This window comes from Alnus glutinosa, chromosome 10 (assembly GCF_958979055.1).
Source record: "Alnus glutinosa chromosome 10, dhAlnGlut1.1, whole genome shotgun sequence".
Classification (NCBI taxonomy): domain Eukaryota; kingdom Viridiplantae; phylum Streptophyta; class Magnoliopsida; order Fagales; family Betulaceae; genus Alnus; species Alnus glutinosa.
This window is the reverse complement of record NC_084895.1, coordinates 25,408,933-25,553,111: the sequence shown is the minus strand read 5'-3', so window position 1 is coordinate 25,553,111 and position 144,179 is coordinate 25,408,933. Positions and strand designations below refer to the sequence as shown.

Below are 144,179 nucleotides of genomic sequence, written 5' to 3'. Positions count from 1 at the left end.
AGGAACAGATCGGTTTCGAGTAGACTAGATCTAAGACATATGGGTAGTCCAAATTTTCACCAACTTTATTTTTTCGGCTATGAGAGATAGTCCGCCACACCGATCTATTCCTACTCAACCCTAAAGATCAGGAGACAACATATATCATCGACCCAAAGGCCAGGACAACAAGAACAAAAAAAACAAATAAAAAATTAAAAACAAACAAATCCCCACTAGAAACGGCAGTGGAGAAGCATGACATTATAGACACGCTCTAGCACGTGAAACTCAATGGTTGATCAGCGCATAAGTGATGAGAAATAAAAAAACCGGCCGAGACAAGTAGATCTGAGCGTGAAAAAACTATATCTAGATCTAACACAAAACCATCAAAATGGAAACCCAAAAAGCCTACAGAGAAGATACCGAGGACTGCTACCGGGGAGGAATAGGGAGAATGACAAGGAAATGGGAGGAGGAAGAATGGCTACGATGCTGTTCTTCTTCTTCTTAAGAGAAGCCGCACGTTCTTCCTCTTTAGGAGAGAGGGGAGAGCGTTTTTTATTGTTCACACAATTAGAGTCCATCTCATTTACAATGTATCATGATCATAAGCCTCACTTATATCATCACTACAAAAAAATTGATCATTAGCGGCGACATCAATGTAAAAGGATGAGTATGTTAGCCATGCGTTCATCGGAGTGCCTATACAGTCTATTTTGACATGTCTCTATGAGTATGATATGAGGTTTAAATCCTCTATGTTGTACGTACTTTGCAATTCAAATATATAGGACTTTATCCCTCCAATTGTACTTACACCTCCATATACATTACAACTCATTGCAACTCAAACCTACGAACTACTAAATATTTCAACTTACCTCTTGTGTTAGATTTGGCTCACTGCATGTTAATTCGGATAGAAAAGGTCACATGTGACTGGCACGTGCATTAAAGTCATTTTTCCATGACTAATTTGTGCCTATTTTATATATATGTTTTTTTTTTTTAGTGTGAATATGCTATATTCCATTGATAATATATTCAGAGCATAAAAGCTCTTACATCAGAGCATAAAATGCATATAAATTAAACATAACACAAAGCTATGAAATTACACAGCTATAGATTTGGACAAAAGCATCTTAACAATTAAAGAATAATCTATGACTTCAACTTTTGTTGATTTATGAGTAGATTATCGCCGAGCAGACTAGATCTAAGACTAGATCAGAGACATGGATAGCCTAAAACAAAAGAACCAACATCAAATCCATACAACAATTACGAAATATTATATCATACAGTTACTCTACACTCCATCTGACGACATTCACAGCGTTGTAACACTAATCCAAATGCATGTTTTGATCGCATTCAAATTATTTTTCTCAGGTTTTCACTTAATCAGAAAATGACTAACAAATTAGAAACGCTAAAGAAACCATTTCAAAACAAGGAGAACAGTTTTATTTGTTTCAGACTGCGTTTATTTGGGCCTGTATAAAACTGGGAAAGAAAAAAAAAAAAAATGATAGCTCTGGAGACTTCAATCGCATTACTTTGAGAAAAAAAAACTTAACAAACCGCGCGAGTCATCATGCATTTGAAACTTGGACGAAACATAATTATCCAGAGCTAACATTTATTTTTCGTTAAATTTTTTTCAGCACCTGAAGGGAAGGCAAGTCCAAACAACGAACGCCGATATGAAGGAAGCTTCTTCTTTTGGCGTGAAGAAGAAGAAGCTATCTCCTAATAGGAAGGCTGTGCGGTTTCAGTTATTATTATTCTAGGTTCAGTACGGTTTTTTTTTATTTTTTTTTTTATTTTTTTTTTTATTTTTTTTTTTCGAAAATGATATGAGGAAGAAGAATGGGCATGAGTGAGGAAGAAGAAGAGTCTTTATTTTTTTTGGAAGGAAAACACAATTCATAAAAGAAAATAAACAAAAAAAATGTTTTGATCCTTAGATAAAATGGAGAGTTCAAATTAAAAAAAATTGAATGGATCGTAATCCGTTTCGATGACACCAACCATTATGTTGTCTTTATCTATCATTAAATCCAACAGTCATGGCATAAAGTTGGCTGATTCTGTTGTTAATTACTTCATTAAACCAATCATTTCGTTCAAGGTAAAACTTTTTAAATTAAATTATTTATTTAATGCTTATAAATTGTGTTTTGGAGTTACTTATATTTTTATTTAGGAAAAAAATTATATTTGATCCTTAAGTTTTCATTTGATTTAAATTTAATTATTGGGTTTTCAATTTTAAGAATAAGGTTTTTAAGTTTTACATAAGTTTTAAATTTGTCTCTCTATCACTTTACGGTCAAAGTTAACGACTTTTTATTTCTCATGTACTATAACTCATGTATTACTTTATTTAGATGACATCGTTTCAATTAAATCAATAATATTACAATACCATAAATTTGAATGGAGGAAAGTTACTCAGGCATATTATTTTTGGAGTAATGCTATACACCACGCTGAATAGTCATCAAGCGTGGCTAACGGTCATGCTATGAAGAGTGCTCACCAATTATGGTGAGTATTCTAATAGCTCACCAAATAATTCTTCAATTTTTTTACCTGATGCAGGTCCTTTTCCTTTTGTTCCCATCTTAACATCTGGCTAGCCGGATGAGAATACTCTTAAAATGATTTACCGGGTCAGTCACTAACTAATTAATAACAGCACGGTAACACTATCAATTTGGAATCAAAACCGGATTTTCATTGCGGAACTCGTAATAAAAATTGTATTAGTTTCTATTTATTAAATAATCAAAACAACAATAACAACAACCAACCATCCTTAAATCTATGATGTTGTCGTTACCTATCCATAAATCCATCTGCAGTCATCGCCTAAAGAGGTCTAACTTGGAGTTATTGCTGTGGAGTAACACTCAACTACAAATAACTGGCCGGACTTGGCAACTGATGGCGCCCCCTCATTATTACACCTACTATATATTTGGACTCATCCAATCATATGAAAATCTCTAACAACCAAAAGTTTGGGCGGACATAGACAATCACGCAATTGAAGGGAGGAAGATGATTCAACGTACATCTTTAGTAATGAAGCATTGCAAATGTTGTTGTATTGTCCACACAACAGTCGATATAATTTATAAGAGAGAAAACTTCACTTATCATTCCTAATCTTTTATCACTTTTTTAATCATATTCTTAAACTTTAAAAAGTATCAATTTAGGGTTACCATCTTTAAGAAGTTTGTAATGTCAAACATATGTTGTCTAAATTCAGCGTTAAAATTCTCAAACTGCCCCTAAGATGTGTATAAAATTACAAAAACACATTAATTTAATGATTAAAAATTAAAAACAAAAACAAAAAAGAGGGAGTATTTTAAAATTTTAATGCTGAATTTGGACGAGAATGTTGACATTGCAAACTTATGCAAGATGATAACTCTGAATTAACACTTTTTAAAGTTTAATGATATGATTATAAAAAATGATGAAAGATGATGGCCGGAAAGTAAAGTTTTTCCTTTACAATATGAAAGGTACTCATGATCAAATGATAAAATGCAAGAGCCCATATCATTTATTATGCATGATGATCAAATTTCTCTTGCACGTGATGCACATGTTGTGGCATTGCCAAAGGATGAGTTCAAATCCAACTTCTTATACACTACAAGAAATTTGGTCATTAGCGACCATATTATTAGCAGCAACACAAAAGTTGTTGCTAAAAATCACTTATAAGCTACAACTTTTGAGAGTCATTGTTAATAAGTGATTTTTAGCAATGACTTATGTGTCGTTGCTGAAAGTCGTCACTAATGTTATTAAAAAAAAAAATATCATATTAGCGATGACAAACATGTTGTCGCGAATAACTTTGCGGGCTTTTTTCTCTGCACGGTGTGTAGTGGGAAGGCATTAGTGACGACCGACAACGGTTGTTGCTAATAACAACTTATCAGCACATATGGTTTATTCTGAGATTTGTTATTGCTGTTCTTTTGGCTGCTAGCTGCAATTTGCAGATAGTTATAGTTTTAGTGCTTCATAATTTGCACCATAGTATGTACAGGTTTTGTTTAGCTCTAGCGTATATTGAGTTTGGCTTGGGGTAGTTGGTTAGTCTGGTTTCTTTGAACTGGAGGTTGTAATTGTTGGTTGTAGCATTTGTTTGCTGGAGTGTTTGTATTGATCATTGTTCATGATCAATACAAAAATTACTCATACATCTAATTAAGAAAAACAAAGCAATTCAAAATGACTTAATGTACAGACGATGATACATTTACATTCAAAATCAAACTCTTTGTAATCTCTTAAAGTCTTAATGTGTTATAAATAATAGATAACTCCTCCCGTGAATGACAGAGGAGAAATACAATTGTTGAATTCTAGTTCGTCTACGCAAGAATAAAAGAAATCTAAAAATATACCAAGTAACTTTTCTACATTCAAATTGATGCATATATACGATTATTAATTTTTTGTTTTTCAAAAAAAAAAAAAAAAATTCAAACGATAGCATTTAGATAAATTAAATACACGATCTATAGAATTAATCAAATAGTAAGGAAGTTTTGATAATGATGCATTATGAATGATTGGGACTCTTATTGCATATTGTAAATGGAATGGACCCTAGCTTGCGTGAACAATACAACAAAAGTCCATATAACATTTACTAAAGTTGTTCAAACGTCTTAATTCCTCCCTTCAACTGCATGATAATTACTGTATGTCCTCATGCATGCAGAAGAGCTTTCGGTTCTTACAGGTCTTGATTGATAAGTACATCGATGATTTAATGTATGTCCTCATGCAGAAGAGCTTTCGGTTGTTACAGCTAGGTTTTGATTGATAAATACATGGATGATTGAATGAATCAAACGTAAAATTCTAGTAATATTTGAATCAAACGTAAAAAGTTAACTTCCTATTTATTTGATTAATTATCTAGCTCATGTAATTAATTGAGTTAGACGTACGCTGTACGTGCTTTAATTTGAATTAAAATCAATAATACAAATTATACCATCAATATTAATGGAGGAAAGTTGCTTAATTGATACAATTTGTAGATTATTTTATATTAGAATTGTACGTTTAATTCATTCATTCAATCATCCATGTATTTATCAATCAAAACCTAGCTGTAACAACCGAAAGCTCTTGTGCATGCGGACATACATTAAATCATCCATGTATTTATCAATCAAGACCTGTAAGAACCGAAAGCTCTTTTGCATGCAATGAGGACATACAGTAATTATCATGCAGTTGAAGGGAGGAATTAAGACGTTTGAACAACTTTAGTAAATGTTATATGGACTTTTTTTGTTGTATTGTTCACACAAGCTAGCTAGGGTCCATTCCATTTACAATATGCAATAAGAGTCCCAATCATTTATAATGCATCATTATCAAAACTTCCTTAGTACTATTTGATTAATTCTATAGATCGTGTATTTAATTTATCTAAATGCTTCGTTTGAATTTTTTTTTTGAAAAACAAAAAATTAATAATCGTATATATGCATCAATTTGAATGTAGAAAAGTTACTTGGTATATTTTTTAGATTTCTTTTATTCTTGCGTAGACGAACTAGAATTCAGCAATTGTATTTCTCCTCTCGTCATTCACGAATTGTGTAAACAATTGTGCTGCAATAGTCGATCTATTTGTAAGGAAAATAAGGTAAATAAGACAAAAATACTAATAAAAAAAATGTCCTATATATATTTGAACAATTTAGGGTGATGACAAATTTGGGTGCCAAAGACCTACTGGCCTGTCTGGCTATGTGCCAAGGGGCCCTATATCAATCAAAACCGGCCTGTAACAACGGAAAGCTCTTCTGCATGAGGACATACATTAATTATCGACTTTTGCTGTATTGTTCAATCAAGCTAGGGCCCATTCCATTTACAATATGCATGAGAGGTAGTCTTTGATTAGTCCCAATCATTTATAATGCATCATTATCAAAACCCTACTGCTTGAGCCGCCCATGCGCACGATGTTGTACATGTCGTTGCCTATCCTTAAATATATAGTTAAATCCATCTGCAATATTCGATCTGCAGTCATGGCATAAAGAGATCCAACAAGAAAATTTGGCTTATTCTGTGGACGTGCGGTCCAATTAACTTCTAGTTATAGAGCATATATAAAACATTCGGAAGGCAGTAAATCGATAAACAAATGCTGGTAAAAAAATTGTCCGTTTGAAATTACTTGAAAAGGAACTTGATCTCGACCTCGATCAGCTCGACTATTGTAGCACAATTGGGGGGGGGGAGGGGCGGGGACGGGGCTGTAAAAAATTTTGGATGAGAAAATTAATTTTTGAAGGTCTATTTTATAAATAAAAAATAAAAAAATTGTGTTTTTAAGCAATTTTTTTTTTTTATGGGAGCCACAAGGTGGCTCCGCCCCTGCACGGCTGGAAAATAATTAAGGAGGTAAGAATTTGGGCTATCCATGTCTTAGATATAGTCTTAGATCTAGTTTACTCAATGCAGATCTGGTCAATTGTCAACGAAAATTGAAGTCATAGATTGTTCTTTAATTGTTAAGATACTTTTGTCCAAATCTATACCTGTGTAATTTCATAGCTTTGTGCTATGTTTATCTGCATTTTATCCTCTGATGTAAGAGCTTTATGCTTTGAATTTATTATCACGGAATACGGCAGATTCACACTATAAAAAAAAAAAAAAAAACCCCGAAACAACCAAAAGCTTGTTTAGTACTGAATCATTGAAAATGATATGGACTTTTGTTGTATTGTCCACACAACGTTGAGTCCCTATCATTAATTTATAAGCCTAATTAATGCATGCCATGCACATCTCGTGGCAATGCCGTGCTTGACAATATATCTTCATTGACATGTCTCTATCAGTTTGAAATTCAAATCCATATTTTTATAAATCATATCTCTTTGTCTATTTATCTTTATTCTGTTTTTCTTTTTAATTTCCTTGACATTATCCATTTTTTTCAGATACTATGGTACATATCAAAGCAGAGGTCGTTGGTATTAAAGCAGAGGTTTTTGAGTTCGAACTATGTTTTCATCATTCACCTCACATTTCAATTAAATATTTTACGTGTCGGACCTCACCTAATTAGGGAGAATTTGAACTCACACATGAGATTGAGTGTTATAATATAAATTAATTGATAAATTCATCTTTTTCTATCGATTTAAACATTTAGAACAAATAGTGATTTAACATGTATAATCATAGCTAGTGACAGTTATTGACATGAACACTACTTGTGCCATGGCCCCTGCTGCCACCACAACGCATACCACTGCCGAGCCAAGTTCCTTGCACCTTTTCTTGTCAAATGCTACTTCAACAAAGACTACCACAAATATTGTGCAATATATATATATATATATATATATATATATATATATATATATATATATATATATATATATATATATATATATATATATATATATTTCTAAAATCAATGAAGTCTCCTGGCTTACTGCAGATATTAATTGCTACATTGCCATCAACTGCATGTGCATGCACCTTCTACTAAAACAAACAAACACATGGAGTGCGTACAACCAAACACTCCGGTAAAAATTGGATCGGAGCTGCACAACCCCTCTATCCTGATATCAAACTTCTGCAAAACAAAACTAGACCTCAGCTACTTACTAGCTCTCCATTGGTCTTTTCATCCATTTTATTTTCAAGTTTTTCTAACATTTTCTTTTCAATTGATAAAAAAATTATGTTATGACTATAATATATAAAGTAAATTTTAAAAATAGAACAATAAAGCCTAATTTGTCAAATGAACTATTTCAAATTCACTTTAATCTTTATGATAGGATTATTTAACACTTTCAACCTACATTAGGAAAGAAAAATTAGCGTAAAAATATTTATTAAAATCAATGTAAGTTATTGATTGAATTTTTGATAACTAACATTTTTTTTTATCACATATCATATATGGAATGATTTTAAGGACTTAAACAATGAGTTATTGGAAAATAATGAAATTGGATAATAAGAAAAGAATTCAAATTTGAATAAGACTTGAATAGAGAAATAGAGAGAAAAAATTGAAACTTATAAAAAGTGAAGTTCGTAATTGAATAAAATATATATTTAGAGACTTTCCATATTCTTAACATTTATTTATTTTTTTTCTATTTTATTTTGAATGTTGGATACCAATCGTTGGACTCCAATCATAAATGCTATATTTTTTAACGTTGCGTATGGACAGAAGCTATTATTTGATTTCCTTATTTAATGTTATCAATTTTATCATAATTTGGGGCCTTAATTAGAAAATATTGACTATAATTACTTATTTATCATAATTATTAATTAATTACGTGTAGACAAAAGCTACTATTAATTACTTATTTACATTTTACCATAATTTGGGGCATTAATTAGATAATATTGACTATAATTAGAGTCTTAAATATTTTTTTTATGAAATAAATCTTCATTAATATTTATTAATTGGGGCCTTAATTAGAGAGTATTGACTATAATTAAGGTCTTAAAAAAAAAAAAATTATTAATATTTAATAATTGGGGGCCTTATTAAATTGGAGGTCTTAGGCCGCCGCCTAATCCGCCTAAGAGTTAAGCCGCCCGTGATGCCTAGCCCTAAGCTCACCTTTTGCGTTGCATTTTAGGGGAGGGATGGGACGATTGAACAAGACAATGTTAGGATTGTACAATACTGTACAATGTCAGGAAGAGGCTTTATGATGACTTGCTACATCAAGATAATGTACAATAAAAATATACTCAATTTTCGTTAATAACATATATACCACCTTTTTAATATGTAGCATTTTTCAAAAAAAAAAAAAAATTGTAAACTATCCTAATCCGCCTTAAATTGTAAACTTATGAAATGTTATTTTGGAGTACTAGCTTTAAATGTCTTTACAATTTAATCAAGTGGATAAAATATTTTTATAGGATGACTATTTGATGATGGGAAAACCTTCAAACTGGACATACCTGTAAAACAGGCTTTTACAGCCACCAATAAGGGTTTAACAACTCAGCAAAATGCACTAAATAGAATAGAGTTGAGCACACTAGATCACTCCTCTAGCAACCCACAAACCCACCGACCCACCTCTCCAGCCACTGTTGAACACTGCGTGACTAGCAACCGGAATCGTCACCACCGTCGTTGGTGCGCGGCCAGATCACCAACATCCAGCCATACCAGCCAGATCAGCCGGAATCATCACCAGCTAGACCAAGCCATTGGTGCGTGGCCAGCGGCCTCACCAAGCCACGCGGCCAAGTTAGCTAGATCTAGCCGTTGGTGTGCGGCCAGATCACCAACGGCCAGATTTGGCCGCTGATGCCCGGCCAGCGTCCTCACTAGGCTGTGCGGCCAGCTGCCTCACCAGGCCGCGCTGTAACGCCCAAAAAATAATTAAGCAATTTATTGTTTATAATCCTTAAGCCATTCGAATTAATACAATATAAATAATATTAATCAATAATAATACTGGTGTGGTAAAAATATATAACAATATTATTTAATAATTATATTAAGAGAATATAATTACTCTAAAAATCAAAACACACTATTGTAAAGTTAGGTTCTTAATAGATGCTTAACAAACTGGCTAATAGATGCTTAAAAATGAGGTGGCTAAATACAAGCAAACATGAATGAAAATGCTAATTTATGATTTTTTTTTTTTTTTTTTAATGACAATGGACCAGCTGGATACATTAACTGTAAAATTAGATTCCAAGACATTAACTGCAAGTCGTGCTCGGGCAGGGAATCCAAGGACTTACAACCATAAATGGATTTGTACAAACTTAACAACTTTGTATGGGTTGGCAATGGGAGGTCTAGTTAGGCAACTCATTATCATTCTCTTTTTTTTTTTTTCTTTTTTTTTTTTTAAATATCAAATTAAAAATATGTTAAATTTTTTTTACACTTTTTATATCACACTAATTATTTTTTATTATTATTTAAATAAAAAAATTCACTACAAAACAAAATTTTTTTACTTTTTTTATAAAACATTCTCAAATTTTATATCACGTCAATCACTTTTTATTACGCAACATACAAATATTTCACAACCCAATCACTTACCTATCAAAGTCCGGAATTTCCTACATATATAACATCAACAGTTTGTTGTTTTCCAACAATAACAAATATCGTCTCCCAAAAAGAGAGGATAATTTGCAGCACGAATATTTATATTCTCATGTGTAAACGTCTCATATATATATACTCTCAGACTTGTTGTGTTTCCCAAGGCTCTGGCTGGTCTTGTCCGCCATCATGGCATGCACCAGATGTGGACCAGCAAGAATTTAGAGTTCAGACAACTAGACAGAGATAACTACTGACTAGTCCATGCCTAGATAATTTTAAAATAGAATAAAAGAATATGCATTTCATTCTAATAAAATTGGAATGAAAATGTGAGAATATATATAATATTACTCAATAAATATTGGATTAATATGTAGAAAGGAAAAAGGGGAATGCAATTTTTTTTATTCTTATTTTTATATTAGTTATATTCATGTTTTCTTTTCTTTCAATTTTTGTCCCTTAGCAACTATCTTATTTAGTATGCCTTGCCTTATTTTTTTTGGGCCTCGGCACATTTCATATGCGGATGTAGACTTAGAGCATTCTTAGAAGCTTCCATTTTCTTTCCCTTTATTTTTCCTAAATGTAAGGAATAAAACTACTTTTTACTTCCCTATCAAAAAATACCCCACAGCAGCTTCCCTTCATTTTTTCCTATATCATTAAAATATTATTTTGTTACTTTTACTTTAATTAAAAGTAAGAAAAGAAATAGATAAAGTAAGATAGCGATTATATTTTTAGAATAAACAATTGAATGGGAGGTGAACAGTGCTTCCCAATGCATTGGGAAGCACTGTTCACTTCCTAGGGGAACAGATAATTGTAGGGAAGCTGCTGTAGGATGGTTTTTTTGACTTTCTTAAAATTTTCCCTAAAATTTAGGAAACAGATCCCTTGTAAGAGCATTCCTAGCAGCTTCCCTTCCCTTCCTCTTCATTTTTCCTAAATGTAGGGAATAAAACTATTTTTTGCTTCCCTATCAAAAAACACCCCACAGCAGCTTCCCTTCATTTTTCCCTATATCATTAAAATATTATTTTGTTACTTTTACTTTAATTAAAAGTAAGAAAAGAAAGAGATAAAGTAAGAGAGAGATTATATTTTTAGAATAAACAATTGATTGGGATGTGAACAGTGCTTCCCAATGCATTGGGAAGCACTGTAACAATCATAGGAAACATATAAGGGAAGGAAAGCTGCTGTAGGATTGGTTTTTTGACTTTTTTAAAATTTTTTCTAAAATGTAGGGAAGAGAACCTATGTAAGGAAGTTGCTAGTAATGCTCTAACGAAGCTGCTAGTAATGCTCTTATTGTTACAGTAAAAAATAGTTATTTCCCAACCCACAATGATGGATAACTTTTCATAGTGAATGGCCTACAACAGTTACTCTAAAAATCAAAAGCCAGTCCATCGTTATATATATATATATATATATATATATATAGGTCCCCACCACCACTTGATGGTCTTCCTTGCTTTTTCTTTTGCTCGGATTATTGATCTTCCAAAGTCGACAGCTGTTTATGTGATCATTTGAGTTTCATTTCCTTTTTTGTTTTTCTATATCAAGTAGGCGGGCTGGTTTGTACGAGGAAACCGTTAGAATATATTATCCTATATAATGGGATTTGATTTTATTATTTATAGAAATTTGAATGATCGATGGTAATCAAATTTGATAATAATCATATCAATGCTCTCAAATTACATTGATTTTTTTATCTCAATTCTCCTATAAATAAAAGTTTCATGTATTATAAAAATATTATGTGAATAAAAGCAACAATGTAACTCTTACGTGGGAAACACTAATATTATTGAAATTCACATGGACCCAACTCTAACCATCAATCAATAAAAGCAGCCAAAGCACATGTGAAAGCATTTTCTCAATATTATAAAACTCTTATCCTTAAGCACCAACGTCACAAACAACAACGTCGCAAACTACGATCCAACATGAAAGGAACATGCAATGCAGCACAATCAACAAATAATCTACCAAAAAAAAAAAAGAGGCAAGATTTTAAGAACAAAAGACAACATATTTTACGATCTAAGAAACATCAACCCAAAATACCAAATTTCTTAGCAACCCTAATTTAAAAAAGATATCTTTTTCACCAAAAAAAAAAAAAAAAAAAAAAAAAAAAAACCCCTCTACACCAAAAATTAAATCAGCTACCTCGTCACCCTAATCAGCAGATGAATGATGGTTTCCCCTTTCAACACGAACACTTTCTTCTTTCGTTTTTCTTCGGGTTAAGAAAGGTGTTTTAGACTTTGGACTTCTCGAGGACAAGGGAGTGTAGAACCTTCTGTTTGTTTGACTTAAGAGATAAGGTTTTTGTTTGTCTCAATAATTTAAGAGGGAAGGAAGAAACACACGTATTATTGGCAAGGGCATTTTGGGGAATTATGAGGAGTGAGGTTGGGGGTAATATCAGGATAACGACAGCTTACTGACCATGTGCGGCGCACGTGATACACTTACCGTCCAGGAAGACGGATCTGCCTAACGGAAAGGCAACATTGCAATAATTTGAAACTTGGTTAGGGTGGTTGTAAATTTCTAAACATTGCAGGCCAAATCAATAGATAGGTACAACTCTAGGCAGTAAAGTGCATTTTTCCCCTCGATTAATTTATGTGTGAATGATGAATTATGTGTTGTGGGGCTTCTATAATGATTAGGAGATGGGATATTGCATGAGATTAGGGTTTTGTGGGTTGAATTTTAGGGTTATAGTTGCTATCATAGAGGACCAAACCTTCGATCCTCAAAGGCCGAACGTTCGATGGTGACAATACAACATGATTGGGATTTTAAGCTGCATGGAAGCCTTTCTGACATAATTAAGCAAGGAATTAAGCCTTTCGAAAATATAGACAGGGGTATATACATGTCTAATCTATTTCGCTATTTATTTATTTTTCTAATCTCATTATTAATTTTTTTCATTTTATCAGAGTTATTGGCTAACACTAACTATACGACCTTAAATTGCTTTTTTTTTTCTTTTTTTTTTTTCTTTTTTTCCAGATTGAATTCAATATCACGAAACCCCTTTAATTCTGTTTGTTTAAAAGAAAAAAAAAAAAAAAAAAAATCTCTCGTTCAAAAACAGATTCATACTTCTTTCTGTCTCGACTCAAAAAAAAAAGGGAGGAGTCTTTGTAATTTCTTTGTGCCGTGTTTTCTCATATTTGTTGGAGATGCTAGCTAGCACGTGTATACTTTGTTGGAGATTCAGGCCTGGACTCAAATCTCAGTCTACACTTATGCTCTCTCTCTCTCGCCAGATCATCGAGTTTCTACTTGAGAGGGTTCAGAAATGCGTCTTGTGCGTAAAGGTTGCCTGATTCGTCATTTGAGAGATCCACACCAAAAAAATAAGTCGTTGCACAAGAAGATGAGGCAGAACCGACCCATTGATCCGGATAAGGAGCAATAATACGGTCAGGTCCCACACCAAATTCTAATTCTAAGAGAGCCTAGCTTTTATTGGATTTTGTTCAAGCACTACATGTTTTGCGAGATTGTGTATCATTGTCAAACTCCTATGGAGATTTTGATGAAAAAAAAAAAATAGAAAGAACGACCAAAAAATAATATGGTCAGGTACTTTTATATTGCCATCGGCTGCCACCAACTCCAGCGAGTTTCCGACCGCCATCGTCTGAGTCAAACTTAAGCTTCTAAATTCTTCTACCTTGAGTTTTAGGGGGGCTAGTTGTTTGAGTATATTTGAATACCTTATATTATAGAATTTCATTGTATTGAATATAGAGATTTGATTGATTGATTGTAATCAGATTTGATAGTAATCAAATCACATTGATTCGATTACCATACTTATCTACCTCAATTCTCCTATAAATATAAGTATTATTTATTGTAAAAAATCAAGTGAATATAAGCAATCTAGCCCTTAGGGCTTTATTCTAAGAACATAAGACAAAATATTTTACGATCTAAGCAAAATCAACCCAAAATACCAAATTTCCCAGCAATCCTAATTTGAAAAAGATGTCTTTTTCACAAAATAAATAAATAAATTGGTTACTTCGTCACCCTAATCAGCAGATGAAGGAAGGTTCCCCTTTTAACACGAACACTTTCTCCTTTCGATTTGCTTTCGGTTGAGAAAGGGCTATGTTTTGGACTTCTTGAAGACGAGAGTGTAGAACCTTTTGTTTCTCGGACTTAAGAGATAAGGTTTTTGTCATGTCTCAATAATTTAAGAGGGAAGGAAGAAACACACATGTTATTGCAAGGGCAATTTAGAGAATTATGATGAGTGGGATTGGGGGTAATATCAGGATAACTGCAGCTTACCGACCACGTGTGTAGAACCTTTTGTTTGTCGGACTTAAGAGAAAAGTTTTTTGCCTTGTCTCAATAATTTAAGAGGGAAGGAAGAAACACACATGTTATGGCAAGGGCATTTTAGAGAATTATGATGAGTGGGATTAGGGGTAATATCAGGATAACTGCAGCTTACTGATCACTTGTGTAGAACCTTTTGTTTGTCGGACTTAAGAGATAAGCTTTTTGTCTTGTCTCAATAATTTAAGAGGGAAGGAGGAAACACACATGTTATTGCAAGGGCATTTTAGAGAAATATGTTGAGTGGGATTGGGGGTAATATTAAGATAACTGCAACTTACTAACCATGCGTGTAGAACCTTTTGTTTGTCGGACTTAAGAGATAAGGTTTTTGTCTTGTCTCAATAATTTAAGAGGGACGAAAGAAACACGCATGTTATTGCAAGGGCATTCTAGAGAATTATGAGGAGTGGGATTGTGGGTAATATCAGGATAACAGCAGCTTACTGACCACGTGTGTAGAACTTTTTGTTTGTCGGACTTAAGAGATAAGGTTTTTGTCTTGTCTCAATAATTTAAGAGGGAAGGAAGAAACACACATGTCATTGCAAGGGCATTTTAGAGAATTATGAGGAGTGGGATTGAGGATAATATCAGGATAACTGCAGCTTACTAACCATGTGTGTAGAACCATTTGTTTCTCGGACTTAAGAGATAAGGTTTTTATCTTGTCTCAATAATTTAAGAGGGAAGGAAGAAACACACATGTTATAGCAAGGGCATTTTAGAGAATTATGAGGAATGGGATTGGGGGTAATATCTGGATAACTGCAGCTTACTGACCACTGTGTAGAACCTTTTGTTTGTCGGACTTAAGAGATAAGGTTTTTGTCTTGTCTCAATAATTTTAGAGGGAAGGAAGAAACACACATGTTATTGCAAGGGCATTTTAGAGAATTATGAGGAGTGAGATTGGGGGTAATATCAGGATAATTGCAGCTTACTGACCACGTGTGTAGAACCTTTTGTTTGTCGGACTTACGAGATAAGGTTTTTGTCTTGTCTCAATAATTTAAGAGGGACGAAAGAAACACACATGTTATTGCAAGGACATTTTAGAGAATTATGAGGAGTGGGATTGGGGGTAATATCAGGATAACTGCAGCTTACTGACCACGTGTGTAGAACCTTTTGTTTGTCGGACTTAAGAGATAAGGTTTTTGTCTTGTCTCAATAATTTAAGAGGGAAGGAAGAAACACACATGTTATTGCAAGGGCATTTTAGAGAATTATGAGGAGTGGGATTGGGGGTAATATCAGGATAACAGCAGCATATTGACCACGTGTATAGAACCTTTTGTTTGTCAAACTTAAGAGATAAGGTTTTTGTTTTGTCTCAATAATTTAAGAGAGAAGGAAGAAACACACATGTTATTGCAAGGGCATTTTAGAGAATTATGATGAGTGGGATTGGGGGTAATATTAAGATAACTGCAACTTACTGACCACACGTGTAGAACCTTTTGTTTGTCGGACTTAAGAGATAAGGTTTTTGTCTTGTCTCAATAATTTAAGAGGGACGAAAGAAACACACATGTTATTGCAAGGGCATATTAGAGAATTATGAGGAGTGGGATTGGGAGTAATATCAGGATAATTGCAGCTTACTGACCACGTGTGTAGAACCTTTTGTTTGTCGGACTTAAGTGATAAGGTTTTTGTCATATCTCAATAATTTAAGAGGGAAGGAAGAAACACACATGTTATTGCAACGACATTTTAGAGAATTATGAGGAGTGGGATTGTGGGTAATATCAGGATAACAGCAGCATACTGACCACGTGTATAGAACCTTTTGTTTGTCAAACTTAAGAGATAAGGTTTTTGTTTTGTCTCAATAATTTAAGAGAGAAGGAAGAAATACACATGTTATTACACGGGCAATTTAGAGAATTATGAGGAGTGGGATTGGAGGTAATATCAAGATAACTGCAGCTTACTGACCACGTGTGTAGAACCTTTTGTTTGTCGCACATAAGAAATAAGGTTTTTTTCTTGTCTCAATAATTTAAGAGGGAAGGAAGAAACACATATATTATTGCAAGGGAATTTTAGAGAATTAGGAGGAGTGGGATTGGGGGTAATATCAGGATAACTGCAGCTTACTGACCACGTGTGTAGAACCTTTTGTTTGTTGGACTTAAGAGATAAGGTTTTTGTCTTGTCTCAATAATTTAAGAGGGACGGAAGAAACACATATGTTATTGCAAGGGCACTTTAGAGAATTATGATTATTGGGATTGGGGGTAATATCAGGATAACTGCAGCTTACCGACCACGTGTGTAGAACCTTTTGTTTGTCAGACTTAAGAGATAAGGTTTTTGTCTTGTCTCAATAACTTAAGAGGGAAGGAAGAAACACACATGTTATTGCAAGGGCATTTTAGAGAATTATGAGGATTGGGATTGGGGGTAATATGAGGATAACTGCAGCTTACTGACCACGTGTGTAGAACCTTTTGTTTGTCGGACTTAAGAGACAAGGTTTTTTTCTTGTCTCAATAATTTAAGAGGGAAGGACAAAACACACATGTTATTGCAAGGGAATTTTAGAGAATTATGAGGAGTGGGATTGGGGGTAATATCAGGATAACTGCAACTTACTGACCACGCGTGTAGAACCTTTTGTTTGTCGGACTTAAGAGATAAGGTTTTTGTCTTGTCTCAATAATTTAAGAGGGACGGAAAAAACACAAATGTTATTGCAAGGGAATTTTAGAGAATTATGAGGAGTGGGATTGGGGGTAATATCCGGATAACTGCAGCTTACTGACCATGTGTGTAGAACCTTTTGTTTGTCGGACTTAAGAGATAAGGTTTTTGTCTTGTCTCAATAATTTAAAAGGGAAGTAAGAAACACACATGTTATTGCAAGGGCATTTTAGAGAATTATGAGGAGTGGGATTGGGGGTAATATCAGGATAACTGCAGCTTACTGACCACGTGTGTAGAACCTTTTGTTTGTCGGACTTAAGAGATAAGGTTTTTTTCTTGTCTCAATAATTTAAGACGGAAGGAAGAAACACACATGTTATTGCAAGGGCATTTTAGAGAATTTTGAGGAGTGGGATTAGGGGTAATATCTGGATAACTGCAGCTTACTGACCACGTGTGTAGAACCTTTTGTTTGTCGGACTTAAGAGATAAGGTTTTTGTCTTGTCTCAATAATTTAAGAGGGAATGATGAAACACACATGTTATTGTATGGGCATTTTAGAGAATTATGATGACTGGGATTGGGGGTAATATCTGGATAACTGCAGCTTACTGACCACGTGTGTAGAACCTTTTGTTTGTCGGACTTAAGAGATAAGGTTTTTGTCTTGTCTCAATAATTTAAGAGGGAAGGAAGAAACACACATGTTATTGCAAGGGCATTATATTTTAGAGAATTATGAGGATTGGGATTGGGGGTAATATCTAGATAACTGCAGCTTACTGACTACGTGTGTAGAACCTTTTGTTTGTCGGACTTAAGAGATAAGGTTTTTTTCTTGTCTCAATAATTTAAGACGGAAGGAAGAAACACACATGTTATTGCAAGGGCATTTTAGAGAATTTTGAGGTGTGGGATTTGGGGTAATATCAGGATAACTGCAGGTTACTGACCACGTGTGTAGAACCTTTTGTTTGTCAGACGTAAGAGATAAGGTTTTTGTCTTGTCTCAATAATTTAAGAGGGACGGAAGAAACACACATTGTTATTACAAGGGCATTTGCTGTATTGTTCAATCAAGCTAGGGTCCATTCCATTTACAATATGCAATAAGAGTCCCAATCATTTATAATGCATCATTATCAAAACTTCCTTAGTACTATTTGATTAATTCTATAGATCGTGTATTTAATTTATCTAAATGCTTCGTTTGAATTTTTTTTTTGAAAAACAAAAAATTAATAATCGTATATATGCATCAATTTGAATATAGAAAAGTTACTTGGTATATGTTTTAGATTTCTTTATTCTTGCGTAGACGAACTAGGATTCAACAATTGTATTTCTCCTCTCGTCATTCACGAATTGTGTAAACAATTGTGCTACAATAGTCGATCTATTTGTTAGGAAAATAAGGTAAATAATTAATAAGACAAAAATACTAATAAAAAAAATGACCTATATATATTTGAACAATTTAGGGTGATGACAAATTTGGGTGCCAAAGACCTACTGGCCTGTCTGGCTATGTGCCAAGGGGCCCTATATCAATCAAAACCTGCTCTTCTGCATGAGGACATACATTAATTATCGACTTTTGCTGTATTGTTCAATCAAGCTAGGGTCCATTCCATTTACAATATGCATGAGAGGTTGTCTTTGATTAGTCCCAATCATTTATAATGCATCATTATCAAAACCCTACTGCTTGAGCCGCCCATGCGCACGATGTTGTACATGTCGTTACCTATCCTTAAATATATAGTTAAATCCATCTGCAATATTCGATCTGCAGTCATGGCATAAAGAGATCCAACAAGAAAATTTGGCTTATTCTGTGGACGTGCGGTCCAATTAACTTCTAGTTATAGAGCATATATAAAACATTCCGAAGGCAGTAAATCGATAAACAAATGCTGGTAAAAAAATTGTCCGTTTGAAATTACCTGAAAAGGAACTTGATCTCGACCTCAGCTCGACTATTGTAGCACAATTGGGGGGGGGGGGGGGGGGACGGGGCTGTAAAAAATTTTGGATGAGAAAATTAAAGGTCTATTTTATAAATAAAAAATTGTGTTTTTAAGCAATTTTTTTTTTTTTTTTTTTTTTTTTGGGAGCCACAAGGTGCATGGCTCCGATATAGTCTTAGATCTAGTTTACTCAGTACAGATCTGGTCATATGTCAACGAAAATTGAAGTCATAGATTGTTCTTTAATTGTTAAGATACTTTTGTCCAAATCTATACCTGTGTAATTTCATAGCTTTGTGCTATGTTTATCTGCATTTTATCCTCTGATGTAAGAGTTTATGCTCTGAATTTATTATCATGGAATATGGCAGATTCATTGAAAATGATATGGACTTTTGTATTGTCCACACAACGTTGAGTCCCTATCATTAATTTATAAGCCTAATTAATGCATGCCATGCACATCTCGTGGCAATGCCGTGCTTGGCAATATATCTTCATTGACATGTCTCTATGACTCTATCAGTTTGAAATTCAAATCCATATTTTTATAAATCATATCTCTTTGTCTATTTATCTTTATTCTGTTTTTCTTTTTAATTTCCTTGACATTATCCATTTTTTTCAGATACTATGGTACATATCAAAGCAGAGGTCGTTGGTATTAAAGCAGAGGTTTTTGAGTTCGAACTATGTTTTCATCATTCACCTCACATTTCAATTAAATATTTTACGTGTCGGACCTCACCTAATTAGGGAGAGTTTGAACTCACACATGAGATTGAGTGTTATAATATAAATTAATTGATAAATTCATCTTTTTCTATCGGTTTAAACATTTAGAACAAATAGTGATTTAACATGTATAATCATAACTAGTGACAGTTATTGACATGAACGCTACTTGTGCCATGGCCCCTGCTGCCACCACAACGCATACCACTGTCGAGCCAAGTTCCTTGCACCTTTTCTTGTCAAATGCTACTTCAACAAAGACTACCACAAATATTGTGCAATATATATATATATATATATATATATATATATATTTCTAAAATCAATGAAGTCTCCTGGCTTACTGCAGATATTAATTGCTACATTGCCATCAACAAAGAAATCATGTACATGTGGCTTACTGACCAAGTAATATCAATTTACTTGATATCAATTTACAAAGAAATCATGTACATGTTATTGCAAGGGCATTTTAGAGAATTATGAGGAGTGGGATTGGGGGTTATCAGGATAACTGCAGCTTACTGACCATGTGTGTAGAACCTTTTGTTTGTCGGACTTAAGAGACAAGGTTTTTGTCTTGTCTCAATAATTTAAGAGGGAAGGAAGAAACACACATGTTATTGCAATGGCAGTTTAGAAAATTATGAGGAGTTGGATTGGGTGTTATCAGATAACTGTAGCTTACCGACCACATGTGTTGAACCTTTTGTTTGTCGAACTTAAGAGATAAGGTTTTTGTCTTGTCTCAATAATTTAAGAGGGAATAAAGAAACACACATGTTATTGCAAGGGTATTTTAGAGAATTATGAGGAGTGGGATTGGGGGTTATCAGGATAACTGCAGCTTACTGACCACGTGTGTAGAACCTTTTGTTTATCGGACTTAAGAGACAAGGTTTTTGTCTTGTCTCAATAATTTAAGTGGGAAGGAAGAAACACACATGTTATTGCAAGGGCATTTTAGAGAATTATGAGAAGTGGGATTGAGGGTAATATCTGGATAACTGCAGCTTACTGACCACGTGTGGCACACATGATACACTTACTGTCCAAGAAGACGGATTTGCCTAATGAAAAGGCAACATTGGAGAAAATTGAAACTTGGTTGGGGGTGGATTTCCTTTTTTGAAACATTGTAAGCCAAATCAACAAATAGGTACAACTTCTGCGGAGCGTAAAGTGTTATTTTGTAACGCCCTGAAAATTTACTAAATAAATTAATACATAGTTTTCGAGCACCTCCCACAGACTAACTCGGCTGCTCATGATTTAGCAAAAGAGGTAGTCAAGCATGTCATAAATAAAGTTTGAATTGAAGATTTCCGCATTGTATTTATGGTATTGTAATTAGGAAGCAATTTTCTCCCTTTCATATGATCTTTTTTGATCTTATTAATGAAAAGTGATTTTATTCAAAATAATAATAATAATAATAATCTCAGAAAAAAAAAAATAATGAAAGGAAATTAATGATATGGAATCTTGCTGTATTGTTCACACGTACGGGAGTCCATATCAGTTACAATGCATGCATCACGGTCTAAAGCCCCTATTATTATTTCGTCTCATGCGCACGTGGAAGCCTAACGCCAGCCATAGATTAATACGCGTCCTGATCGAGTCATGTTATCAATTTCACCACAGATTAACGCATCATATCAGATAATTTACTAGCTAGTAAAGCAAGTAAATTACTCCAAAAGGGTAAAAGGAAAGCCTATATATACGCTTGTACTCTCTTCTCAAAGCTCCAAGCAATAGTTCAATATATTCTCATAGCTATAGCAGGCAAGAGTCTACGGCCTCGCATTCCCTTTAATGGCTTCCTCTGATACTGGTAATATCCCTGAAGTGAAAGCCGGATACTGGTATTACGACAATAAATTGCCAACCCCAGTAGCCAGCATACCTTCCGAGAAGACCGATCTTTTTGCTGCCTTTGCGCATGTCAACCGTATCACCCTTTTTTTTTGGTTCACATGCATGTGTCTCTTTTTTGGTAAGTGCATGCATCTTCGATCATTCTAACTTGTTATTTATGTGTAATTCTAAGTACTTGTAAGGCATGAGTCTGTCATGCATGAATCGAAGCAAAAAAAAAAAGGGTATTTCGTCATGGAGGTTGGTTAAATAACCTCCAAAAGTCTCTAGACAATTATGAGGGTGGTTCAACCTCCCATCTAGCTAGTTTGAGGAGATTTTTGGTATTTTAAGGTGATTATTGGGTGTTCTAGAGTCTGTTTGCTATCTTTGAAATGTTGATGTCTCAGCATGTAATTGGAGAGTTTAAAACAAGCATTTTACCCCATTCTTATTGAAATTAAACTCTCCCAATTTTAATTTGTAAGTCTTCATCATTCTAAATTGAAATTCTTATTGTTGTCGCAACTTCTAAAGCATGGGACCCCCATGCATTGGTATTGGCCACCACCACCAGCAACGGAACCGACACCGGAACTGACACCAGCACAGGCACCGGTATAGGAATTGGAACCGGCACAAGAACAGGCACCAAAACCGGCACGGGCACTGGCATAGGAACCAGAATCGGCACCGGCACAGGCACCGAAACCGGCACCGAAACTGGCACTAGCATAGGTACCACCGCCGGCAATGGGACTGCCACCGGCACCGGCACCCTCACCGTCTCTGTCACCGGCACAGGCTCAGGCACTGTCATCGGCATAGGCACTGAACTCATCACCATCACCGGCAATGACAATGGCACCGCCACCGGCACCGGCACCGTCACCCTCAGCGTCACCGGCTCAGGCAACGGCACCGTCATCGGCAAAGCCATTGAAACCATCACCATCAACGGCACAGGCACAAACAATGAAACAAGCAACGGAACAGGCACCGAAACTGGAACCGACACAGGCACAGGCACAGGCACTGGCACTCTCACCCTTACTGCCACTGGTACAGGCAAAGGCAATGTAACTGGCACAGGGAATAGAAGTGTCATCGTCACCAGCAAAGGCACGAGCAATCTCACTGGCACTGGCACCATGACTGTCACCGTCACCGGCGTAGGCAGAGGCAACGTCACTGGCATAGGCATTGAAACCGTCATTGTCACTGTCACCGGCACAAGCACCGAAACTAGCAACGGAACGGGAACAAGTATAGGCACAGACATTGTCACCGGCCCAGGCACTAAAACCGTCACAGGCACCGAAACTGGCATCGGCACAAGCAAAGGCACCGGCACCAAAACTGGCAACGGAACCGGAACCGGAATCGGCACAGGCATAAGCACCATCACCGTCACCGACACAGGCAAAGGCACTGTCACCGGCATAGGCATTGAAACTGTCGCCGTCACCAGCACAAACACTAGCATCAAAACCAAAACAGGCACAGGCACTATCATCGGCACAAGCAAAGGCAGCGTCACCGACATAGGCACTAAAACTGTCACTAGCATTGAAACTGGCAACGTTACCGGCATCGGCACAGACACATGCATCATCACCGTCATCGGCATAGACATTAAAATTGACAAAGTCACTTGCCCAGCCACTGGCATAGCTCCTGGAACTGGCACTGATATAGGCGATAGCACCGAAATTGGCACTGGGACCGGCACAGGCATCGTGACCAACACTGAGACTGTCCCCGACATAGGCAAAGGCACCGTCACCGGCATAGGCACTAAAATCGTCACAAGCACATGCACCATCATCGTCACCGGCAAAACCATTGAGAATGTCGATGCCACATGCGCAGGCACCGGCACAGGCCCTGGAACCGGCACCGACACAGGCAACAACACCAAAATCGGAACATGCATCGTCACCGACACAGGAAAAGGAAAAGGCACCGTCACCGGCATAGGCACTAAAACCGTCAACATCCCCAGCACCAAAACTGGCAACGGAACCGACACCAGCACAGGCACATGCACCATCATCGTCACTGGCATAGACATTAAACTTGTTAACAACAACTGCCCAGTCACCAACATAGGCCCCGAAATCGGCACCGACACAGGCAACAGCATCGAAACTGGCATAGGCATCGTCACTGACACCAAGACTAGCACCGACACAGGCACTAGAACCATCACCGGCACAAGCAAAGGCACTAAAACCATCACCGTCACCAGCAATGCCACATGCATCATCATTGGCATGGCCATTAAAATTGTCAACGTCACCTGTGCAGGCACTGGCACAGGCCCCAGAACTGGCACTGACACAGGCAACAGCACCGAAACCGGCATAGGCACAAGTATAGGCATCGTCACGGACACCGAGACTAGCACCGACACAGGCACCGACATAGGCACTGTCACCGGCACCAGCATAGGCATTAAAACCGTGACCGTCACTGGCAAGGGCACCAGCATCGAAACTGGAACTAGAACTGGAAGCGGCACCGGCACAGGCACCATCACCGTCACCGGCATTGGCACTGAAACTGTCACCGGCACCAGTGCAGGCACTGGCACCGAGACTGGCATCGGAACCAAAATTGGCACTAGCACAGGCACAGGCACAGGCACTAGAACCAACAAAGGCACATACACCAGCATTGAAACCGACACCGGCACAGGCACATGCATCGTCACCGACACCGAAATTGGCACCGGCATCGAAACTGGAACCGGCACAGGCAAAGGCACCGTCATCGGCATAGGCATTAAAACTGTCACAGACAAAGGCACCTGCACAGGCAGCAGAACCAGAACCAACATCGGCACAGGCAACATCACCGTCACCAGCATCGAAAAAGGCACAGGCACTAGCACCGGAAACGGCACCGACACCGGTACATGCAAAGGCACTTGTAACAATCTGATTCTCTTCTAGGGACAGAATAGTAAATTAATAAATAGTCCAGATTCTAGGAAAGGGTGGACTTTGACTAGTAATGAGAATGGATCAAAGCTAAGAGTTTAATAATAATTAAATAAACAAATTTTTAATGAGAATAAGAATACTATTGATAATGATTTATTTAATTTAAAGTTGATTGATCTATTTAAAAAAAAAAAAAAAAAAAAAAAAAAAAAAAAAAAAACGGTGAAGTTATTTTTTTACTACCCAAACATCAGCTAGGTTTTTCTATTCCTTACATTGAAGAGAATAAAACAAACCCTAATAGCCCACAGTCGTCTTTATTTCTTTCTTTTTCCCTCGCACACGTTTCTCTCCCTACTGGAACGTCGGCTGCCTCACCTCTCTCTCTCTCTCTCTCTCTCTCTCTCTCTCTCTCTCTCTCTCTCTCTCTCTCTCTCTCTCTCTCTCTCTCTCTCTCTCTCTCTCTCTCTCTCTCTCTCAAGTTCTATAGGTATTGCTTCATACTACCCTATCCTTCATCTCTTTAGTCTTCTTATGTGATTGTTTAACAATAAAAAATGGTTGGGTTGGCTTCTTGTATAAAGTATCGTACTAGATAAGGATATATTATAAACAAAGATCTATAAAGTCAAGCCTTTTTGTAAGAACCACCATGAATCACATGTAGTCATATTTTTTTTTTGAGAGATGCTACACATCCATCTCTTGCCCATCTTCATACAAAAGATGTTCAAATTCACCATTGAATTATGAGACCACAAATATGATCTCATAATTCAATGGTAAATTTGCACACATCTTTATATGGAAATGGGCAAGAGATGGTTAAAAGAATGAAAACAATCATTTCTATATTTTCTTGAGAGCCCCTTCTGTCCGGTCATGGCTGAAAACATGAGTTTTTTGTCCACCAATAACCAATCGACACGTCAGCTAAAAACAATAAAACCTAAAAAATTGGAATGTTGCTAATGTACCGAATCATCTCACATCTTCCAATTTTTTCCTTCTAAAAAACAAAAAAAAACCCCCCAAATCACGATCGGTGGACGTTGAAGAAATCTGAAAATTTCGCTCCATTGTTGCCCCAACAGGAAGATCTGCACCATCGCCGCCCCACCGGGAGATTTGCAACATCGCCCGGGTCAGACACTGTCGGCACTGCCTAGGCCGGAAAATGCAGCCAACGCCCATGCCGGACCACTTCGATACCGCCCGTGTGGGGCCGCGTTGCCACCACCCAGGCCAGACCACTCTGCCCCAAATCCGTAGCCCCACCATGGCACTGCCCAAATCCGCACCCCCAAATCACGCTATCGCCACCAGCCCCAAATCCACACCACCATAATCAGGCCAAACGCTGCCGGCACCGCCCAGGCTGGAACATGTTGTCAAATCCCGTGCCGGACCACGCCGCCACAGCCAGGCCAAACCGAACGCTGCGCTGTCGGCACTGCCCAGGCCGGAAAACGCCTTCAACGCCCATGCCGGGTGCTTGCAGATTGAACGAGAAAGGGGGGCTTTGCAGATTGAACGGGAAAGTGAGCTTTGCTTGTCGATTGATTTGAGAAAGGGAGGTTTTAATCATGTGTGTGCTGCATAATTTCATTTGGTGTAATATGCTGATGTGTCTGTTTTCTATTAGAGGCCATAAAAGGCTTGGTTTCTGCCAAGTCCGAACCGAAGTTATTCCCTATTTTTTTTTGGTCTTGTGTATTTCTTTTCCTCCTTCCTGATTCTTAAGAAACAAAAGAGTGTCTTTTCTATTAAATCCTACCAACCAACACGTGCTGCCACTTGAGAGAAACAAGGTTTTCTTTTTGGGTTTTCTCTCACCAAGCTGCCATAGCCACATTTGGCCATATGTGTATCTGCACCAGCCCTTTTATTATTATATTTTTTTTTTCTTCTTCTTTCATGTTACTCTTTTCTTGTCCCAGGGACGTTGCTTGAGCAATGATGTATTGGTGTTTCGGTTGTTTTTGTTTTAAAAGGATTCAAACTCAAGATTTGAAAAATAAGCCGAACCCATAATAGTAAGATTTTATTTCAGGATGTAGTATGAGAGTAGTAATACATCTGAACCTTTATTCAGGTGACTAGCTAGCTGTCGAAGAATTTCTTTTAACTACAGTCATAATGAGGTAAGTAGATTCCTTACCCATTCTAAAGTCATTTTAGGACATGTTATTTATTTAACTGTCTTTTAGAACCTCATGTGTTATGAATGAATACTTATTTTAATCATGTTTTTATGAATTTACCTTGCTTACATAAATGTTCTTGAAGAACTTTCTCTTTAAATGAAAAGCTGTTTACAATATAAATCTATTTGTTGTTAGAAAGTTCTTGTCTATCAAATAGTTTTCTAATTATAGTAAATCTCTATTTTTTTAAAGTTCAAGAATCGGGAAAGAATTTCTTGTAGAAAATGATAAATCGGAAAAGTACAAGATGTAAAAACTCTCTTACTCGTCGCCTAAAGATACCTAGAGAAATAAAAGAGATGAGAAAAGTTTTATAAGATGAAGGCACGTGTATGGAGGAGATAGTTTTGGCCCAAGAGAAGCTAGAGAAGAAAGAGCTCAGTACCGATGCTAGGATGGAGGCGCAACCACTAAAAGAGGCTCTGCTAGAAGGTGGTAATCCATCATTTATTTGCCAAGCTGAGTGCACCAATAAATTAATCGGCTGGCCAGAGGGCACGCCTACTACCACATGTGTAGCCATGGTAACAAAGACCGCGCAACCCTAGTATACTGGGCATAACGGTGTGCATGGGCTCTATTATGAGAAGTGTTGTATATAACCCTTGAAGTTACAGATTCCAAATGAAAGAAATGTCTTAAACGTAGTTTTGTTAGAAAAATTAGTTTTGGATAGAAAAGAGGATTTTCTCTTTAATTATATAGTATTTAATAATAAATGTTATTTGAAGTGTTTACAAGAGATTCCACATTTTGAGTGAAATGCTTTTAAAGAAAACGAATTTCACTCAACTATTTATGATTGGAGGATATACTTATTGAGCCTTTTTTTCTCGTTCAGTTTTATTTTTGTTTTCAGGTGATGAGCACGCCTTATTAGGAGGCCAGAATGGGGATAGGGTTAACTATTAAGTTCATCCCATTTGCATATTACTTTATTTCTTGGCAAATCTTAATTGACACTTTTTTTGTTATATTATTCATACATTGCATTTAATTGACTGCTCTAGCAGACTTTATGATTCTTTGCGCTTTTGAGAGAAGTAGTTGACAAACTTAGTCCTAACAGACTATGGATGTTACATTGTCATCGGCATAGGCACTGAAACTGTCACATTCACCCAGGGGCGGAGGGAGGGAGGTCGAGAGGGGGCATTTGCCCCCTCTCAACCCTCCAAAATTTACCTTACAGCTGGTAGAATTTTTTTGAATACCCTTTTACCCACCCTCAACCACTCATTGGGGGCATAATGCCATAGAAATTATTGCTAGGGGCAAGCAGCAGATGACATTTCAAGTTCAGACTTTTGCTGTTTGTGATCAGTTTCAGAGATTTAGAAAGTTAGGTTAAGACTCACGAAGAAGATGATATAAAACGGTGCGTTCTAAGCAATCTTGAGTTGCTGATTTTAAAACTTTGAATCTTGAGAAAAATGCTCCGTTTCATTAAACCTTGAGAACCACACAGTGACATTGAAGCTTGGATTCTAACCTTCAGCGTGAGAGTGAAGCGTTACTTTTTTTTTTTTGTACTTCTGTCCAGCGCTTTTTTTTTTCTTTTTTCTTTTCTTTTTTTTTTTTTTTTTTTTTCTTAAGCGTTTTTTTACTTGTGTTCAAAGTTGAGAACACTGAACGCTCCGTTTTATTAAAATTTCAGCATGAGTAGTAATTTTCCTGGTGTTTGGGAAAACTGGGAGTTGCAATATTTTTTTTCTTTTTAATTTTAATTTATGACGATGGTGTTTGGGCTTCATATCAGCTAATCATTGAAGATGTTACATGTACATAGGATTTCAATTTTTTTGTTTTTTCTTTAGCTGGTTTTTTTTTTTTTTTTTTGGTCTTATCTTCAGCATTTTTTTGACTTGTGTTTCATGATTAAGATATACAAAAAGTCAAAAAACCTAAACTGTGTTGCAATTTCACAATTCACGTAGTTTAACACAATTTCAAGAATATACCAGACTTACTAGTGCCACGGCGATTTCAGTCTCTAGATTTGCAATTTGCTGTTTCGAGCCAGTCAAATTTCTAAACTTCAAGCCATTCAACAATTTAAATCAACTCTTTAGTTAATTTTTGAAGAGGTGTCTAGTGAAAAGATTGTTTAAAACAGAGCAAAAAATTAGTCATTTTTGACAATTTCTCTTTCTTGCAAAAGTTTCAGTATGTAGTTAAATTTTTACACTGATTTATTTTTAAATAATAAAAATGTCTATGCAAGCTTATTTATATATACTTAAAGATTATGGAAAACTATAATGATTCTATTGAGCTCCAACGGAATAAATTAAAGCTAAGCGTAATAAGATAAATTGGAAGTTACATTTACATGTTTTAAACAATAATTAAATTTTGTTGAATTGATTATTTATTTCGTTAGTTATATTTTTTCATATTTTTATTCAATTTTTGTGCAACTTTATTTTTTTAATCTTGACCCCTCTAAACTAAAATCCTGGCTCCGCCACTGCATTCATCAGCACCGAAATTGGCACAGGCACTGGCACCAAAAACGGCACCCACATAGGCACCGACACCAGCACCAAAACTGGACCCGGCACAGGCACAGCAACAGGCACAGGCACCAACACCAGCACAGGTACAGTCACCGACACAAGCACTAACTTCAAAATTGGCGTTGACACTGGCACAGACATTGTAACCGACACAAGCACCGTCACCGGCACAGGCATTGAAACCGTCATCGTCACCGCCACGAAATTGGTGCCGGCACAAGCACCAGAACCGTCACCAGCACCGGCACAGTCCTAGAATGTGTTCTAGTCAGTTATTTGCAGTCGGTTGAAAACCGTTGGCCTATATCCGTCTAGAATTCGGGTTGGGGTCAGTTTGTCCCAAATCGTCTCTATTTTAGGTCGGTTTCTTATAAACTGACTGGAATATTTAATAATTTACCTGCTCCATCAAGTTTTATCTATTAATGCAAATACACTTCACAACCAAACCAAAGCTAGAATGATAACCAAAAAAAAAAATTCCATAATCCTTAAAAAAACAAGAATATTCTTGTACATACACGAAAGCCAAAACATTGTTCACCTCAATTCCATGTTCAACATTGTTAGTACAATTTTTAGGTCGTCTCCTTTTATGAGCCAACGACCCTAACAGTCACTGTGCGGTTGAACTGAGAGTAGGCTCCCCTAGCATGAAATGGGCATATCTACAAAATAAAGAAGTCATCAGAATATCCCCGGCCGGAGCCGACGACCCTCTGATGCTTAAGTTAGCATGCTTATATAGAGTGAGGGAAATAAAGTGGGGTTCTAGAGAGAACCATAGTTCTCCCTCTAAGGGGAGAACCTGTGAATCGAAGCTCTCATGGAGAGCTCATGTCAGAGAGAGAGAAAGAGACCAAAGAGAAGAAGTCCTCCTCTAGTGGTCTACCTTTTCCTATTTAAAGGGATCTCATCTTTTGGTCAAATAACATCTTGGCCATACACGTGTCAACCATGTGGACCTATGCTGCAATTGCATCAATTGCAGGACCGGGGAGATGGAAGTAACTTTTGGGAACATGAAAGTGAAGTTAAACATCTTCAATGCTTTTCAGCATCCATCGGATACGGAGGAGTGTTTCTTTGTGGATAAGATTGAAGAAACAATTGAAGACACACTCCCCCACCTTTTGACAAGTGACCTATTGGAGGTTTGCCTATCTCACTTCAAAGTTAAGGACTTCAGCACGGAGCAATATGTTGACGAGGTTAATTCCCTTCTTGACATTGCAGCTGCAATGGACTTTCCACCCTGTAGAGTACCAAAGGAGCCCTTACCCTTTACATCAGGCATTCCTCCAGTTTCTTCCCTCATCACCCCGCCAAAACTTGAGCTAAAACCGCTTCCAGCAAAACTCAAGTATGCCTACTTAGGATTAAATGACACTCTCCCGGTCATCATTGCTGCGGATTTACAGAAAGACCAAGAGAGCAGTTTATTGGATGTTCTGAAGGAACACAAAGAGGCCATTGGTTGGAGTGTTGGGGACTTAAAAGGGATTGACCCCTCCATTTGCATGCATCGCATTCATTTGGAGGATAATGCTAAGCCCTCTCGCGAGGCACAACGTCGATTGAATCCTAAAATGAAGAACGTGGTCATGGAAGAAGTAGTGAAATTGTTGCGGGCATCATTTACCCCATCTCAGACAGTAAGTGGGTTAGTCCCATTCAAGTGGTATCCAAGAAAGTTGGTATCACCGTAGTTGAGAATACGGTAGGTGATTTAATTCCTCAACGCACGACCATGGGGTGGCGTGTTTACATAGAGTACCTGAAACTCAACTCAATAATTAGGAAGGATCATTTCCCACTGCCATTTATTGATCAAATCCTAGAACGTCTTACCGGCTAGAGTTACTATTGCTTCCAAGATGGATATTCAGGATATAATCAAGTGGCCGTTGATCCTCAAGATCAAGAGAAGACAACTTTCACCTGTCCCTTTGGTACTTTTGCATATAGACGCATGCCCTTCGGGTTGTGTAATGCGCCCACCACTTTTCAAAGGTGCATGATGTCTATTTTCTCGGACATGGTGGAAAATTTTTTGGAGGTGTTCATGGATGATTTCTGTCTTTGGACCCTCATTCAATGAATGTCTCCATAACCTTTCTCGTGTTCTTAAACGATGCAAGGAGACAAATTTAATTTTGAGTTGGGAGAAGAGCCATTTCATGGTTCAAGAAGGAATAGTATTGGGACACATAGTGTCCAAAAGAGGACTTGAGGTCGACAGAGCGAAAGTGGAGCTAATTTCTAAACTTTCACCACCTACTACGGTGAGGCAAATTCACTCGTCTCTTGGACATGCCGGTTTTTATCGCCACTTCATCAAAGATTTTAGCAAAATTTCAAGACCCTTGTGCAATCTTCTTGCCAAGGAGACTCCTTTCAATTTTGATGAAGCGTGTCTGAAGGCATTCGAGACACTTCGGTCACTTTTATCCTCAGCCCCTATCATGAAGACCCCTAATTGGTCTCTCCCATTTGAAATAATGTGTGATGCATCTAACTACGCTATCGGTGCAGTTTTGGGTCAGTGTGAGGACAAGCTCCCTCACGCTATTTACTATGCTAGCAAAACTCTGTTGGATGCTCAAGTAAATTACACAACTACGGAAAAAGAGTTGCTAGCAGTTGTTTTTGCCTTGGACAAATTCCGCTCTTATCTTTTGGGGTCCAAGGTAATTATTTACTCTGACCATGCCGCTCTAAGGCATTTGCTAGCTAAACGGGAAACAAAGCCCCGTTTAATTAGGTGGATCCTCTTGCTGCAATAATTTGATTTGGAGATTAGAGATAAAAAGGGATCTGATAATGTTGTCGCCGACCATCTTTCTTGCATTTTTATCTAGTCTTTTCTCATTCCAGTTCATGATTCCTTCCCGGATGAGCAACTGTTTGAAATTACTCCGAAAGAAGTGTCGTAGTAGCTGACATTGTAAATTACCTAGCCATAGGTAAGATTCCTTTCCATTGGACGAAGCAAGCTAGAGACCACTTCTTCAAGCAGATCCGATCCTATTTTGGGAGGATTCTGAGCTCTTCAAATACTATGCTGACCAAATCATTCGTCGCTGTATACCCCAAAGAGAAGTTCAGAGTGTCCTCTCATTTTGCCACACATTGGCTTGTGGAGGACATTTTAGTACCAATAAGACTGCGGCGAAGGTCTTACAAAGCGAATTTTATTGGTTGTCCTTATTCAAGGACGCAAATCAATTATGTCGAGCGTATGATAGATGTCAACGCCTTGGAGCAATGTCCAGAAGGGACATGATGCCTCTAAACCCCATCTTGATAGTGGAAATTTTTGATGTGTGGGGAATAGACTTCATGGGACCCTTTCCGCCATCTTTTGGATTTGAGTATATTTTAGTGGCGGTGGACTATGTTTCTAAGTGGATAAAGGTTGTGGCTACCAGAACTAATGACCATAAAGTTGTTATTAAATTCATTCAATCTAACATCTTTAGTCGTTTTGGTACACCTCGCGCAATTATCAGTGACGGAGGTAAGCATTTTTGTAATAGATTTCTAAAAACCTTACTTCTCAAATACTCTGTCACTCACAAAGTTTCCACACCCTACCATCCTCAGACAAGTGGCCAAGTAGAGTTATCCAACAGGGAAATCAAGCACATTCTTGAGAAAAACGGTCAAGCCAGATCGCAAAGATTGGTCCTTGTGACTAAACGATGCATTGTGGGCTTACCATACAACATTGAAGGCACCGATTGGCATGTCGCCATACCGGTTGGTTTATGGCAAAGCATGCTATTTCCCTGTTGAGTTGGAGCACAAGGCTTGGTGGGCCATAAGGACTTTTAATTTTGATATGAAATCAGTTGGATCCCACCGGAGACTACAATTGAGCGAGCTTAAAGAGCTGAGTAATGATGCATATGAAAGTGCCCGGATGTACAAGGAAAAAACTAAGGCATTTCATGATAAAGACATCCGGCCTAAAACTTTCGTCTCGGATCAGAAAGTATGGCTATACAATTCTAGACTTAGCCTATTTCCTGGTAAGCTCCGATCGAGATGGGATGGCCCATTCATTGTCACATCAGTCTTCCCTCACGGAGCAGTTGAGCTAAGAGACCCGAAGAGTGGCCAAATTTTCAAGGTCAATGGTCAGAGATTGAAAGCCTACATCCAGGGTGTTGAGCCTAAGGAAGATGTGGATTCCATCGATTTGATGGATCCCATCTATTTGAAGTAATTTATCAAGTATTTTTTAGTAGTAAATTTTTGAAATCCTGCAAAAATCTGAGCTTGGATCGATCTTCAGAATATGTGGATCGATCGTAGCTTGGATCGATCGGCAGAAACCTTGGATCGATCCAAACATTGGATCAATCGCCAGAGGGTGTGGATCGATCGTAATCGTTCCAAAGGGTCACGTGACCTCTTTAAATACACCGATTGATCCCTGCGTTGTTTCTCCTCCCTAACCTAATTCCAAGTGCAGGTAAGTATTTCATTTTATTTATTTCATCTTTCTTTTTCTTTTAGTAAATCATTCCCCACCATTTTTCTCACCTTCACCACCAATTTTTTCCAAAAAAAGTCTTCATTTTTGTGTCTTTTTCTTTTGGCACAGTAGGTGTTTGTCAAAATTACCCAAAGAACTTTTTCAATGGCAAACACTCGTTCTTCATCCTCTCGTGCACCAGGCCCGACCAGTCCTTTCATCAACTCCCTTTGGCAGCATCATGAATTAAATCCCGAGACTCATTTTGATGTTGTGGGAGCCTTTCGGGAAGATGAAGATGTCAAGTGGGCACGCAAGCAATTTCGACGAAGGCAATTGATGCCTTTGCTGCAGCCAGCGCATGACGTTATCCACCAACGTTTCGTCCGACTTTTCTACCAAAATATGACTTTTGATTTGGACAAGCCCGCGGTGTTGTCTTCTACCATTAGTGGAATTTAATTTGAAGTCACCATTGAAAACATTGCGGAAGTGCTTGGTTGCCCCCATTAGTGCCCTTCTCAACGCTTCACTGAGCCCCCTCCGGAGGTTGACTTGCACATGATTGTGCAAGACATGTGTGATGGAGAGTATGCTGACTCCAAGAATAACTGTACAAGTAAGGCAAAGTTGCCTTCAAGACTGTGGTTGGTTGATACGGTGCTGAAGAGAAATGTGTGTCTGCTGGGACATAAGACACAGCGGTCTGGTGACTTCTTAGCTGTTCTTTATGCTTTCCACAAGAAGTACTGGTTCTCTGCGCCACGACTCATCTGGAGCCAAATATTTAAGTGCTGGGAAGAAAAAGTCGACAAGGGCTTGCTAGGTCCCAACCGGCCAGCACTACCTTTTCCCTGTTTGGTCACCAAACTCGTCCTCAGCAAAGGCCTTGAACTCTTAGACACAGACTTCCTCACTTATAATGCCCGAGTGTTCGGATTTGCCCAGTGGAATCATAGTATATCTCATTTGCCACGACGAGTTCCTGCTAGTGAGCATGATGCAGAGATGTAGGATGCAGTTGCTGAGGATCAGCCTGCTGCTGAGATGGCTGAGAGAGAGCCATCTGTTCAGTGTAGAGTTCCGCTGTCACACACCGAGTATGAGCTATTGCACGCGGAACTAGAGAAAATACACAAGAGGCAAGAGGACTTTGAGAAGAAAATGGGAGATACACTGCAGGAGATCCTGAGTCGTCTCCCACCTGCCCCACCTACCCCATGATTTCCTTTTTGCTTTGTATTTTTATTTTGGCATTGTTTTTTTTTTTTTTTTTTGTAAGCACATTGTTGTATTATTTTGATGACATCCTATCCAACAATGTACTTTTTAAATGCCATTTTTGTTAAGGAAAGTGTGTTTTTTCTGCTTCAGATGGGAATGTGAGATTAAATTGATGTTAGATATTTATTTGTTATGATGTATTGTTTGTTTTTATTTTTGTTTTAGTTTTGTTTTTCAGGATGAGTGTTCATGAGTCCAAGTTTGGGGGTATGCACAGAGCCATACCTCCCTCATGAGATTTTCCTTTATCCCTAGTTTTTATGTTCATTATATATACACATTGGGGACAATGTGTGATTTAAGTATGGGGGTACGAATAGACACTTGTTCACTTGTTCATAAATTTGTTAAAAAAAAAAATTCTCTTCTTTTCTTCTTTGTAAATACATGTTCATATTATTCCTTAGAATTTTGTTGATCTTTAAATTTTGATTTACACTTCATTGGTAAGCTTAAGATAATGAACACATGATCATGCAGTTAGGAATTCTATATCTTTTTACTTGCTTTTGGCTTTTGAGAATTCATTTGTTTCAACTTGAAAATTCACGAACACATTGGCACATGGATTGTGAGGTATGAGCTTTAATGACAACATTTTTGTTTTCAATACCTCTTATGCAATTGGATGACTTGTTAGATGGATAACCTTGGCAATAAAATGATATATAAAAAAAAAAAAAAAATGATGATACAGCTAGTTTGACTTTGTAGCCTAGTTGACTCGAGTTTATAAGCCCCTAGGGATGTCTTTACGTCTAGTGCTCTAAAGCCATTTGGTTTGGGAGTCATTGGCCTAACACTCATTACATGGGTCAACTAGAAAAGCTTAATGGAGCTAAGCTAATAGCTGTGTAAATATAACAAAGGTCGGTAAATAGTATTAACCATGCCCTGGTTGTTTCATCGGATGAGGAATTTCAATGAATTTGGAGGTATTGAGTCATTTATGTTGGGAGTTATTTTGAAGCCTCATAGCTATGTGTTGATATCACTTTACACCAGTTGGAGCATATTTGGAATCTCAGCTAGCCATTTGTAAATAATTATATTTTGTGATTCCTAAGTTGTTGTGAAAGTGGAGTTTATTAGTTCAAGCTTGCTATTGACATGTGAACCATAATTTTTTGTAATACTTTACTCTTTATGATAATATAGTCATACACAATGTTTATGGATAACATTCTGTTAAACTCTCACGAGACTTCACTCGTCCATTAGTTATGCTAGGGGTTTAAAAGGCTTGTTGCATGTGTTAAATGCAATCGTGTTTCCTACGAAAGAGGAGGTAGAGTAGCTGTATATATGTTGTTTTATTTTTGCTTTTAGTTTTGTAATGCTAAGGGACTAGCATTATGTAAGTTTGGGGGTGTGATTAGTGTTGAATGTTTCACATTCAAACCCCTTAACTTGCAATTGTTATGCCTTAGTTTGTGTTGTAAATTTAATATTTTGTTGTGTTTAGTGTTTGTCTTATTTTTAGGTCCTAATGGAAAACACAAGCAAATCATTAACATTAGACTTAAGAGACAACAAGGGAAAGCTGAGGAGCTGAACAAATGCCCATGGATCGATCGACACTTTCTGTGGATCGATCGCAGTCTTGGATCGATCACAGAAAGTTTGGATCGATCGCAGCCTTCGATTGATCGCCAGCAGCTTGGATCGATCACCATCGAAGCTTCCAAAAACGTAAAAGATCTTTGACAGCATATGACAGCAAGATGATATTTTTTATCGAAGATTGCGGCTTGGAAGGCTATGGTGAGCGCCGAAATCTCTCCTTAGAAGTCTCCTAACAGCCGGATGGAAGATTTTTAGCTTTATCTTATCTTGTAAAAAAGATCAAAGCTCTCTTTCCCCATATATGTAAAAAACTGACCGAGAGAGGCAGTGTGTTCGTTTTAGTTTATTTCCAGTGTAGTTTTTAGCTTATTTTGCATTCTTTTGCTATTTAGACAGTAGGTAGAACACAACCCATAGCTCTTAATCTCCTTAGGAAATGGTTTTCTCCAATCCAATGGAGATTTCCAAATTCTCTATGAGGAACTAAACCTTTTATAGGGTTTTTGTGGAATTCTTTCCAAGTGCAATGGGTTGATTATGTTTAGCTAGGATCTTACACATTTTGTATAATGATTGTGTAGCCAAAGAGATTGATCTTCATGATATATCATTTTGGGAAAAACTGTCTTTTCTTGTCTATGAGAAAGTGTTGTTATCTTGAATGAAATTTATGTTTCCATGGTCTTTGATTGAGGGAACATAGGCTATGCAATGATGCTATTTGACATGATTTTATGTGAGTTTGATGAGTTATGCTAGGGACCACGATTCAATCCACACTTAGTTTAATTTAGAGTAAGTGGAAAGTTTAGTGGGAACCTATGATATCTTATACTTTTTTCATAGAATTGTGTAAGCTTTTAGGAGAATTTATATTGCATGGAAGGGAACACGAGTTGCCTCACATTTAGATGAGTAGGTGGGTAATTAGTGTGTAACTATGATGTTCTATTATTTTCCCTTGAAAGTTTTTTCATGTTAAGTTAGTTGTAGGGTTGACAACCTTTACACTCTCATTTTATGCTTATGTTAAAAGATCCATGCTAAATGTAGTTTGCTTGTAGTATGTAGATTGGATGAAATCAAATCCCTATACTCTTCCTACTCCCTTTATCTTTAATTGATTAAGTTAGTTGTTATCAATTTAAGTTTGTTTAGTTTTTAGTTAAGAAAATCCAAAAAACATTTCTTTTCATGAGTTGAAATAGATGGAGTTTTAGAAGCTTTGTAGCAAAACAACCACCACAATCCATGTGGACCGATACCCTCTTTTAGAACTATCCTACAAGGATTTGCTTTATCGCGAGTGGTTTTTATAAATTTTAAGTCGAGCGTTCGCGCGTATCAATCGTGGATCTGACGGAGACCGATACCCATCCAGTGTTGCAGCACTATTATATTACTCTCTTTTTTACTCTTTTTTGGTGCTGTGCCAAGTTGGCACTCCGATCCATAGAGTACGTTATCTGCAAGAGATAACAATACTAGCTCCAAGAGCTTTTTAGATGAAATTTCAGCTTAGCCTTAAAATATGAAAGGCAGTGTAAAGGCTTTCCATAAATGACATTCTTTCACGGCAATATTAGAAACATAATTAATAAACGGAAGTGAAAGAGGCAGTGTAAACTTATCTTGCATACGTGATAGAGGTGTGTAGGAACTTTTCCATTCATGACTTCTTTGAATGTATTCCGGGTGGTTTCCCCCGAACTTTTTGCCTCTAGTGCTGTTTGCACTTAGGCAGAAGCTTTTTTCTTTTTTCTGGAAGCCCAATTTTGGGACTTCATCATGTGATTCGACTGGGTGTGTTTTCTTTCTTTTTAGGTTATGCTATTTCCTTACTACTTTACATTTTATCATAAATTTCTACATTGTACGTACCAAAGCCACTAATATGTGGTCTTGTCTAGGGTGTTAATAAGAGACAAACACCTCACAAGGCTAATTCTTAAAAAAAAAAAAAAAAAAAAAAAGTGTACGTTTTACATTACAAAAAGCACGGTGATTCCTGGCATTTTTTAAACCCCATGAATCATTTAATTAACGCCGATAAACTTTTCTCTGCATTTATTTGTTGGCGTATTTGCATGATGTGTCAAGTTTTCGTAAGTCGGGAATTGGTATTTGTCAGCTTAAAATAAAAGCCGATAAAAATTCATAATTTATTGACATTTCTACAAATACCAACAAATTTTCTGGCCTGAGAAAAATTCGTATTTTGCGCCTCAAATATCACAAAGTTTAACCATCTAATTCTCCTCTAAGAATCGACTATCCAACCAATTCCTTTTAGTAAGGTTCCAAAATGTGTGAGAGATGGTTATATACTAAGGCAATTCACACAATGCCATGAGATGGATTTATACATTCTACCAACTCATGATCCACTTTACTAGTATTCAACTATTTATAAAGATGCCTAGGTCGAATCATTCAAGTGGAGTAAATCTCATATTCTTAATCATTCCTATCATGTGCATGAGTTCAATACTTCTACCAGAGTACACATCAAAAAATTATTAAATAGTGCATATATAGCTGGACTTGCCAACTGATGGGCGCCTCTCATTATTACACCTAAGATATTTGGACTCGATTATTCAATCATTCCATGTATTTAATGGTGAAAAGTGGAAACAACCAAAAGCTTGTGCGGATACATAAACTATCATGCAATCGAACATCTAATTTAGTAACGAAGCTTTGAAAATGATATGGACTTTTGTTGTATTGTCCACACAACGTACGTGAATGAGGTACTATAATTTCTTGTTCCAAAACAAAATTAAACAAGAGTCCCTATCATTTATAAGCCTAATTAATGCATGCCATGCACATCTCGTGACAATGTCGTGCTTGACGATATATCTTTATTGACATGTCTCTATGAGTAATTTGAAATTTAAATCCATATTTTTATACATACGTTACGTTTTATGATCCAAAAAATACTCAGATAATGACGGTTTTTGGCTGCCATTAAATTAAACTTGTTTCATTCTAGTGAAATCAATATGTAGATTGTTTAAAAATATAACTTCCTTTTTGATTAATTCTATAGCTGATCATGTATTTACCTTGGTTAGATGATATTGTTTTTTTTTTTTTTTTTTTTTTAAGCAATATTGGAAAAAAGGGAATGGATCAAGGTGGATCATGTCCACTCTTGATTCTTACAACTGATAGGAAAGGAAGAGAAGTGGGAATGCTCCCATAAACATAATGGGAAGCAGCCCATTTGGCAACTAAATGTACCCGGAGATTAATACTCCTAAAAACCTTTGTCGCAGGCCAAGAAGATAAAAGAAAAGTTACATCTGCAATAATTCCTCTAGATGACCATTCAATACAATAACTGGGATTGTTCAGAGCCGTAATGGTTATCAAAGAGTCACCTTCTAAGATTAATCTTGAAGAAGGAAAAAAAACTTGTTGCTGTTTCCACTGCTAATAAGGCTGCATGTGCTTCTCCCGCATTAATGTCCAAAAGTGGTAGTTTCTTTGCAGTAGCCCAAAGGAGAGATCCATCATGATCAGAAATGACTGCCGCAGCAACCATATAATTTGGACGAACTGCAACATCAAAATTAATCTTAAAAAAACCAAGAGGTGGAGGATTCCATGATGCTATCAGATCCTTAGCAGTCCATGCCTGTTGATGAATATCAATAGATTTTTGAACTTGAATCACCAAATTATGAAAATGTGGAGTAACGTTATTATGGACACGATTATTTTTGGCACCCCGGATAGCATCCAGAGCAATAACCACTGATAACTGAAAATTTTCCACTTCAAATATAGGAATGTGAAGAATTTCATGTGGATGCAAAATAGCCTTGACCCAACAACCTATGAATAGATCAGCAAAAGAAGAGTAATCCAAAGGCCATGTGGAAGATCTCCATAGTGCTTTAGCAAGAATGCAATCTAAGAAAATATGTTGAGTAGATTCAGTAGGGCCATTACAAATGGGACAAGCTTTATTTGAATTTGAAGATAGTCTATCTAGTAGGTAGAATGTTCCAAGCAATTCTCCATAATAAGTGCTTGTGTCTATGATGCAGCTTGAGATTCCACAAGCAATTCCAATCACCAGAGGATAAGGGGCCACTGGTAGCAGATAAAACACCAGATGCAATATCATGTGCAGAATTTACTGTAAAAATACCTTGTGAGTTTGGCGCCCAAAACCAATCCGAAGGAGGAGATCTGGGAACATGTATTTTCATGATATTTTCTGCAGATATGAGATCAAAAGCCTGAAAAATAAGATCAGGGATCCAAGTAAAATAAATAGTAAAATACCTTAAATTTGAATTAAATAAATAATACAATACCTTAAATTTGAATGGAGGAAACTTAATTACTCGGTTGTATATGTATTATTTTTTAGATTTCTTTAATTAGTGTGCATCATAAGTTCCCTACCAGTGCCACTTTTCCCCTCTTCCCGCATTGAATAGAAAAAAAAAAAAAAAAAAAAAAAAAAAAAAAGGGTTCCCTACCGGTGGGCTCGATCATTCAATCATCCATGTATATATTTAACAATCAAAAGCTCTTAGGAGGAAGACGTTTGTACATCTTTAGTAATGAAGCATTAATTGTTAATGTTATGGACTTTCTTTGTATTGTTCACACAATTAGAGTCCATCTCATTTACATTAATTGTAAATGCTTTGGAGTTTTGAGCTATTATTTTTCAAACTGCGTTGTTGCCATCTGATCATCATCATGGGCGCCCCTCATTATTAATTGAGAAGTGATCCCTACACTCATTTCTCACATCAGCTCCACAACAAGCTGATGTGGCTAGTAATATTTTATTATTTTTTTTGTTTTGTTTTGTTTTCTTTTTGTAAAAAAATAATAAAATATTACCAGCCACATCAGCTTGTTGTGGGGCTGTTGTGAGAAATGAGTGTAGGGATCATTTCTCTTATTAATTATATACACCTACTATATATTGGACTCATTCAATTATCTATTAAAATCATTCGCCTCACATTTCAATTAAATATTTTACATGTCGGACTTCACTTAGTTAAGAAGAGTTTGAACTCACACATGAGATAAAATGTTATAATATAAATTAATTGATTAAATTCATGTTTTCTTATGAGTTTAAACTTTTAGAACAAATATTGATTTAACATGCATAATCAGCCCCATGCCACCGCAACGCATACCACTGCCAAGCCAAGTTCCTTGCACATGCATTTTCTTGTCAAATGCCACACCAACAAAGACTACCACAAATATTGTGCAAAAAAAAAAAAAAAATTGTAAAATCAATGCAGTGTCCTGGCTTACTGCAGATATTGCTACATTGCCATCAACCGTGCATGCACCTTCTACTAAAAAAACAAACACGTACAGTACGTATATACAACCAAACACTCCGGTAAAAATTGGATCGGAGCTGCTTAGAGCATTCATATTGGGTTAACTAAAACTTTCTTTTAGCTAAAATAGATAACATAAATGCTAAAAACACATTCCATTAGATTATCTATCCTAAATCTAAAGTAGAGTTTTGATAGATTTGTGAATAGTGTAACTCTACATGTGGAGTTGCACTATTTACCAATGTATTTATTATTTTATTGTTTTCTACATACAAAAAAGTGAAAAAAGTAAAATGATAAAAAGTAGAAAAGAGATAAAAAGAATATAGAGTTAAGAATAGATAATCGGATGTATGATGCATTTTAAAACCCATTATTTAAAATAGCAAATATGGGTTTTCATTAGCTATTCTAGATAAAATTTTACACGATCCGCTGTGAATGCTCTTATAGCAACAACAACTTCTAACAAAGACTCCTACCATGCACACCCCCTCTGTCCTGATATATATCAAACTTCTGAAAAACAAAACTAGACCTCAGCCACTAACTAGCTCTCCATTTCCATCCATTTTATATTCAAGTTTTTCTAACATTTCATTTTCAATTGATAAAAAATTCTATTATGACTATATATAATATATAGAGTAAATTTTAAAAATAGAATAATATATAAAGCCTAATTTCTCAAAGGAACTATTTCGAATCCACTTTAATCTTTATGATAGGATTTTTAACACTTTCAACCTGAATTAAGAAAGACAAATTAGTGTAAAAATATTTATTAAAATCAAATGAAAAAAAAAAATTAATGCAGGTGACTGATTGAGTTTTTGGTAACGAAGATTTTTTTTTTTAATTATTGATCAGATATGTAATGATTTGAAAGACTTAAACAGTGAGTTATTGGAAAATAATGAAATTGAATAATAAGAAAAGAATTCGAATTTGAATAAGACTTGAATAGAGAAATAAACAAAAAAATGAAAATTTATAAAGAGAGAAGCTCATAAGTGAATAGAATATTTAGAGACTTTTCATATTCTTAACATTTAATTTATTTATTTTTTTTCATTTTATTTTGAACGTTAGATACCAATCTTTAGACTCCAACCATGCATAAATGCTATATTTTTTAATGTTGCGTGTGGATAAAAGCTATTATTTGATTCCCTTATTTAATATTATCAATTTTACCATAATTTGGTGCATTAATTAGAACATATTGACTACAATTACTTATTTACCATAATTATTAATTAATTACGTATGAACAAAAGCTATTATTAATTACTTATTTATATTTTACAATAATTTGTGACCTTAATTAGAGAATATTGACTATAATTAGGGTCTTAAATATTTCTTTTATGGAATAAATCTTTATTAATATTTATTAATTGAAGGTCTTAATTAGAGAATATTGACTACAATTAGGGCCTTAAATATTTTTGGGAAAAATACAATTTAGCCCCCCCCAACTACCATCGATTCTCCAGATGGCACCCCAAACTACCAAAGCTTAGATTTTGACCTCTCAAATTACCAACTACTTGTTTTTTGGCCCCCTCCGTCAATTTGTGCCGTCTAAGTGGATGGAAATGGTGTCACGTGCGTGGCATGTGACTCTTTTAAGCCAAAAGCCCAAAATGCCATTATCTCCCCTCTCATGCGTGCTCCATGCAAACCCCAACAGACCCATTAGAATTGCCGGCACTCCAAAACCCACTTCCCATCCCAAGTGGTCTTGGATATACACAATGGCAGTCAAAGCTAGAACTATAGAAATTCAAACCGATACATGAGTCCAATTGGTCTGCACCAAATGCCATGGAACATAGTCTAACGCAGCCAGATCACCAGGACATGAGCCAGAAAGAAGGGAGCAAGACAAAGAGTTGGGTAGAAACCAGAGGTTTCTCCGACAAGTCCATCCTCATCGGCTGGGAGGCCACGGACTTTAAGGAAAGGGGTATTTTCGGGTGAGGAGATGGGTATTTCAAAGTGTAAGGAGAAGAGTGAAATGGGATTTTCAAAATGTAAAGAGAGGGCATTTTTGGGCTTTTGAGCTAAAAGAGTCATGTGCCGCGCACGTGACTCACTTTCCATCCACTTAAACGGCACAAACTGACGGAATGGGCCAAAAAACAAGCAGTTGGTAATTTGGAGGGCTGGAATCTAAGTTTTGGTAGTTTGGGGTGCCATCCGGAGAATCAATAGTAGTTAGGGGAGCTAAATTGTATTTTTCCCAATATTTTTTTATAAAAAAAATTTTCATTAATATTTATTAATTGGATGCCTTATTAAATTGAGGGCCTTAAATGGCCGCCTAATCCACCTAAGGGTTAAGCCGCCCGTGATGTATAGCCTTAAGTTTGCCTTTGCGTTGCATTTTAATTAGGGGAGGGATAGGACGATTGAACAAGACAATGTTAGGACTGTACAATATTGTACAATGTCAACAAGAGGCTTTATGGTGACTGTTATAAATAATTATAGATTGTAAAATTATACGGGGTGGTTAAATGGCTCAATGGTGAGAGAGGCTTTTTTGAATTTAGAGTAAGGGGTTCGAAACCCTCACTAATGCATTGTCCAATTTTTAGGTTTTCATGCCTTGGGCTTGGGCGTGTGTGGGCCTGGAGATGCTTAGCACGCGGCCCATGTACAGTCAGGCAGTTAATAAAAATTAATTGCCTGGGTGCATCCATGGGAGTAGGGCTGGGCAGGGGGGCGGGGGTCCCACGGGTGTAGAACACCTAAACCAAAAAAATATATATATATATAGTGCAGGAAGAAAAAGAACAAAAAATATATGAGAGGGGGGTGATTCTATGAAAAAGAAGAGAAGAAGAATGGTGCAAGAAGATGAAGAAAAATCTGGAAGAAAAAGAAAATATATGAGAGGAGGGTTGTGAATCTATGAAAAAGAAGGAAGAAAAGAAGAAGAATAATCTAGAAGAAAAGGAAAATATATGAGGGGGAGGGGAGGGGATCTGGGGAAAAAAAAAAGATTAAACCCGCACTCTGCCCCGCCCCGCACGAGTTGGTTAAAATCCAACCTGTACCCGTAAAAAAAAAAAATAAAATAAAAAACCGCAATTTTAGGGGTGGGGCGGGGCGGGGGGGTACGGGTTTGCGGGTTTTTGTTCACCCCTAATGGGGAGTCGAACCATTGCGGTCCTCCTTGACAACATGCGTCTGAACCATTAGGCCAACTACAAATGTGTTGCTTCATTTAACAACCGATTTTATTAAAACTTAACCGTTTGAACTGAAAAATGAAAAGTTATAACTTTTCATAAGTGCCCCTTGAAAATCTATAAATAGGAGATTTATCATTGTTAGGAAAAATTGAGTAGAAACAAGAATCAGAAAGTACAATGCGACTTTGAGGCGTGTATGAACACTATCTTTAAGGTGATGATTGCCCCCACTCGAAAAAGTTTGTTGCCGGGTTAAAGACAATTCACCTCCAAGATACAACAAAGTCACCAACTGTAGACAACAATTCTGAAGTTTGTTCTTCAAAGTTTTTCTACAAAACTGTGTATTTGACTAGAGAGAATAAGAAAAAATAAGTTATCAAAATCGTATGATAAATCTCCTATTTATAGATTTTCAAGGGGCACTTATGAAAATTTATAACTTTTCATTTTTCAGTTGCAAACAGTTAAGTATTAATATAATCGGTTGTTAAATGAAGCAACATGTAAGCATTTCAAATTTCTAACAAAGTCAATGGTGGCCTAAGCTTAAACCAAGACTTTATATGTTAGGAATGGAAATACCAAACACATGATTCTATCCAATTTTAGCGAAAAACTCACAAATTTAAATTGGATGCCTTATTAAATTGAGGGCCTTAAGTGGCCGCCTAATCCACCTAAGGGTTAAGCCGCCCGTGATGCCTACCCTTAGAGCATTCCTAGCAGCTTCCCTTCCCTTCCCATCAATTTTCCCTAGATATAGGGAACAAAACTACTTTTTACTTCCCTATAAAAAAATACTCCACAGCAGGTTCCCATCATTTTTCCCTATATCCTTAAAATATTATTTTTTACTTTTTACTTTTTTATTTTTTATTTTTTTTATTCATCTCTTTTCTTCTCCGGTGTCCCTTTGTCTCTCTCATGAGTCTCACCCTCACGGCCCGGGCCATAAACCAACCCAAATTCAACATTTACTGGAAATAGACATATCGGCTTGCCATCCGGGAAGGTTTGATGCTGTGAGAGTACGAATTGGAGGCCATGGAGACGGGAAGTGGGGCAAATTACACATACATGGGGCGGAACTTCAGTGATTTGAGTATCAACGGTGACTCCTCAGCTTTTAGCGACTGTAACAGCGACAGATCCGGTGAATTTCAGACGACTTCTTCGGAGAGCCGGCGACTAAGCCTCTGGTTCGAGCCCTCAAGACGGGGACTTGGACGGCCAAAGAGAACGCGGCGTGTGCTTTGCTCCGGCTCTCGCAACTGGAGGAGAACAAGATCGCAATCGGACGGTCGGGAGCGATTCCGCCGCTGGTGAACCTTCTGGAGACCGAAGGTTTCCGCAGGAAAAAGGACACGTCAACGGCTCTGTACTTGCTGTGTTCAATGAAGGAGAACAAGATCTGGGCCATCAAGGCGGGGATTATCGGTGCTAGACACGAGGACAGTGCTGGTGGACGAAGGGGGTATCCCGGGGGTGGTTGAGATAATCGAGGTGGGGTCGCAGAGGCAGAAGGAGATCGCGATGGCCATCTTGCTTCAGAAAAAAAAAATTTATGAGTATAATATTGAATGGGAGGTGAACAGTGCTTCCCAATGCATTGGGAAGCACTGTTCACTTCCCAAGGAATGAAAAAGGGAAGGGAAGCTGCTAGTAATGCTCTTAGGCTTACCTTTGCGTTGCATTTTAATTAGGAGAGGGATTGGACGATTGAACAAGACAATGTTAGGACTGTACAATGCTATACAATGTCAGCAAGAGGCTTTATGGCGACTTGCTATATCAAGATACTGTACAATGAAAATATACTCAATTCTCATCGGTAATATACTACCTTTTTAATAAGTGACATTTTTCAAAAATAAAAATTATAAACAATCCTAATTCGCATAAAAAAAAACCATTGCATCTTAGGTGGAAGTGGCGTCCAAGAAAGCCACAATCCAAAACTTTGAAAACAACCCCATGTCACAAACGTGCACAAAACAATCGCAATAGCTAAAAGCAACCCAAGTGACATTGACTAGATTGAATAGAAAAAAAAAATAATAAATAAATAGTTAGTGACATTGACTAGATTTTCCAGATCTAGAAGATACCAAGGCAGAAAATAAAGCAACCAAAGCAAAGTATCAGTAGCCAACCATCGTATCCCCATCTATACACGGAAATTCCCAATAACTTAAACCACACAATGCACACAAAATCAAGTTTCTTTCTTACTTGGGAATCAATCGTGAGGGAGCAACAAATTTGATTCAAACAAATTGACCAGTATCTCAAACTAAAAAAAAAAAAAAAAAAAGGAAAAATGAGAGAAAAACTAATTCTAACAACTAAAATCAGATCTTTCCATATATACATCACCATTATCCACTCAAAGCTCGGAGGAAAATATTGACTACAATTAATACGACAATGCTGCACTTATTCCCTCTGAGACTGAGAAAACGTTAGCTAATAAAGCCAAAAAATTTAACTTGGAAAATAACATCGTACTCCGCATTTAAGACCTATCAAATCTAAAAACCCGAACTCAACCAGACAAACTAAAAATGCCGGTTCTCTCATTTCCCTTGAAATGAACCCTAAAAATATAACTAAAAATATAAAACAACTTGAATAAAAATGTTAGAACGGTTTTCAGTCCAGTGATGTGTAGATCTTTGATTCGTTGTGTTCTTCGTAATCTGCAAGGAAGAACAAACAATATGTCAGAGGGGAGGGTCTCCCGACGTCCCCTCTCCGATACCTAAGTTAGTGGGCCATTTCAGAGAGTATTGAGAGTCGAGAGTTTAATATATTTTTAGCATATATTCAAAGTGTCTTTTGTACCTGGGGTAACAGCCTATTTATAAGCACATAGTTCTCATCCGCATTGTTCCACCTTCAAGTCATGGCTGAGTGGGACCCATAGTGGGATGAGATAGAGGTTGAATGGGAGAGTGGGACACTTACTCCTCATGGGATAATGTATTTATCCCATGTATTCCAAATATAGCCTTCAAGGCATTATAGGATTCTGTTAGGCCCTAATGATTAAGCGGGTCAAGTTGGGCCAACAAGATCAACTGGGCCCAGGTTCGGGTATAGGCCCATTTGCTTAGGGGATGATAATTTCCCCAACAAAAAATATTAAAAATTAATTAAAATAATTGATCTCCTATATTCAGTGGTGGGCTGGGGGGTCATTTTCCCCCTCCCGCCCCCTAGCTCCGCCGTTGGTAGTAGATCTACTGCTTAAAAGTTTTAGAACATATTTGTCACGCGGAATGACTATTCCAAGGAATAGCCTTTATTAAGAATAGAATGAGTGTAGTGCATTAGCCTTGGAATAGCCATTCCGATGGCTATGAGGGAATGACTATTTATTCAATTGAGGGAATAACCATTCCTCTTAAATTTAAGAAGAATGGCTATTCCTTCAATTAAAGGAATAACCATTCCATCATGGCTTTAAGAATAGCTATTACAATACTAATTCACTACACTCCTTCCTTTCTTAATAAGGACTATTTCAAGAAATAGTCATTTCGCATACCAAACATAACCTTAGATTTTCCAACATAGCCGGCGTGTGCGCTTAACGTGAGGAACAAAGCAATTGTATGAGAGGGGTAGGCATAGCAGAGGCCGACAAGGACAGAAGATGGGAGAGTGGGTGTAGGTGGTGAGCGGAGAACATAGATCTGGCTTACAAAACAAAGAACCAAAAAAAAAAAAAAAAAAAAAAAAAAAAAAAAGGAAAAACAAATGGCCGTAACGGACTGCAGTAAAGAAAAATAGTAAAGAAAGTCATGGGGAGACAGGAAGAGCTCTCACACGTTTACTTCTTAAACAAGCTTTATCTATCTAGAGTAGAATCTTAGACCTTAGCTTCTTAAACAAGCATTATACCAAAAATAAACATATATAAGATCACCAACAACAACGACGTCAAGGGTTGCTTGCATTATTCTAGCTAGTTATATTCAGTTTATTATTGCTTCTACGAATCGACTATCAGATTAATAATGCAATAATCGTAGAGTTCAATAATGCAAGAACACTAATCGACAAGGGTTGCTTGCATTATAGCATTATTCTAGTAACTCATTGTAGTTAATTACTGCATTCAAGAACCCCAAACGACAAGGGTTGCTTGCATTATTACATTATTCTAGTAACTCATTATAGTTACTGCATTCAAGAACACCAATCGACAAGGGTTGCGTGCATTATTCTAGCTAGTTATATTCAGTTTATTATTGCTTCTACGAATCGACTATCAGAATAATGCAATAATCGTAGAGTTCAATTTTGCTTGCATTATTCTAGTAACTCATTATAGTTGCTGCATTCAAGAACACCAATCGACAAGGGTTGCTTGCATTATTGCATTATTGCGCAGGAAGGCAAAAGATAACCATCGGTAAAACAGTTGACTGCGTGCCGATGTAACAATCGAAAGTGCATACAATGAGTGAATACATCATAATTAAAAGAACTTGTTAGAATGGGCCGACATGAATAGATCCAATACTTAAATTAGTATGATTCAAGGAGAATAATATTAGGGAAAACAAAATAAGGACTGAAGAAATGTGGCGAAAGTATCATTTTACCTGATGTTTGAGAACGCTCTTTATAACGGATTTTGTCATAACTGTCTGCCACGTGTTATACTTTTATTGAAGATTTCTCTGCTGTGAATATTCCCTACACCCCACCATTCCCATCATGCGTTGCCTTATGTCAAGAATCATGGAATGGTTACTAACGTGGCTTATGAGGAGATTCACCTTTGCGTTGCATTTTAGGGGAGGGATGGGACGATTGAACAAGACAATGTTATAAGGAATGTTAGCAAGAGGCTTTATGGTGACTTGCTACATCAAGATACAGTGTCTACGACACTGTACAATTAGGAAAGGCCTTTAGTATCATCTTTACTTTTTTTTACCGTGCAGACAGACTGTATGGAGCACTCACCTTGTTATTCTGTATTTATTTATTTATTTATAAATTTTCTTAGCCACTTGCCTAGTTATTCAATGCTCAAGTTTCTGTTCTACCAAATGTGATAAAAGAGATTTGCTCCTACAGCACACAGAATTACAAGGAAAACAAACTTGACAAATTGTAATAGATCTAAACTTATGAAATTGACGGGGAGGAGGTAAGAACTTGCACGGATATGAAATGGAGGCTTATATAGTATACTTGACAACAGTTAGTTATTTATAAACAATGTCTTTGTTGGTAATTTGTCCACAAAATTGTACTTTTTATACTATTGTTATCCATTGGGGCCTTAATTAAAGAATATTGACTATAATTACTTATTTACCATAATTATTAATTAATTTCGTGTGGACAAAAGCTAATTTCTTGAAAAATGTTTGCTGTCCAATTTTTTTTTTCAACTTTGTCCAACTTTGCATACGTGGCTTTTTTTCTTAAAGAGTTTCATTTTGCATTTGTGGGACCCATCTTTGTCCACATATGCAAAGTTGGAGAAAAAAGTTGGATAACAAGCATTTCTCTAATTACTTATTTACATTTTACCATAATTTAAGGCTTTAATTAGAGAATATTGACTATAATTATGGCCTTTTATATATATATATATATATATATATATATATATATATATATATATATATATATATGATAAAAATTTTCATTAATATTTATTAAATTTGGGGCCTTAATTAGGCGGCCGCCTAATCTGCTTAAGGGTTGAGCCGCCCTTGATTTGTAGCATTGTGCTCATTCAATCATATTCGATAAATTATTAATTAACTGCTCATGTAATCCACTTTTATGGTTGAATACCGTCCAAAAGAATGTTGCCAAGGTACTATAATTTTGACTACAAGTTTTTTACAAACTAATATGCATAGCAATTCACATAACATTTTTCACGTCAACTCAAATTTTGTTACTCAATTTTTTCACCATTAAGATATTACCACATGAGTTTGTAAAGCTGGGTTGCAGTCAAAATTGTAGTACTTCATACATTTTCCCAGTCCAAAATGAACTATATGTGTCTTGTATAAAATCAAGAAGTCTGATATTTGAATAATTAAGTAAATTTTCATATTATTTGACTATTTGTATACTTCATATTAAGTAACTTTTCAAACCGATTATTTTTGCTAGCATTGGTTCTGACAATAAATTGCTGGATGTTGGAATTGGATACACTTCAAATAAAGGACCCGAACGGACACGTATTTGTTCGTTATCGAACAGGACATATAGATGTTTTATTAATTGTAAATGAAAAATGGGAGAAAATGAATATGCTAGTTTGACTTTTTTTTCTTTTTTTTTTTTTCTCTATTCAAACAAGGAATATGCTAGTTTGACTTGTATATATATATCCATTTCTCATTCTACGAATACATGTAACGTAAGTAACGATGAAAAGAAGCAATTGAAAATTGGAAGGTGGTATGTGGGAAAAGGCCTCCTTACCCTCTTTGAGTCTTTGCCACGCCTCTAGCTTCTTCTTCTTTTTCTTCTTCTTCTAAGTGAAATCCACGCGTCCAAATAGCACATCATTTTTATTTTATTTTTGTAATTAAATAGCACATCTTTGAAAGGGAGGGAGTCCATATCATTTACAATGGATCACGGTTTATTTCGTCGCATGCACTTCATGCACACTTGGATGCGTGACGCCAGCCACAGATTCGTGCTGAATATATCCTCCGGACGTACAATGGCGGCGATGAATGGAGCAACATTAATCATATCAGATAATTTACTAGATAGCTAGCTATAGTAAAGCAAGTAGATTACTCTAAAAGGGTAAAAGGAAAGCCTATATATACGCATGCACTCTCTTCTCAAAGCTAGCTCCAAGCAATAGCTCATATTATTCTCATAGCTATAGCAAGCAAGAGTCTACTGTCTCGCATGGCTTCCTCTGATACTGGTAACATTACCGAAGTGAAAGCCGGATACTGGTATTGCGACAGTCAATCCCCAACCCCGGTGGCCGACATACCTTCCGAGCTTTTCACCCATCTTTTTGCTGCCTTTGCGGATGTCAAACTCATTGGCAACGACTGTAAAGTCACCTTTCCTGAAGCATATGAGGTGCAGTTCTCAACCTTCACCCTAACCGTGCAAAAAAAGAACCCTTTAGTTCAAACCCTTTTATCCATCGGTGGAGGAGCCTCTACCTTTGCTTCCATGGCTAGCCAGGTCAATACCCGTCAATCATTCATACATTCCTCAATAAATCTAGCCAGGTCTAACGACTTCCATGGCCTTAGCCTCCACTGGCAGTACCCCTCCACGGAGGAAGAAAGGACCAACCTTGGCTCACTCCTCAATGAATGGCGAGCTGAGGTGGACCTAGAGTCCAAGTTGACAGGCAATGACCCGCTGCTTCTAGTCGCAGCGGTCTATTACAGGCCACAAATACATGAGGACTCGTTCAATTATCCCGTTGCTGAAATTGCAAGCAGCTTGGACTGGATCAACCTAGTGGCGTATGACTTCTATAACCCCGTTCTCTCAGGGAATAATACTGGACCTTTTGCTGCATTGCACAATGGACATATCCACGAAGAAGATCCACGTTGTGCGGATCCCGGCGTCAGAGCTTGGATTCATCATGGAGTGCCCGCCAACAAAATAGTCTTCGGCCTTCCATTTTATGGGGCCGCGTGGCGTCTAAAAGATGATACACAGAGAGGAATATTTGCGGCGGCTGATGGAGCGGCTGATGGAGCGGCTGCTGGAGTATATATTAATCCCTCAGATGGGACCATACTTTATAACCAAATCAAGTATTTCATAGAGACACACCCCGGTAGCGACCCGGTACACCATGACGACTATGTTGTAGACATTTTCAGTGCTGAGAATACTTGGATTGCTTATAATGATACCCAGAGTATCACTGCTAAGGTTAAATATGCTAAGGAAAATGCATTGCTCGGCTACTATGCATGGCATGTGGGCGGCGACAGACAGGGGACCCTTTCTCAAGCAGGTTTGTACGAATTCAATCATTAATTTATATATCTTTCCCGAATCGTATATGCATCCAAAATTTGCCTTTAACGTACGTACGTACGTATGAGGTTTTTTTTTTGGTAATTGCAAGCATCTAATTTGATCATTCTATCTTGTTATTTATGTGTAATTCTAATTACTAATTGTAAGGCATGAGTCTGTCATGAATCCAAGAATAATAATAATAATAATAATAATAATAATAATAATAATAATAATAATAATAATAATAATAATAATAATAATAATAATAATAATAATAATAATAATAATAATAATAATAATAATAATAATAATAATAATAATAATAATAATAATAATATTAATTTGGTCACTAGGGTTGGTTCAACCACCACCAAAAGTCTTTGGACGATTATGAGTTAGCGGGTCGTCGAACCACCCCATGACCTTTAAAAGTGGCTCGGCCATCCCCTCTAGTAAGTTTGGAGTGATTTTAGGTGCATGTTTTAATTAAGGTTATTATGGGGTGTGCTAGAGTCTATATATATGTGAAATGCTCATGTGTCAACATCTATATATTGGAGGGTCATGTACGTAAAACAAGGGCTTTACCCCCATATTCTTATTGAAATTAAACTCTCCCAATTATTTGAATTTGTAAGTCTTCATCATTCTAACTTGTAATTCTTTTTTTGCTATCCCAGCTTCTGAAGTATGGAATCGGGTTGCACTTGCCACCGATGGCACCGACACTGGCGGCGCCGGCACGGGTGGCGCTGGCACCGGAGGCGCCGGTACCGGTGGTGCCCTCACCTTCGGCAACGTCACCGTCACCGGCGGCGCTGGCGACGGCAACGTCACCGTCACTGTCACCGCCGGCAACATCAATGTTGGCAGTGTCACCGGTGGAACTGGCACCGGCGGCACCGGCACTGGTGGCACTGGCACCGGCGGCACGGGCACCGGCACAGGGACCGGGATCGGAATGGCACCAAGACCAGCACCAATAGTGCGTAGTATTAATAGTTTGTTAAGCTGCCGTCATCAACAAAAAGGCAACTAATCAGATATGTCATGTTTAGAAGCTTGTATTACCCACAATAACGCCAATTATCAGGTGTGTTATAAGGTCAATAATCAGACGTGCGTGTATTTGTAACATAGAAGCTTGTGTTATGAACAATAAGGCCTGTAATCCAATATATGTCCCGTTAAAAAGCTTGTATTATCTACGATAAGGCCAATTATCAAATATGGTGTGTTGTAAAGCCAATAATCAGATATGTTGTATTGTTTGGAACATATATATATAGCTAGAAGCTTGTATTATCGTTAATGTTAGGAAAGTTCCCGCCAGAATGAGGGAAGATAGGGGAACGAAGTAGGGCTCCACGGCTACGCGCGAGTGATGTCCCAGCAGGGGTAAAAAGGGCAAGTATTAAGTAGAAAGTCCCTCACCTTATTTAATGTGTTTGTCTTTGTAATCGATGGTCCGTCGCCGCCACCTAGGAAAAGCCAAAGCTACGGTAAGAGTTGGCTACCTAGGTCCGCATGGGGGAATTAATTAAGGAAAAGATAGGCAATAAATGATGGTACGGAGAAGAGAGTAACCAAGAGGAATAAAAGGGAACGAGGACTTTCTTCCGCACAGGTTAGAAAAAAGGGTTTTCTCTCCTTTCCAGTAAAATTGGTCCTAACTTGATCGTCGGAGGGGGCGTTGCCGGGAAACTCTTGTCAGCCTCTTGTTTTGCAAGACTCAGGTGGAGGGACACAACCTAGTCTTTCGAATCTCGGACGACAAGAAGCATGAGGCAAATTCGAGGTTGACACGTGGCAGTGAAGATTTGGCATCAACAATTGGTGCCGTCTGTGGGAACGACGTGGCTATGTGTTCCCGTGAAACTAAGCACGTTTGAGACCACTCATGGTGAGTACGTGGTTAGCTCGAGGAAGAATGATTGAAGAAAATGTAAGTGAGGAGGCGGGGACTTCGCAGGGTCCACAGGCGAAGATAGTTCGTCTGAATGAGAAAATAGCGCGACTTGAAAAGGAGTTGCAAAAACGAGATCACATGGAGCGACAACAAACTCAAGAGGAGTCTTTGCGTGGTGATCAGGTGGATCCGGAGAACGAAGGTGGGCGCTGTAATGTCCGAGACATTATTCAATAATTAAAGTATAAAATTTAAGTAAATAATTAGTTAAGTTAATTTAGTGTTATTAAAAATACAAGAGAATATTTTTAAGTCTAAAGAAAAAAAGAAAAAAAGAAATTAGAAATGAAAAATAAAATGCAAAAGAAAAGAATTTAAAATAGAAATAAGAAAATAAAAGAAATAGAAAAAAAAAAAAGAAAAAAGAATCGGTAAAACAAACACAAAAAGAAAGAAGAAAAGTAAAAGAAAAAAATAAAATAAAATAAAAAAGAAAGAAAAGAAAAGTCAAAGGAAGAAAGTATGAATTAAAAATATATATATATATATAACATGTGGGGCGCAGGCTGAAAAAGATAAAAAAAAAAAAAAAAATGAAGGGCCAAGTGGCCCTTCACTAGTGCGCCTTGTTGACAGAAAAGGCCTTTCTTTTCTTCTTCCTAGGGAGGTAGGCCTCTTCTTCTCATTTTTCCTCTTTTGATTTTTCGTACAAAAATCATGATCTATGAAGATCTAACCGTTCAATTTCAAATCCAACTTCGGTAACGTGATCTACGAAACCCGATCTACGTTTCTACTGATCGGTTTGAGGTATTTTCGCAAACTCTTGGTCTTTGAGATTTTAGATTAAATCTAAAGATATTTGAGTTGAATTTTATATGTTCTTAGGATTTGTTGTGTGGAGCTTACTAAACACTCTCCAAGTGTTGGATTTACGTTTGGTGGAATTTTTGGTGAGTTTCCTCAAACTCTAATTTTTGGATATTTAATTTTAATTGAGTTTTTATGTTATTAACCCTTAATAAAAGCCATTGGGTTAATAATATTGTGTTTGGGGTAGTGTTTTATAAATTATGATTTAAAGTTTAGAAACCTTAATTTGATAGGTTAAACTAATTTGGGGTTTTTTTTAAGTGATTAAAATATAGATGAATAAATTATGCTAATAAGTTAGTAATTGTTGTAAAAAGATTAATAAACGTAATATTAAAGTTAATAATATTGATAAAATGTTAGTGAGAAATAATCTAGAAATTTATGAATATAATTTTAAGGCTAATATTATTATAAAAGTGTTTGTGAAAATAATGTATGAGTTAGTGGAATTAATTATGGGTTAGAAATTGATATTATAGGTAAATAATTAAATACTTATTTTAATATCTAACTCTTAGTAAATACTTTGAGTTAATATTGTTTGAGAATTAGTGTCTAGATTTATGGGTGTGTAATTGGGACCCTTAAAATATTAGGGGTTTTCCAATTGTTAGCTCTTGAGCAATTTAAGAGCTAAATGTCGGTCTAATATTAGAAAGGTCAAATAATGTGCAATGTGTATTTTCACAGTGACGCATTGCAAGGTGGTGTCTAGGAGACCTAGTACTTAAATCCGCGCAGTCAGGTGAGTATTCTACTCACTGAGAAGTATTATTTTCTAAAATGATGAATTGCAAAATATATATTGTTTTACAAACTTGAACCAACTGTATGTTGATTATGAATTGTTTTGGATGATTTGAGTACTTTGGAGTATATTGAAATATTGATGATGTTTTGAACTATGAATATGATTGGTGAGTTTAGAGTGAGTATAAAGATTTAAGTTATGCAAATTGTTAAAGAAATGACATGTTGAATTGATTATGTTTTGTAAAGAAAGCATGTGTTAAAGGCATGATTCATAAAATGAAATGTATATTGTGTATATTGTTTTAAAGCATGATGCATATGCATATGAACGCTAAACGTGCATTGAAGTGAGGTTCGCCAACTCACGGGAAACAATGCTTGGGGTAATTCCCATGATGCTTGGGGTAACCCATGATGCTTGGATTTATTTCCATGATGCTTGGGGTAACCCATGATGCTTGGATTAATTTCCATGATGTGCATTGCATAATCATTCATAGCATGGTTTTGATGAGTGATGTTTTTATATTATGAGTAGTTTTGCTATACGTATTGGTATGCATAAGAGTTTTAATGGAAAAGAGCTTATGTATATTTCTATCGGATAGTTGCATGATTTAAATGCCATTGATTTCTAACGTAAGGATTATGTAAACCTAAGCAAATAAACCTTAAAGTATTATCGTAGGTGAGGTCGTACGTAGTTGTTTCTACAACAGAACTTCTGCGTATAATCTTAGCTGCCAAGTATGTTCAAATGTTTTCTATTAGCCGGTGTGTGCTATATCAGCTATGGGGGTTTTCAAACAAAAGTTTATAAAATTGGTGGCTGTTATAGTGCACGCATGACTAGAAAAGAAAAGTTGGTTCTTTGCAAAAAACTCAGTGAATAGTATACCTCTGAGGTCTTAGTATATTTATGTATGCTAAGACGGTGGGCTCATAATTCCACCTGTACGGATGCGGTAACCCCCGCAATCGTGCAGACGTTTATGCTTTGGTTGCAGGTTTTGCGGATATAGTTATTGACTCGTCCACCTAGTGTCTGGGATGCTATGATTGGAGCATATCGCGACAGTCATAAGTCACGGACTCATGGGTAGTCCGCATTTTGGGTATTTTATTTATGGCTCGTGTACCACGTGACACATGTATTTGTTGAGCCTATATTTAATATGTAATTGGTGTAATATGTTTTATAAGCCTTAAATAGATAGTCTTGTAAATGGCTCTTGTTGTAATTAATTGTTATGTATTAGATGTATTTTCGCTTATGATATGTGTTCCGCTGCACATTGATTATTATATTCCACTGTTAGATTTAACTCTGATTATCAGGTACATGTTATGGGGCATGTGACATATGTTGGCTGAGCGACATGTAGTCGTGCCACTGTGATGATTCGTTTGTATGTTTTTTTTTAAAAAAAAAAAAAAAAAAAAACGGGTCGTCACAGGCGCGCTAAAGAGGTGGTCGTAGAAGAGAGTGATACTGATGGCGATATTGAGCTCGCCGACCTTATAAGGATGAATGATAAAGAGAAAAGGGAATGGGCTGATGTAACACCCCTGATTTTAAGACAATGTGCCTTAAATAGAATTTAAGATCTATGGCTTTCAATTCACACTTTTAATTGCTCGATCGACATTATTCTGATAATTGTCCAATTATGCACCACCTGTTTTTGATTGATTAATAAACAAACCTAAATATCGGGTAAAATTAGTTGGGATAATAATATTCTTAATATTATTTTGAAATATTTATTGTACATGATATTATTTTGACCTAATATTATTTTGTGTAATAATGTTACTCAAAAATTAACATTATTTAGGGAACGAATTAGACTCAAAACGAATTTAAAATTATACCCTAATGAATTATTAAAATGATAAAGACCTAATGTAAAAAAATACCTACAGATTAACTTAATCTTTTCTGATATCTTTGAGGAGATTCGAAGCAATCATTTCTCCTTGACAGCTTACTACTCATCTGCGTCATTCTCTGTGCGTCATCTCCTGTGAATCACTCTTGCTGCCCACACTTTCTCTTCTATAAATCCGAACTCCCTTATGCAACATAAATTCGCACCTCTCAATTACTAAGCTTCCTCATTTCTCTCTTCTCCTTCTCTTCTTATTTTCTTTCTTTTTGTTTCTTGCTCTTTTCTTTTCTGTCTCGGTGCACGAGAGAAACTGAGATTAAGAGAGAAAGAAAGATGAGAGCTGAGGGAGAGAGAGATCGGGAGAATAAGAGAAATTGAGAGTCCGAGAGAGAGAGAGAGAGAGATTCAGAGAATGTTAGAGGGAGGAGCCGAGAGTGAAACCCAGAGAAGAAGCCGGGAGAGGCCGACCCTTGGTGGATTTCAGGTGATCGTCACCGGTGGAGCAGAGAGACACTGAGGACCCGTAGCAGATCGGGCCGAACCAGTGAACCCAGACCAATCGGAGGTCCGAAACTCCATGGGCCTCCGGTGGGTCATCCAAGGGAGCGATTTCCGGGGGTCTAAAGACGAATTCCGGCAGAATTTTCCGGTGGATTTTCTGTATTGAGCAAAAATTCCCATATGTAAGTGATTCTTGTAATTTCTATTTAATTTATTATGAATTTACTTGGCTACCCAGTTGCTAAGACTCACGGTTGAATGAATTTCTGCTAGGTGTTTGGATTTATTGTGTATTGACCCGATTGTGTGTATTTTTGGGAAAAGCTCGTGTGTGTGGTTGATCGGCTTTGCCCCTGTTTTGGGTCTCTTGCCTCGGCCAGCTGTGTATGTGTGTGTGGCGTTGTTTTGGACCGGCCATGTGTACTGAGTTGTGTGTTGTTTCGGTTGTGTGGATTGGACTGCGTTTTGGGTTGAATGGGTGAGTTTTGGTTGGGTTTAGTTGGTTGCTAGGTGCTGGGTATTTTCCTTGATGCGTTTTGTGTATTGTGTTTTGGATAGGTTCCTTGATTAGCCAGTTTGGGGTGGTTTCGGGTGGTGTAGTATGTATATGTTATGATACAGTGTATTTGGTGTTTTTAGTACCAGTTGTGTGAAGTTGTGATGGTGTTCCTGTTTTGAGTTAGGGTATTTTAGAACTAAATTTTAGTATTTGGTTTTATGGTTTAATGGTGTGATGTGTAAATTGAGGATAAATGGGTTTTAATAGAATTTGGTTAACTAATTATGTAACAGGAGAAGCGTCTCAGCTATGATGTTGGATAAATAGTATTTTCAAAGGTTGGATCTTAAAAAGAATTGCAATATAGTTTTCAAAATAATCAATTAAGATTTATATAAAGTTTAAAAGTAGATTTGTGTTTTAAAATATTGTTCTATTAGTAGATAAGGAAATAATTGGGTATGTTAGAGGATGTTAGTATTTTTTTTGAGTAAATGATAAACACTTTATAAGGATTTTAATATAGATATAAAAATGACAAACCAGATGTTTGGAAAAGAGAATTGATACTAATATCATATATATATATATATATATATATATATATATATATATATATTATTGCAGATGATGATTTGAGAAACTGCACCAAAGACCTGTAAGTATCTTTATACTTACTGAGGACGAAGCTGGTGGATTTTTTCTATAATATTGTGTTTACTGCTTTATTTATTTGTTTGCGCATGTGATTTTACATATTTTCTATTTTAATTAAAATAGTTAATAACAAAGCTGGTATGTAGCGGGGGGGTGATGGCTGCTAGTGGGACCTTAGGTTCTCGTAAAGATAATAATGGAATGCTGTAACCATAGGTTTATAGGCCAGCTGGGACCTTAGGTTCCTAGCCCAATAGAAAATAAGCTTTAAGTGAGAGTTGGCTAATACAGCGGGGGGGTGATGGTATTGCCAGCTGGGACCGTAGGTTTCCACAACACGCTAATCTGGACCGTTGGTTCTATCACGAGCGGAGTGCAAAAGATAATAATTAAACTTTACATATAAAACTGTCATATTACTGTTTTTATGGTTACGTATATATTTAATCTATGACTGTGATTAGCTACCATGGATCATATATTGCATATATACGTGACTATAAAGTCATATCTGAATTGTGTTGTATTTATTAAATAAATCAGCATTCATATTATTATGGGAAACAGTGAACTCACTTTAGTGTTTTGTGTTTTTGTTTCTATATATATATATATATATATATATATATATATATATATATATATATATATATTGGTGCAGGTTTATAGACAAGATTAGAGCTCAAAAGGTCTTAAAGCTAAGGATACATAGTTTGTATTTTGTTTGTAGTCTACTGTGTTTATAACATTTTATGTTGACAAGATTGCTAATGATTTCCATGTATTCTTTTGTGTCACTATTGACACTTGTTTCTAAGTATTTTTTTTATAAATGTCTAGAAGTATTCTAGTTAAAAGCTCTGTCGTGTTCTTCCAAGCTAATTGGATATATTATATTCCGCTGCTAAATCTTAACTCTGATGATGTTGTAGTAATGTCACGTATAAATTGAAAAATTTTCACTTACGCCTTTTTGTAAAAGGCGGGGCGTTACAGCTGAAAACTGACTAGATTGGAGTAGCAGTGTGACTATTTAATGGGTTCCAATCAGCCCGGACCTAAGGCGAAAGATTCATTGGCTGACAGCTTATTTTCCACCACTACGTCCCCTTTTACTGACCGGATAATGTTGTGTCGGCTCCCGAGTAAGTTCAAAATGCTTGAAATACCTGTGTACACGGGGCTGGGGGATCCCATTGAGCATTTAGCAGGTTTCCGTGCACACACGGTACTGCAAACGACACCGAACGAAGTTGCGTGTCGGGCTTTCCCCCTCACTTTGGCGGGGGGGAGCTCCAGAATGGTTCAGAACCCTGCCGCCTCGCTCGGTTCCGAACTTCGAGAGCTTTGCTAAGAAGTTTGCATCTCAGTTTATGGCTGGCATCATCCGGAAGAAGCCCACTCAGTAGTTGATGACTATTAAACAAGGCCCTCAGGAGTTGTTGAGAAGTTATCTGCTCTGCTTCAATCAGGAGAGGTTGGCTGCAGAGAGCCAAAATGAACAGTTTATCCATTTTGCCATATACCAGGGCATAAGGAAGAATGGCACCCTTATGGCAAATTTAGCATGGAGGCCAGCTGAGGGGTTGCAAAAGTTTTTGGATCGAGCGGAAGAGTTTGTAAACCAGGAGGAGACTCTTCGCGCGTTCCGTGGGACTGAAGAAGTCGCGAAGTTGGATTTTGCGACCGGAGGGAAGTCAAGGAAAAGAACAACCCAAGTCAGGAGAGAGATCCCAGAACGCAGACCCATCAAAAGGGTGGAGAATTACAATTGGACGCCTGTCAACGCCCCAGCAAAGGAGATCCTTATGGAAATCAGAAAAGATCCGGGCTATAAGGACCCGTCCCCAATAAAGGGCAGGCCACTTCCTTATAATCTTCACAAATACTGCCACTACCATGATTCTTATGGCCACTGGACTAATACCTGCATCGCCCTGAAGGAGATGATCAAAAAGTGTAGTGCTTCAAAGTGCCGTATGTTTCTTCTTGGTTTTGGAAGAGCCAAAACAATAGAGAAAAGAAAAGGGTGCTACCGTGTGAGAGATAAAAAAGATAGAGACCAACCGCCGTCTTATCCCAGCAAAAAAAGAGTTCGTATTTCTGTCTTTTGTATTCTCATTTTTTGAAAATAATCTCTATGGTGTGATAGTGAGATTTTGGTGTATTGGGGTTTTGGGTTCTGAGTGATTTTTTTCTCTACTATTTTTGTATGTATTTCTTCGTGATCGCCTCCGCCAGTGGACATACCTCACATTGAGGGAACCACTTAAATCTTGATGTTATGTGTGTGTGATTGTCTTACCATATTTACCATAACTATGATTCCATTTTGCACAACAAAAATTAATTATTTAACTAACAAGAAATCAAGCTTAGGTTATAAAGCTTTTTAGGCTAAGTACTTACTATGTTCTAACAATCCGACCTGTGTTTGCTTCATGATCATCTTTCTTGAAAATTCTATGTCAAATTAGATCGTGAAAAGTCAGTCATTCAATTATCATCTCGCTAATAAATTAAGGAATAAGATGCGAAAAAATTCTCAAAAATTTAAAAAGACACCTTGTGCCATATGGCTTTGTTTAAGCTTAAATGGTGTTTGGCACAAGTGTCAACATCAGGAATTATTGGCTTGCAGCCTTCTATATATGGAAAAGATTCAAGAGCTCATATATAATTGAACTACTGGAGAAATATCAGACCAAAGAGTAAGTCCAAGCTTTTGTTTGGCATGTAGTACTCGTGGATCAGCATTTGTTCATCCCTCTCAATGCAAAATTTCAAAAGTCGCACAAGATTTACCTGTTGCAGTTTCGCAGTAAGTATAATCTCATTCTTAAACTCCTCAAACCCTTGTGTAGAAGTTTTTGTAAGCTTTTTCACTGCTATTTCTTGTCCATTTGGTAATACACCCTGATAAATAAATAGACACTCATGATTAATTAATAGGTATCTTTTCATCATTAAGATAGTACTGAAAGACATTTTCTACTCCTGCTGCCAAAATGTAGCATGGGAGTGGTCTAACAGAAGTTTACGTTGTAAACGGGACCATAACTTCCCTCTCCAAGTTTATTTTCAATTGAAAGTTTATCTGTAGCTGCCTCAATGTCAGCTAAAATAAAGACTTGAAGATTAGGAACATTGCCATTAAAATCTCCTGAGCTGCCATATGATTAATTTTGGACTTTGATTCTTTAGATGTAACAACCATTCCTCTATTAATAGAAGGAAAAAAAAAAAAAAAAAAAGATGCCCAAAAGTCAGTTCCTCAATCATGGTGGTTAATAATAAATAATCCTAAATTCCAAATATAGACGGTGAGTACATGTACTAGGTAGAAAAATTTTACCATTTAATTTGAGCATTCTTGGTGTGCTGTCGCAGGCACCCAAAAATAAAACCTTACTTGTGAAAATATATATATAGCAGTGGAAGTAAGGGTCGATCCCACGGAGAGTAATTAGCCGAGTTTTATGCTACGTGAACAAGGATGGGGGGGTCTTTTGAGTATGAAAATAATTTTAAGAAAAATAACTAAGAAACAATTCAAATTAAAATATTAATCAAGTAAAGAAACATTGGTCTAAGTCAACTTCCACCATCGGAATTTGGCAACTGATCATCGATGCAAATATATATATCAATTCATGCTTTGAATATTCACCGTTGGAACTGTTTTCCTATCTCTCCTTAGTCGTAGTTAATTAGAAGACAAGCGCTCTAATTAACCCTAACTACTAAACAACCTAAGACAAGCGCTATAGGTTTAATCTAGTAGCAACCTTAAGAATTAGAGAGATCGATGAAGCGAAACAACACAAGCACAAGCGGTTGCATTAAATTTCGTCGGATGTTCTTCCTAAAATTTAATAATCACTGAGAAGCAGCAAATCATTAAATTTTAGTTGCTTCGTAGATTGGAGGGATCAAACAATTACGGATTTGATGTCCAACCTAGCAATAGATTGCAACGAGTAATACACTAGTAGGCCTCCTAGTAATTAAACGAGACAATCATAAAAATAAACATAGAAAAACATCCGATACTCAAAGCATAAATCGAACAATAAAAAAAACAAATTAGAAAGTTTAGCCACGCAGGGCCATGACTAAAACTCAAGGAAGTTAGAGAAGAGGGGAGAAGATGGAAGATAGATGATGTCTTGTGTGTCATGGTTCTCCCCTTTTATACAAGTTTCATCCCATATGCTAGAAGCCTAGGAAATCTCCTAAAGAAAGATATTGTAAATACTATCCTAAAATAACAATACACAAATCTAATTTATTAAGGAAAGTATTAAACATAAAATAAAGGCTAGGATAACTAGGAAGGTGATGTTTTTAATGAGGACTTTTGTTGGCTCATGCTCTATCGATTCTTTCCTTGTTTAAGTCCCCACAAATCAGCCAAGTATGGAGAGAAAATCAATTTCCTTTGTATGGAAAGAGATGCTTCTTTCATGTTGTCTTCTTCACGTGGTCCTCACAAATCTCTTCTTTATTTTCTTGATCCTCTACGCATCTTTTCCTTCATTTTCTTCCTTTTGCTTGACTTTGTATTTATTGCTTGGCTTGGCTGGAATTGATTGGATGATTATGAAAAGTCTCAAAGTAAAGAAATTTCCATATCTGAAAACTTCCGCAATTAAACCGCATCAGAACGTCAACTTCAAGCCCGATTTCGACCTTGATACATTCAGTATCTCTCAAAACGCCAAACATGAAAGTTGTAGATCGTTTTCTTGGTGTTCCACAGCATCTTGAATCATCTCAATCGGAGCTTTTATGAGAGAGTTATGCCCAGATTACAAATTGATGTCGAAACTGTCCAAAATCGCCCAATTAGCTTGTTTTGCATTTAATGCCTCAATTTGTATCCTAAATCAAAATATAAGAATAATTAGTACATTTAGGCATTAAATAAGTATAAGAGATTAAATATTAAGGGGAAAAATACGACATTTTACATTCTTATCAATTCTCCTCCTTAAGCAACAGATGCAAGGCCCAGTAGGAGAACAACGGTAACAGTACTTATAGTCAAAACGATCACTAATAATCGCCACTTGGGTTGTCCATTCTTTCTTTCCCCTTGAGCTGATAAAGCATCTCATGATAGAATTTATGAGAGACGAATATGTCAGAAAAGATCTTAAAACAATGTCACTGTCAAGCTTCTAATACTTTCGATTGCTGAAATAATTGGATGTTCGTATGGTTTAGTTTATTAAAGCAACGCCGGATAATCTTTTATACATATCAATGTCATATATGTCATGTCTAAGAACCGAATAACTCCATGAAAAGTCAGTTTCCTAAGGCCAGCCAAGTCAGGAAAAACATATAAACACTCGTGTAGGGATAGGGATCCCCCCCTATAATCCCCTACTCTCACACAGGAGGAGCTGGGGAAATTGTAGGGGGTCGTGCCCAAACAGAGTTTCCATGCTCGAGGGGGCCCCTTAACCCCAAAGAAGACGGAGTATGGTAATAACAGAGTTTTCATGTATAATCGAACATGAAGGGCATTGAAATCTTGACAAGCATTAGCAAACACTTGACATTGTCCTAATTAACATTGAAATCTTTAATTTTGGGTTAAAAAAATGGGATATTATTTCTTAATTTTTTGGGCTAAGATGATATTCATTCAAGTCATATTGACGTGTTTGAATTCTTTAAATACGTGGGCAATTAGATTAACATTCTAAAAGTATTATTTTAACATTGTGAAGAGAACATCAAGTATAGATTATCAAGTCTGCTGCATCTCTTAAATTACCTGCTAGAGAAAGCTCCCAATTGTCATCATATGGGACTTGCTACACAACGTAACCAAGTAGTTTCTTCTGCTTGGCATAAGAAACCTTAATTTTGACCACCTCAACATCATCAAAGCCGATCCAGACCGATCCAACTGTGCAGGATTTCACTACATATGTAGGATTGTATATTACATCAGCCCCATTTCTCTGAATGTAAGTCTTGATTTCCTTATAGCTCGCGCTTCTATCAGGTGTAATGGCTGTGATGGAACCCCACACAATTGATGTGAAATTATGATGGATAATGAACTCCTTTTAGATAGGAGAGACCACAATAACTCCTTTCAGATAAGAGAGACCACAAGTAAATCCAATTGGCACTAGAGACAAACCATAAACAAGCTTTTACTTAATAATTCTCTATTAATCTGTTGTTACATTGGTCCCTTATTTATACTACTACTTGACTACTAAAGCCACATGTAAAAGAAATACTACTTCAATTAGAATTAGACTATAGACTACTAAAACAATTCATATTAGACTACTACTACAACTAAGATTAGATAAAGACTAAAGGAATAATAAGACTTCTAAGAATAATAAGACTACTACTACTAGTACGGCTAAAAAGGTAAATATGAATATAAATATAACCTTTAATACTAAATAGAACTTATCTGGAACTCTATCAGGCCGGACCTGTAGAGGCATATAAAGGCAAGCCCAACACCAACTTTCCAGCAGACAAGCCCCTAGCAATCCATGCAACAATGCCATAATCCGTGTTAGCATTGCTTGATGGGTCATCAATGAAATGACTGTATAGTTTGCGCTTTCACCCCAATAGAAAGGAGGGTGGTGATTGATGGATTCTTTTGTTTAACAGTGTCCGTGAAGGTGGAGAAGTATCGATCATCGGAGGATGAGATAGACAGCTCGGAGGACGAAGAGTTTAGATCAGCAAAAGCGCAAATAAGGGGAGTAAACAGGGCTGAGTTTATGTCTGAAATGGGGAACCCGCTGCCGGAGTACCAGTAACCTGATTTGATCCAAGTTTGTGCAGTTGAAGGCTTCAAGTGTAAAGAAATTAGAAAGATATGGAAAACAACAATGATGATCATTATGGACATCACGAAAGTGGTGGAGACGAGGTGGATTAGTTGGCTTATACAATTATATTGCCGAATTTTCAGTTTAAATTGGGCAATATTATTTTTGCCAATTTACTTGATCATATCATTGTTGTTTATAATCAATTCATTTTTTGATCATAGAAGAACATAATTAATCAATCAAAAAGAATAAACATACTCTTTTGTAGGGACAATTGACAAGAAAATATTAAAAAAAAAAAAAAAAAAAAACCAAAATTCTTGGCCACAACATCCATTGATAGAATTAAATTCTCTAACCCGGTCACCATCACAAAGCCTTGAAAACTATCATCAAGACCCATATATAACTATTTTTCTTCTCTTTTCTTATTATTTCTTTTGCGATCGGTTTAATTTGGAGTTTATCAGCATATATCATTATCCTTTGATGACTCAACACCACCGTAAGATCAACGTGGGTACATGAAAGTTGATCTTGACTTGAGATCAAAGAAACGAATAAAAACATAGGAACAGTGAAAATATTGGAGATAAAACGAGTATCAAAATCCTTCGTAGCTAGCTAGCCAGCTTGTTGCGAACAAGGTGAAAATTAATATTAGCGATGTTTGATCAAGAAGTATATTTGGTCAGTGGGTCAAAAAAAAAAATCGTTTTGGAGTCCTACTTTGGATGTCATTGGTAAGGCCAATTAAATGACGTAGAGGATGTTAAAATAGATAGGACATTTTCTATATTAGTATTTTTTTTTTCTTATTAATTATTTACCATAGTTGTACGTAGATCTGTAATTTCGTAACTCACTTTAATTTATGCTCCGTTTGTTTCGACGTAAAATGGTTTTCATCGTAAAATGGTTTCAGGGAAGTCATTTTTCTGGAAAATATTCTTTCGCTGAAAGCATTTTTCGGTGTTTGGCGCGTACAGAAAATCACAATATTTTTTTATATTTTCATTCAATCATTTTAACCTATAAAAATTAATTTTTATTCAAAACATATAAATATTAATATAAAATAATATAAAAATCACCAATGACAAGATTCCGTCATTAACTGACAAGATTCTGACCACTTTTATCGGATTCCGGCAAAAATTTCGGCCATCTTGCTGAATCTGGCCAGAGAGGCCGGCTGGCCGGATCCCGGTAGGCTGGCCGGATCTGGCCAGATCCGTCCGGCCAGCCGGCCTCTCTGGCCAGAGCCAGCCTGGATCCGGCCTCTCTAGCTAGATCCGGCCGGAATCCGGCCTCTCAGGCAAGAGCCGGCTGGGATCCAGCCTCTCTGGCCAGATCCGATCGGTCTGATCAGATTCCAGCCAGTTGGCCAGAATCCGACCAGATTGGTCGCCGGAATCTGGGCTGACCGGATTCCGTCGCCAGATTCCGACAATATTAACCGGATGTTGTCGGATTCCGATATCGACAAGATTTCGATAATAGTCGGCTGCTTGAACGTGAAGGTCGACTACGTCGTTTAAAAGAGATCGACCGCGTCTGGCGTCTTCAGAAAACAATTTACGCTTTTAAAAAGTATAAATCATTTTCCGAAATTTACTAAGTATTTTTGGTCAAACAGAAATCATTTTCCGGTTGACTATTATTTTCGCCCCTACCAAACACCAAAAAATACTAAAATTATTTTTCAAAAATCATTTTACGCTGAAACAAACGGAGCATAAGAGTATCTTTAACAAACACTTCAAAATATAAGTTTTGCTAAAATTTGCTAAAGTAAATTTTTGCAAGTTTATGGTAACAACTTGTAGGATTTTTTTATTCTCTCTCTCTCCCTCTCCTTCTCTGGTTCACTTTTTTTTTTTTGAACAGTGCCGTCTTCTTCATTCATTCAAACCAACAGAAACAACTCCCCAAAAGGGGTACAAAGCCAGTGAAGAAAACATTACAAACAAAGCACCCTAAACAACTCTAAAACGCCCGCAGGCGAGGAACAGGGCCGGACGGCCATCGTAGTGAGCAGAGATAAAGAATCTCTGCCCACAAAACCAGGAAAACCTGGCTTAAAGCAGCTACCCACCGGTAGACTGTGATTACAAGTTGGAATATACAAATAAACAACAACAGAAAAACAAACAGAACAAATACAAACAGAAACCCAGACAGCAGACACCGGCAAGAAACGAAGGCTAGAGACGGCGCGTGTAAAACACGCCCCCTCACCGGGAACCTTCCAGGCAACAGACAACCTCCACAAGCTGAGATCAGCATCTTCAGAGACCGGAGAGAAACAGTTGTAGCCCACACACGCAAAAGCATAAGAACTGAAACATCGGCGCGTGCGGGTCACGACCGACCATGGACGAACAGCACAGCCTCGAAAAATGACCATCCTGACCAGAAGAGGTCGGCCATCACGTTAAGAAAGCTCCTGTTGGAGAAAGACCAGCCGAGACTTATAGATCTGACTCTGAGCAAAACTCCACCGGAAATCCTCCAACACCCACCGTTCTACACGGGGCGGCACCTGGACTCGCTGTTTGCCACAAGAGAAAAACAAACAGAAACAGAAAAAGGAAAGAAGGAAAACAACCCACAACCTCCACCGGTACAAACACCGGAAGGAACAAAACTCCTACAGCCTAAGGGCTAGGAGACAAAAACCCCATGGCCAAACGGCCAGGGGAACACAAGCACCAGGAGGGGGAGACGCGAAGCCTCCCCCCCCCCCCGGCGAAAAGGTTCTCAACTGAGTTACTTTCTCTCTCTAGAAAAATACAGACCTTCTCTCTCTAAGAGAGGACCCTCTGGTTCACTTATCTTCCTCAACAACAACAAATTAAACCAAAAAACCAAAAACACTTCTTCCATTAAATCCGAAAATCACACCTCAATATTGACTCCCATATGAAATCGCACCCAAAATCGATACCTATTTGAAAATCACACCCAAAATCGACACTCATTCGAGAATCACACTCCAAAATCGACACCCATACAAAAATGGTACCCAAAATCGATACCAATCCGAAAATCACACTCAAAATCAATACCCATCAAACCAAATTGTCCCTCAGCGTCTCTCTTTCTCCGACCTCCAGCTCTTCAACACCAACACCCGCCAAAGTCAGTTCATCTCTGCAGTTTCCGGTTCTATGGTAGTGAGCAAGAGTGAGAGAGGGGAAAGGAGTGTTGGGCTGGAAAATAAATCAAGGTGGGGGACGTTTGCGTGATGAGGGAGAGTGAAAGAGAGAAGTGGGAAAAAATAATAATAATAAGCTTGGAAAAAAATATCTAAATAAAGTAGATAGTAAAAAAAAAATCTTGCAGTAAAAAATAAATAATTAAAATATAAAAAAGGTGATATTTTGAGTACTAAACTAGCCTTGACGGCTGGAGATGCTTTAATAGTGTATATAAAAAGGGAGCTGCTACACTTACACCCAATCTCTCACACCCAAATTCCTACACCCTGACGTGGCATTCCAATTTAGTTTTTTTTTTTTTTTGGTTTTGTTTTTCCCCTCCTCCTCGCCGCATTAGATTTTTTTTTTTTTCCTCCTTATCTCCTTTCTCCGCCTCCTCCCTCCTTCTTCCCTCTCCCTCCCACCTCCGGCCGAGCACCCATTATGGCCCTTCCCTGGCCAGAACGGCCGGAATCCGGCCGTTCTGGTCTGAGAAAGGCCGGATTCAGGCCAGTCGGCTAGGATCCGGCCGTTCGCCGGGAAAGGGCCTAATCATCAGATTTTTTTTTTTTCCCTCCTTATCTCCTTTCTCCGCCTCCTCCCTCCATCTTCCCTCCCTCCCACCTCCGGCCGACCACCCCTTCTGCCCGGGAAAGGGCCGGATCCCCGGCCGTTCTGGCCGGGAAAGGGCTGGATCCTGGCCGGGATCCGGCCGTTCTGGCCAAGAAAGGGCCAGATCCCGGGCAGCCAACCAGGATCCAGCCGTTCTGCCCGGGAAAGGGCCGGGTCCCATCGTCTCCGGCACACTCTCTGTATCCCATCGTCTTCGGCACGCTCTCCGTCTCCGTTTTCATTTGCCGATCGGAAGAGAGAAGAAGAAGAAGAAGAACGAGGGAGGGAGAGAGAGAGAGAGAGAGAGAGAGAGAGTTTCGATTTTAAAAAAGAAAAAAAAAATTCTGATGTGGAATTTTCACGTCAGGGTGTGGGGATTTGGGTGTGGGAGTTGGGTGTAAGTTTAGCATTTTCCATATAAAAATAATGTTGACATATATTTGAAAAAATAAAATAAACACTATTTATTTTATTTGAAATAAAGAGAATATTACTACTTGGACAAGGGTCCTCTAATCAATTTTGGGGCGTTGATGCCTTTAATTAATGTTGTTGGTGATGCTAGTTGATGTCTTGTCATATTTTATCATGCAGGTACAGGGACTCGTTTGACAAACCTTCACCTCACCCTTAACTATTATCTACAACTGTTAACTTCAGAATATTTCAACTTTTTTAACGTTTTATATTATATTAATAATTTTTTATTAATATTTAAACAAAAAAATTTATTACAAAACATATTTTCTTTTTACTTTTCCTTAACAAAAAATTCAAAATTTATTTCTATTTCTTTTTTATATCACTTCTTGTTACTATTAAAAAAAACTCACTCATACCAATATAACATCTTTTAAATCCTATTCCCGCTTCGTCTTATCTTCTCTCTCTCTCTCCAAAGGCTATTTAACAAGTTTATGGCATGTTTGGGTATCTTGATTTTTAAAGTATTTTTTAAATATTGTTTTTTAGAATTTATATTCTATTCAAATTTTATTCAACATTTTATAATTTTGTCTCAAGTTTTTTAAACCATCAATATATATATATTTTTTTTAAAAAAAAACAAGTTCTCTCAACATTTATAATTTTTCAAAAAATCGCACATCTAAACAAGCAATTAAGTGATAGAACTTGCACAAGCTCTGTTCAATTAAAATTATTTTATTTTAACATTCTCTCTGTTTTGTATATAGAAAAATAAGTTTATTTAAAATTATTCTTTTACAATTTTTTTTTTCCCTGTTCTTCTTTTTTTTTTTGAAACTAAATTAAAATTTTGTATAAAAAATTATATTTTTTTAATAATTATTTTTTAGTAGTTATTTTAACTATTCCCACATGACACACGTCCATGACTTTATTTGAGAAAAGAGACTTGATTCTTGCATAATAATTGTGCAGAAATCTAGAGATATGGTGAAACTCACGTAATAAGTCTCATTACATAGCTTCACATGAAACCCAACCCATATCTTGGACTTCTTCACAACAGTTGTAGAGTCTTAAAAAAATGATTTGTTGAGAACCCTCAAAAATATCTTCTAATCTCAAAAATATCTTCTTATGTGACATTAGAAGATATTTTTGATTAAGAATTCTTATCTTAATAAAAAAGTGGGCAAGGAGACGGTTTCGTTCCTATGTATCAGCCCTCCTTTATTCGACCCGTTTTATAGATATTGGAGGTGGGATTACGCTTCTATATTTATATGCTGTCGGTGTGGGACAAACGACCGTCAAAATTCACAGACACAGAGATTCATTCAATTACCAGGAGGCGAAAATTGAAGCCGACGATGATAGACCTGCAATAATACTGGTATATATATGAGGCATATATCTCTATCTAGTATATATTCATTCAAGCATCCTTTCACCTTGGTCTACCTTCTTGACCCTCTGTTCCACTCCATCTTTCTCCAGGCAGATCAGAGGATCTTTGTGAGGAAGTTCGATGAGTAGAGATGGAAGAGCCAAGCACAAACAGATACAGAGAGTCAAATCTGTCAGATTTTCTTCCCCATAGGCCATAGGCCCATAGAGTATGCGTTCACCTATCACCTATGGGATCGGAATTGAAGCGTGTGCAACTTCACCAAGGTGGCCAGCGAAGGCTTGGGCGACATCGTTCACGCATGCTGTATGAAAACGACGCGGCTGAAGATGGCGGGAGCCACGATGTGCGGTAGCTTCTTCATTAATTTCTATCCAGACCCTTCATGCAAGCTAGATCTGTATTATTCTCTTGATCTTCAGCTTAATATATATATATATATATTGATTATTATTACTTAATAAATTATATATAGGAGAGAAATTTCATCAAAATCATATATAATATTTTTTTTTTATTTTTTTTTTATAGATATGCTTCTCATATGTTTTTTTAATATAATTAATAAAAAAACATGTATGTGCTTCTCTCATAGTTAAAAGATACATGTAATTTTTATATGTGAGTTGTAGAAAATTTTCTACAAAATAAAAATTTCTATCCTTATATATATACTAAGCCGAATTAAGAGTATCCTCCATAGAATAAGCAAATGACTCATAATAGTTAAATTTAACTATTGTAAATCCTATTTTGTCTCCTGCAGAATAATCCATTCATTATTCAGAATACAAAGAGTTTTTTATTATTTATTAATCTCACTTTTTCTTTCACATTATTTTTCATACAAAATAATATTTAAAAAAAATAAAGAATAGAATAAAAAATCTGTTAGAGACTGTATAAGAAAAATAATAATCAAAGTAAAAATTTATACTTTTTTCATAATTATTTTAATTCATGTTGAAGATGCGGTAAACAAGAGTTTTGAATAGAAGTAATTCTACAAGTACATTAAGTGGTTATAAAAAATTAAAGTGACTTTTAAAATTACTATTTGATCAATCACATGCTTAATAGTGATTTGAAAAATCATTTTATTTTTTAATTGACACTTAATATATATAATTACTTGTCAGACAGAGAGTATACTCCTATATATAATAATTAAGCTTAGTAGTTTCGTGTTTACCAATAACCACCTACCTTTTTTTTATGGAATTTACTTTGGTCACTAGTTATCTCGAAGAGACAAAAGATTTCTTCTCCCTATCTAAAGGGCAAAAACGAGAAAAAAAAGAAAAAGAAAAAGAAAAAGAAAAAGAAGAGGAATAAAAAAAAGAATAAAGAAAGATTTCCCTGAATTATATTCTAAAGAAAGAAGATGTCTCAAATTATATTCTGGTTGATGATTTATCTGTGGGCAAATAAAGTCATTTGAAGGACAATGGTGGATACCTTCAGAACCAAGGGAAATAAAATAGGGTTGCTGAATTATAAGTTGGTGAAAACCATTGAAAATGCTACATTGGCCTGCGTCATAACACCATTTTCATTTCATTTGATAATTATTGTTTTGTTTGCTAGTTTTATTAATATTTTTTCTTTTGTTACGGTTACAATATATTTATAATGTCGAATTGAGATCAAGTAGGATAGAAATAAAGTATTGATTCGAACTCTTACTTGGTGTTAAAATAATAGCTGTGAGTAGTCATTGACTTCCATAAATGGGTAGAAGAATGAGACCTATTATGGGATATATTTTGCATTATAGACATGATCATTACGCGTTAACATGATTATTTTATTCCACCTCGGTATAAATGATGTTTTAAAATATTAAATAAAATTACATTGTACATGAGGGGACACACACATGTGTGTGTGTGTGAAATTTGATACGGATGATTAAATAAATGTTTACCATTTCATGAAGAAGCTTTTAATTAAAGGTATATCCGAAAATGGAAAACAGATGAATTACCTGAAGTTTCCCATTCTGACACGTAACACCCCATCTTCTTCCAAATGACCTTTCTTGATTTTGAATCTACAGATCACTTGTGTTCATCTCCTTCGATTGTTTTTCCGCTGCAAAGAAGAAAACATGGCCGATGTTGTGGGAGGAGCGCTTCTCTCTGTTGTGTTGCAGGAGTTATTTGGAAAAATGACTCGAGAGGTCCTTGACATCTTTCAGGGACGAAAACTCGCCGATGGGCCCTTAAGAAAGCTGAAGGTAGCATTGCTGTCTGTGAATGCGGTGCTGGAGGACGCGGAGGACAAGGAACTCACGAAGCCTGCTGTGAAAGAGTGGCTTGATGAGCTGAAAGATGCTGTTTTTGATGCAGAAGACATGTTGGCTGAGATTGATACGGAAATCCAGAGACGCGAGTTGGCCGCTTCTGAATCTCGAACCACTGCAATAAAGGTACGAAACTCGGTCTCTGATCTTCTTAATCCTTTTGCCAAGGAGATACAACCGAGGATGGAAGAGGTTCTTGACCGATTAGAATATCTGGCAAAACAAAAGGATGTCTTAGGTCTAACAGAAGGGCTTGGAGGGAAATCTTCAGGAAGGCTTCCCACGACTTCTTTGGTTGAAGAATCTTGTGTTTTTGGTAGGGATTGTGATAAGGAGGCAATAATTAACTTGTTGCTCTCGGATGACGGAAGAGGCAGTGGGATGTGTGTGGTTGGCATTGTGGGCATGGGTGGAATTGGCAAGACAACGCTTGCTCAGCTTGTATACAACGACAAGAAGGTGAAGGAGCATTTCGACCTTGAGGCATGGGTATGTGTTTCAGACGATTTTGACGTGTTCAGGGTGACGAGAACAATTCTAGAGGCAGTAACATCGTCAACCTGTGATATTAAGGATCTGAATCGGCTTCAAGTTACACTGAAGGAGAGGTTGATGGGGAAAAAATTCCTACTTGTTTTAGATGATGTATGGAATAAGAATTATAGTGATTGGGAAGTCTTAATCAATCCCTTTAAATTTGGGACACAAGGAAGTAGGGTCATCGTAACAACGCGTGATAATGATGTTGCATCCGTAGTACGCTCTTGTGGGACTCATTGTCTGAATAAATTATCAGAAGATGATTGCTGGTCAATATTTTCAGACCATGCTTTTCACAATGTTGACTTTAACGCACATCCTGAGCTAGAGGCAGTTGGCAGACAAATTGTGAAGAAGTGTGAAGGCCTACCTTTAGCCGCCAAAATGATTGGGGCTCTCTTGTGGTCGAAATTAGATGTTGAAGAATGGGACAAGATACTGAATAGTGAAATATGGGATTTGCCAATTGAGGAGACAAACATTCTTCCTGCATTAAGATTAAGCTACAAATATCTACCCTCACATCTAAAGCGATGCTTTGCTTATTGTTCAATATTCCCAAAGGGTTACGCATTTGAAAAAGATAGATTAGTTTTACTGTGGATGGCTGAAGGTTTCTTGCAAGAACCCCAAAACAAAACAATGGAAGAAGCTGGTAATGATTACTTTCTTGATCTTGTATCAAGATCATTGTTTCAACAATCAAGTGGTGATAAATCATGTTTTGTAATGCACGATCTTGTCAATGACTTAGCCAAGTTTGTATCTGGACAATTTATCTTTAGGCTGGAGGGTGACAGTTTTTACAGAATTGTGAACAAGACTCGTCACTTGTCATATTTCAGAACAAGATTTGATAACTTTAAGAAGTTTGAGGCTCTTTACGAGGTTAAGCGGCTGCGCACCTTCTTGCCATTAGAATTCTCAATATTGGACAACAATTTATCTAAAAAGGTACCGAATGATCTATTGCCGAAGCTAAGATGTTTACGGGTACTCTCTTTGTCTCATTATGAGAATATGGCTAACTTCCCTGATTCAATTGGCAAAATTAAACAACTACGTTATTTGGACATTTCTTTTACTGCAATTAAAAGGTTACCTGATTCCATGTGTAAGTTGATCAATTTGCAAACACTCAACTTATCATGTTGTTACAATCTTGTTGGATTGCCAAAGGATATGCGAAAACTCATTAATCTACGACATCTTGATATTAGTGGAATTGACATAATGGAGATGCCGATACAATTGGGTAGACTTAAATGTCTCCAAACGTTGACAAAATTTATTATTGGTAGCCGTAATGGGTCTTGCATTGGAGAGTTGGGAAAGCTTACTAATCTTCGAGGAAAACTTGCTATTTTGAACCTTCAAAATGTTGTCTCTTCTATAGATGCCTCAGATGCAGGCTTGAAGGACAAGAAGCACGTTAATGAGTTGGTGTTGGAATGGAAAGCTGATACTGATATTTTAGAAAGTCAAAGAACTATACTTGACAGGCTCCAGCCTCATTTAAATTTGAAAAGTCTCACTATCAACAACTATGGCGGTCAAAGTTTTCCAGATTGGGTAGGGCATGATTCATTCTTTAATATGGTATCTCTTCATCTAAACAAGTGTAAATATTGTTGTAGCTTGCCATCGCTTGGACAACTACCCTCTCTGCAAGACCTCTCTATTGTTGAGTTTGATGCAATTGTTAGAGTGGATCCTGGATTTTATGGTAGTGGTTCATCTTCAATTAGGCCATTTAAAGCATTGAAAGTTCTAAGGTTCGAGTTGATGTTGAAGTGGGAGGAATGGTTTTCCTTTGGCGCTAAAAACGAAGGTGGACCTTTTCCTCAGCTCCAAGAGCTTTATATTCATGATTGTCCCAAGTTAACAGGAAAGTTTCCCATCCATCTTCCTTCTTTAGCCAAACTTGAGATCAAGGAATGTCCACTACTGGTGTCTTCACTCCCGAGGGCTCCTGCTATATGTCAATTGAATCTAACACGCTGTAACGAGGTATTGTTAAAGGAATTGCCAACTAGAATACAAGTTCTCAAAGTTGGAGGATTTGATACACTAGATTCCCAAGCCAACATAATGATGGGCCCCAGTAGTTCTCTTCAAGAGTTAGAAGTCAGTGATTGTTCCTCGTTTGTGTCCATTTCCAAGGGTGATCTAGCATCTACATTAAAATCCCTTATCATCATGAAGTGTGGGGTTTTAGAGCTCCCAATGTACCCAATCTTTTCATCCCTTAAAAAGTTATACTTATATGATATTTATGATTCTCTCAAGTCCGTCCCATTGGACTTATTCCCAATGCTCTGTGATATCCATATCTTTGGGTGTACGAATTTGGAATCTTTGACAGTTTCAGAACAATATGAACATGATTTAATGACCTTGCAAATGCGAATCATAAATTGCCCTTGTTTTGTATCTTTTCCAAAAGGCGGATTGTGTGCTCCCAACCTCACATTGTTTTGGGTTTGGAATTGTGAGAGTCTGAGGTCACTGCCTGACAGGATGGACATCCTCCTATCTCTTGAGGAATTTCAAATAGTACATTGTCCAAAAGTCGAGTCGTTTCCTGAAGGGGGCTTGCCTTCCAATCTGAAGTCAATTTCTATCATGGATTGTGACAAACTAGTTCCAAGCCGGACTGGATGGGGTTTCCAAAAGCTTCTCTTTCTTAGAAATTTGTCCATTTGTGGCGAAAAGGGAGATGTAGAGTCCTTTTCAGAGGTGGGATTGCTGTCTCCCCATCTGGCTGTTCTTCAAATCTCTAATTTTCCTAATATGAGATCTTTGGACAAGAAGGGGCATCAAGAACTCACATCTCTTGAAGAATTGCGGATCTATGACTGCCCTATGCTCAAGTACATGCCAGAAGAGGGGTTGCCTGCCTCCGTTTCTGTTCTATTGATCAGAAAATGTCCTTTGTTAAAGAAAAAGTGTCGTAGGAAAAAGGGAAAAGAATGGCGCAAGATTGCTCATGTCCATCTATTAATGATTGATGATGAATTAATTGAATGAGCTAACCGTAGCAGCATTCTCCACTCAGGTACCTGCTTTTTTCTAGTGCTTACTCTCGCTCTCTTATAAGTGTATCATTGTTTTATCTCTGTCGAATTATTTTCCTTTTTGATGGTTAATGTTAATTGTATGGAAAAATTTTAATTGACAGAATTTAGAAGATGGAAGAGTTTGGCTATGAATATACAAAGCAGAGGCTTGCACGTAGAATCTGATGCGCCACTCCTCACATCATCTGATGCTCACGTGTGTGGATTTTCTGTTTTAATCTACTATGAATGCGTTGTTATTCCATTTTTTGATTATAAAATTTAGTTATTTTCTTATGAATAGGTACTGAAAATCTAGTGGCTACCTGTAGAACTTGTTTTGTGGTGCTAAATCAAGATCCCGGGAAATTTTGGCACTTTTAGATTTGCTCAAGTGTAGGCTTTGAATTACCAATCAGTATCTTTTCTTCTGATGGCTGTTATGTGGGAAAAGGTAATCATTGGAAGTAGAGGACTTTTTGTGGCTATTGTATGATCCCTGTTAGGGTGGCTGATGATTTATGGTACAAAAATGGCAGGATGCCTACTATCCAACTTTCACTGTCAACTGATGCTAGTGCATTTTCTGATTCCTTCAATTTTCAGATTTTTGTGATAAAGTCATTTGCATTGCCAAAGTAAACTCCATTTGGAAAGCCAGGATTAGAAGCAGTTCCAACACCAGCTTTGGGTCAACAAGACAAGCCAAGACCTGTACTCCAGGTTGTTGTCTCAGATTCATTCTGCAGATGCGGGATGGGAACTTGAATCCTTTTGAAAAACAGGTCTTTGTGGCTGAATAGGCGAGCCATTCCTCACTGCCTGAGGAATTCTTGGGAGAAGCCTTGAAAACTGCGGTTTATATTCAGAACCGAGTTCCTTGCAAAGCTGCACCTGAAACTCCTCATAAGCAATGGACAGGAAAGATGCTGAGAAACTGCATCTGGGTATAAGAGGTTGACAATTATCTGTTGATTAAACAGTGCAGGTGCGTTTGCCTGGTGCTTCCTTTCTTTATCCTCAGCCTTCTCTTATGTTTCTTTGATGCATTTTTTTTTTCTCTCTTTTTTGAGTGCTAATATATTACTTAGAATATATTGAAATCATTGAAAAAGTTTCTTTTGATTGCTTTTCAATTGAAAGAGAATGAAAAAAGCAAAAAGCTAAAAGGACTTCTTTTATCTTAAAAATGAAGAAATAGTCTTAACACTTTTGTCCTCCCCTGCTGTATTTGTGTTCTAGTGTCTCTGTTGAGCACTTTGCTGGTAGTTTTCTTTCAATATTTTAAAATGCAATGATATATCTGAAAATTTCTTAGGAAACTACATACTTGTCTCTTCCATTTTAGTACAAATGCAGCTTCTCCCTTTCCTTTTTTTCCCCATTTTGTTCGTAAGATGAGTTCAATTTTTTTTTTTAAAATTTTAAATTTTTTATCTTTGCAATGAAAATCCCTTTTATCTGTATTTTCCAAGCCCCAATACATGAACATAAATATTAACACTAGTCATATATCGTATCACAATCATATGCACAAATATATGTATATAAAAGCTGTATCCTTAAGAGAATAGGCTAAAATTGCAACAAGTTGCAGTCTAAAATGATGACATGTGATGTGGCGGTTTATGATGTGGCATGCTTTTAAAGTATTTCAATTACAACAAAATGCACTTTCTAGTGCTTCAGTGAAAACACACGTTTTAAGTGTCCTAGGGTTTTAGGAGAGTGGAAAACAAAGCTACACCACATGGCCGTTCATTAACTCTCTCTTTAACCCTCTCTCAAATCTTTCTCACTCTGTACTATTTCATGTTCATGTACGATTTGCTAGAATTTTCACGAGCGTGACAGAATTTCAATTTTTAGACGACGATTCCTTCACTCGCCTCTACATCTTTGTCAAGTCTGAGATTCTGTTCATGTTTGATCTCCTCTTTTCTTTTTTCTTTTTTGATGAATAATAATTTATTGATGAGAAAAAAAAAAGAAAAAAAAAAGCTTGAGTACACGATAATTATACAAGAGAAACAACCACCCTTAATGGCTTTGAAAATCTAAAAGTTAACAAGATCTACAAGACAAGAGGAAGGGAAATTAGGAACAAAAGAAACAGCCTAATCTAAGAGAGAACTCAAAAAGGAGGATTTTAGTTTTAACATATTAGACTTGTGGTCTTTGAAAAGACGTTAATTTCTTTCTCCTCAAATGCTCCACATAAGTAAAGTAGGGATGGCTTTCTACATGGTCTGTTTGGATTGATTCCACCATTGCATCTTCCAACAATGAAGTAGCTATAGAATGTCACTAGGCATGACCCAAGAGACTCCAAATATGATAAGAACTAGGTGTCATATCTCACTAGTAAACTCACAATGAATGAGAGGTGGTTTACGGTCTCCGCGCTCATCTTGCAAAGAAAACAACAATTGATAAGGGTAAGATCTCGCCTCCGAAGATTATCAATCGTAAGGAGTTTACCCAAAGCTACTATCCAAGTGAAGAAAGCAATACGGGGTGGAGCCTTCACCTTTCAAATACTCTTCCAACGGAAAATGGAAGGCCCTCCAGATTGTAAAGTATGGTAATAGCTCTTCACTTCAAACCTGTGGTTACAAGTTGGGGGACTACAACATTTTTTCTATCTCTCTTGGGTGGGTTTTCGATCCTCCTCTCTGAGTCTTTTTCAATTTTGAATCTTAGGCGGTTTTTGGTTCTTGGGTGATAGAAACCCCTCGAAAATCATAAAATAAAAGGAAAAAGGGATAAATCGATTGCTTTGAGGGAATCGAACCTCCAATTGATCACTTCCAATTGCCTTAGGCAAAATTATGTTTTTCTTCACTTAATTTCCATACGGCATCTACATTGAATTTATAGAATAAAACATGACTTATTTAGGTAAGAAAATCTAGGGTTTAGCCTATTAAGGAAATAAAATCAATATTAAGGAAATATTTTTTTTTTGATAAGTAAGAGAATTTTATTAAAAAACGCAAAGCGCAATCAAAACAACTTTGCCACGCTTAATAGGAATAAGGTTCCTAACATTCTCCCACGCTTAAAAACAACTTTGCCCACAAGTTTGATTATTAATGAAACATGTCTCCAATCCCGTCCTTGATCCCATGGCAGCTACCATGTCTTCATTAAATGTAGTGTCTTAGGAGTGAAGCGCGATAGAAGAGGAACCCAAGGATATTTTTTAATATTGCTCTTTCTATTTGGAGAATCATAGTAAAATTTTGAATCAACATCACTCTTCTGAGACAGGTAGTGGACCATCACAATTTGGAGCAAACACTTCTTTGTAGTTATTGGACTTTGCTGTATCAATTCCTTTCCAATATATCATTGCCAAATCTGATCATAAGATGATTCTTCGTCAGATTGTTGAGACAATATCTCAACTAGTTTTTCATCCATTGTGCACCCAGCACTCACTAAGGATACCATTTTATCCTCGTCCATCATGGGATTCACGTTTTCCTTTGTATTGAACAATTATCAATATCGGAGACATCTGAAAATTTTGATGAAATGAATTCCAGCTTCAAAACTATTACCTTTGTCTCAATCAACTCCTCTTGCATGGTATGCGTTTTGCAGTTAGGACAGATTATGAACTACCTTTACTAGTCGGTTTATCTATCAGTTTGATTTTTTGATAGTTTTGCTTGCCGAATCTCTTCTCTTCTCTCCTTGTAAGTGAAATTGCAGCTATCATGGTTTGGGGTCGTCGAGCCTCGACTTCTTGTCGAATTTCTGGCCAAAGTCCTTCAATGAATGTATTCACTAACAGTACATCAGACCAATTATGAGCTTGACCAGATAACTGCTCAAAACAATTTATGCATTCCTCAACTTTTGATGTTTGCCGAATTTTGCTTACTTACCATCCATATTTTCATATGTTGGACCAAATCAAAGGAGTCCTTTCACAAATTCCTTTCAAGTTGGCTCTCCATTGCATGCTACAAACACATAAATCCACTATTATGCCTTTCGTTCAAGATTATTAGCTGCTATCTCCACTTTTGTTATTTCTGGCATCTGATGAAATTGAAAATAATATTATGCTCGTAATAACCAGCTAGAGGGATCTTGACCATCCCAATGTTGGAACTTCACTTTTACATGTGAAACTCGGTATTCATGCTCTCTTCGTGATTCGACTGTCCCAAAACTCACTCTCATCCCTTGATGGTCTAGGGATCGGTCAATGGCTCATTTAATGGAGTCATCAATCAATTCTTTTAGTTGCTCGATACATTTCAAGCTAATTTGTGACTCACGTGAAGCAATTTATTTTCCTCTCTCTTTTTTTTTTTTTTTTTTTCTTTTCGGGCCCTTACTAAGAATATGATATTCTTATATTACATTAAACTGGGATAAGGATTATCTAAATCCCATAACCAAACATATGCAAATTTAATACCTAAACCAAGATATTATATCCCTAAACCAGAGTAGGCTATCCTCAAACTGGAAAATGGGTAAGAATTCAAACCTGTAGCCAAACACCCATTGTCTTCCTCCTTAAACTCACCCACAACCCTCCTTTTTGTGCCATTGTGTATAGGCACAGATCCTCGCCTATTAGTTTGGTGGGAGGGGTCTACAAAATGATACATTAATTTTCTGTGGGGCACAGGCTGAATATGTTCGAAATTTGAGGTGTACCTTCTTGTGCTTCGAAGCGGTGTCGGGGTTGAGGATTAATCTTGGCAAATCCGAATTGGTCCCAATTGGTGAGGTGGATGATGTAGAGTCTTTGGCTCATATTCTGGGTTGTAGAATTGGGTCTTTGCCGATGACATATTTGGGTCTGCCGCTGGGGGCGTCGTTTAAATCTCTTTCTCTTTGGAATGGGGTTATTGAGAAGGTACAACGAAGGTTTGCTAGTTGGAAGAAGATCTATCTATCCAAGGGTGGCAGGGTGACGTTAATTCATAGTACACTGTCCAACATTCCTACTTATTTTTTATCTTTATTTCCCATTCCTGTAAGTGTAGCCAAGAAATTGGAGTGGCTTCAAAGGGAGTTTCTATGGAGTGGTTTGGGGGATGAGACTAAATTTCATTTAGTCAATTGGAATCGGGTTTGTTCTCCAATCAAGGTAGGTGGATTGGGAGTACGTAATATTATTAAGTTTAATCAAGCCTTATTGGGGAAATGGTTATGGAGGTTTTCGTAGGAATGAGATGCTTTTTGGAGATTGGTGATTGAGGTGAAGTATGAGAGTGTGAGGGGAGGGTGGAGTTCTTTACCGGCGACGGGGTCTTATGGTGTGAGTGTTTGAAAGTTTATCTGAAGGGGGTGGGATGGGGGTGGGATAATTTAGCCAAGTACTTGTGTTTTGAGGTGGGTGAGGGGTCTCATATTCGCTTTTGGCATGATTTATGGTGTGGGAACAGGCCGCTTAAGCTTTGCTATCCAGTTTTGTACTCTATTGCTCGTTTTCTGGATGCTTGGGTGGTGGATAATTTGTCTGTGGTAAGAGGTGTGGCTCATTGGAATGTTCCCTTTACGCGCTATGCTCAGGATTGGGAGGTGGAGATGGTGATATCCTTCTATGAACAATTCTACTCTACTCGGATTCGGCACGGAGAGGTTGATAGGGTGGTGTGGAATCCTTCTAAGAAGAGGAATTTTGAAGTGAAGACTTTTTATAAAGCATTAGTTGGTCAAGAGGCGGATTATTTCCCTTGGAAAGGAATATGGCGTGTTCAAGCTCCAAAGCGGGTGGCCTTTTTTGTTGGACAGCAGCTTTAGGAAAGATCTTAACTCATGATAATTTACGTAGGCGTGGTATTGTGGTGGTAGAGTGGTGTGTTATGTGTAAAAAGCATGGGGAAACCGTTGATCACATCCTTCTTCATTGTGACGTGGCGCGGGTTTTTTGGAGTTACTTTTATAGCTTGTTTGGGGTGGAGTGGGTTATGCCTAGTAGTGTTTTGGAATTAATGAGTGGTTGGGGCACCTTGCTGGGTCGTGGTTCTGCTATCCGTATTTGGAAACAGGTTCCTTTATGTGTTTTGTGGGGTTTGTGGTGTGAGAGAAATTCTAGGCTTTTTGAGGATGTGGAGGTTACAGTTGGGGCTATTTGTAGAAATGCGCTTCATATGTTATATTTGTGGGTGTCGGCGCATAGCCCGGGTCGTATGTCGTATGCCGTATGCTGATTTTTTACTTTCATGTTCGTTTATTTCCTCTGACTAGGAGCTCTTTTGTATACTTCCTGTGTACTAGGGTTGCGCCCCTTTGCGCTTTTTTATGAATTATTACTTATAAAAAAAAAATCTGATCATAAGATGATTCTTCGTCAGATTGTTGAGACAATATCTCAACTAGTTTTTCATCCATTGTGCACCCAGCACTCACTAAGGGTACCATTTTATCCTCGTCCATCATGGGATTCACGTTCTCCTTTGTATTGAACAATTATCAATATCGGAGACATCTGAAAATTTTGATGAAATGAATTCCAGCTTCAAAACTATTACCTTTGTCTCAATCGACTCCTCTTGCATGGTATGCGTGTTGCAGTTAGGACAGATTATGAACTACCTTTACTAGTCGGTTTATTTATCAGTTTGATTTTTTGATAGTTTTGCTCGCTGAATCTCTTCTCTTCTCTCCTTGTAAGTGAAATTGCAGCTATCATGGTTTGGGGTCGTCGAGCCTTGACTTCTTGTCGAATTTCTGGCCAAAGTCCTTCAATGAATGTATTCACTAACAGTACATCGGACCAATTATGAGCTTGACCAGATAACTGCTCAAAACAATTTATGTATTCCTCAACTTTTGATGTTTGCCGAATTTTTGCTTACTTACCATCCATATTTTCATATGTTGGACCAAATCGAAGGAGTCCTTTCACAAATTCCTTTCAAGTTGGCTCTCCATTGCATGCTACAAACACATAAATCCACTATTATGCCTTTCGCTCAAGATTATCAGCTGCTATCTCCACTTTTATTATTTCTGGCATCTGATGAAATTGAAAATAATATTATGCTCGTAATAACCAGCTAGAGGGATCTTGACCATCCCAATGTTGGAACTTCACTTTTACATGTGAAACTCGGTATTCATGCTCTCTTCGTGATTCGACTGTCCCAAAACTCACTCTCATCCCTTGATGGTCTAGGGATCGGTCAATGGCTCATTTAATGGAGTCATCAATCAATTCTTTTAGTTGCTCGATACATTTCAAGCTAATTTGTGACTCACGTGAAGCAATTTATTTTCCTCTCTTTTTTTTTTTTTTTTTTTCTTTTCGGGCCCTTACTAAGAATATGATATTCTTATATTACATTAAACTGGGATAAGGATTATCTAAATCCCATAACCAAACATATGCAAATTTAATACCTAAACCAGGATATTATATCCCTAAACTAGAGTAGGCTATCCTCAAACTGGAAAATGGGTAAGAATTCAAACCTGTAGCCAAACACCCATTGTCTTCCTCCTTAAACTCACCCACAAACCTCCTCCTTGTGCCACTGTGTATAGGCACCAATCCTCGCCACACCACCCTGCATGGCACTTTACTGCCATAGCCTAGCCACGGCGAATGGCTTCCGCTTTTCGCGCGGCCACCGTGTGCCCACATCACCCATGGATACCACAGATCAGTCAACCCTCTCACCATTGTGCGTAAACTACTATTGCCACCTTCCCGGACAGGCCCCAAGCGCTCCACTCTAGTCGTAGAGATCCACTGTCAACCACTAGAACAACGCCACTCACCCACTGCACACGATGGCCACAATCAACACTAGTGGTCCATCACCTTGTGCGAACCACCACGTAGGTTCATCCTTGCACTGCACACGACACAATAACCCCCAACGTTCAAACACGATCAACTCTGGTTGAGTTTTTTTTTATTCATAATTTTTTAAATGGGCTAAATGGAAAACAAGAAAAAGAAAAAAACACAGGAAAATCGAACTTGACTCTGATATCAAATGATAGGAACCCAAGGATTTCTATCAATATAAATCAGAAGATAAAAGGAGAAAGGGATAAATTGATAGTTTCGAGGGAATCGAACCTCAAATTGATCACTTTGAGGGGATCAACCTCCAATTACCTTAGGCAAAATTATGTTTTTTCTTCACTTAATTGCCTTATGGCATCTACATTGAATTTATAGAATAAAGCATGACTTATTTAGGTAAGAAAATCTAGGGTTTAGCCTATTAAGGAAATAAAATCAAAATATACTAATACAACTTATTAAGGAAATATAAATATAAGGTTCCTAACATTGGGAAGATTGGGAATCTTAATTTATTTTATTTTGGATTCAATTGAATATGCAGAAGTCTGAGAAGGCTTCTAGGAGAAAAGCAGGGCATCTACACCTTCGATGAACGCGGAAATTCGTCGGTACAAGGCTCGATTGATGGACGAAATTCCTAAGCTACAAAATTCGCTATGAAGGTGAATTTACATTTTATTTTTTATTTATGCTAAAAAAATATAGGCTCACTTGTAAATTTAGGGCTCATGCTATTATAGTGAATGTCAATGCAAGTAGAGAAAGACATCTATTCAGGTTTATTGCTTTCATCCTATCTTATTTTGGTTACTACTATCTATAAAATTCTATTTGATTTGATGCAAAGTCTTTTTTTTGGAATGAAGTACGTGGTCACTTCTAAGACGATGTAATAAAGGTCATCTAAAATCTTTTTGAGGATATGTTTGGGTTCAGTTTGGATTGTTAGAGTTAGGGCTAGGTCAGGGCTTTGGGTTTGAAGCTTCTGGAAGGGGCAGTTGTTTTGGAATTGGAATGGTGAGGCTATAGTGCTTCATATTATTCAGTTTTGTTGTTAAGTTTTGGAATTGGAATGGTGGTGCTTTGGTTCTTCATATCATTCGGTTTTTGTTGTTTAATCTGTGTCAATTAGGGTTTAGGGTTACGATTAGGTTTTGTTTAATATTGGATTTTATGGCATCAGATTTGTTTTTGGTTGTGATGTTGATACTAATATGAGATTTGGCAAGTGGATTACATGAGCTAAGTATATTCTGTGATGCACTTCGTAGAATTGCAATTTTAATTACAAATCATGGGGCTGCGAGTCTAGACCAAGTTTCCGGGTGTGTAGGGATCTTTGCCCGAACATGACGTTGGGTTAAATTAGGGTTTTCATTTTTTTTTTTTAAAACAATTGATAGAGTTTGGATGAGGAAATGTGTGGAAAGTGGTAGCTATTTTATTGATTGGAAAATTAATGCCGTGAGGCTAAGCTGTTCGATTAAAAGTCTTGAGAGAAGAGCTAATCTGTGAGCCCCTTTTAAGTTGAGGTGTTGAAGTCATAGGAGTTGATATTTCTTGAAGGGAAAAATTGCAACCTTTATTAGTTTGGACAGTATAGTTTTCTAGATATAACCTAGCAGTGCGACATGACACGATTCTTGAACTGCTAGAGAGATTTCTCTTCATGAAGAATAGAGGGCACTGGAAGCTATGTAATTGTGTTCTTTCTAAGATACTTATCCACATTCATGTAACTAGAAAGATACAATTGCAGTGCATTCAAATCCTAGATGACCTGTGCATGCTGCTAGGTTATATCTTCATTGTCAGTTCATCAACTATGTTGGTGGTAAGGCTGTTCCAAGTAAAATTGGGTTTTAGGTTGAATTTTATATGCTCATCTCCACTGTCATTTCATCAACTATGTTGTTGAAGATCAATTATTTGAGGAGAACAAAATAATCAAAAAAGGTGGGAGGAGACTGAAACAGGAATAAATAACACCCATCTGCCATCTGGTTGTCCTATGACCAATAATGAAATAGATCATGGGGAGATGCTCCTTAGGCTACCTCTGTGAACTAAAGCATGTTTCCTACTTGCAGTATGCAGACTCATGCACATAATCAATATACCATCTGTCATTATCAACCAGAACCAAAAAGTGCTTGCAAAGAACTATTTTTTATTTTATATATTATCTTCCCCCCACTTACCAAAACATATATTATTTTCAATACATATAGTACGAGCTCCATAGGATGGACATATACCTTTTGAAAATGAATGGCGGTCTTAATCCAGGTGTGTCAAAACCAGGTTTTCCACATCCAACTACACCATGAATTTGTATATCCAAAAGCATTCGAAATCAATCTTCTTGTCCTGCTGAAATTCAAAGATGACTTCAATGTGATGCTCCCCAGATTACAAGCATCCAATTCTATTGGACTAGTCATGTGTAATTTTCATTTTCAGGGCTGGATTTTTCTATAGCTTTGTTTTGCTGTATTTTAGCAATTTCTGATTGTTTTATGTTATGGACTAATATTACACTATGATGGCCATCTATCATGGTTGTTTTGGCATTGGCATCCTCATTCAGGGTGCCTGTTTTGTCATGGTACTCCTGTAGTCCTGTTACTAGGAAAACGACAAAGAATAGGGAGCAAAATAGAAACCGACTCTATGGTATGAGGTCAGTAGAGTTACCTTTTGAAAATGAATGGTGGATATTTCATTCAATGTTCCCTTGCATGATTGGTCACAAAATTCTGAGTAGGTTAGATTAGTCAAACACTTTATATTCCTTATATTCATCTCCAAATCTAATTTGATATGACCTTTCAAATATGTGCAATTTTTTCAGAATGAGCGGATGAAAAAAGACATGACTTCCGTTGATTGATCAAAAGCTGCTTGGTTAATTTTCAAGGGGTAAGTGAATCTTATATATATTAACAATGTTCTTCAAAAATATAATTTATATTAATTTTAAATGTAAAAAAAAAAAAAAAAAAAAAAAAAGAATTTAAATTTATTACCATGAATGATTTCCTGTTTGATTCCACCACATAATGTTTTATTAAGAAGGGTTGCATGCTTGCATTCAATTGTCCTGTGCATACGGCCTCAATTAAATACACTTATGAAGGTGAACTTAATTTCACTTGCAAAGTTTACTTGACCTGGTGTATTGTACTGTTCTTCCTTAGATAATTAATTGTGCCTACATTTATAACTAGGTGGATCCAAACTGTTTTGTGAAAGGTTCCAGTGCCTGACGAACAATTCTCCACTTGACAAGTGGTCCTGCTGTCTGAAAGCTAAGAGCCATGCCCAAGGTATACTGCACATCCCCTCCCAATGTAGTGCATCTCTTCCAGAGGTTATGCGCTTCTCTTCCCGAAGTGCTGAAACTTATAATAATCAGCATAGCAAGTCACCTTGTTAGTTCCAGGATTTGTGTGCATGCACTTTCCTTTTTTTTTTTTTTATTTGGAATTCATTCTAATATCAGTTTATCTTTTTGGAGGTTCAAAATTAACGTGCTCACAAACTTGGTATAGTGTATTTAGCATTTTTTTTTTTGATAAGTAATAAAGGTTTTATTAAAAAAGTGCAAGGCGCCATTAAGTTCACAGGAAGTATATACATGAACTACCAAAGCAGTCTACAAAAAGAAAGAAAATCCAACAACCCTACAAAACCCAAGCTTTCAAACCCAAAACCAACGGAAGACCCCAACCCTATACCATGTACTCCTTGCCTTTCCTACGCCGGGAGGACGCGCTAGAATCACCGTAGTTGATGGAGCTTATTAGATTCAAAACTTCCCTCTTACCTTTGGTCTTTGGATGCGCTGCCTTAACTCCCCGATGGATTCAATGGCTTCTAAAATCGCCAAGGATGGATCCATATCCTCGTCACTTTCCAACTCCCAATCCAAGGCCAAATCGGGAGGTAAAACACTCAAAGGGTAAGGAGAGTTGCCATCCTCCCCATCTCATACCTCGTCGCCCTGCTCCTATGCAACCACCTCCCTAGACGAACGAAATCATACTGACCACTTTTGAGATTGTTTCAAACCATTCATCCTAAAATCCTTTCCCTTATTGGCGGTAGAAGAACCCGGAGTTGCACACCTTTAACAACTAGAGTCGACGTAGACACGATTGACACTTTGTGTAACTTGCACAACTGGGCTCGGGTTGAGAAACCCCCGCCAAAGAAAACTCCTTACCGGAGAAAGAGACTTACCCTTATCCTTCACGTAAACTGCTTTCTCGACTGGATCATTGATAGTTGAAAGTAGAGGAAGAAACCTCGGCACTTGAGCAACTGGCCTCAAAGCGTCCATAGAATCGGCAAAAAGATTCTCGTCCATATGCGCTTTTCTGGCTTCCCTAGCCTTCCGGTAATACTTCTGGAACGGCTTAAAGTTCGACAACACAGGAGAAAAGGAACGCAACCTCTTTCCGAACTTAGCTGCTCCCGAAAAAGACTGAGAGGAGGTGATGCAAGATTGAGAAGAAGAGGAAACTTACAGAGGCAGAATGTCGAAGAAGGACTGAAAAGCCGAGCAAGCAACAACCAGAGAAGAGGCACCCAAAGAAAAAGACCCAACAACATTACTTACCGGTGCCGGCGCCGAAGACAGCACCTCTGGCGACCTCAGTTGGGGGGGGGGGGGGGGGGGGGGGGGGGAGGGAGAGAGAGAACCTAGAATTAGTAGTACTCACCAACCTTTGAGAAGACCCCAACTGCTGAATTGCAAAGTCCCCGACGACGGCCAAGAATGCCACCGAAGACGCCTCAGACTGGGAAAGAACGAAACTGGGTTTCGAACTGGCAAAGCAACCCAGAAACCCAGGAACAAAGTCTACTGAAGAAGACCCAACGCCTGGAGTGTTATACTTCACCATGGCCTTAGTCCCAGCCCGGTTACCTTGTTTGGGCTTCAGACCCAGCCCAACACACTTGAAACTGGAATTTGAAACCCAGTCCAAAGCAGCCCAAAGCCACTCTAGAAGCTTCATCCACGAACGAAAAAGCCCTACCTTCTTCTTCCTAGCCACACCGCCACCATGGAAGCAGACTAGATTCGTATTCTTCTCCGTCGACCCGTGCGGTTGCTCCTCCAAATCATAGCAATTCACCTCCATTCTCTTGTCTTCGACCACCCCACACCACGCCTCTGGAAGCAAATCCAATACACGCAGCTCTAACTCCGAAACCTGCAGCCTAGGATGCTTGACAAGAGAAACAGTTTTCCCCCGAACCACTTCCGCAAAGGATGGAGAAACCCCACCCAGACAACTGGACAAAACACCCCCCTTATGTATCCCCTCCGATGTGGACGCCTAAAAAACTAGCGACTGAACCTTTGAAAAAGTAAGCATCTTCCGCAACTCACCCACAACCTGAGACCAACCCCATCCTTCATGGCCTTCAAGGAGCCAAACAACCCCTTTACGACCACCCTCAACGAAGACAGCCACCTCAAGGTTACAAACGGCCTTATTCCCACCCCCACGAACCATCAATGCTTTCACATCTTCGTGGTAGGACTTGACAAAATCCTCCTTCACTGATTCATTTAGCGCTTCCTCTACTGTGGCCAACAACCACGTAGAACACTGGAGACCTAGAAAAATAAAACCAGAAAACCCCTTCCTCTTCCTCCAAATGAATCTTAGATGCATCAACCTTTCACTGAAAAGTAAAAAGCTTTTGCTTCCACAGAGAATCGCCGCTCCATCTCTGCTTTAACTGAGAAGCCTCAAAAAGAAACACCATGGCAACATACTCACAAGACCGCCCATTGGAGATGACGAAAGAGTTTCGATGAAAGCTCTAGCCTGAATATGAAAACGAAAAATGAACACCGACCCTAGAAAAGCACCAATGAAAGCTCAGAAGAAAGCACCTTCGAAAGAAACAAGCCCTAGCTATACGAAGAAAAGAGGAAGAGAGAATATGGCGATATGAAGCTGAAAGCTAGCGGAACAGGCGTACATGCGCTACTTCTAGCGGAGGGTGGGAGAGAGGGAGTGGGACTGAAAGCCAAGGCCTTAGTTGATAGAATCCATAGGCATAATTTCTAAAAAGAATCAATGAGTTTAGCAGTTGAACCTCGTATCTAGCATTGTGACCGAATAACTTAACATTTTCTTATCTAATTCAAAGCTTTTTGCACTCTATTTTTCTAGAGGTTCAAACATAATGCTTACAGACTTGGTAAATTGTATGCTTCCTTTTTTGTTTTTTGATTTCTTTATTGGTTGTATCTCAAGATCTGTCATGGATGATGAACTAAAGAGAATGTAATCCATGGATGATAGCTGTGGGTGGCTATATGCCAGTGTAAATTCTTTTTGTTGATTGCCTATATTGGCTATATGCCTCCAGAGTATGCAACGGATGGGCTCTTTTCCTTGAATTCTGATGTCTTTAGCTTTGATAAACATAAAATTTATGTATGTCATATTATAGTATGTACATACATAGAATTCAGTCCACTTCAGGGTTGTTTATATCCCTATTTGACTAATTATTCATACTCTTTTATCAATAAATATCTATTGTTTTGTATACAATATGTGCTTTTGTATGGATGCTTTCTAATCTAATCTAATACAATATATAATAGCACATTATAGGCTAATATATAATATACAATGAAAGAAACCCACACATACCCCGGGTTATAGGCTAGTAAACAATAATGTGCAATTCCTTTTATTGATAAATGCTCCTTTCCGCATCACAAGCCTAATTAGAACTTTTGGTTTTCATTAATTTTGTTATCTCTTATCTAAATGTTTATTATCATTGTGAGATGAAGTTCTTGAGTGAGATGCAGTCTTGGCTTGTGACGCAAAGGCTACAATATTTCAAGTAAGAACATTTCGAGGTATATTCAATGCAGAGTTTTCCTGGTATTGGAAATTATTAGCACACTGACCTCTTCAGCGTTCAATGGGCCAAATTGTAAGTTCCTCTAATGGCTTCATAATATAAGGTTCCCGTTCTTCAGTTTTGCTCTCTGTTTGTTAACCTCTGCAATTTCCAAAAATAACAAAACAGAAAATTATTCCAAAAATAACAAAACAGAAAATAAGACGCCGTTGTTTGTTAATACCTCTGCAATTTCCAAAATAGCAGCCGTTGCACCTGCTTTCTTCATCTATATATGGGATCTGATGGAAAACTAGCAAAATATTAGAAGGAAAAATTGCCAGAAACTAATGTCGTACATCTTTGCTTGGGAGACTCTTTCCATGCAAGTCCTTGGGAGACTTTTGGAGTCAATGGAATCTTGACTGACTTAGAATTTGATGGTGAAAGGTCGGTCGTGCCCTTGGTGATGAAAGTGATGGGAAATGAAACATTGATGTTTCATTCTTTAAGCAATTGGACTATCGGTCACAGGATAATTTCAATTATTTGTCATTATATCATATTATAAAATTCCAATCACACATTGAGAAGACGATTAGTCTATATATCGCAAGATGAATTATAAAGACATTCATGAGTGTTAAGTTTCACATTATAATTTGACTAATCATTTTAGAATGATAGTACAGATGTGGATAATATTTTTCTTGGGTTATAATTCATTTACTCAATGAACACCAAATCCTTGCTACCCATTTCTCTATGAGTGTTTATAATCCATCCACTTTATGGAGGTGACTCATCTTCTTAACGTGGAGTGATATATTACATCTTTGGTGTAAAAACCAAAAATAGCTTACACTCTGATTTAGCTTTCCTGGTGGCTTCATTGGTCTTCCTTCATTTCCTTTTAATATTTTTGCATTAACGTCATGTGGCTCTGGTATAGCAATATTGCAATGGTTCTATTAAAAAAAAAAAAATGCAGAGAACAGAAAGAATTTGTTGTAGGAGTTGGCCAATCTAGGAAATGAAGTTTTTTTTTTTTTTTTTTAATTTATTTTTTTTGAATCGGGGTGACGGGTTAACCTGCCGGTTTACCCGTTTATTAAATGCCTTTGGACAATTTCAATTATTGTGACCCAATGACTTAAACTTCCAGATACTTTATTACTAGTCCATGAGCCGTGTGGACACAGTACAATTTCAATTATTTGTGGTGATATAGTATAAAAAAGAGAAATGATTGTTGTACAACTTTTGTATAATTTTAACATTTTTTTTTATTTTTTATGATAAATTATTAGATCTGTTTTTCTACAAGTGGACTCTAAATATTCAATAATTAATCTTAAAAAAAAAATTATTAGAATTGTACAAAATTTACTGAAAAGTCGTACAGAAACGTTACTCTAAAAATAATAATAATAAAAAAAGAAAAAGAAAAAGCAAAGCTCCAATAATGGAGCCGTTAAAACATCTCAGTTTTCTTGCTTTCCGTATTATTTGATTACTTCGATTCAATGATCACATGGGCTCCGTTTGAAATCCCCCTTCCCCTCTCCTCCCATTCCCTTCACTTCTTCCAAAAAATATCAATTTCAAAACATTCTTACTTTTTTAACTTTTTATATCACATCAACACTTTTTTTATTATTTTTTTTTAAAAAAACTTACTACAATACAAATTTTTTTCACTTTTTCATATAAATTATTTCAACTTTATATCACATCAATTTTATTTTTTAATTATTAAAAAAAATTCCAAAAGAAAGGGAAAGGAAAAAGGGATTTCAAACGGGCCGTGGTGTGGAGTCCACCACATTCAGTGGACAAAACACTAAAGCAGAGTCCCAGTTGCTTTTTGTTTTAATGATCACGTGGGGTTGAATGCTTAAAATTAGAAAGAAATACTGTAAGAAGAATTGGCAAACCCCAATTCTCCTAAGTCTCACGCTTGATGACCGGAAGTAATAATAATAATAATATATATATATATATAGCACATGGTGGTTGGAAAGTGGAAACTTGCACTTTGCTAGTTTAAGCCGAATAATAACAATATATAAAAATAAAAATAAAATAAAAAGATTGTTAATTGTGCTTTGACGTGCTGTGCCTTGTCAGTTGTCATTTCTCTTTAACATCACATATTTCAAAAATAAAATGGTTAAAAAAAGTCATGCCTTTTTTAAAGAAGGCGCAAACTTTTTTAAAAAAAAACTCCCAGAGGTGCTTTTTTTTAAAGGGAACACTAATGAAATAATGCGTTTTGAAAAGAAAAGAACAAAAAAACACGTGCATCATCTTCAACCTTCTTCTCTTCTTCAACTTTTGTAACTTTTTAACCTAATTACAGAAACGGCTTAAACAGTAACAACAAAATAAAATCACGGTGGAGGAAGAGCAAATCTACCCCTTTATGAGTTACTGAGGCCTTGAGGGTGGGCAACTAGGGGCATATGTAAAAATTCTACCATGAGTAAGAAGAATTTTTGGGAGTTGAGGGGGGGGGGGGGGGCATGTGACCCCCCTCGGCCCCCTGCCTTCGCCCCTGCTCACATGAAAAGTCTGGCCAACTCTACTTTTTTTTTTCTTTTTCTTTTTCTTGTTCTTTTTTTTTCTTTTTTTTTTTTAAGTTGGCCAACTCTACTTGAACAAGAAGTTATATACAATTCTTGATTATTTTAAATATTATATATATATATATAAAAAAAAAAAATTACCGACAATTTTTTTTAATGGTTTAGATTTAATTTTAAATTTTTTAAGAATAAAAAAAAAAAAAAAACAAATTAAACATGAACCGTAAAAAAAAAATTAAAAAAAACTTCACTTACTACTTTTTATTTTTCATTATTTTTGCAATCATATTTTTAAATTTTAAAAAGTGTTGATATAATATATTTATCTTTCAATTATTATTTTTTTCAATTATAAGATTGAGGTTTTACATATTTGGTAAGATAGCTTGCACTCTGATTTAGGTTTTACCATTGGCTTCATTCATCTTCCTTCATTTCCTTTTATTCTTCTGTTGCAAACAAGACAACATGGGTGAGGTATCTCTACTTCATTCTAAGTGTTATTTGACAGAATGACATCTTTCAATTAAATGCTCTAATTTCATATAGTTTCAAATTTTCAATCGATTTAAGGAGATCTTTAGTAGATTTAAAGATTGTTAGTTAATATATTCTGGGAGGTATTTTTGTTTTTTTGAAAAATTGTTCTAAATGTGAAAACAATTTTAAGTGTTTTGTAAATCCTTTTGTTTTGAAAAACTAGAAAACAAAATAGAAATAAGAAAATTTTAGCAAATAGACCCAAATGGCTAATTTAACGCTAAGGAATTTAAAATTTGGAGCCCATTTGTCAAATTATACTATCATCTTGTTCCTAAAATTTGGTTTGTAAAAAATTTCATACAAACTAACTTCTAATAGTGACACGTATTCTTTGCATGCCAAAAACATATGTTTTTTTTTAATTGCACTTACTTTTAACATGCTTGTTTAATAGCTTAAATGACACATGTTACCTTTAAAAACTAATTTATATGAGTTTCATATAAATTAGTTTATAAAAAATTTGTGTCCATTTTTCTTTAAGGACACTATTTTTCATAATAAAACAATCAATTTTTAGAAATCACAACCAAAGCAATAAAATCCTTAATCATATACAATCAAAGAAACTGGACGGATAATTTTTTTCTTTCAACTAATGAAACAAAGACTTTTGGTGATGTTGAAGACTTGGGGTCTACTGATCGCCTTCCATGGCATGGTGGCATTACTAGTTGGTGGACTACTGATCATCTCCTTTCCGTTTTCTTTGAATTTTTTGATTCAATCACGTGTGTGGAGTCCACCACATTCAATAGAACAATCCAATCCAAAGCTCACCCACTAAGAATACTAGTAGTAGTTACTTTTTATTGGTTCATTTCTCTATATTTAGAGAAAATTTCATGAAAAACATAAAAAAAAAACTTCCCACAGCAGATGCCCTATATTTAGATGATGAGGTTGGGAATGAATAGTGATTCCTTATGTATACATGTCTACTATTTATTCTCTATGTATTATTTTAATATAAAAGAAGTATAATTAATTGATATAGGGAAGAAAGAAAAAGTAGGAAAGAGAGAAAAAGAATAAAATAAGAGTAAAAAAAATAATATTTAATTGATATAGGAAAAAAATAAGGGAATTTATTATGTGGTATGAAAGGCTTGGCTATACACTCTCATCCTACTCTTATCCCACCCTTGTCTACATGGACCAATAACATTGTTAAAAAAATGAAGGTCACACTACATTCTCTCTACTATCTCTCACATTATTGGTCCATGTAGATAAGGGTAGGATAAGAGTGGGATGAGAGTGTATAGCCAAACATTTCTCTTTTTTATATGGAAGCAAGAAGTAATTTTGTTCCCTAAATATAGGAAAAATGGTTGGGAATCTATTATTAGTGCTCTAATCGCCACATACTGAGTGCTAGTAAAATGGGCTGGCGTATCCGGTTTAAGCAGACCTGTTTGACCTGCTAACTTAATAGGGTTAAATTGGGGTTAAACGATTAAACTTAAACATAACACATTAATTTGCTGAGTAACCCGACGCGACCCTATATATATATTGTTTTTTTGTTTTTTTTTTCCAAAGCATTTATGAAGTAAAATCTAGGATAACAAAAATGGACTCCAGGTGCCTTTCTGTGCAGCATGCTCATAACAGCATAAATGTCATTTTTGGGTTCTCGATCCACACCAAAAGGACAAAAGAAGAGAAATGTGTTTTAATCTAAACTTTCTCTGCATTTTATGTTGTGTCCAAAGTAAAAAAAAAAAAAAAAAAAAAAAAAAAAAAAAAAAAAAAAAAAAAAAAAAACTGGGCTACGGATCAACCAGTGGGTCAAGCAGGTTTACCCGTTTATTAAATGCTATGTTTATGACCCGAATTCATTTAATATAAACTCAAACCTTATAAATTCATGTCAGATTTATAAGTCGTGTCGAAAATTGTTAGACTTAGACTAGAGACAAACACAAAAGCTATTCTAGTTGTAATTTATGGGCTTTTTTTTTTTTTGTTTTATGGATTTGTAATGTTGTTGGATTTACATTTGAATAATTGCACTTTGTAATTTGTATGTTTATATTATTTTTGGATAAATCCATCATGGGGTGTTTGTATCTTCATTGTTATTTTTAAATTAAAATGTGAAATCAAGTTATGGAATTCATTTAAAACATTAAAGCTTAAAAAAATCCTATATCATATATTATTCAAAAACCAAGCTTCATTTCTTTTCTTTTATGACTGATAATACATGACAAGCAGAAACTAAACGTACATGGCCGGGTAATTTTTTCTTTCATTCATTTCCATACAACTAATGAAACAAAGACATTTGGTGATGTTGAAGATCGAGTACTTGGGGTCTACTGATCACCTTCCATGGCATTTCTAGTCGGTAAGGCGCTGAAACAATCACGTGGTGTGGAGTCCACCTGCAGAAAGAGTCCCAGTTGAACTGTCTTCTCGATCTTCTTTCTTCTTTCTCCATTGTTACTCCCGTCTGACTGTTTGGTCTAAACATTTTTTTTAATTAATTAATTTTTTAACCTTTTATTGACTAATTAATTTGACCTGCCTCGTGAATGAATCACTACCAAACATTATAACTAGCAGAATTTTCAAATATATTGGCTTTTTCCCAATTTTGATTCATATCATCCGGCTCCCGCAATGTTAATGGTCCGTTTGGGTATTGAATCCGAATATTATTCGAATTTATTGTGCGAATTACGAGGTTTGACTTTGTGAGAAAAAGTTTGAAAAAATTTGAAATTTTTTTAAAAAGTTAATAAAATATAATTTGTTTTTGAAAAAAGTTGAATATTATTCAAAAGAAACACACCATAATTATGTGACCATTTGATGCCATCGAGGTTTCGCCAGCTACGGTAAAGGTTTGTTAGAGCATCCTCATTGGCCTCTTCAAAATTTCACTAAATTTTAGTGAAAAAATCTACTTTTTTGAGTTTAACTATTACTTGTAAAAAGTTTTCTACATCAAACTCTCCAAAAATTTCTCTGTTTCAACTAAATATTAATTTTTTAATAATTTTAAAAGCAACTACTTTTAACTACCACTCAACAATGTCTACAGTTTTGCAAAACTGCTGCCATAGCCCCCAATTTCATGGAAAAAAAGAAAATTTGTTGTCATGATACGGCAAATTCATCAATTCGTGGGTCTTTTACTGATCTTTCCGATAAGCTATTACCAGAAACGGATTGATAAGGATCCTCCGCCATGGCCGTGATTATAAAATCCCCATTTATCAAGAGCCTCTTCGGACATCCATTTTTGGGGTTTTAAGGTTTTTCTGTAAACTCTCTCTCTCTTGCACACACAGTCTCCACTTTCTCTCTTTTTCTGCAAACTTTAGCCATAACTGATACCCATGAAGAGGTCCTTGCTGCCCATCTCAAACAGCAAAAGATCGATATATCTTTCTCTGCTTATATATATATATATATCAAGTGCTTGATTACTTTTAGAAAAAAGTTATTGATTACCCCTTTCTAATTGGTTTGCTTGGGTCATTGGGTGCTTTGGATTTTGCCTTTTTGACCTTGAAATTGCTCGCTGTTTTCTTCTTCTTCTTGTCTGGGTCCTTGGGGGGTGTTGGCTCTGGCTTAGAGACGGCAAAATGTAATTTACGTTATTCCTCTTGTTGGATTGTTGATAGGATTGCAAAATATCAATATTTTTCTTGCTGGGTTTCTGGAGAAGGTAGCAGAGGTGAACGCCTTCACCGACGAAGAAGGAGAGACAGAGGCAGAGAGAGAAACGGGCGGGAAGTGAAAAGAAAACAATATTATACTGAATAGCGTGAGAAAATTGGGGGTTAAATCTGGTGAGAGTTTCTGACAATAACTAGTTTAGGGAAACTTTGAAGAGCTTGATGCATGAGTGTTTTTGAGAACTTTCACCAAAATTTGGTGAAATTTTTGAACTGAAGAGGCCAATGAGGATGCTCTTAAGTGCAAAACTACAAGCAAGGAAGAAACCAAATGTAGAGGAGTCGGTTTTGGAGGGTATAATTATATTTTCATATTTTATTTGATAGTTATGCCCTCTACATATAAAGGATCGGCTCCTCTCCAGTTGGTTTCCATCTCCAAACACTTGACGGAGTATTAATACAACAAGGGCTTAGAGTTTTCATTGTATCTTTATATATCATGTATTTTTTAAAATTATTATTAAATTTGAGAGGATCATTATTGAATTTTAATTCAATGGTAATTTTAAAATTTAGGATGACACACTTGTAGCATCACTCCTTGGCACGAACCACTTTTAGCAATTTTTATAAGAGATGTGTTTGGTGTCATTCTCTTGCATAATTTTTTTGAAATATGATTCTCCATCACCTAAATATACAATTTTTTACCACATTGTCTATGTGGTAAGGTGGTCCCCTACCTTATTTTATTTTTTAAAAATAAAATAAACTCTAAAGCTAGTCAGGGACCACCTTGCCACATAGACAAGGTGGTGAAAAATTGAATATTTAGATAGTAGAGAATCATATCTCTATATATATATTGCAAATCTATTATTGAATCTGTGAAACCCACATATGGTCTCACATATTCTTAATAGTAGATTTTTACATCTCTTTGTACACAGATGAACAATATATATACAAGAGAATAATCATCTATCGTCCATCAACAGAGAGACTGTTGCTCTTCTAATACAATATCATAAATACAATTTGGTATCTTTTTTGGATTCCATTGCATCTTGGAGAAATATTAATTGTAACCATTTGCAAACCAATTCATCAAATTTGGCGGGGATAAATAATTTATTAAGAAACACAACTTTGTAACTCACCTTAGGAACTTTCCTCTTCATTTCTAAGAAGAATAGCAAGAAGTTATTCACTATAGCAATGTCCCAATAAAAAATTGTTTCTCGCATCATCCTCTCAGTCTCTCACCATCACTCTCTCTTCCAAATGAAAATATGAGAAATAGAAAATAATTAAAAAAATTAGAAATAATATTTAAAAGCAAGTAAAAAATATAATAAAAAAATTGTTGGAAGTGTGTATAAAAAAAGTAATAACTAAAATAAAGAGCTGCAATTTTTCAATAAATATTTCAGATATCTTTGTTGGAAGGATAGACCGATTATGTTACGTCAATATAGTAAGATAGTGGAACGATAGTGGTGAGGTAGTATAATATTAGTCTTTTATTATTATTATTATTATTTCGTCAAAAAATTTTGAGAATGAGATACAAGGAAAAGTTGAGAGAAATTTTCGAAGAAAAAGTTTGCTTGAGACTTGGAAAGGCTGGAATCTTGATGGCACTAATCATTTTTGAATTTTTATGAACCCAAGATTACATGATTAGCTAAATGAACCCAAGATTACATGATGGTTTACTTAGAATCAAGACAGAAGGAGACACTTTCCTTTCTCAGGGAGATGAATAAAGTTGCAGGGCACTGGCTCTCAAGGATTTCTGTTTTGGAAAGCTCAATCTTACATCAATGCCTCCATGAGCCGTGTGGACACAGGACAATTTCAATTATTTGTGGTGATATCGAATAAAAAACAAAGAAACCCAAGGAAAAGATTTCCTTGTTCAATAATGGAGGCGTTAAAACATCTCACTTTTCTCACGTGGTGTGGAGTCCACCACATTCAATGGACAAAACACTAAAAGCAGAGTCCCAGTTGCGTTGGGTCCACCACACTTTCTCTTCTTTCTTCTTGTTTTCTGCCTGAGCAGCCGTGAGGGTCCATCACTCCCATTGGCTATTTCCTGTATGCCTTCTTTGCTCTGCAATTATCTCATTTTGCTCTGCTCTTTCTTCCATTGCAATCTCTTTTTGCTCTAGCTGCCGTTTCCTCCATTTATCTTCCTTCATTTCCTTGGATTTGCAAAGAAGATCGAAAACATGGCTGAGGTTGCAGGCCTACTTCTTTCGCCCTTTCTCCAAGTCTTTTTTGAACGAATGGCATCCGGCGACTTCGTTGACTTCTTTCGAGGACGGAAACTCAATGAGGGACTCTTGCGCAAGTTGAAGATAGCATTGCTGTCCGTAAATGCACTGCTTGAAGATGCGGAGGAAAAACAACTTACAAAGCCTGCTGTGAAAGTGTGGCTTGATGAGTTAAAAGATGCAGTTTATGATGCAGAACACGTCCTGGACGAGATAGCCACGGAAGCCTTGCAACGTAAGTTGGACGTTGAATTTCAAACCACTGCACGTAAGGTACGAAACTCCATCTCTACTTTTCTTGGTCATTTTGTCAAGGAGATAGAGCCAAAGATAAAAGAGCTACTTAACAAATTAGAATATCTAGCAAGTCAAAAGGATGTTCTAGGTCTAAAACAAGGTGTTAGAGGAGAATCATCAAAAAGATTGCCCACAACTTCTCTGGTCGATGAATCTGGTGTTTTTGGTAGGGATGATGATAAGGAAAAAATAGTAAGCTTGTTGCTCTCAGATGATGCAACTGGCAATGAAAATCTATGTGTGATTCCAATAGTTGGCATGGGGGGAATTGGCAAGACCACCCTTGCTCAGCTTGTATACAAGGACGAGAGGGTGGATAAGCATTTTGAGCTTAAGGCATGGGTATGTGTTTCTGACGAGTTTGACGTGTTCAGGGTAACGAAAACAATTCTGGAGGAAGTAGATTCCACTTCTATTTCCGATAGTAAGAACTTAAATCTGCTTCAACTTACACTAAATGAGAAATTGAGGAGGAAGAAATTTTTACTAATTCTAGATGATGTTTGGAATGAGAATTCTGCTGATTGGGAAAGGTTAAGCACTCCATTTAAATTTGGGGCACCAGGAAGTGTGGTCATTGTAACAACACGCACCGACGATGTTGCATCAATCATGCATACTGTTCCGACTCATCGACTGAAGACGTTACTGGAAGAAGATTGTTGGTCACTATTTGCAAAACATGCATTTGGCAACTCTGACGCACGTCCAGAGCTAGAAGTAATAGGTAGGAAAATTGTGAAAAAGTGTGAAGGTCTACCTTTAGCGGCCAAGACAATCGGGGGTCTCTTGCAATCTAAACTAGATGTTGATGACTGGGAGAAGATATTGAAGAGCGACTTATGGGATTCGCCAATAGACAAGACAGACATTCTCCCGGCTCTAAGATTAAGTTACAAATATCTTCCCTCACATTTAAAGCAATGCTTTGCTTACTGTTCAATATTTCCTAAAGATTATGTTTTTAAAAAAGATGACGTAGTCTTACTATGGATGGCAGAAGGTTTCCTAGAAGAAACTAAAAATGAAACAATGGAAGAAATTGGCCATGAATACTTCCTTGCTCTGGCATCAAGATCATTGTTCGAGCAATCAAGTGACGATAAATCACTTTTTGTAATGCATGATCTTGTTAATGACTTGGCAAAATTTGTATCCGGACAATTTACCTTTAGATTGGGGGTTGACCATCCTCAGGAAATTGTGGACAAGACTCGCCATTTTTCGTATGTCAAAAGCACATACGATAACTTTAAGAAGTTTGAGTCTCTTTGTGAGATTACTCGATTCCACACATTCCTACCATTGGAGTTGTCACCATATGACGATGTCTTCTTCTTAACTAAAAGAGTACCACTTGATTTATTGCCAAAGCTAAGATGCTTGCGGGTGTTGTCTCTATCTCACTATCGAAATATGACTGAGTTGCCCGAATCAATTGGCAAAATTAAGCATCTACGTTATTTGAACCTTTCTTCCACTGTAATTAAAAGGTTGCCTGATTCCATATGTAAGTTGTGCAATTTGCAAACATTGAATTTATCATATTGTCGACATCTTTCTATATTGCCAAGAGAGATGCGAAAACTCATTAACTTACGTCATCTTGATATCAACGGAACTGCCATAAAGGAGATGCCAATGCAGCTGGGTAGACTAAAATGTCTACAAACATTAACTAAATTTATCGTTAGCAAACATAGTGGGGCTTCCATTGAAGAGTTGGGGAATTTTGCAAATCTTCGAGGAAAGCTTTCTATTTTAGAGCTCCAAAACGTTGTATCTCCTACGAATGCTCTGAAAGCATGCTTGAAAGATAGGAAGTACCTTGAGGAGTTGGTGTTGGAATGGGATGCATCTAATATTTCAGAATGTCAAATGTCTTTACCTGACAATCTTCGGCCCCATAGTAACTTGAAACATCTCACTATCAACAACTATGGCGGTGAAAGTCTTTCAGATTGGGTTTGGCATCATTCATTCTCTAATATAGAGTCCCTTCGCCTAGAAAATTGCAAACGTTGTCATAACTTGCCACCACTTGGACGGCTACCCTGTTTGAAGGACCTCTCTGTTCTTGGGTTTGAACAAGTTGTTAAAGTGGATCATGAGTTTTATGGCAGCGATTCTTCAACAGTTAAACCATTTGGAGCACTTCAAAATCTAAGGTTCGAGCGAATGTTAAATTTGGAGGAATGGTCTTCTTTTGGTGCCGAAAATGAGGATGGAGATTTTCCTCAACTTAAAGAGCTTTATATTGATAATTGTCCTACGTTAAAAGGAGGGCTACCTGTCCATCTTCCTTCTTTAGTGAAATTTGAGATTCATAATTGTCCTCAGTTGGTAGCATCACTCCCAAGGGCTCCTATTGTACACGAATTGAAGCTGAAAGATTGTAACGAGGTTCTGTTAAGGGAATTGCCAGCTAAATTGCGAAAGCTTGAAATTGGAGGATTTGACGCACTAGAGTCCCTTCCCATGGGAATGGTGGCCTCCAACAACTGTCTTCAACGGTTAGAAATCTCAAACTGTATGAAGTTAGAGCTCCCAACACACTCACACTTTGTATCCCTTGATTTATTGAGGTTGGACGGTTGTGATTCCCTCAAGTCATTTCCGTTAGATTTATTCCCAAAGCTTTATGATATCTATATCTGGAATTGTAAGAATATAGAATCTTTAACGGTTTCGGAACAACATGGACGTGATTTAGTGACCTTGCGTAGAATTTACATCCGCGAGTGCCCCAATTTTGTATCTTTTCCAAAAGGAGGAATTCGTGCCCCCGACCTTTCATCCTTTTCGATCTGGAGTTGTGAGAGTCTGAGGTCACTGCCAGAGAAGATGCTTCCTTCTCTTGATTTTTTTCAAATTTGTTTATGTCCAAGAATTGAGTCGTTTCCCGAAGGAGGCTTGCCTTCCAATGTTAAAAGTATGAATGTCCAGAGATGTGACAAACTCTTTGCCAGACGGGCGGGATGGGGTTTGCAAAAACTCCTATCTCTTAGAGATTTTTCAGTCGGTGGTGAATATGAAGACGTGGAGTCCTTTCCAGAGCCAGGGTTGCTGCCTTCTTGTCTGACTCACCTTCATATCTCTAGATTTCCAAATATGAAATCTTTAGACAAGAAAGGACTTCAAGACCTCACCTCTCTTCAAGAATTGTGGGTCTGGGACTGCCCTAAGCTCGAGTACATTCCAAAAGAGGGGTTGCCTACCTCCCTTTCTATAATACAGATCTATAAATGCCCTTTGTTGAGGAAACGGTGGCAAAGCAAGAAAAAAAAAGAGCGGCGAAACATTCCGAACGTCGATCACATATTGATTGATTTTGAAGAATTTATTGAATGAGCCAAGAGCCTCGGAATAATACCTGCACATCATCTCGAAGGCGGCAACAACATATTCACTTAGGTAATTGTAAATATGATCCTCTTCCTTCTCGTAGTGGACTTTCTTAATTTCTTTAATATATATGGATTTCTAATATAAGATATTTTCCTCAATTCCTTGTGGGTTCTTTTGCAGGTTCACCTTCCATTGTTATATATGCTTAGAATTGAAAATTTTTCGCTACTGCCCACCCCAGTGGGATTTTCTTCTTAAGAAGAAGGATTGCGTGCCTCCCTTTCTTCTATATGGATCAACAAATGCCCTAAGTTGAAGAAAGGAAACGAACGGCAAAGAGCTTGGGTTACAATTACGAGAAGCAAATAGAATCTGTGATCCTGCGAGGCATGAACTCTTGAAGGTTAGCTAATTAATCTATTTTCTAAATATTTGGTTCAATTTTTCTCAAATTGTCTCTTTTATATTGGCTAAATCGCAGCATATGTATTGATCTGATTTAGTTATATCTGGAATGTGCAAGAACGTGTGAAATTCAAAATATCACAATCAAACACCAGTAAATGCAATTCATTTCATTTAATTTTGAATTTTGAAATTAAATGAATTTTGAAATTCATTTCATTTAATTTTGAAATTTGAAATTAATTTCAAAATTCAAAATATCACAATCAAACAACAGTAAATGCAATTCATTTCATCTAATCTGCGAATGAGCTCTAGCCAAAATGAAGACTCTTTCCCCGTAAGAAGAGAATGGAGGCTGTCGTTGTGGGTTCAGAACCCACTGTGTTAGTGTATAACCTTAGCAATCTTAAAAGGCAGAAAAGTTATTGAACTCCCATACGAATATTTCGGGTCTTTTAGACTATTTTTATGTTTGTTCCAAGGGTATGGTATGTAAGAGGGTAGTGAGAACTAAATCCTTATTTGGCCGGTAAAACTGTTTTCATTTCAACTGTCATTCATTGTTGAAGAGTTATTTTTATATATTTACTCTTGTGTGTGTTTTTGTCAATGACAGGTACAACATGGGTGTAATACCATCGAAGCAAAATATTGATGCTCTAAAAGTTGGTGTTTTCTGGTATGTATGTCCCTTAGAGTCCTTTAAAAAAAAAAAAAAAAAGTGTTCATCTCGTAGAATCAATATGGTTTTGATCAATTGGACTATAGGCTAATTGTAACATAAGATTTTTGTTCATCTCTAGGAACGGTGTTGTTTTCAATTGGATTATAGGGGCTAATTGTCAATAAAATTAATCCTTGATGGAACAAAGTGCTTTGCCACTTTTTAGTTCTTCCTGTAATTCGGCTTTCAATCGAAACAATCAAAATATTTGTTTCGGTGATTTGTGTTTCTACAAATCTCTATTCCACTGTCTTTCCTCAATTCCTTGTGGGTTCTTTTGTAGGGTCACCTTCCATTGTCATATGCTTTGAATTGAAAATCTTTTGCTGCTTCTGGCCAATCTCCTTCCCATTGGGGATTTTCCTCTTAAGAGGGTTGCCTGCCTCCCTTTTTATAGTAGAAATCAACAAATGCCTTTTGTTGAGGAAACAGTGGCAAACCAAGAAACGAAAAAGAACGACAAAAGATTCCTAACGTTGATCACATACTGATTCATGGTGAATATATTGGATGAGCTAAAATCCTTGCAAGAGTCCCATTTTCTGTTATAATGCCTGCACATCATCTCAAAGGCGACAACAATATGTTCAACTTTTACACTTATGTAATTGCTCTTTTCAATCAGCTAATTATGAATATGATCATCTTGCTTCTTGTAATAACTTTCTCAAATTCTTTCATACATATGGTTTTCTAATATTTTTATCGTCTGATAAATTTCTCTTTGTTTTATCACTAACTAATTTGAGTTTTTCTAATATTGATTGTATGAAAAATTTTCAGACAACAGAATATAGAAGATTGAAGAGCTCAGATTGGGAGTACAAGACGCAGAGATGGACATATAGAATATGTTGTATTTGCTCCTTGAATGCCAAAAGGTCAGCTAAAATTTCCAAAATTTCCAACACCTAATACTGGGTTCATATTTTCACAAACTGGTCACTTTTATATTCGTCATATTCATGCCCATGAATTGTTTTTCTTTTTAATAAAGTTTGTAGGATTTTTTTTTATTTTTTATTGGAAAATTGTAACATATATATCAATCTGATTTAGCAGGGACCAGTGCAGCTTCTAATTGGATCATGGGCTAATTATTGTTTATTTTTATGAAACAGAGTGCTTAACTACTTGGAAGTTCTTCCACTACTTCACCGTTCTCCGTTCTTAAAATCTCTAATTTTCCAAACATGAAATCTTTAGAAGAATAACGGGTCTATAATTGCCCGGTGCTCTAGTACATGCCAGAAGAGGGACTGCTTGCCTCCGTTTCTATTCTATTGATCAGCAAATTTCCTTTGTAAAAGAAACAGTGTCATAGAAAAAAAGGAAGAGAATGGTGCAAGACTGCTCATGTCCATCTAATAATGATTGATGACGATTGAAATGATTGAATATTTGAATGAGCTCAAATTATAGTAGGAATCCCCACTTAGGTACCTGCCTTTTAATTTTCTAACGTTTTGTCTCTCTTATAAGTTTATCTTTGGTTTATCTCTGTCTAATTGTTTTCCATTTTGATTCGTTAACTGTATGGAAATTATTTAATTGACAGAATGTAGGAGATGGAAGAGCTTGGTTATGAATACACAAAGTCGAGGCTTGCATATACACAGGTGTGGATTTTCTCTGTTTTAATCTACTATTAATGCATTGTTATTTATTTTTAGATTTAGACATTTCAGTTACTGAACTTGTTCTGTGGCGACCTGTTGAACTTGTTCTATGGTGCTAAATCAAGATCATGAGAAATTTTGGAACTTTAGATTTGCTGAAGTGTAGGCTTTGAATTACCAATCACTACCTTTTCTTCTGATAGCTGCTATGTGGGAAAAGGTAATCATTGGAAGCAGAGGATTTTTTGTGGCCACTGCATGATCCCTGTTAGGATGGTTAATGATTTTTGGTAACTAAAATGACAGGGTGCCTACTATCCAGCTTGCACTGCGCCAACTGTTGCAGGTTCTGATGCAAAACTGTTAACAGATTATCTGTTCATTAAACAATGCAGGTTTGTTTCCAATGGTGCTTCTTTTGTTTTGCTGTTAGTTTTTCTTGCAATATTTCAAATACAATGATTTCTTAGAAAACCATGTACTGTCTCTTTCCATTAGTTCAAACTATGTACTGTCTCTTTCCTTAGCTTCCCTTAGGAAACTACTAGAAACTTGCTCTTCTATTTAGTTCAAAAATTGTTTGACAAACGTGGTAATATATTGATATCCAAAAAGAAACGAGATAAAGAGGTTGTCTCTCTTTGCTTAAGCTAGGTGCTACATGTCCATAATTTTGTCTTTTGTATATTGATATGATAGTTCATTTTATTACTAACACTTATTTGTTCATATCATTGACAGAAATGGAAATCTTATATGTTTGTCATCTAAGGACCCTTTGAAGTTCTCCAAGAGGTGGAAGCTTTTACCCTATATCAGAATCATCCTTAATTCTTACACATTCACCATCTATTCTTGGCCTTGTTGACGTGGTATGAATTTCACCCTCATTCAAGTAGGTGGGCCCAGCTGGTTTTGTAAGTCTTTGTGTAGGTTTTGGTCTGATTTCTAGCAAGAGAGACAAATAAAAGGGTGCTAAAGTGAGAAAATAGAAAAATAGAGACCAACCTTCATTTGTTTTCAGCAAAAGAAGAGTTTGTATTTCTGTATTTTAGAAAATAATCTCTATTGTGTGATAGTGGGATTTGGGTGTATTGGAGCTTTGGGTTTTGAGTAATTTTCTCTTTATTATTTTGTACTCCATCTTTTAATAGTGAATTTCCTTCGGGTCGTTTCCACCAGTGGATGTAGGCTTGTTAAGCCGAACCACTTAAATCTTAGTGTCTTATGTGATTGATTTTTTGGTATCTTTTAATTTCTCGCAATCCACCCAACAATCATTCACACAATCTTCTTCTTCTATCTCAAAATCCCTACTTAATTTATCTTACGATTTCCTCAAAGTTGACCGCTATCCAAAGAGTGAAATGGAAAACATGTCCTATCTATCACAACTTTATCTATAATCTGTCAACAAAGTATACTCAACTCTCAATACATCATCGCATAATCTAATAATCTCTACTCCGAATTTTGGGTCTCATTTCTCCCACTCCATTATCCATATAAATGGTAGGAAAAAAATACAAACAATAATTAACTGCTTAAATTGCATGTAATTTGACCAGTCTTACAAAGAGAACATGTCCAGAATCACCCACTTGTTCCAAACAAATTGGCCGCACTCATCTGTCTAAGACAGGTAGGTCATGCAGTTGTCCTCTTTATAGACTAATTCAGATGATTTCCAGCAATCTGGACAGTACATGTGAGAGCAATATGGAACCAACCTATCTTAATAGGTGGTTAGACAGTCCAAAAAGTATTTGGACAGACATATTTCATATAAACTCTCACAATGTATTGTCTAAATTGCTGAAGCTCTCGATGCAATTCCAAAGTTCCACTCTGACTCAATATTTAACTTTTACTTTTTTTTTTAAAAAAAAAAAAAAGAAAAGAAAAAGGAAAAAGAGAAGGACAATGACAAGGACTCCAAGAACAATTCTTGGAGTTCGAATGCGTCAGACAAACCGCATATCATGTATTGTGGGTGCAACCACTAAATAATCGTTGATACCTGTTAGAATATAAATTAAATGATTAAATTTTTTGATTCCTATTAGTTTAAACTTTTTGGATAAATGATAATTTAACATAGTATCATATAGATTAAGATTTCCTTAAAATTCAAAAGAGAAAAAGAAAAAAGAAAAAAAAAACTATAGATTCTAAAATTACAAAATTCAGGCCCTTTCTTACATTGAACAAATTGGAAAATGCCATCTACTAAACAAAAGGCATGTTACCCAAAAAACTAGCTGTAATATTTTTTTTCTCTCAAAATGTTTTTTCTTCACTTTTTAGGAGATGCTTATTCTTTAAAAATAAAAAAAAAAACAAAAAAAAAACAGCTTTTGGCTCAAAGCTTTGTTAGTTATAAATCAATTGTTATTTTTTATACATCATCAAAGGTTTAGAGCTGCTTAAAATTCAATGGTGTAGGAGAAATATCACCGAGTGAAAATTTAAGAATGAGAAGGGTTGAAATAGGAATCATTAAGATGTTTAAATTACAAGTGAGACCCAATACGTCTCTTTGATGCAGTGACCTAGAAATTGGGTCACATAAAATAGTTGAAACATGTTGTCAAAATGCATGAAATGAATTTATAACCGTTTGGGTGTTGAATTTTTTGAATAAGAATAATATTTTGAATCTGTTTGCGGATTTTGAGGCAATGAAAATGTGTTTGGATGTTGAATATAATTTAGATTCTTTTTGAATTTGTGTTTGGGTATTGAATTTTTGATATTGGAAAAAAAAAAAGTTTTTAAATGGTAGGAAGTGATTAGAAATGATTGGATTGTATGAAAAGTTGTGTATAAGATTGGTTTTAAATTTATTAAAAAATAAATAAATAAACTTATTTTTTTAAAAAAAAATTCAAAAAAAAAAATTCAAAAAAAAAAATTCAAAAAAAAAAAAACAAAAAAAAAGAAGAAGAAGGGGTTGCTGTGTGCCACCCCGGCCACTTCTAGGGGTTTTATTCGGGTTCGATGTGGGTTTCTGAGTTTTTGAATAAAACCCGATTAGAATATTGAAAAAGTTTCTAGCCAATCAGTCCGTTACATAGTTAACTTAGAAAAATGAGATCATGGATAGGAATTGTGTAAAAATTCAGTGAATCATACATGTACAGGTACTAAAAACAAAATTATTTAGAAAATGTTCCAAACCAATAGATTAAGCCCTCGTTTTGATAGAACCAAAGAGAAGGGGCAGTCTCTCCTTTCCCCTGGACCTAGTAATCGGGTGCATCAATCAACTAATAATCATAGGAAAATCCAACATTTTCTCTACGGGAATATTACCTCCTCCTTTACAGTTTTTAGTGACGTGACAAAAAGTTAATTATTGTAGATTTTTTTTTTTTTTTATTATTATTATTATTTATTGGTGCCTCCATTGTATGAAGATCCTGGGAATGCTTGAACAACAGCGACAATATTCATGAATTTACAGTCAAAATTTGTCATCCTTGGAATGATTCATCTTACATCAATGACTCCAAGAATGTGTTGCTAGTTCGAACAGCAAAGCAAATAGCACTCCGTATTTTTTGAAGACTAGTTTTAGGGTATTAATTAGAATTTAGATTAGTTTTATTATTATTATGGTTTAAACACATTTGACATTCGGATTGATTCTAATGGATTGGCAGGTCAATCCAAACCCGACACACCAACCCGTTTTGTCAGCCTGAGTCACGCCTCAGTAGAGTAGTAGTCACTCTGATCGTTTTATCTTGCTTTTTTTTTTTGCTTTTTTTTTTTTTTAAAAAAAAAAAAAAAAAAAAAAAACACATGCTTTTGCCTCTGCAGCTTCATTCTTCATGTGTGAAGACGTATGATAAAAGCTTTCGCATTTCAAATATTTTCCTGGCTGGTGTAAAGAGTATACGTTTTGACTCTTTTGAGAATATGCTGAAAAAAATAAAAAATAAAAAAATAAATGGAAAGGAAAAGATTATTCTCGGATGGTACTTAGCCGACTAAATTGGCAATCAATAGGTAATCGCAGAAATTAGTCACATAAAACATGGAAAGAATAAATTGTAACATACTAACAAACCTTGATGATTACGTCCCAAGTTTTTTCCTTCCCCAATAATGGCAGGGTTAAAACATCAGTTTCCTGCTTTCCATTTTCTTTAATTACTCTATCTGATTCAATCACGTGCATGGTATGGGATTCACAACATGTTAGCCTATGTATGGATTTGCGATTTAAAAAAAATTAGATTTTAAAATATCGATTTTAAAATACATTATTTGAAAATGAAATTTTTATAAATACACTTAGTAAAATTGTATTTTACCCTTCAAAATTGTACGTTTTTAAAAACGTGCCCCTTTGATTTCAATTTGAAAACTCAGCTTTTTACGTTTTCAAAGCACCCTCAATTTCTCAAACGATACATTTCAAAAAATTTGTTTGAAATTACAGTTTTGATCATCGAAATCACAATGCCCACCACACCCGTTTGTATCCCTTTCTATTATACGGATCGATTAATGCCCTTTGTTGAAGAAACGGTGGCAAAGCAAGAAAAGAAAAGAACAGCGAAAGATTCCTGACGTTGATCACATATTGATTGATTTTGAAGAATATATATTTCATGAGCTAAAAGCCTTGCAAGAGTCTCATTTTCTGTTATAATACTTGCACATCAGTTAGGTATTTGCTCTTTTCAAAGTCGACAATCCCTGGTTTTTTTGTTTTCTCGATTTTTAGTATCTGTTTTTATTTTATTAAACGTATTTTCGTCATTTGGAGACATTGACAACTTTTTTTGGTAATTTGAGAAGACATTGCTACGATTGAAAGTTTGGGAAACATTCTCAATTGAGTGGTAGTTTGAGGGTAAACTTCTCTCATATATATTTTTTTTGTCAGATAAATTTCGCTTTGTTTTATCATTGTATAATTGTTTCATTAACTGAATGGGAAACTTTTAATTAACAGAATTAAGAGGTTCGGAGAGCTTGGGTGACAATTACAAGGAGCGGAGACAGGTAAATAGAGTCTACGATCTTATGAGGCATGAATGCCGGAAGGTTAGCTAATTAATCCAATTAACTCCCAAGTATTTGGGTAAGTTTTTCTCGAAATGGGTTTATTTTATATTTGCTGAATTCAAGCCCATAAATTTATTTTATTTATAACAAAAAGGGTAATCTGTACTGATCTGATTTAGTTATCGTAGGCACATGTTATATCTCATCTGCTTAGTGGAAATGGATTTATGTTTCAGTCCACTATGAAAGTGTTACTATTTATTTATTGATTAAGACATGAAGTTATTTTCTGATGAACAGGTACTGAAAATTTGGTGGTACCTTGTTGGACTTATGGTGGGGGTACAAAATCGAGATCATGCATGGGAATTTTGCTCCTTTTTTTTTTTTTTTTTTGCAGCATAGGCTTTGAATTGTCAATTTGTATCTTTTCTCTTAAAACCTTATATTTAGGAAAAGGTAATGAATGGCAGCAGAGGATTTTTCTTGTGCATATTGTATGATCCCAGTTAAGGTGGCTCACTTGATTTATCATTAAAAATACCTAATATTTTTCTGGCACTTCACCAATTGGAAGCTAGTACAGTTTCTGATACCTTCAATTACCAACATTTTGAGATAAGAAATTGCATCTGGGTATCTGATATCGATGTCCATATCAGTTGATTAGACAATTCAAGTCAATTTTCAATCGTGCTTTCTTTTGTTCGATCTTTGTCTTCGACGTTTTTCGTTTCTCTTGAGTGCATATAAATTAATGCTAGTTTTAATCCACTTTTTCTCAATTCCATCCCTTCCAAAATGAGATGAAAAGATTCTGTTTAACTGGGACTTTTTCATGTCATTATTCAGTTAAACAGATTTATTTTAGTTCACATCGTTGTAGGAATTTATTTGCTTCAGCTATGTAATCCTAGCAGTAGGGACCATTCGAGGTTCAAGTGCGTCTCCAACATGAGCACCACAGCAGCTTCTCTACAATTTTCTACACATCGACCAGTGGAACGAGGCATCTCAACCCTCCTTGTTCAACAGTCTTCTCCTCAGTTCTATTTTCTAATATAACGAACTCCTATTTAACAGGTTCCCAAGGATGTTGGATATCTTCATCTACAGCTCAAATATCAGAAAATGGATGGTGCTGATCGAGACCCACTAATTGTCATGTTGGCCCCATGTTTTAAGTTGGTGAGCTTTCAATATCCAAACTTTAACAAGAAAATGGAAAACTTTGCTTAAAGCTTGTGAAGATCATGAGGGATTTTTCTTTCCAAATAAGATAGTCATATGCAACTTTCCTTGATTCTTTGCAAAGCGGGGGCAAGTGCTCGTGAAAATCGAAATGTTATTGTTTTTAGTCTTTAAATAGTAATTTTTACTGTCATATCAAAAAGTAAACATTTAAAACTACATGAGACATTTTTCTCCTATAATTAGTTTCTTAGTTTAGATACAAAGCTGTGTACAATACAACATGACTAGGAATAGGATCATGCCGTCCTTTTTTGTTTTCTATGAATGCATAATCAGATGTGGTTTTTGGTGCATTGAAGTCATATTTTATTTTAAATCTACTTTTCAAAATGTTTGCAGTAATTCTTGCTATTTGAGAATAACTGTTTTCCCTTTCATTTCCACACTATCAGGAGAAGAAGAAATTCCATTAACAGCTGGTTAGAAATTGCCAATCAACTCATCAACGTTGTCGGTCAAATGAGTAGTGGTGTAAAGAGTTTAATATCATCTTCACAGAAAGTATTCATTCATATTGAGACAGTTTTCAATTGGTGATTGAGCGCCTCTAGAATTGATCACACGTGAATCGATTCCTGCAAGAGAGATAGAGACGAGGCAGAAGAACTTGTCGGAGCGGACCAGTGGGAGATTAGGCTTTATAAGTGATTTTAGAGAACTTCAATTATAACTTAACTAATCATTTTGAAGTAACAAAGCAGATGAAACTTACGCTTTTCTTGGGTCATTATAACTCATCTACTCAATGAGTACCAAATCTTTGCTACCCATCTTCTTAATATGAGTTTTAGCTTGCACCCTGATTTAGCTTTTGCCATTGGCTTCATTCATCTTCCTTCGTTTCCTTTTATTCTTCTATTGCAAACAAGACAACATGGGTGAGGCCTTAATTAGTGGGAGGAAACAAAACGTTATTTGACGGAAGGACATCTTTCAATTAAATGTTCCAATTTCATATAGTTTCAAATTTTCAATTGATTTAATGAAATCTTTAGTAGATTTAAAGGCTCTGTTTTAGTTAATATATTCTGGGAGGTATTTTTGGTTTTTTTTTTTTTTAAGGTTTTTTTTTTCTAAATGTGATATAAATGTGAAAACAGTTTTAAGTGTTTTGTAAATATTTGTGTCCATGGTTATTTAGGAACATTATTATTCATAATAAAACAATAAATTTTTAGAAATCACAACCAAAGCAATAAAATCCTGAATCATATATATTCAAAACCCAAGAAAAGCAAGACTTTTGGTGATGTTGAAAACTTTGGGTCTAGTTGGTGGACTACATTGCAAGGCGCTAAAAAGTACAGTTTCCTCCTTTCCATTTTCTTTGAATTTTTTGATCCAATCACGTGTGGAGTCCACCACATTCAAATTTCAATGGACCAACGCAATCCAAAGCTCACCCACTACAACTGATATCATTTCCATACAAATGATATTGGTTTCGTATATAATGAAACTAAGACTTTTGGGGATGTCCCAGTTGCGTTGGACTTAATTGGTCTTGTCTTCTTTCTTCTTTGTCCATTATTACTCCTGTCTGACTGTTTGGGGTAAAAACCAAAACATAGCTTCCAATTATCTCCCTTTGCTCTACTCTTTGCAATCACCTTCCTTCCTTCATTTCCTTTCATTTCTTCCATTACAAACCAGAGAAAACATGGCTGAGGCCTTAGTGGGAGGAGTGTTTCTCTCTGCCTTCCTCCAGGTGTTATTTGACAGAATGGCGTCTTACAAGTTCATTGACTTCTTTCGGGGGCGAAAAGTCACCGATGGACTCTTAGAAAAGTTGGAGACAACGTTGCGGTCTGTGAATGCAGTGCTCGAAGACGCGGAGGAGAAGCAAGTTACAAAACCTGATGTGACCAAGTGGCTCGATGACTTGAAAGATGCCGTGTATCATGCAGATGACATTTTGGATGAGATTGCTACTAAAGCCTTGCGACTCGAGGTGGATGCTGAAATTCAAACTGCTGCAAGTAAGGTACAAACCCGAATCTCTACTTCTTCCTTTTTCAAGAAAATAGAACAAAAGATAAAATATGTACACGAAAGATTGGAATTTCTAGCAAAACAAAAAGAGCAAATGGGACTTATAGAAGGTGTTGGAGGAGAATCATCAAAAAGATTGCCCACGACTTCTTTGGTCCAAGAATTTGATATTTTGGGTAGGAATGATGATAAAGAGACAATAGTGAACTTGTTGCTCTCGGATGACACAAGTGGAGGTGATATGTGTGTGATTCCCATAGTGGGAATGGGGGGAGTTGGCAAGACCACCCTTGCTCAAATTATATACAAGGACAAGAGGGTGAAGGAGCATTTTGACCTTAAGGCATGGGTATGTGTTTCGGATGAGTTTGACGTGTTCAGGGTAACTAAAACAGTTCTAGAGGCAGTGACTTTGTCAACTTGTGATCTCAAAGATCTAAATCTGCTTCAAGTTACACTACAAGAACAATTGATGGGGAAGAAATTCCTACTTGTTTTAGATGATGTATGGAATGAGAATTATGCTTATTGGGAGCTCTTAAGCAGTCCATTTAAATCTAACACAATAGGAAGTACAATCATTGTAACAACACGCAGTGATAGTGTTGCATCAATCATGCGCACAGTTCCAACTGATCGTCTAAAGCCGTTATTGGAAGAAGATTGCTGGTCACTATTTGCAAACCATGCATTCCACGATTATAACTCTGATGCACGTCCAAAGCTGGAAGTAATAGGTAGACAAATTGTGAAAAAGTGTAAAGGTCTACCTTTAGCGGCCAAGACAATTGGGGGTCTTTTACGATTTAAACTAAATGTTAATGAGTGGGAGAAGATATTGAAAAGCGAATTATGGGATTCGCCATTAAACAAGACAGACATTCTTCCAGCTTTAAGATTAAGTTACAAATATCTCCCTTCACATTTAAAGCAATGCTTTGCTTACTGTTCAATATTTCCTAAAGATTATGTTTTTGAAAAAGATGACGTAGTCTTTCTATGGATGGCAGAAGGTTTTTTAGAAGAAACTAGAAACAAAACAATGGAAGAAATTGGTCATGAATACTTCCTTGATCTAGCATCAAGATCATTGTTTGATCAATCAAGTGATGATAAATCATGTTTTTTAATGCATGATCTTGTCAATGACTTGGCAACTTTTGTATCTGGACAATTTACCTTTAGATTGGAGGCTGACCATTCTCAGAAAATTGTGAAAAAGACTCGGCATTTTTCGTATGTTCGAAGAAGTAGATTTGATAACTTTAAAAAGTTTGAGTCTCTTTGTGAGACTACCCAATTGCACACATTCCTACCATTGAAGTTGTCACCAAGCTACTATTTCTTCTTCTTAACTAAAAGAGTACCACTTGATTTACTGCCAAAGCTAAGATGCTTGCGCACGCTTTCTCTATCTCACTATAGAAATATCACTGAGTTGGCTGAATCAATTGGCAAAATTAAGCATCTACGTTATTTGAACCTTTCTTCCACAACAATTAAAAGGTTGCTTGATTCCATATGTAAGTTATGCAATTTGCAAACATTGAATTTATCAGATTGTTTCAGTCTTTCTGTATTGCCAAGAGAGATTCGAAAACTCATTAACTTACGTCATCTTGATATCAGTAGAACTTTATCGTTAGCAACCATAGTGGGGCTTCCATTGAAGAGTTGGGGAATCTTGCAAATCTCCGAGGAAAGCTTTCTATTGTTGAGCTCCAAAACGTTGTATCTCCTACGGATGCTCTAAAAGCATGCTTGAAAGATAGGAAGTACCTTGAGGAGTTGGTGTTGGAATGGAAAGCATTGGATGCTAATATTTCAGAATGTCAAATATCTCTCCTTGACAATCTTCGACCCCATAGTAACTTGAAAAGTCTCACTATCAACAACTATGGCGGTGAAAGTCTTCTCGATTGGGTTGGGCATCATTCATTCTCTAATATAGTGTCCCTTCGCCTAGAAAATTGCAAACATTGTTATGACTTGCCACCACTTGGGCAGCTACATTGTTTGCAGGACCTATCTGTTTTTGGGTTTGAACGAGTTGTTAAAGTAGACCGTGAGTTTTATGGCAATGATTCTTCAACAGTTAAACCATTTGGTGCCCTTCAAATTCTAAGGTTCGAACGAATGTTAAATTGGAAGGAATGGTCCTCTTCCGGTGCCGAAAATGAAGATGGAGCTTTTCCTCAACTTAAAGAGCTTTATATTGATAATTGTCCTATCTTAAAAGGAGGGCTACCCCTCCATCTTCCTTCTTTAGCAAAATTTGAGATTCATAAATGTCCTCAGCTGGTAGCTTCACTCCCAAGGGCTCTTGTTATACGCAAATTGAAGTTGAGAGATTGTAACGAGGTTCTGTTAAAGGAATTGCCAACTAAATTGCGAAAGCTTGAAATTGGAGGATTTGACGCACTAGAGTCCCTTCCCAAGGGAATGGTGGCCTCCAACAACTGTCTTCAAGAGTTAGAAATCAGGGAATGTATGAAGTTAGAGCTCCCAACACACTCACAGTACTTTGTGTCCCAGCTTGAAACATTGCGGTTGGACGGTTGTGATTCCCTCAAGTCATTTCCGTTAGATTTATTCCCAAAGCTTTATAATATGGATATCTTTCAGTGTAAGAATCTGGAATCTTTTACAATTTCAGAACAACATGGATGTGATTTAGTGACCTTGCGTAGTATTTCCATCAGGAATTGCCCCAATTTTGTATCTTTTCCAAAAGGAGGAATTTGTGTCCCTAACCTTTCATCCTTTACGGTCACATTTTTATCCCTTGAAACATTGTGTTTGAGCGGTTGTGATTCCCTCAAGTCATTTCCATTAGATTTATTCGAAAAGCTTTATGATATCAGTATCTTGGGATGTAAGAATCTGGAATCTTTTACACTTTCAGAACAACATGGACGTGATTTGGTGACCTTGCGTATTGAAATCATCGATTGCCCCAATTTGGTATCATTTCCAAAAGGAGGAATTCGCGCCCCCAACCTTACATTCTTTGGGGTCTTCAATTGTGAGAGTTTGAGATCACTGCCAGAGAAGATGCATGTACTCCTTCCTTCTCTTAATTATTTTCAAATACTTAATTGTCCAAGAATTGAGTCGTTTCCCCAAGGGGACTTGCCTTCCAATGTTAAAAATATGGAGGTCGAGGAATGTGACAAACTCTTTGCCAGGCGGGCGGGATGGGGTTTGCAAAAACTCCTATCTCTTAGAGATTTTTCAGTCGGTGGTGAATATGAAGACGTGGAGTCCTTTCCAGAGCCAGGGTTACTGCCTTCTTGTCTGACTCAACTTCGTATCTCTGAATTTCCAAATTTGAAATCTTTGGACAAGAAAGGGCTTCAAGACCTCACCTCTCTTCAACAATTGTTGGTCTGGGACTGCCCTAAGCTCGAGTACATTCCAAAAGAGGGGTTGCCTTCCTCCCTTTCTATAATAGAGATCGACCGGTGCCCTTTGTTGAGGAAACGGTGGCAAAGCAAGAAAGGAAAAGAACGGCGAAAGATTCCGGACGTTGATCACATATTGATTGATTTTGAAGAATATATTGGATGAGCCAAAAGCCTCGGAAGAGTCCCATTTATAATACCTGCACATCATTTCGAAGGCGGCAACAACATATTCACTTAGGTAATTGTAAATATGTTTCTCTTCCTTCTCGTAATGACTTTCCTATATTCTTTAATATATATGGATTTTTAATATAAGATATTTCCTCAATTCCTTGTGGGTTCTTTTGCAGGTTCACCTTCCATTGTTATATATGCTTAGAATTGAAATTTTTTTGCTACTGCTGGCCCCAGTGGGATTTTCTTCTTAAGAAGAAGGGTTGCGTGCCTCCCTTTCTTCTATATGGATGAACAAATGCCCTAAGTTGAAGAAAGGAAACGAACGGAGAAAAATTCCTGATGTCAATCACATACTGATTGATAGGGTATCTATTTTTTTTTTTTTTAATTAATAGAAGATCAAAGAGCTTGGGTCACAATTATGAGAAGCAAATAGAATCTATGATCTTGCAAGGCAGGAGCGCTTGAAGGTTAGCTAATTAAGCCATTTTTGAAATATTTGGTTCAATTCTTCTGAAATTGTGTCTCTTTTATATTGGCTAAATTGTCTCTTTTGTATTGATCTAGTTTAGTTATATCTGGTATATGCAAGAACGTGTGAATTTTTTTTTTTTTTTTTTTGATAAGTAAGAGAGCAAGAACGTGTGAAATTGCTATTATCTTAGTGTTTTCTTGTATGTCCCTATAGACAGACTGAATAAGCTACCTCCTAGAGTCCTTAAAAAAAAATAAAAAAATGTGTTCATCTCATGTATCAGTAATGTTTTGATCAGTTGGATTATGGGCTATTTGAAACATAAGAATTTTGTTCATATCTGATGGGGTTTTCAATTAGATTTTATTGATTAATTAATTATCAATGAAATTAATTCTTGATGGAATAAAGTGCTTTGCCACTTGTTAGTTCTTCCTGTAATTTGTTTTTCCGATCAAAACAATCAAAATGTTTGTTTCGATGATTTGTGTTTCTACAAATCTCTATTCACTATCTTTTTTCAATTCCTTGCGGGTTCTATTGTAGGGTCACGTTCCATTGTCAACAAATGCCTGCCTCCCTTTCTTATGTATGGATCAACAAATGTCCTTTGTTGAAGAAGTAGTGGCAAAGCAAGAAGTGAAAAGAACGGCGAAAGATTCCTAACATCGATCACATATTGATTGATGGGGTGAATATATTGGATGAGCTAAAAGGCGACAACAATATGTTCATCTTTTATACTTAGGTAATTGCTCTTTTAAATCGGCTAGTTATGAATATGCTCCTTTTGCTTCTTGTAATAACTTTCTCAAATTCTTTCGTACATATGGTTTTTTAATTTTTTATTGTCTGATAAGTTTATCTTCGTTCTACCACTACCTAATTTGGGTTTTTCTAATATTAATTGTATGAAAAAATTTTAGTCAATAGAATATAGAAGATTGAAGAGCTCAGATTAAGAGTACAAGACACAAAGATGGACATATAGAATATGTTGTATTTGCTCCATGAATGCAAATAAAACCCAAAGCTCTCTAGTAATGGCAGAAATGGTCCTCCATTTCATATCACCAAACACACTAAATGACAGAATGGAGGAGATGGAAGAGCTTGGTTATGAATACACAAAGTAGAGGCTTGCATATACACGTGTGTGGATTTTCTCTGTTTTAATATACTATTAATGCATTGTTATTTATTTTTTCAGTCAGACATTTCAATTATTCACTTGTTCTGTGGTGCTAAATCAATATCATGGGAAATTTTGGAACTTCTAGATTTGCTCAAGTGTAGGCTTTGAACTTCTAGATTTCCTGAAGGTAATCATTGGAAGCAAACTATTTTTTGTGGCTACTGCATGGTCCCTGTTAAGATAGATGATATTTTTGGTAACAAAAAACTACGTACAGCCGGGTGTTAGATGTGAAGACCAAGAAAAATTAATAGGAATATAATTATAGTTATCATATTGGGTCCTAGTTGAGTGGGTAGTTAATTACATTAACAAAGGTGTGGTTTAAAATTATGTAGGGCTAAATGTTAATTGTTAAATGAGAGTTTTAATAAAATGGAGTTCTATTGTAATTTATATAAGTAGGGAGCTTTAAATAAAAAGAAATCCCTCCCAGCCATTCACAACCTGCCACATGTCCCTTATCCATTTTACTTTTCCTCTTCTTTTCTTTCTTTTCTTTTTCTTCTTTTTTTCTCCTTGGTGGACAGCCTTCCACGACACCATCTTCTCTTCTTTCTTCTTCTTTCCTTCCTCTCCCTCTCCTCCCTGTCACTCACGCACGCACAAAACATACTTGCCCCCTGTTTCTTCAAATTAGCCGAAACCCACAGCCCCTCCATTTCCTCTTCTTCTCTTCGGCTCACACTTCTTTTCTTCCTTTCTCTCCTATTTCAGACACACAAAGATAGAGGCCGTGAGAGAGATTGAGAGTGAGAGACAGAGCTGGGAGCCGAAACCTGTCAAGCAGTGCACATAGCCGACGAACGGCGATTTCAGGGGCGATTCCGGCGGTCCCAGTAGCGATTTCCGACGAGCTCGTTGACCCAAGAACCCATGGAAACCCGAAACCCATTAAACCCGAGAGAGAGACCCGTGACCCGAACGACCCAAAGACCCGATCCTCTATGGGTGTTTTCCGACGGCGACTCGATTCCCGGTGGCCAGAAGTCGATTTCCAGCGAGCTAAGGAGCTCCGGCGGAACCCAGGAGCTGAACCACGAAGACCCGTAGCCTAGACCAGCGACCCGTGAGCTCAAACATGTACAACCCGAGCAACCCAGAACCCGACGGCTTGAAGGCTGGTTTTTCCGGCGAATCTCCGGCGGTCCAGTGTGTGATTTCCAGCGATTCACCCCTGTGACCGATCTCACTATTCTGATGGATTTTTGTGAAAATCCCCATAGGTAAATCCCAATGATTTTATGATTTAGGGGTTTTCAATGGATGGTGATTTGTTGTGTGTCTGTGTCTCGGTTGGTTGTGTTCTGAGTGCCGATTATGTGTGTTTAATATGCTAAGGTTGGGTGGTTTGTTTAGTTTGGTTGTGTAATGCTTTGGGTGGTGGAATTGGAGTGGTAATTTTGGAGATGTGATTTAGGGTTTTTGGAAGATGTTGAAGGGGATGGCTGAATGGGGTTGATTTGTGATTATATAAATGGATTATGGATTTATGCTAATGTAATTGAAGACATTAAGATGATCTTCAAGTATAAGTCACTAAAGTTCTAGGTTGGAAAGACTTAATGAATTAGCTTAAAGCGTTGTATGTGTATATGTATATATGTATACATGTACATGTATGTGACTAAAATATATATGTATATATATTGTTAACTTAGTGAATGAAAAACGAACTATACAAAATGGTTAGTAATTAATAAGAATGTTAAAGAACTATAAATTACTCAAATAACCCTAGGTTTGCAAATATAAGTTAGAAGACTTATAGAACCTATAGGTGTATTATAAATTCGTTGTGCAACAACATAGTAACTAATTCGCTTAATCATATCCACATAGTATTTATGTGTACTAATGGATTAGGTCTAAGCTTGTTAATCATTGCATGTGTGTATGTGTATATATATATATATGGACATATACATGAATATGAGTTCGGTAAATAATGATATTATGGAAATACATAACTAGGCTTCAGATTCATCTATTAGTGTAAGTAGATAATTAATGCGTTTATTTATGTATTATAAAGTACCTAAGTGCGTTATGAAGCGGTGCTTAGTATATATATATATATATATATGGGCCAAATAGGCTTAGCTTAAACGGATAAACTAACTATAAGACTTAATAGTTAATAATGATAACATGGTGACTTGTTGCCTAATTCACCTATCCATGCACACTAAGTGTTTTAATGCATCATTGGTTGAATTTGAGAGTTGTATTTGTACATGTATATATGTGTATATATACATACGTATGCATATGTGTTGAAAATATATGGTTAACTTAGTAAATAAGCAACAAATTATAAAAAGGATTAGGAATAATAATGTGACACAACAATAACAAATAAGCTAATGAAATAATAGATGCGTCTTCTAGTTGATAAATAAGATAAGACGCAAACCTATAATGAACAACTAACCTAATAATAGTTTAGGATACCTAGATAGCTTTAGAAGCGAGTGACGTGACGTGTGAGTATGCGGGTAGTTAGGATGTCATAGAGTATGGGATACAATAGTGTAGTCTAATGTTACCAATGTTTGCAGGCTTGTGTCGTGATTGGAGACATAGACTTGTTCTCCAATGTAGAATTCGAGTAATTGGAATCCAGTGGAAGTTCGAGTCAGGAGTCCAATGCAGCCAAGGTGGGTATTCCACTCACTGAGAAAATATATATTTTTATATGTATTGGATTGATAAAAATATATATATTGTTTATGAAACCGAACCAACTTTATGATGAAATGTATATGCTTTGAGATGATTTGTTTAGTTTCGATTATGTTTAAACTATATCAATGATGTTAAAGAGATAGTGTATGAGTGAAAAGTATTGAATAGATTTAAAGTGTTAAGTTCTGCGGTTGAAATTTAAATTATGAAAATTGTTTGAGAACATGTCATGTTGAAACTGTGTAGATTTGATAAAGAAACTAAGTTTTGAATGATTTCAAAGTGTTGGATTAAATGCTGGATTTGTTTAGTTTTAAAAGGACGTGATTTAACAACTGCATGATTTGAGCATGATACAGTACTGGTCAAGCACGGAACATTGAGCATGTAGTATAGAGCATACATCAACAGTAGTACAGCAGTAAAGGAACAGGATACACAGTAAAATAGCAGTTATCAGCATCGTGGGGGACCGAAGCCCCAGTAGACCCAGTCATGCATATCATGTATAGCATTGTTTAATGAGTGATGTTTTTATGTTATGAGTAGATTTTACTAGACGTGTTGGTATGCATAAGTGTCTTAAATGAAAAGCGCTTATGTATATTTCTATCGGATAGTCATGTGTTAAGGTCATACATTGAACTTGAAAGTACATGGATACATGATTGCCCGAGTGCGAGTAATGGCATGTCTATGAGTAGAAAGGTTGACTGTTCTTGTTCTCCAGTAAAGACGTGTTAGCATGATTGAGTTTAGCTCTAGTGCTCTCATGATCTACTGGCGTCAAGGCACGAAGCTGAAATACGATTAGAGATGGTGTTGCTAGTGTTTTGTTGACAGATGTTGTCCTAGTACGGAAGAGTAAGATGCCATGTTCTTTGCTTAAGACTTATGTGTATACGTGATATCTGTGATGGAGTGATCGTGTGCACATATGTCCAAGCGACCGGTGAAAAGTATTATTATAGAGGAGTCTATATGTAGAATCTTCCAAGCGGTAGATTGGAACTTCTACATATGTTCACAGCTATATAGTATGTTTTATATGTTTTCTAAATAGTCGGTGTTTGCTGCATTAGCTGTTGGTAAATTGTGGCTAATATAGTGCTCGCACGACTAAAAATAAAATAAGGGTTGGTTCTTTGTGAAAACTCAGTTAGTCTTATACCACTGAGGTCTTAGTATGAGGTATACTAAGGCGGTGAACTCATTATTTCACCTATACGGATGTGGATACTACCACAACCGTGTAGATGATGTTTCTTTGGCTGCAGGTACTTCGGTATAGTCGATGGGTCGGTAGCAGTGTGCTTGGGATATTATGACTGAAACTCGCTGCGACAGTTGTAATTGTCGGACCACGGGTTGTCCACTATTTTATAGGTTTGGTATGGCTTGTGACGTTTGTGTCACTTATTCTTTGTTAAGCCATTATTGTTATAGTGTTAATAAGACTCAAACAGATAGATGTTAAATGGCTCTTTGTTATAATTAACTTGTGATAGATGTATAAGTTGTAATTTCCGCTATTCAGATTTATGTTTTTCGCTGCATAGATAGATGTATGTTATACTCTGATTATCAGGTACATGTTATGGGGCACATGTGCCATATGTTGGCTGAGCGACACATAGTCGTGCCACTGCGATGACTCGTTTTATGTTTGTATAAAAAAAAAAAAAAAAAAAAAACGGGTCGTCACATTAGAGGTTGACATTATATAATTTATATGTCCATAATTTTGTCTTTTGCATATTGATATGATAGTTCATTTTATTACTAAACACTTATTTGTTCATATCATTGACAGAAATAAAAATCTCATATCGCTTTTCAGCTAGGGACTCTTTGAAGTGCTCCAAGAGGTGGAAGCTTACCCTATATCAGAATCATCCTTCTTACACATTCACCATCTATTCTCAGCGCTATTGACGTGGTATGACTTTCACCCTCATTCAAGTAGGTGGGCTCCGTTGGTTTTATAAGTCCTTGTGTGGGTTTTGGTCTCAGACTTCTAGTAAGAGAGAAAAATAAAAGGGTGCTAAAGTGTGAAAATAGAAAAATAGAGACCAGCCTTTATCTGTTTCCAGCAATTAATAGAAAAATAAAAGGGTGCTAAAGTGTAAAGAAGAGTTTGTATTTTTGTCTTTGGGAGAATAATCTCTATTGTATAAGATTTGGGTATATTGGAACTTTGAGTTCTGAGTGATTTTCTCTTTACTATGTTGTACTTCGTCTTTTGATAGTGAAATTCCTTCAGGTTGTCTCCGCCAATGGATGTAGGCTTATTAAGTTGAACCACTTAAATTTTGATGTCTTATTTGATTGATTTTTTGGTATCTTTTAATTTCTCACATCTTATGGTTCCTCAAAAATAGGACAAAATAATCAAAAAAGGTGGCAGGAGACTGAAACAGAAACAAATAACACCCATCTGCCATCTGGTTGTCCTATGACCGATAATGAAAGAGATCATGGGGAGATGCTCCTTATGATACTTCTCTGAACTAAAGCATGTTTCCTACTTGCAGTATGCAGACTTGTGCACATAATCAATATACCATCTGTCATTATCAACCAGAACCAAAAAGTGCTTGCAAAGAACTATTTTTTATTTTATATATTATCTTCCCCGCACTAACCAAAACATATATTATTTTCAATACCATATACCTCTTGAAAATGAATGGCGGTCTCTTAATCCAGGTGTGTCAAAACCAGATTTTCCACATCCAACTACACCATGAATTTGTATATCCAAAAGCATTCGAAATCAATCTTCTTGTCATGCTGAAATTCAAAGATGACCTCAATGTGATGCTCCCCAAATTACAAGCATCCAATTCTATTGGACTAGTCATGTGTAATTTTCATTTTCAGGGCTGGATTTTTCTATAGCTTTGTTTTGCTGTATTTTAGCAAATTCTGATTGTTGTAAATGTTATGGACTAATTAATATTACACTATGATGGCCATTTATCATGGTTGTTTTGGCATTGGCATCCTCATTCAGGGTGCCTGTTTTGTCATGGTACTCCTGTTACTAGGAAAACGACAAAGAATAGGGAGCAAAATAGAAACCGACTCTATGGTATGAGGTCAGTAGAGTTACCTTTTGAAAATGAATGGTGGATATTTCATTCAATGTTCCCTTGCATGATTGGTCACAAAATTCTGAGCAGGTTAGATCAATCGAACACTTTCTATCCCTTATATTCATCTCCAAATCTAATTTGATATGACCTTTCAAATATGTGCAATTTTTTCTGTATGAGCGGATGAAAAAGGACATGACTTCCGTTGATTGATCGAAAGCTGCTTGGTTAATTTTCATGGGGCAAGTGAATCTTACATATATTAACAATGTTCTTCAAAAATATAATTTATATTAATTTTAAATGTAAAAAAAAAAAAAAAAGAATTTAAATTTATTACCATGAATGATTTCCTGTTTGATTCCACCACATAATGTTTTATTAAGAAGGGTTGCATGCTTTCATTCAATTGTCCTGTGCATACGGCCTCAATTAAATACACTTTATGAAGGTGAACTTAATTTCACTTGCAAAGTTTACTTGACCTGGTGTATTGTACTGTTCTTCCTTAGATAATTAATTGTGCCTACATTTATAACTAGGTGGATCCAAACTGTTTTGTGAAAGGTTCCAGTGCCTGACGAACGATTTTCCACTTGACAAGTGGTCCTGCTGTCTGAAAGAGCCAGCCCAAGTTATACTGCACGTCTCCTCCCAATGTAGTGCATCTCTTCCTGAGGTTATGCGCTTCTCTACCCGAAGTGCTGAAACTCATAATAATCAGCATAGCAAGTCACCTGTTAGTTCCAGGATTTGTGAGCATGGACTTTGTTTTTGTTTTTGGCTTTAATTGGAATTCATTCTAATATCAGTTTATCTTTTTGGAGGTTCAAAAACAACGTGCTTACAAACTTGGTATGGTGTATGCATTGTGACCAAATAACGTAACATTTTCTTATCTAATTCAAAGCTTTTTTTTGCACTCTCTTTTTCTAGAGGTTCAAACGTCATGCTTACAGACTTGGTAAATTGTATGTTTCCTTTTTGTTTTTTTGATTTCTTTATTGGTTGTATCTCAAGATCTGTCATGGATGATGAACTAAGAGAATGTAATCCATGGATGATAGCTGGTGGGTGGCTATATGCCAGTGTCAATTCTTTTTGTTGATTGCATATATTGCTATATGCCTCCAGAGTATGCAATAAATGGGATCTTTTCCTTGAATTCTGATGTCGTTAGCTTTGATAAACATAAAATTTATGTATGTCATATTGTAGTATGTACATAGAATTCAGTTAAGAGAGCCCTGAAGTTCAGAGGGTTTATATCCCTATTTGACTAACTATTCATACTCTTTTTTTTTTTTTTTTTGGATGAATTAAACCTTTTATAAAACCAAACACTGCAACACAATCCCTCCAGTGAAAACTGGAACAAAAAGCTCAAACTGAGCAATACAACGCACCTGCAAATAACGCATGAAAACCAACTTCAATACAACTCATCTACAAACCAAACAGACCAACAACCTACCCCCTAGATAGCTTCAAACAGTCAACAATTACAACTTCAGCAAGGGCTACAAATGCCATCTATTAACTAGAGCAATACTAGTTGCAGTCTTCTTAGTAGATCCTCAATTCAAAATACGCAACTTCACTTCCCAATTATCTGGGCCAGTAACCTTTCCTCAGAGTGAGGAGTATTTCCATGAAGTAAGTCATTAAACGGTTGCTCCTAAACACAGTCTGCATAAATTGGATTTAAGGCTTCTCCCCATGGTCAAGACAACCCCCGACTTAGCACAGCTGCAACGTCAAACTGCAACAGCAAAACGAAACCAACCAAAACAAGGCAACCCAACAGCAGCTAGAAAATTCATATTAAACCTGAATTAGAGTTTGGAGGTTCCAGAGATGGACAAGACCAATTTTATCCCCTATCATTTTCACAGATCCTTTAGCTATCAACCTTGCCCGTACTTGCCATTTAATCTGCAGCATTAGAGCTTCTTCTGTCTAATATGTAATATACAATGAAAGAAACCCGCACATACCGCGGGTTATAGGCTAGTAAACAATAACGTGCAATTCCTTTTATTGGTAAATGCTCGTTTCCGCATCACAAGCCTAATTAGAACTTTGGTTTTCATTAATTTTGTTATTTTGCAGATTTTCAATTTATTACCATCCACTTTTTTAAAGCACCCCCAACAACCTCACCAGTTTATCTATCTACTATCACTATTTCATTTAAATAATCTTTTTCAAAATGGAGGTTGTGTGTGATGTATGAGAGAAATGAGAAAATGTTAATAGTATTTAATTGATTTGGTGAGTGAACAATGCTCACTATTGTTGGTGAGTAAAGCTTTGTGGTGTATTTTTGTGTGTTTTCACTAAATTGACTCATCAAAATATCTAAAAAGTTATTTTTGTGAGGCTACTAAGAATGCTTTAAATACGACCGTAGCATATAATGGAGTGGCCTTCCCACCGTGGTATCAGACGTCAAATTTTTGTTGTACCTTAGACATTGAATTAGCTTTGTCACACACCTCAAACCTTAAGTCCAAGGTTTGCTGTGCCACTTACAAATGCTAAGAAAATAGAACTTATAGCATAGAGACAATTGTAGAGTAAGACAATAATTTCTGTAGTTAAAGAAGTAGAGAACTGCAATATGCCATTACTAAAGAGGATTGCACCACGGGTGTTTGATTAAATGTTCCCTCACTGTGTAATCAGGAGGTGTTCGTGTCTGTATATATAGAAAACGTCTGTACAGCTTGTAGCTAAACAGAAAGAGATTGAAACTCAATGCAATTCAATGTTATCTCTTATCTAAATGTTTATTGTCATTGTGAGATGATGTTCTTGAGTGAGATGAAGTCTTGGCTTGGGACGCAAATGGCTACAATATTTCAATTAAGAACATTTCGAGGTATATTCAATTATTAGCAAACTGACCTCTTCAGCGTTCAATGGGCCAAATTGTAAGTTCCTCTAATGGCTTCATAATATAAGGTTCCCGATCTTCAGTTTTGCTCTGTTTGTTAACCTCTGCAATTTCCAAAAATAACAAAAGAGAAAATTAGTCCAAAAATAACAAAAGAGAAAATTAGTCCAAAAAATAACAAGAGAGAAAATAAGACTCTGTTGTTTGTTAATACCTCTGCAATTTCCAAAATAGCATCCGTTGCACCTGCTTTCTTCATATATATATATGGGATCTGATGGATAAAACTAGCAAAATATTAGAAGGAAAAATTGCCAGAAACTTTTGTCGTATATCTTTGCTTGGGAGACTATCCATCCAAGTCCTTGGGAGACTTTTGGAGACAATGGAATCTTTTTTTTTGAACAAACAAATAGCATGTGCTATTATAAAAGCTGCAGAACATACATCATGAGAAATAAAGGGACAAGACCCCTTTACACTCTAAGTCAGAAGGATCTGACTTAAAAAATAGCTGCCTATGCAGAAACATCAAACCCTACTAGAATTACATTTGGGCCTCTCTTACATTAACGCTCACACTCATATAAAAAGGGCCGATCTAGCATCTAGCCATCAAAAATTCTAATAAAGTCTGAGTAATACACAGCCAGACTGTACATAGCAACAAGAGGATACACAACAACACAGTGCAGAAAAGACCAACAAACACAGCAACCGGCAGAGGAGACAGAGACGGAATCCACCGGAGACGGCGGCACGTGGAAAACACGCGCCATCACCAGCTGCACCCAGCCGTAGTTCCGCCACCGTAGCCCCCATCCCCAACGAGCACGGCCAGAAAATAGTGGAACGTGGCCTTCACGCGCACCAAAGAGCAAAGGCCTCTCTGGCGCGTGCAGGCCACACGCTGGTCACCGACGAACGACGTGACACGTGCTTCCGGCAGCGGGAATGGACGGCAATGGAGAACAAGGCTAAGCGGCGCATGTCTTGAGAAAAACAGCGGGGTTGAGTAGATCTGGCTCCAAAAAATCGAAATAACCCTTGAAAAAACAGGCCAAAAACCACCGCTAGGAGACACGAACGCCACCATATCCCCGCGCTGGGCACCATGCTTTTAGCTTTACTGCCAGACAAAAGAAAGGAAGAAAAAAAACCAATACAAAAACAAGCCACCATAGCCTCTAGAGGCTAGGGGAAAATAGCCACCACCGGACTTGCCGGGGGGAACAAAGCTCCACAGCCTAGAGGCTGGAAGAAATCTAACCTCCACTGAGAAAAAAACTCAGGGAGGAAACAAAAGACACCTTAGTCCAAGATGACTAAGGGGCACAAAAGGGGCCGGGGGGAGGAAGGCAGCCTCCCTCCCCCGGCAAGCAAGCAATCCTGGGGGTGTTCTCTGGAGAGGGTCGAAAGAGAAGTCCCAGGAGAGAGATGGATGGAAGGCTTTTTGAGACAATGGAATCTTGACTGACTGAGAATTTGATGGTGAAAGGTCGGTCGCGCCCTTGGTGATGAAAGTGATGGGACTATATTGGACACAGGATAATTTCAATTATTTGTCATGATATCATATTGTAAAATTCAAGTCTCATGAATCATGATGATTAGCCTATATATTGCGAGATGAATTATAAAGACATTCACGAGGGGTAAGTTTCACATTATAACTTGATTAATCATTTTAAAATGATAACGCAGATGTAGATAATATACTTTTCTTGGGTCGTTATAATTCATCTACACAATAAACACCAAATCTTTGCTACCTATTTTTCTATGAGTGTTTATAATCCATCCACTTTATGGAAGCTACTCATCTTCTTAATGTGAATACATTTTTTGTGTAAAAGCCAACGATAGCATGCACTCTGACTTAGCTTTCCTGGTGGCTTCATTGGTCTTCCTTCATTTCCTTTTATTTCTTTTAATATTGCAAACAATAAAACATGGGTGAGGCCTTAGTGGGAGGAGTGTTTCTGACAGAATGACATCTCTCAGTCAAATGTTTCACCTTTCATATAGTTTCAATCTATTTAAGGGAATCTTTAGTAGATTCAAAGGCTTAGTTAGTTAATGTATTTTGTAAGGCATTTTTTTTTTGTTTCTAATGTGACAATTTGTTAATGTTTTTGTTTTTCTCATTCATTTCCGTAGAATTAGGATCAACCGAAACTAATATAATTTCTGTTAGGTCCAAAATCGGTCACGTGCGGACTAGGTGACTCCTCCTCCTACCAAAATGAAGCACGAGTTAGCAATAGACCTTCGGTTCGAAGGACCAAAGGTCCCCCGTCGCCTTGAGGGAGGAAGAGGTGTAAGGAAAGAGAGCTCCCCCGCATGAGAGGAGTCTTCATGCGTGTTTTTTGGGAGATATGAGGGACATACCCGAGGGAGAGAGGAGAGAGTCATTTTATTAGGTTTCATGGGCCTCTCTTGGGCTGTTGTGATTATGGGCTTCATTTAGGCTCTTGGGCCCATCTTCCGGGCCTTAGCTGGAGCAGGCCTCATGTTGGGCTTTTTCGGGCCTTGATAGCTATAGGCCTACTGTTTGGTAGGGTCTTGGGTCCGTCCGTACTAAGGTAATTTTAAATTGATCTTAATTATCATATTTTTCTTTAACTCATGATTTCCACAGAATTAAGATCAACTGAAACTAATATCAGTCTTTATCAATGTTTTCCTACAACGCCCTGCCCGGCAAAGACTTTTGGTCTACTCACCTTCCATGGCATTGCTAGTTGGTGGACTACATCACATGGCGCTGAAACAATCACGTGGTGTGGAGTCCATGCCACCGCAGGGACGTGAAGGGAAAAAGTGTTGTCTTCCTTTTGCTCCTGTTCAAGTGTTGTTCGTCTTTTTCCTTTTTAATGGCGTTCTTTTTTTTCTTTTTATGCTCCGTTTGTTTCGGCGTAAAATTATTTTTGAAAAATGATTTTGGCATTTTACGGTATTTGGTAAGAGTCAAAATAATGGTCAATGAAAATCATTTTCGATTTGACCGTAAAACCTTAATTTAATTTTTGGAAAACAATTTACGGTTTTAAAACTCTTCATACTTGTACGTACATTTGATATCCAATTGCCGGAATTCGGCAATAGTCGGTCGTTGGAATCCAGGCAGCATCTGGCCACCGGAAAACTACCGGCGCTGGAATCCAGCGACATCTGGCCACTGTCCCCGGAATCCGGCCATGGTCAGAAGCCGGCCGAATCTGGTCAAAATGGCCGAATTTGGCCAAACTGGCCGGGATCCGGGCGGATCTGACCGGATCTTGATGAGTCCGACCGGAATCCGGCAACGGCGACCGGAAGTTGCCGAATTCCGACAATAATTGCATTTTCATTTTCGTAATTTTTTCGTGGGAACCAAACGCCGAAAAATATTTTTGAGAAAATTATTTTTTTGAAAATGATTTTGTCGAAAATATTTTACGACGAAAACCATTTTACGTCGAAACAAACAGAGCATTAATGGAAGGAAATACTGACGGTTCATACTTGAGTTGATAGATTTATTTTACGAATATCTTTTTCTGTATAAAATTTATTTTACTTATTTTGAAGTAATTTTTCTTGGTAGTTAAAGTGGTTGCTCTCAAAATTAATAAAAAATAATATCTGTTTAAAATAAAGAAATATTTAGAGAGTTTGATTAGGAAGCCTTTTGAAACTTGATAGATAAAATAAAAAAGTAGATTCTTGAGTTAAAATTTAATGAAAATTTAGAGAGTTCACTATGAATGCTTTAAATAAAATGGAGAAGAGCCGGTTAGTTATAAAATAATGGGCTAAATAGTCCAAAAATTGAAATAACCAATTTTGCCCATTGTTTTATAACTAACCGGCAGATCCTATTCCCAGAGGAGACACGAAAGCACGTTTCAAAATGTTTTGAGCTTAAACATTTTTTAATAGGTGAAGTCTAACATGTTAAATATTTAATTAAAATAAGAGGCAAATAACGGAGGTTAATAGAAAAATATAAATTTAATAATTTAAACAATATTTTAATATCGGTCACCAAATTATTTTCTTATGAATAGGTACTGAGTCTAGTGGTGACATGTGATATTATCTCTATTTGTTTAATCTTTATTTTATTTTATTTTTGTTTGATTTACTTTTTTTTTTATTATTTGTTTAATGTTTTTCCTGTTTCTTTCTTTAGAGCATTCTCAGCAGCTATCCAACTATTTTTCCTAAATATAAGAACAAAATTATTTTTTGCTTTCCCTATCAAAATATACTCCACAATAGCTTTTTTTTATCTTTTCTTATATCAATTAAATATTATTTATTTACTTTTTCTTTATACTTTTTTCTTCTTTATTATTTTATGAATACTTTTCAATTGCTAGATTCTCTCTCATGTCATAACTGGGAGAAGAGCATAAAGGAGAGGAATGTAGAAGATGGTAAACGCTTATGGGGAGTTGTGATAGGAGAGATGGTGTTGCTTTTTATTTTTTATTTTTATTTTAATATGTATGGGGTATATTACAGTTCTACCCAATGCATTTGGTAGAACCGTAGCATTTCTAGTGTTTGAGGAACATGTAAGAAAGCTGTTGTAGGTCTGTTTTTATAGTTTTTTTTTTTTTTTTTTTTTTGACATTTTTCTTACATATTGGGAATAAAAACAAATTTAGGTTAACTGCTGTGAATTCTGTTATAGGTGATGAAAATGAAACGGCTTTATAATCATGTCATGTGGGGTCCTTACCATGTTAGGAAAGAAAAAGAAGACTATTCTTACGGCAATGGCTTTGGATACAACATAATTTCAATTATTTGTGAAGATATCATTTACTTTGCTTTTTCTTTGATTCCTCAGATTAAATAATAATAATAAAAATCAGATTGTTAGTCCAGCACAATTGGCCACACAATCGATCACTTCTTGGAGTGTTATTTGATGGAATGGCATCTCTCAATTAAATGTTCTAATTTCATATTGTTTCAATTGATTGAAGGAAATCTTTTAGTAAATTTAAAGATTGTTAATATAATTCTGGGAGTTAGTCTCTCTCTTTTTTTTTTTTCTTTTTTTTTTTGGAAAAACCGTTTTAAATTCAACATAAATATAAAAAAAAAAAAAGTTTTCGATGTTTTGTATTTTGGATGGTTTGTTAATATTTTTATTTTAAAATATTTAACGTAATAAATCTAAAATAAGGAGTCCATTTGTCAAATTAATATCATCTTGTTATAATTCAACTGAATTATAACTTCGAATATTTATTTAGGGACATTATTATTCATAATAAAACAACCAATTTTTAGAAATCACATCCAAACCAACAAAATCCTGAATCATATATATATATATATATATATTCAAAACCCAAGCTTCAATTCTTTTATTTTATGAGTAATAATACAAGACAAGCGGAAACTAAACATGGGTAATTCTTCTTCCATTCATTTCCATGCAATTAGGATCAACCGAAACTAATATCATAATCAACACACCCTTCCCTCCGCATATTCTTACTTCTAAGAAAAAAAAAATCATTTCAAAACGTTTCAACTTATTTTATTTTTTATTTTTATATTAAATTAATTATTTCTTATTATTATTTAAATAAAAAAATTTACTGTAAATAAAAAAATTTAATTTTTTTAAAGTTTTAATCCACTTTATCTCAATTCCATCCCTTCCAAAATGAGATGAAAAGATTCTGTTTAACTGGGATTTTTTCATGTCATTATTCAGTTATAAAGTGTTTCTAGTACAAGGGTAATGATAGTGGGAATATAATGTTTCTTTTTCGAGAGTTTACCTGCAAAGACTGCTGTCATAATGGCTTTGTATGATGGAGTCATTTGTGTTAACTAACTCCAATTTAACAGGTTCCCAAGGATGTTGGATATCTTCATCTACAGCTCAAATACCAGAAAATGGATGATGCTGATCGAGTCCCACTAATTGTCATGTTGGCCCCATGTTTTAAGGTGGTGAGCTTTCAACATCCGAACTTTAACAAGAAAATGAAAAAGTTTGTTTGAAGTTTGTGAAGATCATGAGGAATTTTTCTTTCCAAATAAGATAGTCATATACAACTTTCCTTGATTCTTTGCAAAAGCGGTGGGCAAGTGCTCGTGAAAATCAAAATGTTATTGTTTTTAGTATTTCAATAGTAATTTTTACTTCCACTTTAAAAAGTAAACATTTGAACTACATGTGATATGTTTCTCCTATAATTAATTTCTTTGTTTAGATACCAAGCTGTACAGTACAACATGACTAGGAATAGGATCATGCCGTCCTTTTTTGTTTTCTATGAATGCATAATCAGATGTGGATTTTGGTGCATTGAAGTCATATTTTATTTTAAATATACTTTTGAAAATATTTGCAGTAATTCTTGCTATTTGAGAATAGCTATTTTTCCTTTCATTCCCACACTATCAGGAGAAAAAGAAATTCCATTAACAGCTAGAAATTGCCAATCAACTCATCAATGTTGTCGTTCATGTTGAGACAGTTTCCGGTTGGTTGGTGATTGAGCACTTCCTAAATTGATCACATGTGAATCGATTCTTGCGAAATAGAAAGAGACGAGTCAGAAGAGCATGTCGGAGCGGACCGTCGGAATATTAGGCTTTATAAGTGATTTTAAGAAGCTTCAATTACAACTTAAATTAAGCATTTTGATGTGATAATGCACATGATATATACTAACGTTTTTCTTGGGTCATTATAATTCATCTACTCAATGAAAACCTAATCTTTACTGCTCATCTTCTTAATATGAGATTGAGGTATTACATATTTGTTAAGATTGCTTGCACTCTGATTTAGCTTTTGCCATTGGCTTCATTCATCTTCCCTTTTATTCATCTATTGCAAACAAGACAACATGGGTGAGGCCTTAGTGGGAGGAGTGTTTCTCCCTGCCTTCCTCAAATGTTATTTGACGGAATGACATCTTTCAATTAAATATTCCAATTTTATATGGTTTCAAATTTTCCATCGATTTAAGGAGATCTTTATTAAATTTAAAGACTGTTAGTTAATATATTCTCGGAGGTATTTTTTGTCTTTTCGGAAAATTATTCTAAATGTAATATAAATGTGAAAATAGTTTAAGTGTTTTGTAAATACTTTTGTTTTGAAAACTTGAAAACTATAGTGAAGAAGAAAATTTTACCAAAAAGACCCAAATGGCTAATTTAGCGTAAGGAATTTAAAAGTTGGAGCCCATTTGTCAAATTTTTTAAATCCTTACTGGAAATAAATTTTTTAAAAATTAGTTTGTAAAAAATTTCATAAAATCAACTTCTAATAGTGACACGTATCCCCTACATGTGGAAAACGTATATTTTTTTTTTTAATTGTATGCATGTGCTTTTCACATACTTGTTTAATAGCTTAAATGACACATGTTACTTTTAGAGGCTAATTTGTATTAGTTTCATACAAATCAGTTTGTAAGAATTTTGTGTTCATCTTTAATTAGGGACATTATTATTCATAATAAAACAATCAATTTTTAGAAATCACAACCAAAGCAATAAAATCCTGAATCATTTTTATATTTTCAAAACCCAAGATATGCAGAAACTAGACGGATAAGTTTTTCTTTCTCATTCATTTCCATACAACTAATGAAACAAAGACTTTTGGTGATGACGAAGACTTGGGGTCTACTGATCACCTTCCATGGCATGATGGCATTACTAGTTGATGGACTACATTAATTACTAGTTGGTATACTACATTAATTGCTAAAACAGTTTCCTCCACATTTTCTATGAATTTCTTGATTCAATCACGTGTGTGGAGTCCACCACATTCAATGGACAAACGCAATCCAAAGCTACCCCACTAATCACCGCACACTAGATCAGAGTGTTAGTAAAATGAGTTAGCGTGTTCGGTTCAAGCGGACTCGCTTCACTCGTCAACTTGATAACATCAAACCGAACTCAACATATTTAGTAAAACGGGTCAAACGATTAAATTCGAACATGAGAATTGAGATGCTAATTTATCGAATAACCCAAAATGACCGATAATATATATTTTCCACAAAGGATGAAGTAAAATCTAGGATAACCAAAAATGGGACTTCGGCTGCCTTTCGGTGCAGCATGCTCGTAACAGCATAAAAAGCATTTTTGGATGCTCCGCACCAAAAGGACAAAAGAAAGAGAAGTATGTTTTAATCTATACTTTCTCTGCATTCTATGTTGTGTCCAAAGTTTTTTAAATTTTTAATTTTTGAAACGGGGTGATAGGTCAGCCCGCGGGTCAAGCGGGTTTACTCATTTATTAAACGACACATTTATGATCCGAACCCGTTTAACTTATACTAAAATCTTATAACTTCGTGGCGAATTCGCGGGTCAGGTCAAAAAGTTTCAAACCTAGAATAGAGACATACACAAAAGTTGTCCTAATTGTTTTTTTTTTTTTTTTTAAAAAATGTTTTCTGGATTTGTAATGTTGTTGGATTTACATTTGAACAACCGCAGTTTGTAAATTGTATGTTTATATATTTTTGGATAAACCCATCATGGGGTGTATTTTCTTTGTTATTTTTAAGTTAAAATGTGAAATCAAGATATGGAATTCATTTAAAACATTAAGGCTTAAAAAAACACTAAAAACAAGTCCCAAACTATTTTCAAAATAGTTTAAAATAGACTTTAATAGAGACCCAAAGAATGCTAAAAAGATCAAAATAAGCTCATTACTTAATATGCGGATAGTGAATAAAAACTGTATTCAATAACTGCAATAATTGCACGGATACGGTTAGTAATCACATGATACAGATGCAGATATAGCTAATAACCGCATCCACATGTGCAGCCTTACCTCCAAATGTTATTTGACACAATGAAATCTCTCAATTAAATGTTCCAATTTCATATAGTTTCAATCGATTTAAGGATCTCTTTAGGATGTTTAAAGACTTTGTTTGATAATGTAGTGTGGGGGGCTTTTTTTGTTAGAAAAAAATATTTTAACGTGACATAAATGTAGAAATAATACTTTTGAGAGTTTTATGTTTTGAATTGTTCAGTAATATTTTTGTTTTGAAAACATAAAACAAGAAAAGAAGATTTTACCAAGCAGAGCCAAATTAATTTAATAAATTTTTAAACTAAGAACCATTTGTCAAATTACTATCATCTTTTTTTTTTTTTTTTCCTAATTAAAAGGGCCAAATTACTATCATCTTATTATAAATATTGAACTGAATTAGAACTTTGAATCTTTATTTAGGGACATTATTATTATTCATAAATAAAATAAAAAAACCAAATTTTGGAAATCACATCCAAAGCAATAAAATCCTGAATCATATATTATTAAAAAACCCAGCTTCAATTCTTTTCTTTTATGAGAAATAAAACAAGACAAGCATAAACTAAAAATGAGTAATTTTTCTTTCATTCATTTTCATACAACTAATGAAACAAAGACTTTTGGTGATGTTGAAGAGTTTTGTTTTTTTTTTTTTTTTTTTTTAAGTACATTGAACAAAACAGCAAAACAAGCTTAGAGAAAACGAGAATTTAAAGACCTAATAATCTAGTGGGAAGTGGATCCTTCCCATTTACAATAAGAACAAAAGAAAAAGGAGAAGAAGTGAAAATGCGGTCAAAAAATAATTTAGCTGTGGCCTAATGTACTACTAAATGAGTACATAAATTTAAACTTCTATTAACTTTTCTTACACTCCAAAAAAATAGAGGCACGGATAAAACCAATGATATTATATATAATAAGAAAAATGCGTCAATCAAGAAGATTTCAGGACGTTGCATAGAAGAAACCACCGATTAATAGTTGCCTTCAATAATAATATTCTTGAGATGGGTGATGCTGAAGAGTTGGGGTCTACTGATCATCACCGTCCATGCCATTTAATTTTCAGAGCCGCGTGGAGACCGTCAGACCGACCGCCATCCCACGAGTCAATGCCTTTGGACACAGGACCATTTCAATTATTTGTGGTGTGGAGTCCACCATTTCCATTATCAAATAACCATTACATTAGATAATTAACGATCATTTCCATCTAGAATTAAATCCAACGAGAGAAGGCTACTTCAAGTTACAAGGTACTAAATAACAGTAATATTGATATTCTTCTAATTCATTTTATACCAATTCACGTATTGTATTTTATTTAATTATTATTCAAAATATATATGATAAATTGATGCGAAAACGCAACATAAACAATGAGCTAACAAACAGCCTTTAGTTGGATTACGAGCAAATAAACAATGAGATTACCATTCACGGAAGAAAAAAAGACACGTGAGCCTAAGGTAGTATCGGGGGCCGAGCTCATCGGGTTGGCCCGGCCAGATCAGACTCAAGTACAAGACCATTCGTTATATCCAAAAAGACGGATATTCAGAATATATCAAAATAGGCTTCTATCCCATCAAATATGGGATAAGGTACCTAATAGAATGACATTAGCTAAAGGGGTAGTGTCCTATCTAGTTTGGACTCTACTACCCAATTTGAATTTTATGAAGATAAGACTCAAGACTATGTGATCTAGGACTCAGACTCCTAATCAGAAAGATAAAATTCAAGACTATGTGATCTAGGACTCAGATTCCTAATTAGATTATGCTCCAAGCACTCTAGCGGTTTTATAACTGTGAACTGTGAGTCTATAAATAAGACTACGGCGTCAGGTATAAAAAAAAACAAGCACATTCTCTAAACTCTGAGATTATTGATACTCTCTAGAAAATTAGTTTGAACTGATTTAGGCATCGGAGTGGGAGTCTGGTCGACACCCCCGTAGTCCGACGAGCCGTTTATTATTTTGCAGATTACGAGGAGAGCGAAGATTAAGGAAGGCAACGAATCACAAGGCGACACGTCACCGTACCGAAAACTGTACCAACAGATATTATATATAATAAGAAAAATGTGTGAATCAAGAAGATTTCAGGACGTTGCATAGAAGAAACCACCGATTAATAGCTGCCTTCAATAATAATATTCTTGAGATGGGTGATGCTGAAGAGTTGGGGTCTACTGATCATCACCGTCCATGACATTTAATTTTCAGAGCCGCGTGGAGACCGTCAGACCGACCGCCATCCCACGAGTCAATGCCTTTGGACACAGGACCATTTCAATTATTTGTGGTGTGGAGTCCACCATTTCCATTATCAAATAACCATTACATTAGATAATTAACGATCATTTCCATCTAGAATTAAATCCAACGAGAGAAGGCTACTTCAAGTTACAAGGTACTAAATAACAGTAATATTGATATTCTTCTAATTCATTTTATACCAATTCACGTATTGTATTTTATTTAATTATTATTCAAAATAAATATGATAAATTGATGCGAAAACACAACATAAACAATGAGCTAACAAACAGCCTTTAGTTGGATTACGAGCAAATAAACAATGAGATTACCATTCACGGAAGAAAAAAAAGAAAAAGAAAAAGGAACATAGACCACTGGGCGCCCATAGACCGAACCAAATCCAGAAACCGGTGACCGGGTTTTGTTTCGAAAGTGGTATTGGAAAAAGGACATCCCAAAAACAAAAAGCCTTTAGTCAAGGTTTTTCTTTCCACGAAATGTGGAGTCTATACTTGGCCACTTCTTGTACATTTTTTTCCACGAAATGGGAAGGTCAAGGTTTTTTTTTTTTTTTTTTCTTAACAACGGGCCTTGCCTTCTTGTTTTTTACTTTCTTTTACATTTATGACTTGTTTTTGCAATATCTCATTTGACTCTGCTGTTTCTTGCAATCACCTTCCTTCATTTCTTCCATTGCAATCTCTATTTGCTTTGCCGTTTGCTCTATTGATCTTCCTTCATTTCCTTCAGTTTGCAAAGAAGAAAACATGACTGAGGTTGCAGGCCTTCTTCTCTCTCCCTTTCTCCATGTCTTTTTTGATAGAATGGCATCCGGCAACTTCGTTGACTTTTTTCGAGAACAAAAACTCAAGGAGGGACTCTTACGCAAGTTGAAGATAGCATTGCTGTCCGTAAATGCACTGCTTGAAGACGCGGAGGAAAAACAACTTACAAAGCCTGCTGTGAAAGCATGGCTTGATGAGTTAAAAGATGCAGTCTATGATGCAGAACACGTCTTGGACGAGATAGCGACTGAAGCCTTGCAACGTAAGTTGGACATTGAATTTCAAACCACTGGACGTAAGGTACGAAACTCCATCACTAGTACTTTTTTTAGTCATTTTGTCAAGGAGATAGAGTCAAACATAAAAGAGCTACTTGACAAACTAGAATATCTAGCAAGCCAAAAGGATGTTCTAGGTCTAAAACAAGGTGTTGTAGGAGAATCATCAAAAAGATTGCCCACGACTTCTTTGGTCGATGAATCTGGTATTATTGGTAGGGATGATGATAAGGAAAAAATAGTAAGCTTGTTGCTCTCAAATGATGCAACTAGCAATGAAAATCTATGTGTGATTCCAATAGTCGGCATGGGGGGAATTGGTAAGACCACTCTTGCTCAACTTGTATACAAGGATGAGAGGGTGAATAAGCATTTTGACCTTAAGGCATGGGTATGTGTTTCGGATGAGTTTGACCTGTTCAGGGTAACAAAAACAATTCTAGAAGAAGCAAGTACGGCTACTATTGCTGATAGTAAGAATCTAAATTTGCTTCAACTGACACTAAAAGAGAAATTGAAGGGGAAGAAATTTTTACTAGTTCTAGATGATGTTTGGAATGAGAATTCTGCTGATTGGGAATTGTTAAGCACTCCATTTAAATTTGGGGCACCGGGAAGTGTGGTCATTGTAACAACACGCACTGATGATGTTGCATCAATCATGCGTACTGTTCCGACTCATTATCTGAAGACGTTACTGGAAGAAGATTGTTGGTCACTATTTGCAAAACATGCATTCAGTAACTCTGACACACTTCCCGAGCTAGAAGTAATAGGTAGGAAAATTGTGAAGAAGTGTGAAGGTCTACCTTTAGCGGCCAAGACAATTGGGGGTCTCTTGCAATCTAAACTAGATGTTGATGA

The 144,179-nt window shown here is 36.4% G+C and overlaps 7 protein-coding genes and 3 long non-coding RNA genes across 22 annotated transcripts in view; 8 read left to right on the top strand and 2 right to left on the bottom strand.

Moving 5' to 3' along the window:
- The first annotated feature begins 30,444 nt into the window (after nt 1–30,444).
- Nucleotides 30,445–33,674, top strand: LOC133879253 (uncharacterized). The gene is made up of 4 exons (XM_062317782.1): nt 30,445–31,098; nt 31,285–31,395; nt 31,585–32,133; nt 33,180–33,674. Exons 1-4 carry the CDS (start codon nt 30,445–30,447, stop codon nt 33,672–33,674), a joined length of 1,809 nt encoding a protein of 602 aa, XP_062173766.1.
- Nucleotides 33,675–52,178: 18,504 nt separating this feature from the next.
- Nucleotides 52,179–54,598, top strand: LOC133879889 (class V chitinase-like). Its single transcript, XM_062318694.1, has 2 exons — nt 52,179–53,338; nt 54,027–54,598. The coding sequence occupies exons 1-2, from the start codon at nt 52,252–52,254 to the stop codon at nt 54,383–54,385; spliced, it is 1,446 nt and encodes a 481-aa protein (XP_062174678.1). The 5' UTR covers nt 52,179–52,251; the 3' UTR covers nt 54,386–54,598.
- Nucleotides 54,599–55,880: 1,282 nt separating this feature from the next.
- LOC133879970 (uncharacterized) lies at nt 55,881–58,215 on the top strand. The gene is made up of 4 exons (XR_009902166.1): nt 55,881–56,065; nt 56,144–56,208; nt 56,822–56,876; nt 57,871–58,215. It is a non-coding gene; the product is annotated as an uncharacterized LOC133879970 (long non-coding RNA).
- Nucleotides 58,216–58,850: 635 nt separating this feature from the next.
- Nucleotides 58,851–67,520, top strand: LOC133880428 (uncharacterized). 4 transcript variants are annotated; one of them, XR_009902274.1, is made up of 5 exons: nt 58,851–59,459; nt 60,404–60,434; nt 61,416–62,526; nt 63,075–63,254; nt 66,900–67,017. XR_009902274.1 is itself a non-coding variant. In XM_062319377.1 (3 exons), the coding sequence occupies exons 1-2, from the start codon at nt 61,846–61,848 to the stop codon at nt 63,111–63,113; spliced, it is 720 nt and encodes a 239-aa protein (XP_062175361.1). In that variant the 5' UTR covers nt 61,200–61,845; the 3' UTR covers nt 63,114–63,254; nt 67,094–67,476. The 4 variants fall into 4 exon arrangements, 1 of the variants encoding a protein (XP_062175361.1); XR_009902273.1 differs by lacking the exons at nt 61,416–62,526; nt 66,900–67,017 and adding an exon at nt 67,094–67,516 and having other exon boundaries at nt 58,855–59,459; XR_009902275.1 differs by lacking the exons at nt 61,416–62,526; nt 63,075–63,254; nt 66,900–67,017 and adding an exon at nt 67,094–67,520 and having other exon boundaries at nt 58,858–59,459.
- Nucleotides 67,521–72,736: 5,216 nt separating this feature from the next.
- Nucleotides 72,737–128,879, top strand: LOC133879615 (putative disease resistance RPP13-like protein 1). 7 transcript variants are annotated; one of them, XM_062318248.1, is made up of 10 exons: nt 72,737–72,897; nt 73,002–73,258; nt 74,972–78,815; nt 78,939–79,033; nt 79,121–79,270; nt 79,423–79,804; nt 87,153–87,273; nt 89,466–89,533; nt 89,842–89,866; nt 92,437–93,639. In XM_062318248.1, exons 2-3 carry the CDS (start codon nt 73,142–73,144, stop codon nt 78,785–78,787), a joined length of 3,933 nt encoding a protein of 1,310 aa, XP_062174232.1. In that variant the 5' UTR covers nt 72,737–72,897; nt 73,002–73,141; the 3' UTR covers nt 78,788–78,815; nt 78,939–79,033; nt 79,121–79,270; nt 79,423–79,804; nt 87,153–87,273; nt 89,466–89,533; nt 89,842–89,866; nt 92,437–93,639. The 7 variants fall into 7 exon arrangements, with proteins under 7 accessions (XP_062174232.1, XP_062174233.1, XP_062174228.1 ...); XM_062318249.1 differs by lacking the exons at nt 89,842–89,866; nt 92,437–93,639 and adding an exon at nt 128,794–128,879; XM_062318244.1 differs by lacking the exon at nt 92,437–93,639 and having other exon boundaries at nt 89,842–90,139.
- Nucleotides 89,877–93,887, bottom strand: LOC133879617 (uncharacterized). Its single transcript, XR_009902125.1, has 3 exons — nt 93,741–93,887; nt 93,564–93,658; nt 89,877–90,015 (listed from the first exon to the last, which is right to left on the bottom strand). It is a non-coding gene; the product is annotated as an uncharacterized LOC133879617 (long non-coding RNA).
- LOC133879729 (putative disease resistance RPP13-like protein 1) lies at nt 102,341–110,190 on the top strand. Of its 4 annotated transcripts, XM_062318447.1 has the most exons (10): nt 102,341–106,258; nt 106,373–106,595; nt 107,217–107,279; nt 107,608–107,928; nt 108,108–108,205; nt 108,446–108,763; nt 108,883–108,943; nt 109,069–109,163; nt 109,250–109,338; nt 109,685–110,190. In XM_062318447.1, the coding sequence occupies exon 1, from the start codon at nt 102,503–102,505 to the stop codon at nt 106,193–106,195; it is 3,693 nt and encodes a 1,230-aa protein (XP_062174431.1). In that variant the 5' UTR covers nt 102,341–102,502; the 3' UTR covers nt 106,196–106,258; nt 106,373–106,595; nt 107,217–107,279; nt 107,608–107,928; nt 108,108–108,205; nt 108,446–108,763; nt 108,883–108,943; nt 109,069–109,163; nt 109,250–109,338; nt 109,685–110,190. The 4 variants fall into 4 exon arrangements, with proteins under 4 accessions (XP_062174431.1, XP_062174429.1, XP_062174430.1 ...); XM_062318445.1 differs by lacking the exon at nt 107,608–107,928; XM_062318446.1 differs by lacking the exons at nt 107,608–107,928; nt 108,883–108,943 and having other exon boundaries at nt 109,004–109,163.
- On the top strand, nt 117,402–128,138 carry LOC133879252 (putative disease resistance protein At3g14460). The gene is made up of 5 exons (XM_062317781.1): nt 117,402–118,717; nt 118,858–120,856; nt 120,969–121,265; nt 121,817–122,018; nt 126,994–128,138. The coding sequence occupies exons 1-2, from the start codon at nt 117,453–117,455 to the stop codon at nt 120,779–120,781; spliced, it is 3,189 nt and encodes a 1,062-aa protein (XP_062173765.1). The 5' UTR covers nt 117,402–117,452; the 3' UTR covers nt 120,782–120,856; nt 120,969–121,265; nt 121,817–122,018; nt 126,994–128,138.
- LOC133879618 (uncharacterized) lies at nt 128,817–131,495 on the bottom strand. Its single transcript, XR_009902126.1, has 3 exons — nt 131,365–131,495; nt 131,162–131,254; nt 128,817–128,955 (listed from the first exon to the last, which is right to left on the bottom strand). It is a non-coding gene; the product is annotated as an uncharacterized LOC133879618 (long non-coding RNA).
- Nucleotides 131,496–142,958: 11,463 nt separating this feature from the next.
- Nucleotides 142,959–144,179, top strand: part of LOC133879251 (putative disease resistance RPP13-like protein 1) — a 1,962-nt gene continuing 741 nt past the window's right edge. The window contains exon 1 of the mRNA XM_062317780.1: nt 142,959–144,179. This exon is cut by the window's right edge and continues 615 nt beyond it. Coding sequence (XP_062173764.1) covers nt 143,020–144,179 — 1,160 coding nt within the window. The 5' untranslated portion in view covers nt 142,959–143,019.

What these genes read in the sequence shown, in the direction of transcription:
- LOC133879253 (XM_062317782.1), top strand. Translation starts at nt 30,445, where the DNA reads ATGGAAGTAACTTTTGGGAACATGAAAGTGAAGTTAAACATCTTCAAT. An exon ending in AACTTTCACCTGTCCCTTTG is followed by an intron (nt 31,396 to 31,584) that starts GTACTTTTGCAT and finishes AAACGATGCAAG; the next exon opens with GAGACAAATTTAATTTTGAG. An exon ending in CTTATCTTTTGGGGTCCAAG is followed by an intron (nt 32,134 to 33,179) that starts GTAATTATTTAC and finishes ACAACATTGAAG; the next exon opens with GCACCGATTGGCATGTCGCC.
- LOC133879889 (XM_062318694.1), top strand. Translation starts at nt 52,252, where the DNA reads ATGGCTTCCTCTGATACTGGTAACATTACCGAAGTGAAAGCCGGATAC. An exon ending in GGGGACCCTTTCTCAAGCAG is followed by an intron (nt 53,339 to 54,026) that starts GTTTGTACGAAT and finishes TTGCTATCCCAG; the next exon opens with CTTCTGAAGTATGGAATCGG.
- LOC133880428 (XM_062319377.1), top strand. Translation starts at nt 61,846, where the DNA reads ATGACTATTAAACAAGGCCCTCAGGAGTTGTTGAGAAGTTATCTGCTC. An exon ending in CTTATCCCAGCAAAAAAAGA is followed by an intron (nt 62,527 to 63,074) that starts GTTCGTATTTCT and finishes ATTGGCTTGCAG; the next exon opens with CCTTCTATATATGGAAAAGA.
- LOC133879615 (XM_062318249.1), top strand. Translation starts at nt 73,142, where the DNA reads ATGGGATCGGAATTGAAGCGTGTGCAACTTCACCAAGGTGGCCAGCGA. An exon ending in AAGATGGCGGGAGCCACGAT is followed by an intron (nt 73,259 to 74,971) that starts GTGCGGTAGCTT and finishes TTGAATCTACAG; the next exon opens with ATCACTTGTGTTCATCTCCT.
- LOC133879729 (XM_062318446.1), top strand. Translation starts at nt 102,503, where the DNA reads ATGGCTGAGGTTGCAGGCCTACTTCTTTCGCCCTTTCTCCAAGTCTTT.
- LOC133879252 (XM_062317781.1), top strand. Translation starts at nt 117,453, where the DNA reads ATGTGTGTGATTCCCATAGTGGGAATGGGGGGAGTTGGCAAGACCACC. An exon ending in TCTTCCACAACAATTAAAAG is followed by an intron (nt 118,718 to 118,857) that starts GTTGCTTGATTC and finishes CTTTATCGTTAG; the next exon opens with CAACCATAGTGGGGCTTCCA.